Source organism: Cheilinus undulatus, linkage group 3, assembly GCF_018320785.1.
Source record: "Cheilinus undulatus linkage group 3, ASM1832078v1, whole genome shotgun sequence".
Taxonomy (NCBI): Eukaryota; Metazoa; Chordata; class Actinopteri; order Labriformes; family Labridae; genus Cheilinus; species Cheilinus undulatus.
This window is the reverse complement of record NC_054867.1, coordinates 54,700,479-54,813,497: the sequence shown is the minus strand read 5'-3', so window position 1 is coordinate 54,813,497 and position 113,019 is coordinate 54,700,479. Positions and strand designations below refer to the sequence as shown.

Genomic DNA, 113,019 nt, shown 5'->3' with positions numbered 1-113,019 from the left:
GCTTTTAATTCTTTGATGACATATAAATAAAAGGAAAGGAAAGGATATTTTATAAGCTTTCATGACATCATCTTTAAAGGCAAGCATGGAATGCCTAAAAATAATTATATCATCTTCAAAGGTAGTGACAGTATGTTTCATATGCTTTAATGAAGTCATCTCTAATGGCAAGGATGTTTTAAAACCTTTAATTACAACACCTTTAAAGGAAAGGATGGAATGTTTGAAAATCTTCGATTACATCTCCTTTTGAGGCAAGGACAGTATGTTTGAAAACCTTTGGTTATATCATCTCTAGGGAAGGGTGGAATGTTTTATATGGCTCGACGACGTCATCTTCAAAAGCAAGGATGGAATCATTTCAAATGGTTGATGACATTATACAGAAAAACAAGGACTGAATATTTATCAGCTCTTATGACATCATCAACAGAAAGGATGGTATATTGTTTAAGCTTTGATGACTTCATCTGTAATGGCAAGGAGGGAATATTAAAATAGCTTTGTTGACACCATCTTCAAAGGCGAGAATGTTTAATCAGGTGTGATTACATTTTTCATTGACAGAAAGGGTGGGAAGTTGTATAAGCTTAGATGACATCGTATTTAAAGGCAGAGGATGGAATGTTTCAAAAGTTTGGATGACTTCATCTTTAAGGGCAAAGATGTAATTTTTTTCAGCAATGATGACATCATCTTTAAATACAAAGATGGAATGTCTTAAAAGCTCTGATCCTCAAAGGGGACATAATGTTGGTGAAGCTGGGGATGTTGGGGGCTATGTTATCCATTTTTGCTGATAAGTTGCTGTAAGTTTTGGACAGGGGTGGACCTGGTGAGGTGGACCTTATATTTCTCTGTGCCTGGGGCCTCCATGTTATTATAACTGGCCTGTCATCGGGGGGCCACAGCCCCTACTTTGGGAAACATCGCTCTAAGGCCCGTTTTAAATAAAGCTGTTTATGATAAGTGAATATGATAGGATGTGACTCACTGTAAGACGAGCTGCAGGCCAGAGTAATGTTCCTCTTCTTCTTCAGTCTCACTCAGGCTGAAGCTCAGACACGATGACGAGAGCTCAGAGCGCTGACATGAACACTGCAGCTGTTATTGGTGAGAAATTTCCCTCTGTGTGCCTTGTTTAATGAATTTTAGTTTTTATTTTGTATAGAAATGATGATTAATAAACATGTAAATGTGCATTTTTCAGTGTCTCTGCAGCTCTTCATTCAGACAGGTGAGTGTGAGCTTTTATTCAGAGACTCCTGTTTGAACTGATCCTCCGCTCTGACTGATTCAGTCATGTTTTTATGTTTCCATTGCAGCAGCAGCCACATACAGCCTGGTGTGTTATTTCTCCAACATGTCCCGTTACAGGACAGGTGTAGGGAAATATCTGCCTGACAACGTTGATCCTGTGCTCTGCACTCACCTGGTTTATTCCTATGCCATCATCGACCACGAGAACAAGCTCGCTGAGTCGGAGTGGAATGAGAAAAACGTCTACAGGTCGTTCACACGCCTCAAACAGAGGTAAGACAATCACAGAGAGGTTCTATTTATCTACCTGGACGCACAGATGTGTTTAAACACCTTCTCTCTGTGAACAGAAACTCTCTGCTGAAGACGTTACTGTCAGTCAGAGTCAACGAGGACCGAGCTCGGTGAGTTTTTATCAACCATGACAGATTTCTGTGAGACTGAGGCTCAGTGAGCACTTTATCCTTAAACAGAGTTAAAGGTGTAGTGGTGAAATCTGCTCCTGTGAAATAAGATGACCCTTCAACCTCCTGATATGTCATCAGTAGTCGAGGTAAACAGAAGATACAAGTTGTGATTTTCTAAAAATTTTTTTTTTTTTGTTAGTTTTTTTTTTTTTTTTTCAATTAAAATGCATTAAAACAATAAACTGGGATAAACCAACCCCAATTCCAAAAAGCTGGGGCGCTGTATTAATGTAAAAAAAAAACTGAAGTTAATGATTGTCAAACCTCACAAACCCATATCTTACACACAAAGGCACATAAACAACGGAAGCAGCTGTTGAAACGGGACATTTACCGTTTAAATTTCATGGCAGCAACACATCTCAAAAAAGTAGGGATAGTTGATTGGTCATCATTAGAGTGACACTATGACTTGATTGGTCGTAAGAGTGACTCTGTTACTGTTGATTGGTGGTGAGAGTGACTCTTTGACTGCTGATTGGTCGTTAGAGTAACTCTGTGACTGTTGATAGATTGTTAGAGTAACTGTGACTGTTTTGGTGAGAGTGACTCTGTGACTGTTGATTGGTGGTTAGAGTAACTCCGTGACTGTTGAGTGGTGGTTAGAGTGACTCTGTGACTGTTGATTGGTCGTTAGAGTAACTCTGTGATTGCTGATTGGTGGTTAGAGTGACTCTGTGACTGTTGATTGGTCATTAGAGTAACTCCGTGACTGTTGATTGGTGGTTAGAGTGACTCTGTGACTGTTGATTGGTTGTTAGAATGACCCTCTGACTGTTGATTGGTTGTTAGAGTAACTCTGTGACTGTTGATTGGTCGTTAGAGTAACTCCGTGACTGTTGATTGGTGGTTAGAGTGACTCTGTGACTGTTGATTGGTTGTTAGAGTGACCCTCTGACTGTTGTTTGCTGGTTAGAGTAACTCTGTGACTGCTGATTGGTAGTTAGAGTGACACTGTGACTACTGATTGGCGGTGAGAGTGACACTGACTGTTGATTGGTTGTTAGAGTGACTCTGTGACTGTTGATTGGTTGTTAGAGTGACCCTCTGACTGTTGTTTGCTGGTTAGAGTAACTCCGTGACTGTTGATTGGTGGTTAGAGTGACTCTGTGACTGTTGATTGGTTGTTAGAGTGACCCTCTGACTGTTGTTTGCTGGTTAGAGTAACTCTGTGACTGCTGATTGGTAGTTAGAGTGACACTGTGACTACTGATTGGCGGTGAGAGTGACACTGACTGTTGATTGGTGGTTAGAGTGACTCTGTGACTGTTGATTGGTGGTTAGAATGACTCTGTGACTATCCAAGAGGGAGCCATTGATCCCGATCATACTCAGGAATGAGATATAAGACATGAGAATGGGATAATTATGTTGTGGCCAAATGCTAATACATACAATGGCCCATATTACTGAAAATTTCATGGATTTTTGTGGAGAGAAGAAACACAGTCTGAATTTTAGCTTGCATGAAAACATTCTGATTTTGACCATTCTTGGTCAGGCTGGAGTATCTATCAGAGAACATATTAACCCTCATGTTTTTCAGGTTCTCCATCATGGCGTCCTCAGCTGAACGCCGTCAGAGGTTTGTCCGGTCATCTGTCACGTTCCTGAGGACTCACTGGTTTGACGGTCTGGATCTAGATGTGGATCAGAGTGGATCTGATGGAGGTTCATCCGACGACGTACAGCGGCTCGTTCTGCTCTGTAAGGTACAACAAACCCCAACTGAGAACCTGTTTAACAAAGAGAGCTCAATGAGAGGTGCTGTGGTTCTCATCTGACTCTATAGACCAGCAAGATCTTTAGTTTGGTAGTAGTTTTAGTAAATCATCACCATCAGAAACCTCAACAGAAACAGATTATTTTTATACTAATTCACCACTAGATGTCCCCAGTGCCTCTTTAGACATTCTAATGAGATCAGACTGAATATCAGAGGGTGCAGTTAGTTGGTGTTTCTCTCTGCTCTAAGTATTAAAAAAAAAAAAAGTTTATGCTGACATTTTTCTGTGGGCGTTTTTGGTCCCTTTCTGAAAGCAGACAGAAATGACAGTAGCATTTAATAAACTGAGATAAAATGTGTTTAAATGTCTCTGATGTAGATTATTTTATGGTAAACACACTGAGGATGTCTGTGTTGGTTTGTAGGAGCTGTCTGAGGCCTTTAGAACAGAGAGTGATGGAGATGGACGACTCGTCCTGTCTGCAGCCGCGTCACCGTCTTCACCTGTTAACGACCGACACAATGACCTGGCAGAGATCTCACAGTAAGACCCTGTTTACACCCTGCATTAACAGAGTTGTTGGGCATTCAGATACTAGAATCTAAGTACATATGTTCACAGTCTACACCAGGGATGTCAAACTTAATCACAGCAGGGGTCAAATTCTGAATGTGGGTCCAATCTGAGGGCCGAGCAGGGTCAACATTTAACCATAAACTGTCAACCTCATTTTCACCAGCGATGACTTATGGGGGGAAAAACCTTAGCACTGGTGATAAATGACTTTGAGATGAAATTGTCAAAATTAAACATTTAAAGGCTCAAAATCTGAGGTAAAAATGAAAACTTATTAGCTCAAAAGGTTCAAAACATGGCATTTAAAGTCAAAATAATGTTTTTAAAAGGCAAAAATATGAGATAGAAAGTTGAAATCATGATTCTTGACTGTCAAAATATTAGATAAATTCAAAATAAGCAGTTTAAAACATCAATGTGTGGGAAAAACATTTCAATTCTGAGTTTTAATGGTCAAAATATTACTTGAAATTTAAAACTGTGGATCTAAAAGGTCAGATTATGAGCTAAAGGTCAAAGTAAGGAACTAAAAGGGTCAAAATGTGAGAAAAAAAAATCCTAATCATGAGTCTAAAAGGTCAAAATGCTACTTAAAATTTTAAACTTGGGGAACTAAAAGGTAAAAAAATAAGATAAAAAGTCAAAATTGTGAATTGAAAAGGTCAAAATATGAAATAAAAAGTCAAAACCAAAACTGTGAGATGCATCAAGAATATGAAGTGAAAACATCAATGTATTTTACCACATTCCTGACTTTTTATCTAATTATTTTATCTTTTTATCAGTTTACATTTTTAAACTGGAGGAAATCTGCAGACCTCGAACCAGTGGGCCAGTTATAATAAAAATATGGTCAGGCGGGCCGGGTATAACTGTACCATGGGCCAGATTTGGCCCCTGGGCCTTGAGTTTGACACCCCTGGTTTACACTAACATACCTTCAGTTGGAACACACTTGCCAACTCTGAATATGAACCCCATTTCTGAAAAGTTGGGATGGTGCATACTAAAACACCTTCACTTTTTCAGTTTTAAATTTCAGCCTGATGCAACAGTCGTTTAAATTTATTTTATTCTCATTGATCTACACCCCATCATGACAAAGCGAAAACAGAATTTTCGCAAATGTATTACAAATTTCAAAAAACTGAAATATCACATTGACATAAGTATTCAGAGTCCTCAGTTGAAGCTCCTCTGGCAGCGATCAGCCTCCAGTCTTTTTGAATATGAAGCTTTGCAAGCCTGGATTGGGAATTTTCGGCCGTTCTCTGCTAATCCTCTCAAGCTCAGTCAGGTTGGATGGGGACCGTTGGTGGACAGCCATTCTTCTCTCCAGAGATGTTGGATACTGTTTTCATGTTGGATAGGGTTCAAACGTTACTTAAAAGTAGCTTTTTACTTTAAACTCAAAAATATCTTTTTTAAATCAAAAACATTACATTTTTTAAACTTCTTAATTTTAAGTTTTTTTTTTCCTTGTATACTGACAACTTTTTCAACTTGCACCTTTTATGAACCAAGGAATTTGGAGGGACTTTTTCCTGTAAATTTAAGACTTTAAACATTTTTTTCAGTTTATTCCTCTTTAATTTATGATGTTTTGAACTCAAAAATATTATTTTTCTTCTCCTAAATTTATGCTGTTTAATACTCTTCAAAAAGGCACAACAGCGCCTCACCTGCTGAGGAAGTTACGGTCTTTCAGTGTCAGCAAAGACATTTTAACTCTTGTATATATTTCACTCATAGAATCCATCCTTGTATACAGTATCTTGTCCTGGTTCAGTTTTCTCACTGTCAAACACAAAACCAAACTAGAATGGCCGTCTGAGGCACTCACACTCCCATTGATTACTATGGTGTTCAAAATTTCAAAGTACGAGAAAAACCGAACAGGTGCGCGGATCATCACCAAAATCTAACCGATTCTTCCTGGTCACTGTCCCAATATTCCCTGAAAGTTTGGTGAAGATCCGACTTTCCGTTCTCGAGTTATCTTGTACACATACAAACAAAGAAACGAACAAAGATACAGAACCCTTTACATACCCCCCCCCGACGATTTCATCAGTGTGGGTAACTACCCCGAATAATAAATCAGGCCAGCAAAATAACCCAAACACCCCAGACCCCCCTTCTCTGAACTGTACAAGCGCTTGGTGATGAGGAAAGCCACCCTCATCACTGAGGACGCCTCTCACCCCTGCATCACTCTTTCACTCTGCTGCAGAGCCCCACTGAACTGAAGGAACATTTACAGGAAGTCATTCATCCCTACGGCAATAACTTTTCTAAACGGCACCAAGCAGCACCGTTTTATTTGAACATCTGATTTGATCTGATTCTATGGTGTTAGGTTTTTTATGTGGTATGCATCTGGAGAGGTCAGTGGAGGATGTTTGCCTGAATAAGCTGTTAAAGAGACATTTCTTTCTTTCTTTCTTTCTTTTTTTTTTTAATCTTGGAACAGACAAATAAAGTTCTATTCTATTCTTAAAATTTTTGATTTTTTGGTTGAAGATCACAATTTTTTTTTTATAATTAAAATTTTAGTATACTTTCTGTTTTATAAATGTGACTTTTAAAATTTCTAAATTCTGAATGTTTTTTGATTTATAAATTGACACTCTCTCAACTAATGGCTTTATAAACTCAGGGGTTTGAGGTTTTTTTTCTGTAAATTTACTACTTTGCAGTATATTTGTGATTATTCCTCTTTGATTGATAATCTTTAAACTTTAAAAAATCCTAAATTTATGCTGTTTAAAACTGGAAAATTTAGATTTCATGGTTGTAAATTATAACTTTTTAAACAAACAAAACAAATCAGGGTTTCTTTGATCATAAAGTAACGACTTTTCAGACTTAGACTAAGATTTATTATAAACACACTAATCTTTAAATTCTGAAATTTAGAGTTTTAAATCCTGTTATAAATTTTAAACTAAAAAATTCCAATTCGTTTTTTTAATTGTAAAATGCAAATAAAATGGCCAACTTTTTAACTTAAACATTTTGAGTTCTTTCTTTGTTTAATGGTCCTAACAGGCTGTGGAATTTCAACCATTACAGTCCAGAAAGTTCGTCATAAGTTTGTTTTTTTTTTCTGGTATTTTAGTGTGTATTTATATGAGAATGTTTTACATGTTTTTGATGTAGTCGTGAATTTAAACCTGTTCAGGTTCCTTGATTTCATCAGTGTGAAGACGTTTGACTTCGTCAGTGGTGAGGACGCCGTAACCGCTCACCACAGCCCGCTCTACTCTCACAACGCCAGCAGCATCGTAAGTGAACATTTTTATCCTTCATTCATAGAAATACCTCATGTTTATCTGACAGAGTTTACAGTATTTCAGTGCTATGACATCAGAAAGATCGTTCTTGTAAAAACGTCTATCTGACTGTCTGAGAACATAAAAGCCTTCCAGGATTTCTAAAAATCGTTGACAACTTTTCCGCCCTCTCTCCATCCCGTCAGGACGGCGTCGTCACCTCGTGGTTGCAGCGAGGCGTCCCTGCAGAGAAGCTGTTGTTGGGTTTTCCCGCTCACGCTCGCTCTTTCACCCTCTCCAGTACAGCAGACGGCATCGGGGCCCCCGTCAGCGGCCCCGCCAGCCCCGGGCCCTACACCCAGCAAAGCGGGGTCTGGGCTTATTACGAGGTAAAGGGAGCATGCTCAGAAGAAACAGGAAAGGAAAGGTTTACTTTAAAATGTAAAGTTTGAGAATGTTTAGCTTTTTTTGAGAATCTCAGATGAAGATGTTCACGCTGATTTTAAAAGTCCAGTTTTCACAGAGTAACTCGTCTTCTTCTGACAGTAAACATTCTGCCTTGTCCTTGTCGTTTTCAGACGTGCTCCTTTCTCAGAGGAACATCAGCTCGCTGGCTCGACACCCAAAAAGTTCCCTTTGCTGTTAAAGGCAGCCAGTGGGTGGGCTTTGACAACCAGAGGAGCTACAGCACTAAGGTACCAGAGGAGAAGAGACTGGCCTGGGACAAGGGTCCTAAAAGTTGGGACTATTAGTGAAAAATCTGGCACTTCAAAAACATGTAAATGTGTCATTTTAGATTTGATGCCAGAAGTAAATAATTATGACATTTTAGTCTGTTACACACCAGAATGACTAAGAGCCGATGGATCATCCAGACTCATGTCTGTCATCAGGAGGAGCCATCTCTGAGAGCTTCAATCCGATTGGCTTGTTCCTGGTCAGAGAGTGACCAGACCAATCAGCATCAATTTAAGAGAAAGAGGCGGGAGCTACAGACTGTTATAAACTCAGGGGTTGGAGGGTTTTTTTCCGTAAATTGACTACTTTACAACATTTTTGTGTTAATTCTTCTTTAATAATAATCTTTTAAACTTGAAAAAAAACTTGAATAGGTATGACTTTTTAAGAATAAAAAATGAGTTTGTAAATTTAGGATTTTTTAAACTCTGTTTTTCAGTTTGGCTGAATCCTCCTGTTTATACCAGATGATCTAAAACCCAAACTGTGGGCCTATGAGGTTTTGTCATAACTGATTATTTATTGAAACTAGAAAAGCACTCAGAGAGCGCAGACCTCCACCATTAGCCCTATCTCCCAATAGTACAGAATCCTTTAAAAAAATTCCTGGATCCAGACAGGGATCCGGATCACTCCCAAAATCTAATCAGTTCTTCCTTATGCCATTTCTGACATTTCCTGAAAATTTCATCAAAATTCGTCCATAACTTATTGAGTTATGCTGCTAACAAACAAACCCTGCCAATCACATAACCTCCTCGGTGGAGGTAATAATCCTCTCTTATCTGGAATCATAAATATCCAACATGTCTGACATCTGTGATTCCAGATGTAGATTTTTCCGGTAGAACCCACAATAACCAGAGACAGAGAGCGTCACCAGTTTGCTTCATTTACAGACTTACCCTTCCTCTGAGCCAGGGCCTAACACAGGTTCTTTATTGTTTTCTGTTCCATAAACGTTTCAGAATATATGGCTGGACATCCTGCAGCCAATGCCAACTGTCCTCCATGTTTGTTTCTCTTCTGAAGTCCCGTTTGAATTGTTAGACAGCAGCTGTGTTTCCGAGGATTATGATGTTAAACCAGCTCATACTGTCGCCATACTGTAGTTTTAACATCAGTCCAGATTAGATCATCAACTCCTCCTGTGTAATCAGCCTTAAATAATGTCCCAGCATTTTAGGAAAGCAGGTTGTTTCCCTGCGAGTGATATAGCGCCCTCTGCTGGTCTTCCAGGTGGATTATCTGAGGAGCCGGCGGCTCGGAGGAGCGGCTGTGTGGACTTTGGATATGGACGACTTCTCCGGAGAGTTCTGTGGCGAGGGCAGATATCCTCTGATCTCACGTCTGAAATCTGAACTCAGAGACGGTGAGGAGGCAGACACGCGAGGTTTTTATGTTCACGGACGATAACTGCTAACACGCAGGTTTGAAGGCCGTCAGTGAGGTCACTGTCAACTATTTACAGGAGAAGAGCGTAAAGACAGCATTTACAAGAATTCAATCCATCCTCCTCTCATTCAGGCGGATTCTGATTGGTTATCAAAGTGACACTCAGGTTTTTCTGTGACGTACGGAACTTTCTCTGAGCTCTAAATATACTGCTCTTTGAATTTTCTGATGAACCAGCCAACCAGAAACAGGTAGAGGATGGACCAATCAGGTTCACTCTGCCTGTTGTTGCTATGCTGTTCTCCAGGAGACATTTGCTTTGATGTCACTAAGAGAGTCCCAACATTCTGTCACACACACACTCATGGTGAAAGTCTCAAACTGTAACAGCAGTTATTAAAAATCTGGCAAAAAGGGCAAATAATGAAGCTTTAAACTAGCAAAATTTTTAAGCACTTTCATTGCAATTTAGGGAATTTATCTTTATTCATCTTGGAAATTTAGGTTTGGGAAATTGCACATCATCTTTTAGGGAATTTCCCTGACCTCTAAGATTTAAGTGAAAACTTCCTTCCTTACTGACCAAGGCCAAGGGTGAACTGGGCGGGGGAGTATGCTTTGAAATTTTGAACATTTTTGGTGCTTGGAAATTATTCTTTTTTTTTTTTTTTTTTTTTTTTTTTAGATTTCAAATTTGATTGGAAATTTGGGTGGGGAATATCCTTTTAAAATGTTCTGAATTTCCACTGAATTTGTGTGGATGTTTGCAGGATTTTTTTTTTTTTCATAATTTTCTAAGAGAATTTTTGAGAATTTGATTATTTATTTTTAGTGGAAATTCCTTTGAAATTTTGGTAAATTTGCCTGAAATGGTTAAGGAACTTTTAGGGAATTTTTGGGTGAAAATTTAATGTATATTTTCAGGATTTTTCTGAAAAGTTTACTGAAAACATTGGGGTGTACTTGAGGACATTTAGAGAAAAAATTTTTGGTAGTGTCTTGGAAATTTAGGTTTAGGAAATTGCATGTCATCTTTTAGGGAATTTCCCTGACCTCTGAGATTTTAGTGAAAATTTAGTTCTTTACTGACTGAAGCCAGGGATGAACTGGGCGGGGGAGTATGCTTTGAAATTTTGAACATTTTTGGTGCTTGGAAATACATTTATTTTTGAAGTTTTTAAATTTGATTGGAAATTTGGGTGGGGAATTTCCTTTTGAAATTTTCCATGGAATGTAGGTGGAATTTGTAATTATTTGAGAATTTGCTTTGAAATTTTGGGATCTTTGCTTTGAAATATTTTGGTACTTTCTTTGTGAATTTGACTGTAAATTTGTGTGGGAAATCTCCTTAAAATCTTTAAGAGATTGTTGGAATTTAATAGAAATTGTTGGTAACGTCATGTGGAGAAATTTTTGTTTTGCAAATGTCTGAGGATTTTGAAAGGGATTTTCCAAGACCTCCATAAATTTTTGTGAAAATGAAGTTCATACCTGTCTTACTGACTAAATGAGTCCCTACTTCCTGGACCAAACATACTCAGAATCTATTAAAGGGGCTCTATGCAAGATTTAGAAAAATATCAGTGTAGCGACCCAGCATTGACCAGTTTTATTGTCTTTATACGTGTGTAATGTGTAAAGTTTATTGAATGGGACGCGTTTTAGAGCAGAAGCAACAGGGCTAACATTGCTTAGCTCTGATAATGGTGCCACGACCGCAGATTTCAGATAGCTGACATTATGTGTTGAAGATATTTTACGAACTAAGTTAAAACAATAAACTCAGTAAGTTGAGTCCAGTGCCAGGAAGCAAGAAAAAGATGCAATATTATCCAGAAAACACTAAATGAGCAACGTGACATTCTCGTTGTTTGGATAGCATCTTGGTAAGCAAGCTAACGTCATGTAGCATATGGTTTATACAACATAAAACACTACACTGTATTTCATGGTCCGAAGTGATGTCTTACCTTTCCATCTCTGGATCGGTATTTATCTCGAGTGCCGAGCAAAGCTCCCTCCATTTCTCAAATGTTCCACCGATATTTATCCTCGATTTCCCCCTGCGTCTGTCACACTCTCTTTTAGCTTGAAGGGCTTCGGCAGATAAAACTATCTTAATTTTTTATGTTTTCGCCGAGTTTGTGTGGGTGTTTGGGCTGAGCTAGCCGGTCGTTTACTCGCGGACGCAGCCTTCTCCATTCAACACGCCGTTGTCAGGTATAAACAGAGCAAGGGAGTGCGTGCATTACGTAGTACATGACGTCACTTCCGTTGAGATTTCACGGAAAATTCGGCCCGAGTTCTTCACAGAGAAATGACTCCACAGGCCTATGCAGGAAAACAAAGAAGACAGAAAGAGCCTCATTCTTCACACTGGGATAAAGTGCGCACCATTATATACTCAAAAGTGGGAAGTTTTAAAGCAAAAATCTTACATAGAGCCCCTTTAAAGATAATATGTGTTGTACAGTAAGATAATCTTGTTGTTCCCATACGAAGACAAAACTACTTCCTGTTCACAGACAGGGCCTAGGTTTGAGACTTACCAGGTCCCACTGATCCTAAATAAGAGACTGACACTAAAACAAAAGCTCGGGTCTCTGGGGGTTAAATTCAAGATATTCCTCACATCATCTCCTGTTTCACATTGTTATCCTAACAGCTGATCCAAGGCTTTTTTATATTTGTTTTTCCTAGAATTGACAACAAAGGAGACCCCTCTTTCCTCTCCTCCCTCCCCCTCTGTCTCCTCGTCCACTGGGGGGACACCGCCGTCTCTCACCCCCTTGCCGTCTCACACTGGCTGTCTCCTGAACATCACTCTGGAGCTTCCCATTAGCAGATTCTGCACGCGGCGAGCTGACGGGCTGTACCGGAGCTGGGCACGCGCAGACACCATCTTCAGGTGTGTGCGGAGGAAGACGTATGTCACACGGTGTCACGGCGAGGAGACGCAGCAGGGCAGCAGCACAGAGGCAGCTACGGCGTCACCGACCGTGGTTACCGTCAGCTTAACTCTCAGTCATGTGTTAGGAGTGTGGACGATCAGCTGACTCAAAGGAAAGACGGACTTAAAATCATGAAAATCACTTCCTGACCCCGTCTGGCATTCACGCCATCAGGTGTACGTGGCTGCAAACAACATAGAGAGAGAGTTCAGAGCTGAGTGAATCCTGAGGACAGCCAGAGAATGAGCAGGTCATTTCATCAACACTCAGAAAAAACAAGGAGCTATGTGACAGTTTAGGTCAGGATCAGTGAAACATCTACCTGTTGAAAAACCTCCAGATGTAAAGAATAACACAAGAGTGGGCTAATTTTAGGGGAGATCAGCAAACACACCAGGAGATGGCGCCACCAAATCTGGATTTAAGTGGTGGATAGAAGGTATATATATAATATATAATATATATATCAAAACGGAGGGAATCTTCTCCTGCTACTGTCAAACCAAGAACCAAAGCCAAATCATGCACACTTTCGGCGTGAGAGGACCAACTGTCCCAAGAATGGCGACATCTCCCTCATCTGCTGCAATGTTATGGATTCTGAGACTTTGGCCTTCTGACTCAGAAAGATGCCCGTTTTAGGTTAATCCCCTGGCCTCACAATCAACACCAAAATAACATCACTGTTAGTTCCAATTTCTTCAGAAATTGCATTCTCTTGTTCCTTTTGTTATTCGACTGTTCAGACCAATCAGAGGAGGGCGTGATGGCGATGTCATCAGGCATGTAAAGGTTCTGATCTGAGGGAGGCAGGTAAACATAGGAGCCTTACAGTGATGATAACATGATGATGATTTTAATGTCTTAAAAAGTTAGGATGCCAGATGTAGTGAGCTTGACTTTGGTAATCAATCATGTGGGATTGATCTGATCAGTGAACGCTACAAAAACAATCTGACTTTATATCTCTCTGATTGTCTTCAAACTTTCAGACTGATAAAACAGCCCTCATAGCCCTGATTACATGAGTTTCACAATGCAGAAAACGCCATCGTTCTTAACTTTAGTTCAGAGAAGGACCCTCATGCCCCAGTCTAAGACCCCCCAGGATTTTAGCTTTCATGACGCCCTGACCTGAAGTGACTTCAAAAACCAGCGTCTTTAACCCCCCTGAGTCCCTAGGGCACTGATCATCAACTGGAGGCCCAGGGGCCACATCAGGCCCCCCACAGCTTTCCATGTGGCCCTCAGAAGCTCATTTAGATTCAGAAAAAGAGCTGAGGAAAAAACATATTGCTATATTTAGGGTATCTTTTCTTCCTTTCATTTTATATCTACAGATATTTAACTCCAAAAATAAGTGAGATTGAAACTTTTTTTTAAGATTGACTTAGTGCTTGATCAGTTTTACAAAAATCCAACTATTACTAACCATTATTAGCAAATAATATGCATGACAAACTTACTCATAAGTCAATTTTTGATTTAAATAGCAGATTTCTGTGTATATTTAACAATTCAGAGGAGCTGGGAGTTTATTTTTCACTGCCTGAGACTTTAAACAAAATATCTTTCCCTTCATGTGTTTTTAAGCAGTGAGGATGCAGAAAATTCACATTAAACTACATGGCAGCCCCAGAAATATGTGGCTAAAATACCTCAGCTGCCCCGTTGTGGCTTGCTGAGGTATAGGGATTGAACAGTGTGAATAAGGGCTGAGGTCACTGCTAAAGGCTAAAAATAAGGTACATTTCAAAGAAGATACAATTACTTTGACTAATTTTTTTCTTTTATTTAATGTATTTAACGTGACGGTGCTCACAATATCTGCATAAATATAAGCTGGCCCTTGTACACATGTAGTTGATGACCCCTGCCCTATGGGGATCTTTGACCCTTGTGGACTGTTGATTCTGGATTACTTTGGTTGTGTTGGTGCATATGGCTTACAATTTACTAAGGGTGTGTATTTTGGAGTGAATTTTTGTATTTCAGGTGAAAAGATTTTTAAGTCTTTAATACACTGTGAAAAAAGAGTCATAACTTTTCTCATGTACTTTAAATCTAGCACTGAGTTGCCATGTTGATATTTTTCATTATCACAGTAAATAACGCACTGCTGGCCAATTCAATAAATATCTGGAACAAACATTTTTTGGGCTTGTTTGAGGGTTGTCGTGGTGTGAATGTGTGTGTTGAGGAATGTGTGTGAGCTATTGTTAAGTGGACAAATTTCCAGAATACACACCACACTACAAGGACATTTCATACTATGAGGACGTAAGAAGAGTCTGACCCTGAGACCACACAGGATGGATGGATGGATGATGGTTGGATAATTGATGGATGATGGTTGGATGAATGATTGATGGTTGGATGGATGGATGGATGCTTTTTTACATTATGATGGAGATATTTTTGTTAATCATTCAGTCTTAGTGGGTTTATTAAAAGACAGGAGTGCGCAACCTCAGGTAACCTTCTAAGAGAAGAAAAAAAACCTCACTATTATATTCTCAGGTTAATCCTGTATCTGTCAGAGAGATTAAGACCGTTTCAGAAAATTCTCTCATTTCATCACTTCCTCCTATAATTCCCTCCAAACTTCAGGACTGTTCTAGTTCTGAATATTACAACTACAAAGTCCTCCTCCTCACATACAAATCTCTCCATGCTCTGGCTCCCCAGTACCTTTCTGATCTCCTCCATCCATACACACCATCCCGCAACCTTTGATCTTCAGACACCGGCCTACTTTCCATGCCCAAAACCAACTCCGAACCTATGGAGACAGAGCCTTCAGTGCTGCAGCCCCCACCCTCTGGAACACTCTTCCTGCAGACATCCTTAGCGCTCCATCTCTGGACGTTTTCAAAAAACGATTCAAGCACCACCTGTTCACCACAGCCTACAGTCTTCACTAAACCAGCCCTTACACTCATCCTACCCCTCACATAGTTTGTCCATGTCTATGTGTTCCTGTAAAGCGTCCTTGGGTTTCTTGAAAGGCGCTATATAAATTCAAGATATTATTATTATTATTATTGAATATAAAAACCTACAAAGCCTTTCTGTTTCTCACCGCATTACAACATAGTCATCTTGTGTGCCCCAGTCTTAGTCCTGATAATGATACATCATCATTTAATTTCAGTGGTCTTTGATTAGTCTCTTCTGTTTTCTCGTTAACCTGAACCCCAGTGTGACCCGTGTCCCAGCGGTACCTGCAGCTCACCACATTAGAGTGACTGAGTCCCTGTTATACTCTGATCCTCAGGCTGCAGGGCCGGGCTTCATTACTGATCTTCTACAGGTGAGTCTGATCAGGAAAACCAGCCGGCAGCACAGATATCTTATCTAATCTAATATATATCTTATAGTGCATGGTCTCTGCCACTTGGTGGTGCTGTTGGGCCAGTTTTAGAGAATTATATTCCTCTGACCTCCCTGTGAGGTTAAATCCTGGCTTTTCTACATTATAGTAATACTTTCTGCAAATACATTTTTACATAACTGTCAACAATGTCCATTAAAGTTTAATTTGCTTGAAATGTTGGGGAATTTTCTATAAAATTTTCATTGATCTTTTAAGGAATTTGTTCGGATATTTTCAAGTATTTTCATGGAATTTGGGTGGTATGCCTAAACATCGGCTTTAAAATTTAAGCAGTTTTTAGACTGATCGGGTCCTACTGATTCAGAATAAGAGGGAGGAACTAAAAATGCATTCAGACTAAAGCTCAGGACTAAACAAGGTTTAAGTTTTGTCTACTCATTTTTTATTACTGTGAAACTGAGTTTTTCTTTCCACCTTATTAAAGTTTACTTCTCTTCTTTAATGTTTAATTCAGACCCTCCTTTAGTTCTAGTCCTTCCATCATCACAGCTCAAACGCCTCAGTGACCTTCCTCCAGTCCGTCCTCTAAGGGCCCAGGGTTTCATGGTTTAGGGGGATGGGGGTGGATGTATAGGGCTGTATTGTTGTGGCATCCCGGCTCTATGGGTCAGGGTCAGGGAGGGCGTAGAAGAGGATCATCAGCTTCAGATTTGGTTCAGAACAAGGTCTGAGGTCAAACTCATGCTCAATGTAATAGAATGTGGCCCTCTCTCAGTGACAGGAAAGAATAGAATGTTTTGTTAGCTTGAAAGGATGGAATCATCACATGCAAGGATGGAATGATTTAAAAGCGTTAAATGATGACATCATTAAAAGCAGAAGATGGAATGTTTTAAAGGCTTTAGGGATGAAATACTCAAAAGCAGAGGATGGAATGTTTTAAAGGCTTTAGGGATGACATACTCAAAAGCAGAGGATGGAATGTTTTAAAAGCTTTAGGGATGACATACTCAAAAGCAGAGGATGGAATGTTTTAAAAGCTTTAGGGATGACATACTCAAAAGCAGAGGATGGAATGTTTTAAAAGCTTTAGGGATGACATACTCAAAGGCAGAGGATGGAATGTTTTAAAAGCTTTAGGGATGAAATACTCAAAAGCAGAGGATGGAATGTTTTAAAGGCTTTAGGGATGACATACTCAAAAGCAGAGGATGGAATGTTTTAAAAGCTTTAGGGATGACATACTCAAAAGCAGAGGATGGAATGTTGGTGAAGGTGGAAATGTTGTTCCTCCTTTATATTTGCCAAATATAGTTTGCCACCGTTCCCAAGTTTTCGTTCCACACAATTAACCAGAATTTGCCAACAAAAGAAAGTCATAATAAAAGGTAAGTGGTGCCTCTTTTCTTCCTCAACCATGCTTTTGAAGAATACGCTGATACGTACCGGTTCTAGGAGCTGGCAGAAGAAATACTCAGTGGACAGGTGTTTGAGGTATTTCAGCCTTTATTGAAATTCAGCCCTGATATTTACAAAGTCTGCCTTAAAAAAGAAACATGGCTTCAGTGAAGACATAGGAGGACTGTAATCGTAGAAATAAAATGTCAAGTCATCTGAATTTAAATCCATCCAGCAGCAGCATGAGGAACGAAACCAGCCCGGAAACTTCTCCACCGAGTCCTGAGCTGATGGACATGGAGCGGGTTTATCCTGCATGAAAACACCAACAGCATCTTGCAGACAGACTGTAAACATTCTGAACAGGGTTATCATGGAGTTTCAGTTTGATTCAAGTAAAAACGATGAGTTCTGACACTTGATTCGATACCATGGGATCTAAAGAAGTCCTAGATGCCACATATCGGACAACTTAGTGATTTTAAAATCAAGAATCACAGTCAAACTCCTGCACAGTCTTTAACAGAGAGAGATGGCAACATTCATAACTAAAGGTAACGACACCCTTATTGATCCCCCTTTATGATAAGTCCTTGTTGATACCGGTATTGATAGTTTGGTAGAATAAGAAGTGACTAGAGTCAACGCTGCGTCCCAACAGCACACGAGCATCAAACACACAGAGGCTCTCTGGCCTCACAGCAGCCAATAAATATTTAATCTTTGCTCAGTTAATGATTCCTCTTCCTCATCTAGTGCTTTTATTTTGAAGGTGCAGAAACAGAAATGTGGTGCTTTGCATTGAAAAGCCTTTGACAGCAGTGAGATGATCTCCATGTTGACACAGAGCATCAGACATGAATATTTACAAACCGCTATCTTTGCTTTGTTAAACTAACAGGATCTCTGAGAGAAAAAAGTGCTAAAAAAATCAAGAAAGTCTTCCTGTCAGATGTTCACAGTTACCTTAAGAACCAATAGTTTGTCCAGATTCATGCCTGTCATCAGGAGGAGCCATCTGTCAAAGCTTCAATCTGATTGGCTTGTTCCTGGTCAGGGACTGATCGGACCAATCAGCATTATTTGAGGAGAAAGAGGCGGGAGCTACAGGCGTGGTTACAGTTAAAATACATGGTTTTTGCATTGAAGCTTTGACATTTACCAGGACAGATCGGCATGCTCAGGCACCTGAATTGGTTGCTCTAATTAGTTCTGCAATTTGTTTTTATGCTAGTATCAAAAACCCCAAGAATCCCTCCTAAACCGCCTTATGTGCACAAACACATAAGTAATGTTTGTTCTTCACCTCTCCAAACACTGACAATGTTTCATGCATTTTTAGCAGTAGTGTGAAGTGAACTAAACCACTAGGGATGCACAATACTGGATTTTTGTCTATATCAGATATGCCTTTTTAACCGCTTTTCTTCCTCTTGTTATTAGCATGCTTTTAAAGCGGTGGTTCTCAACTGGTTGAGCCATCATCATCCCCTACATGAGAAACTGTGACCAAGTTTCTAATATTTCTTGACCTATTGGATTTTTTGAATGAAAATAGTCCTGTTTGGACCACTTTCTGTACAAAACGTGACAAATCAAAGAGACAGGACTTAACAAGCTTTCCTTCTATTCTTTTGCCATTTTGTAGGCCATCATGGCAACTTTTGGAAGTGAGTAAAACTGGCAGAGAACCAAAAGTTGCCAACAAAAGACATTCTGCACACGCAACTGGCAGTGCCTTTTTTATCAGCTTTTCCCCCGTCGGGGTAGTGACCAGAGCATTTACTTTTATTCCAGATTAGCATAGATGCAGCAGTTTGAAATGATCTGGGTCACCAGGTGTGCACAACATTAGATTTTTGTTGATACACCTTTTCAACAGCTTTTCTCCCTCATGTTTCATAAACAAATTCCAACATTTGCAGTAGGGATGCATGATAATAGATTTTTGCCATTATCCAATATTTACGGATTCATTTTAGCTGATACCGAAATCAATACCGATACTGACATATGCTTTTTCGGGAAAAAAATTCAGTCCTTTTGGACACTTTGAGGTTTAAGCATCACCAAGGAAACAAAATTCACTCCTTACAAAACACTTTAAATTTTAGAGATAAGGATAAATAAAGAAAAAGACCTCAACTGACACAGGTCTGTTGGTTCAGCCTAAAACTTCACTAATTTATTAGTATATATGGACAAAACTTTAAGTAGATATATGCTGAAATACACAGGCAAGATATCGGGTGTATCGGCAGATATTTTGATATCTGCCGATACCGATATTTGCCTTTTTCAGCTAATATCTGCCAATACGATACCAGACCGATAATATCGTGCATCCCTAATTTGCAGAGTTGTTTTAAAGGATTTTAAAATTTAAGCTCAAACTTCAGTCCTCGAATCACAAATAAAATGGCTTCATATAGATCTGGTTTCCTAAAACTCCACAAATTTATCTGTACATCTGGCCGATGTTTACAGCCAACTGAGGCCAAAATATTGGTAGTAAAGATCAGCAGAGATGCCAATATTATGGTGTATCCCTATGGATATTTCTATATTAAAAGAGAATCAAAGAACCCCCCAGGAAGCTTTTCTTGGTGCAAAAGATGTTTTTGCTCTTCTCCTGACCAGCTTCAGACAGAGTGTGCTTTACCAAGTGGTTCCACTGATGGAGAACAATCCTGGCTTGATTGTCAAGCCCATGTTTTGTCCTATTCTGCTACCATGATTGGCCCGTAATGAACGTGACCCTCTGAGTTTAATCTGAAGGGTTCTCTCCTATTGGTAGTTGCCCAGATGGATATAGAGTATCTCTAGTTACTCTCCAAGTGCTTCGTTGATCCCCCTCTTTCCTAGTCTGTTTTTGCACAAGTGGCAAAAAGGAAATGGAAATGGGGGGATCAAGATAAAAGTGGCACATCACTTCCTGTGCTTTGCTCGCAGGCTGTTAGGACGGTCCGAAAGTAAACACTACATGCTGTCAGGACGCACCGTCAGACATTGATAAGATTTGGACAGTTACATTCATGACCAGTGGAGATAGTCTTTTCCAAAGATTGCCAATGTTTTTGTTCAGCTCAGACAGTTTGATGGAGTTTCCTTGCAATTCTTGATTGATTTTGCTCCTTCCCATGTTTCTTAACAAATCTGTGCAGTTTTAGTTGAGTGTTCTGATAGTACTGATCATTAAAATAAGAGATTGTATTGTTTAAAAACGCGGTATCAACAAGTATCTTACATTTTAACATCCTCAGAAAAAAAACATCAAAATATCAGGATAAAGGAGCACTGTGTGAGAATAATCTCTGTAACATTAGCTTATCTGCACTTCAAACATGCAAACAAATGAGGTACATAAAGGTCTGACATTAACATAACCATGTAAACCAATATTTCCCACAATGCATCATAAAGTCATCCAGCATAAACCCTGCACACCGTAAATCCTTGGAGAATATCGACGGCTCAGTACAAATAAAAAATGTGCAGAAACAAAAACATGAGGTAGTACGATTAAAAAAAACCAAACAGATCTGAGCTTTGGTTTCTGGACAGAAAGGTCGACATTCAGCCCCTCTAATCCTCTATCACAGTTATTTCTGCTCACATGAACCCTAGACCAACACAGCAACACATACAGAAAAGAACAGTCGATTTATCGAGTCAGAAATCCAACTTTACCATCTAAACGTCACCATAACACGCTTGGTACGTCTGCAGTTCCCTTTAGGATTGACTAAATGGTCCAAAATCAAACTACAAATAAAAGTACAATTACGCCAGACTAACTCCACTTCTCTATGGTCCCGTTTACACCTCACATTAACCTTGATTTGAACTCAGATACCAGGTAGACTTCACTTTTAGGTGCCCTTTTGCACTCAGTATTAAAAATACATCTTAGTGATGACCTAAGATCAAACTCTAGCAAGCCTCTTACTAATCTAATGGCCCAAACATCATTTCTATGGACCCACAGCAGCAAGTAGTGGTTTATTTATGACAGCCCAGCTCTGTACCAGTTTGGCTTTTTAAATCTAAAACAACAAAAATGGAAAAAGACCATCAAACCTTAGAACCACCTTTTCATGAACAACTTATCCTGGTTACTGCTCGTCCTGAACTGAATAGTCGCTCCTATCGGCTAATTCATTAATTCGTTGTTTGATAAACTGGTCTGTTAATTGGTTTGTTGATTAGTTTGTTGTTTGGTTGTTGGTTGGTAGTGTGTTAACTGGTCTGATTGGTTGATTGCTTTGTCGTCTGGTTGGATGGTAGGTCGATTTGTTTGTTGGTCAGCTGGTCTGTTGACTGGTTTATTGTCTGGTTTTGTTTGGATATTTATTGGATGGTTGGTTGACTGGTCTGTTAATTGGGTTTGTTGTGCAGTTGGTTGGTTGACTGGTCTGTTAACTGGTTTGTTGTCTAGTTTGACGGTTGGTTGGTTGGTTGGTTGACTGGTTGTTGGTTGACTGGTCTGTTAATTGGATTGTTGTCTGGTTTGTTGGTCGGTTTGCGTGTTGCTAGGTTCATTAATTGATTCATTTGCTGGCTGGTTGGTCAGTTGGTTGGTTGATTGTCTGGTTGCTTGCAAGGTTTGTTGCTTGGTTAACTGATTGGCTGATGTGTCACTCTTTTCACTAGCAGTGTCCCTGAACACAGCATGCAAGGATACCAAGCCACAGGCTATGTGACTAGCTATGACTCTTTAACAGCTTTTCTCCCTCATGTTGTCATAAACTTCCTTTTAAAGGACGTACTGATGGGAGCCAGTTCTAAGAGCTGGCTCCTGCTTGGGAGACCCTTTCCTTTTTTTTCCCCCATTTGCAGTTTTAAAGACATAAAAAGTCAAGCTGTCACCAAATGAAGAGCAGTTTTGAAGCCCAATGGCAGACATATAATGCAAATCTCTAAAAAGAGCCACAGATCCCATTGCTGACTGAGGCTGGACGTACATAACTAAAGAGACAAGCTTTTAGTTTGCTAGCAGAATACAGCAGATCGTAGCAGCTGACAGGTCTTTAATGTGTGATAGTACATGTCGTGTCTGCACAACCAATCCAGTCCTGATGAAAACATCCCGGACCACCTCTGGATCAGTCTGAATAATCAGATATCAAACTGCTTCCATTGCCACACAAAGCATTAACGATGACCACTTGAAATCCGAACCCAGGTGTTAGTGTGAGGTATAAACGGCCCCTTAAATTACCACCTTAACACTGAAAAACTAACTGGTTAGGACTTTAAATGCTGAAAAATCAGCACCAAAACAAACAGGTTTTCCCCCAGCAGCTGTTCGAAGGCACCAAAAAGTGTTTCTAAAAAATAGGAAACCAATAAATGAAGATTATCACAGAGCAAATAAAGTCACAGTACACTGACTGATCTATAACACTGAAAAGAAATTTTAACTATTAAAGAATTTATAAAAAGGAAAAAACAGGACCTTAACTAAATAATGATCCAATCTCAACTGGACTCAAATTTCTTTCTGCATTTATGGCAACAAAATCGCACATTTAATGTGTGGATGAACTAAAATAATTTTGCATCTTCAGTCATTTTAACCTGCTAACGCGCTGACATTAAAACATGAAAACGACTTAAAACGCAGCAGATCACGGGTAAGTACAGGATAAAGGCTGAAAAATTAGAGGACGGCAACAAAACAAATCACCAAGTATCTTTTCATCGGGGATTTGGAAATTTTCAAGTTTAAAATCAAAAACCTGCTGATGTAAATGAGGAGGGTTTTGTGTTTTCAACCCTTGGTTCAGTAAAGGAAAGAAAAGAGGTCATTTCAGGGGCGTGGGGAGCGTGTATCACAACTTCCTGCTAGTTAAATGACTTTGTGGTTTGTGTTTGGGTGGTGTGCTGTGGAGGCCCATAGAAAACATGCATCATTAATCAGGATTTTATCATTAAAACGTGAGGATTCACAATAAAAATACCCTCAAAAGTCAGAATTTGTCCCACAATTTAAAGAAACTTTGATTGTACCGATACGATTCAGTATAAGTTTGCAAGACTGATAGTCCGTATCCAGAACAGATGCCCGTCAGTGGCACTCAGGCTTCAGTTCTGATTGGCTATTAGTCATGTGACATCCAGCCAATAACAAAGTGTTGTCGGGGTAATCAGCTAATCAAATAAATGGACGGCTCCTAGTAGCTGAGCTTCAAAGGATGACATAATCCTTAAAAGATGACATCATCAAAGGCAAAGATGGAACAATCTATAAGCTTTAAAGGATGATGACATCATCAAAAGCAGTGAATGAAATGTTGGTGAAGCTGGGGATGTTGGGGGCGTTTTTACCTCCATTTTTGCCAGATAGCTGCCGAAGATAGCTTCCCTCGCTCCAACAAAAGCCAGTCCACAAGAGTCCAGAGGTCCTCTTTTAACCTCATATGTCATGCTTTAAATGAGTTTTAAAGGAGTGTCCTTAGACAGCATGTGTGTATCTTTACCAGTAGGATGGAGACTGGGTATACTGGTCAATCAGCCAGGGAGGCTCATTAATAACTTACTAGTAAGTGCCAATTTAGAGGAGTAAAGTCAATTTCTGCATAGGAGATTTAGATTGTATATACTGAATGTTGAGACATGTCACTAATTCTTCTCATATTAGGCACAGCCATATTTTTCATTCTGCTCTTTTTTCCCTCAATGATATGTAAATGTTGGATATTTTCTTGAGATCTTTACTTATTTATCCTGTTATAAGTGCTCCCTTTCTCTTCGAAACATGATCTGTTCTGGTATTTTGACAAGATCACATGAAACTGATTTCCTATCACAGGAAAACAAGCGCTGTTTTCCTTGATAATGTGATTAATTTGAGCAGATTGGGACAAAAACACCCATAATTTACATGTTATCACTGACAAAATGGAGTGAAATAAAGTGATGCATGTCCTCTTTGGGCTCCCATATTATAAAGATATTGGATCCAAATAAAGGTGTATTTTATTCAAATGTCTGAAGCAGCTTCTGGAAAAACAGACTAGGTTTAGATGTGTTCATCACAATAAAAACACTTATTTGCTCTGAATTGAGGTCATAAATACTTTGGAAGTGTACTGCATTTATATAAATATTTAACTGGCCGGATCAGGATATAAAGAAGACGTGGAGATGGCGTTGTGAAGAATTTGATCCTGACGATTAAACAGAGACTTTTAAACACAGAAGAGGTAAAATGTGGCATTCCAGACACACTGTCTCACATGATAGGAAACCTCCCACTTATCATGTTTCTTTGTGACCAGAATATCCTGGTAGAGATTCACCCACCCATTAAGAAAAACCAGCATGTGAAGAAGAGCCAGAGTCCTTTTGATAATCTTCATTTGTCACATTAAAAAAGGACAAAGCAGCTCGATGTGAAAGCAGCAGCCTGCACAGAAAAACAAGACAAAAAGCAGTTAATTTACATTTATTCACTTCGTGACCAACTAAAACATCAGCTGAAAAAATCCCAGGTCAGCTGTAAATGTCAGTCTGTATCAGCTGTAAATATCAGTCTGTATCAGCTGTAAATATCAGTCTATATCAGCTGTAAATATCAGTCTGTATCAGCTGTAAATATCAGTCTGTATCAGCTGTAAATATCAGTCTGTATCAGCTGTAAATATCAGTCTATATCAGCTGTAAATATCAGTCTGTATCAGCTGTAAATATCAGTCTATATCAGCTGTAAATATCAGTCTGTATCAGCTGTAAATATCAGTCTGTATCAGCTGTAAATATCAGTCTATATCAGCTGTAAATATCAGTCTGTATCAGCTGTAAATATCAGTCTGTATCAGCTGTAAATATCAGTCTATATCAGCTGTAAATATCAGTCTGTATCGGCTGTAAATATCAGTCTATATCAGCTGTAAATATCAGTCTGTATCAGCTGTAAATATCAGTCTAAATCAGCTGTAAATATCAGTCTGTATCAGCTGTAAATATCAGTCTAAATCAGCTGTAAATATCAGTCTGTTTCAGCTGTAAATATCAGTCTGTATCAGCTGTAAATATCAGTCTAAATCAGCTGTAAATATCAGTCTGTATCAGCTGTAAATATCAGTCTAAATCAGCTGTAAATATCAGTCTATTTCAGCTGTAAATATCAGTCTAAATCAGCTGTAAATATCAGTCTGTTTCAGCTGTAAATATCAGTCTATATCAGCTGTAAATATCAGTCTATATCAGCTGTAAATATCAGTCTGTATCAGCTGTAAATATCAGTCTATATCAGCTGTAAATATCAGTCTGTATCAGCTGTAAATGTCAGTCTAGAGTTAAAGGAATATACAGTTATACAGGAATATACAGTTATACAGGAATATTGAACAACCTTAAATACTACAGATTCAATCAGATACAGACAGACTGTGTGTCCTTCCAGTGATCATGGTATTAATTGTGTCTACAGGGATATCAATATCCAGGATCCTCTGAGATTCTTTAACAGCAAACCCCCGTAATTATCAAAACCAGGATAAGCCTCCAAACTAGAACACTGCAGTCCATGTGTACACTCTCTAAAAGTTAATCAGTTTCTTAATTTGATAGGTTTTCCTAGTGTATTCCCAGTTAAATATAAAGTCAGTATCATCACATTCTTACTCCATTTACACTGTGCACAGCATCACAGCTTTTTAGGAAATGTGTTACAAAACAACGATGTGTGACAGCATGCAGCCCGCTGCTGTTCCCCCCTCATATGTGGGTCAGTGTGTTTGTAGAAGAGCGGGAGGATGGGTGAGGGAGGGGGAGGGATATGACCTTTGACCTAGTTACACAACACTCGCTCTGCCCCTCCCCCACCTCAGAGCAGACAAAGACAAGAGGGCTGAGGTGGAAGGAATCAGAAACAGACTGAATAAAAACAGCCCGCACAGGGATGGCATGTTCATAGACTCTGATTTCATTCTATCAAAATAAAAGCATAACTAAGCCAATTTATAACCATGGCAACACAAATACACCTCCTTTACAACTGATAACAGGGCAATTTTTCCTTAAGTCTGAAACCATCTGAAACCATCACAGCCTCACTCTCTTGTCCAAATGACAATAATTTTGAGCAATCTTAAGGTCTGTTACTAAAGAGATAGTGATCATGTTTTTAGTTTAGATTAGAGCTGAACTGAACAGAGAGATTAGGGCTGAACAGGGACCACCACCATAAACATGACACTATTGTTTTTGAATTATTACACCAAAATACTGCAATACCTGATTCAATAAATATTATATTATCCTCCTGAGACCTGAACTTTAGTCCAGAAAACATGCTTAGTTTCTCTCACTTATTTGAGTTGAAGAGCAAATTCCTCCTTTTAAATCAAAACAAATGTCCTTAAAATTTCAAATAAATCACCTAAAAAATCTGTGAAAATTGTCTAAAATATTTGTAAAGTACCCCATAAAAAGTGCCCAAAATTTGTTTAAATATTCCTCAAGAGTTTCAGTAAAGGGAACCATACAGCCAAAGCATTCCAATAAAAACCTCAACAAAATTTCCATGTAAATTTCTGAAATTTTTAAAATAAATTTTGCCCTAAAAATTCCCAACATTAACAAATACTTTCTCCCAAAGTCCATGAAAACGATGGAAAATTCCCAACACAACCCAATTCTCTTCAACTGCCATGAATTAATGCCATCTATTTCAAAGAGCATCCCTCTCCAAACATTCCCAAGAATTTAGAAACATATTTCCCGAACTTCCATGACGATACCTTAAAAAGTCATGGCAAATTAAAAAAAAGATCAGTTGAAACACCAAAATAAGCAACCCAATCCCAAAAATTCTCATGAAAATAACAAATCATTTCCAAACAATTTAACTGAAATATCCAAAGAAATTCCCTTAAACTTCCTTTAAAATTACTAAAGTTTTAAAGCAAATTCTTCAAGAATTCCACAAATTTATATATTAATTCTCCCAAATTCCAAAAAAATGGTGGAAAAATTCCCCAAACATCCAAACTAATTGCGTTAAAATTCTTGAAAATTCCAAAGATCATCCCTCCTCCAAAATTCATTAAAATTTATTAGTTTCCCAAATGTCCATGAAAATGCCTCCCATACAAACTTCTCAAAATACCTAAACAGATTCCCAAATTATAATACAAATTCCATCAAAATTCCAAAGCAAAATTCCCCAAAACTTCCAATGAATTTTTCCAAAATAAACACACATATCCCTAGTATTTCTCATTAAAATAATTTAAAAAAATCTTTGAATATTTTCCAACATATCCAAAGAAATCAACCAAAATTTCCTTTAAATTTTCAAAGCAGATTCTTTCAACATTTAAAGTGGATTCCACAAGTTTTAAAAGACACTGGGTATGATTTTCTCAAAAAAATCCTGAAAGCGGAAATGACCAATTTGTTGCAGGAAAATCAAAATATAATGTCCTTATTTCTACAATTGGGGCCTGAGGTTAGAATTTAAAAATAATGGTTCCAAAATTATATTATGTGTTTGGCTGTAAGAGGGAAGTGTTGAAATCACTACTAAAGTGTAAAAATAACCAGCAGAGACAGGTTTATTTGCACTATTTAGTATTTCTGAAATCAGTTCATTTTGGTATCAAAACTTTGAACCAAAAAAGGAAAAAACAAAAAAACAAATTTACATGAATCAGTAAGGCTGAACAAGTGAACAGACACTTTTTTCTGTGGTTTTTCTGCATTTTTACATCTCAAAAATAAAAATGATCAGAACACCAGCCCTGTCCAGAATGCTGCGGCTCGATAATCAATCATTAAATTCAAACATCGTTATTTTATCCCGTGCAGTCTCAGAGAGTTTAAAGGTCTGGGACATACTGATGTCCTATGAGCAGAGGGCATTAAAGCTGAAACCTGCTGCACATGCTCAGTAAGTCTCTAAAAAATAGGCTGATGGGTCCATGACCCTAGGGGTGACAGGGTGGGGGGAAGGGGTCATGGTTGCATAACAGGCGTCACATTCATACAGGGATGAGTGCTGAACAACAACAGAAGGACCGCCTTCCTCCACTCTACAGTGAACCTGATGACACGGACTGGCTGCACAATAACAACACGGCAATGACACACAGTCATCACATGGGTTCTCTGCTATGTGGTTGATTACTTAAAGCAAAATAATGCTATTATTTTGGTTAATATTGAGATTATGATTATCACACACATTACACATTATCACTTTGTACCTTTGAAATGAGCCAATGCTCCTCTTAAAGGGGTACACATACATTCACAGCAGATCAGGGCTGAAATTCACTGTCAATACAGGACAATAGAGGGGATATTTACAGCTGATATTGGCCAATATAGCAATTTCAAAATCAGCAGACATTTCTATATCAGCCATTCCCTATATTAAAATAGCTATTATCTGCTGATACAGATGCCATGCAAATTATACAGCGCAGCCTTTCTTATTTTTCTTCTCCCTATTAAAGAAATAAGAATGTTCTCTAAACAAATGCAGACAGAAACTGCCCCAGTATATACGCCGAGGTCAATGAGAGGCTCACCTGAACAACAGACGCCATAGTCAAGTCACGCTGCACACATGACCACTTGGTCCATCCTGGCCTGCAGCTGAAATGCATCAGGCCGGTCCTGAGGGTTGACGGCGAGCATGTCCTGAAGCAGCTTCCTCACACCGTCTGACATGCAGGAGCGGCGTTTCTGGGGGATGTTCAGAACCATCTTTGGGTTCTCCAGGAGTGCCTCCCCCACCGGTACGATGTCTGTCCCTTGTCTGACGTACGTGCCGAGCAGCTCCCGCTTTGATTCAGCATCGATGAAGGTGATTCTCTCCAGCATGGCCCACATGATGATGCCCAGAGCAAAAATGTCCGCCTTGGCGGTGTAGTGGCCCTCCCACACCTCAGGAGCCATGTAAAAGTCTGAGCCACACGCTGACGACAGCCAGTACTTGTTGATGTTTTTGTTCTTGTCCTCACCTTCTCTGCCCTCGCCAGCATTTCCAAACCCAGCACACACTTTGCTCAGGCCAAAGTCAGCCACTTTAAGGATCGGCGTGCCAGACTTCTCCGAGATCAGGATGTTATCTGGTTTCAGGTCACGGTGGACGATGTTGTTGTCGTGCAAGAACGCAACAGCGCTGGTCATCTGTAGCATGAAGCTGTTGTTGGTTTGCTGGTCGGGTTGCCGTGATAAGACGAACTGATTGAGGTCTCCGCCTTCACAGAACTCCATGACGAACCACAGGTAACATGGCTCCTCAGGCGGGGCGAGAACACGCTCACCTGAGGATGGACAGACACATGGACTGTTAACATGTGAGAGAAACATCAGTGATGGTTTATAAAGACCACAGAATTCTGACTTTGATCTACACCTCTGACATTCATCTTGAATTCTGACTTTAATTTCTGAATTCTGACTTTGATCTATAATTCTGACTTTGATTTTGGAATTCTGACATTGATCTCAAAATCCTGCCTTTGATTCTGAATTCAGACTTGATCTCGGAATTGTGACTTTGATAACTGCAATATTTGGGCATGTAAACATGCTTTTTATAATGATTTTCATCCAGGCAATCAGCTACTTCCCAATTTATAATTTAAAAAATGTCACTGATGTCAGTGTCCCAGTGATTTTTGTGTAGTTGAATAACACAGTGATTTTTGTGGTTGTTTGATAAAAACAGTGATTTTTGTGTTGTTTAATAAGAACAGCGATTTTTGTGTTGTTGAATAAGAACAGTGATTTTTGTGTTGTTGAATAACAGTGATTTTTGTGTTGTTGAATAAGAACAGTGATTTTTGTGTTGTTGAATAACACAGTGATTTTTGTGTTGTTGAATAACACAGTGATTTTTGTGGTTGTTTGATAAAAACAGTGATTTTTGTGTTGTTGAATAAGAACAGTGATTTTTGTGTTGTTGAATAACAGTGATTTTTGTGTTGTTGAATAACAGTTATTTTTGTGTTGTTGAATAACAGTGATTTTTGTGTTGTTGAATAAGAACAGTGATTTTTGTGTTGTTGAATAAGAACAGCGATTTTTGTGTTGTTGAATAAGAACAGTGATTTTTGTGTTGTTGAATAACAGTGATTTTTGTGTTGTTGAATAAGAACAGTGATTTTTGTGTTGTTGAATAAGAACAGCGATTTTTGTGTTGTTGAATAAGAACAGTGATTTTTGTGTTGTTGAATAACAGTGATTTTTGTGTTGTTGAATAAGAACAGTTATTTTTGTGTTGTTGAATAAGAACAGTTATTTTGTGGTTTCTGAATATGAACAGTGGTTTTCAATGTTGTTATTATGTTGGCAAATAAGTTACTGAGTTGTTAGCTGGGGTTCAGAGGAATGTGTGGAGAGCAGACAGCCAACACAGCAGACTCCATTTTACAGAGAGAGGGCCCATCCCCCCTTAGGAGCCGGTGTCATGTCGACAACAGAAACCCTACATATATGACACAAAGACAGACCTACTAAGTGAGTACGAGCTCCCACCCAGGCTATCAGTAAAATAAGCACAAACACAAGAACAACAGACATCCAAACGTTAGCTCCCAGAGAGCTAATGCTAACGAACAGAGTGATGTAACGGCTGACCCTCAGCATAAAGACCCCACGGTTACCTAACTCTTTGTTTACTCTCTACAGAGCCTCATTCATCAGTATACTATCTCTACATTAGCACATCACTGAGCTGGGCCTGGCTCTGGGACCGGATATTTCCTGAAACGAGGGCGTTTAATCCGAACTTCAGCTTTGATCCAAACCGAGCAGCGGTCCGGATTTCAAGTCGAACCCCGCGAAATTCTCTTTGTGTGGCTCACACAGAAGCTCCTTTAAAAACAAACCACTTTAACATTACATGGGTCTATCGAGTCAATGTGATATCGAGCTGTTTGGTACAGGATACTTCCTGGAATGTGAGCACTTGATTCACAACTCGGCACCGGTCCAAAACCGAACAGCAGCGCTGGCGTCGGATAAAAACCACTGAAACCAGCTCTATTTACTCCATACACTACCTCTGTTTGACATATATCACTACTATAAACATATTTAACAGATAGAGTTATTAAGTTATGGGTATTTCCTGGAATTGGAGAGCATTGTTCTCATATCGGCAGTGATTCCACACCATGTACTAGCGCTGACTGCCCATTAAAACCAGCTTAAACTAGCTTTGTTTACACCCTATGGAGCCTCGTTTAAAACCTCCTACTTTGACGCTGTTCGTCTTTGTCAAACCAAATGGGACGTTAAACTTTTAGACTCTGGTCCAAACCCGAACCACCGCGCTGACGTCACACCAAAACCCACTAAATCTGAGTCAGCAGGTAAACATCACCTTTGAGTGACGTCTCCACGAGCTTCAGGTACTGTTTGGACCGTTTGTTCCCGTGGCTCATCCTCTGGGCCACCCGGCTCCTCTGCAGGACGCACTCCTCCAGATGGACCACGTTTTCGTGCCGTTTCTCCAGACTGGTCAGCGCCCAGAACTCCTGTAGAGCCAGCTCCACGGTCTCCGGGGCGTCGCAGCGGAGCTTCTTCACGGCCACGCGGGCCCCGGTCCTCCTGGCCACGGCCTCGTACACCACGCCGTACGACCCCCGGCCCACCTCCCTGAGCAGGCTGTAGCGGGGAGCCATCAGCCTCCTTCCGGGGCTCTGCTCCTCCGTGTTCCCCGCGCTCAGGCTCCGCAGCACATTGAACGGCTCCGCTCGCGCTCTCAGCGGCGTTTTCCGGTGGGCTCGTGAGCTCCTCGTGCGTCTCCTCAAGTAATCAGCAGCACCTGTATCCATCCGCAGACCCTTTCACCGATCAGACAACAGGTGAGAATCAGACATCATGGTCCCGGTCTGTGTGCGGCGGCAGCAGAAACAGAAACCTGCACGAGCTCTCTGATGATCCGGTAAACTCTGACTGAACTGGCAGATCGGGGGAGGGAGGGGGGCACATCCGGTTAACACCTTCAAAATAAGACTATCCTAAACGATACTAGCTGGGTTAAAATGACTGTCAGGTAAAGTTGAAAAAACAGCGATTGATACGGAATTATTTCTTTAACGCCTTTAGATTTTTGGAAAGTTCACCGATAACATTAAATGCCTTTAATTTTGACACCCTCGTTAAATAAGAAGAAAAGTAGAATTTGGAGAATACAGTTTTGTTTTTTGTTTTTTTCTGGAAAAGTTACTTTAGACGCTGGCAGGTAAAATTGGTACGACGGAGTGTTAGGGCCACACGAAGAAAAAAAAAAGAACAAAAAAAAATTTTGTCATTACGAGAATAGAGTCATAATATTACGAGAATAAAGTCGTAAGTAAGAGAAAAAAGTCGTAATATTACGAGAATAAAATATTACAAGAAAGACAGTCTGCCGCGCCGCGGATCTACGACGGAGTATTGTCCTGATTCAGATAATAATTTGATGCTGACGTGCAAAAAGATGAAGTATTTCCTTAATTGTGAAACCGATACTAAAGTATAACTTCACAAGATGCTCACCATTGCTCATTTTAAAGGCAGACTTTCTTTCTTGTAATATTATATATATATATATATATATATATATATATATATATATATATATATATAACAATTATTATTATTATTATTATTTATACATGTATCTCGTAATATTACAACTTTTTTCCAGTTATATTACGACTTTATTCTCGGAATAATATAACTTTATTTTTGTAATGTCAGAAAGAAAAAAAAAAAGAAAAATGTTTTTTTTTTTCTCTTCATGTGGCCCTAATATTCAGTCGTAAATGGGCGACAGTTTTCAAACATAATTTTTAATGCCCTAATATTCGTCCCAGAAAACAGCTGAGTGTGACAGAAAAATCACATCAGGTGAAGCTGGTTTCCGTGATCCAGTTCATAGTTACATCCTTTTTACTGGATCAAAAAGGAAACAATTGTGATTTGATTTTACTTTATAAGTAATCACATTTTCATTACTATCTGGACTTAGAAGATACATCTCTCAACTGAAGCCATCCAAACTTTTTTTAAGTTTGGTTTATCGTAATTTACAACTTCAAACTCCAAAAAAATCGTGTTCCTTTTCCACCCATAAATAAGTTAATCTTATTTTATTTTATTCTATAACTTGTATGGAATACTTATTTTATTTCATAACCTAGAGTAGTCCTTCCACGCTCAGAGTCTTTTATTTTGAAAGCACCTTGTTTTCTTTACCGGTCAGTAACCGGATGTTCCAAGCGCCGAAAACAAGGACGACAGACCAGGTCTTTAAAATCATGTGGATTAAAGTTGATGTGTCGTTTCTCTGTCGGTGACTATGTGATGATTTTAAAACCCCGATTTGAATCCTAAATTTAAAGTTGACATCATCTTCCTGATTTACAGGTACATCTCCTTTATAACCCCCATCCCGACACCCCCGTCGCTGTCACTCAGATGGTACGGCCCACTCCGCTCTTTTCCAGCATGTTACTTCACGTGAGCGCGTCCACGGCCAGCGAGGTCACGTTTCTGAGCACGCTGTAAGGGCAGGCGGGATTACGTCAGCGCGTCACAAAACATGATCGTTTATATCAAATGAAAGTGACAGTTCCTGGGACAAAACTTGGTCACTCCCAAATCGATACCTCCTTGTCAATAAAGTCAAAGAAGTGTCTTTCACGATCATCCGCCGATGCTACGCTGTTATTGAGGTTTAAGAAGGGCATTGATGTATCTTGCACTTTCTGTAATGCATATCCAGAGACTGTTTATCTCTAATTTTGTACTTGTGAACACACTGGAGCTTTATGGCAGAGCATCTGTCGCTCTGTGTTGGACTATATTTATAGTGACTTTGAGCTCTGTTTAAAGAAAGTCTTATTTGGCTTTACAGTATTTGAGAGAAAACTGGAAAGTGAATTTTACATTTGTAATCTCATTATCTTGCTAGCGAAGTTTTATATCCATAAATGCAAGATTTTAAAAACCAAACCCAAAGGAGTCAGAATTCTTTATCCGGACATTAGCAAAAAAAAAACAAAAAAAAAAACAAAAACACAAAAGCTGCTGAAACCTTAACCTTATGCTCCAAATTTAAAATATTTTTGTGAATTCCTGTTAAGGAAAAAAAACTGTTTATTTATCTATCTCTCCTATAATCTAATAATTATTACTTTTGTTATTGTAAATGATTTATTTAACCAGCTTAATTATCCTTCTGCTTACATTGTTTTTTCTTTGCTTTCAAACCCCTGGCTCTCCGTCTGTATGTCTGTTCTATAATTGTTTGCTCGTTATTGTATTGCTGTTAATGTTTTTCTAATAAAGCATTAAAGAAAAAAATATATATATAAAATGAAAATGGTGATTAAACCGGATTCATCTGTTTGATTCTTTATAATAAGAGCTGTGAGACCAACAGGAAGAAACATGTGTTACTACATAAAATAATTCTATACTGTACTTTATTTTTTGTAGGTATAAATTAATATTTATTTGATAAAGAAACAAATATAATATGTACAATATGATCTCTAGTTTTTGATATGTATGTAATACCTTTTAGTTTGATATAAATGTGGTTATAAGTCTGGATAATGTAAGGAGAATACTGAATATTCTGGTTTATATGGACAAAGAAGCTCAACAGTAATTATTAGTTGATTATAATGAATGGATGGGATAAAATTGGTGTTCACTTCCTCACACTCCTTTCATTAAAACTCATTTAAACTAATAAAAAAAATATAAAAATTAGGTAATTATTCAAAAATATTTTAGGATGAATTAATAAAATAGTACGGCAAAGAAAAAGTCCAAATTATGAAATGAAGAAAATCTGATTGAGAGAGGAAAAAAAAAAAAAAAACAATACTAAGAAGTAAAAAAAAATCAGATTATTGATGAAAAAAATGAAATAAAAAGTCGGATTAAGAGAGAAAAACACCCGGGTTATGAGAAAGTAAACTGAAATGGTGTGGAAAATTAGTTGGAAATATGAAATAGAAGTCAAGTATTTTGACATAAATGTTATAATTATTATAGTTACTCATAATTATAAGACAATAGTTGAAATTATTAGATAAAAAATGAAATTATTAGATTTATCTAATTATTTTGAGATGTCAAAACTGAGATAAATTGTCAGATTTATAGATAACAATATTGAGAAGTCAACTATAACTTTTTTGTATCATAATTATGATTATCTTATAATTTTGACTTTCTTTCTCATACTTTAGACTTTCTATCCCAGGATTTTGTCCTTTAATGTATTTTTTTTATAGTCACCTGACTTTTATAATGATGTAAATGGGTTTCTATAGTGTTCATACCTTTTGGAGTATGTAAACTAAATTATTACATTTTAAATTCTTTAATTGCGCTGTGCTGTCTATTTTGTGTAAGATGATTTCTATTTCTTGTATGACCCTCCCATATTCAGAATTAATGTCAAATTTCAATATGTGTATTGGAATACCAGAATTTTAAACACTGAAAATGAAAATCCCGTGGTAAAGATGCCTGTTTGAAACCATAGCAGCAACAGCAAAGGTCAGACCCCCCCGATATTGGACAATTAATGTTGCAGAAATTCTAAAATGGTCAAACAGACTTTCCCCCTCCTCATTGTCCTGACTGAGAAATGACTGAGTTAACCCCTGATCCACAGACAAACGGATCATTCAGAAATATGTAAGAAAATCAGCCAGTACCACAGGGACAGTTGGATTTAAATATGAATTTAATATTCTGCTGTATAAAAGCACTCGTGAAAATTTCAAACAGCACATGCATCCCATAAATTAATCACAACTGAGGCCAAAGTTGATCCCTGAACATTGAAAAGCACAAATATAAAAAAAAAAAAACACTGTCACAGTCCAAGTTTCCCTAATCAGTAGAAATGTAGACTCTCTGATAAAACAGGATTAAAAACTGCTACATTTATAATTTATAGATGGATAACTTGTTTTAAAATGATACAATCTCTGTTATTTTAAACATCAATGGTGTCAAAAAGATTTAAAAATATTTATTTAACTATTTATACAAATTATAATTAGTTGTAAAAAAAATTATGAAGGCAGACTCCTTCACGCGGTCCAAACTGTATGAAAATGTTCTTTTCAGGAAGGATCAGTTGCCAATATTTCCTGCAATTTTAGGTCATTTAAAATGAGCAATTTTAAAACTTTGAACTTGTAAGACATTTATTTTCAATCAAGTATCTATCATTTTATTTTCAGTAGAATCTTATTGAAGTTTAAAATCATTATTTCATAACAGCCCTTAGCAGTGGTTCAGACCACTGGTTCTCACTGGTGTCAGGACCAACCACCGTCTACTTAACAGCAAAGCGCGACCCATTCAGCAATCATAACTAAGAGTTTTAATGGAGAATGGTGCAGTTTGGATCAGAGATGGAACATAAGATGTAGAGAAACAAAGGGACTGAGACACATCCTTCAAAATAAAAGCAAACTGTTGACTTTTTTGCCACGTTTTTTTTCCAGGTACACATCCATGACCCCCTGAAAATGACTTCATGACTCAATTTTGGGTCCTGACCCACCAGTCGAGAACCAGAATGGCTTAGAATACAAGACTGTGGGTAAGAATGATGGTAACACTTTATTGTAGTGGGTCCTAATTACCTCATAATAACCTCCAAATTTTAGGGTGGTTATATGGTCATTTTAAAATAATAAATAACATGATCTAGTAATTCCTCAAGAATAAGATGGTAAAATTACCTACTTATAACCTTCTAATTCAGGGGTGTCAAACTCAATCACAACAGGGGCCGAAATCTGAACTTGGGTCTAACCTGAGGGCCTAACAGGGTCAAGATTTAACCCAAAACTGCCAACTGTGTTTTCAGAGGTCATGAGTTATAGGGGAAGTTAAGCAATGGTTTTTAGATTTCTTAAAAAAAAAAAAGTGAATATGATTAAATATCACAGCATCAATGTTACTGTGTGTCCATGTCAAATAGATGCTAAATGAATAAATAAGAGTTTTTAAAGGCAAATTAATGAGACAGAGTTAAAGTAATGAGTTTAAAAGTCAAGATATAAGATAAAATACAAAATCAAGAGTTTTAAAGATCAAATTAGAAGATACAATTCAAAATTGTGGCTCTTAAAGGCCAAAATATGAGATAAAATTCTCAACCAGGAGTTTAAAATGTGAAAATAAGGGATTAAAGTCCCAGTTTGGAGTTTAAAAGATCAAGATATGATTTTAAATTTAAAAAAGTGAATCTAAAAGGTCACAATATGAGAGTAAAGGTCAAAATTGTGAATTTCAAATATCAAAATATGAAATAAAAAGTCAAAATCTTAAGTTTCAACCATATTCTTGGGATGTAAAATGAAAATATGAAATGAAAACACAAATTAATTTCTTTCCCTCATTCCTGACTTTTTGTCTAATTATTTCTACTCTCTACTTTTTCAGATTTTTTAACTTAACAGGGATTTTTATTTAGTCTCTAAGGTTAAATTTACATTTCTATACTTGAGGAAATCTGCAGACCTCATTCTGGTGAGCCAGCTCTAACTAAGATACGATCTTGTGGGCCGAGTAAAACTGCACCATGGGGCCCGGGCCTTGAGTTTGACACCCGTGTTCTAATTTTAGAGTGATTACATGGTAATTTTATAGTTAGAAGTATTATTATGTAGTTATATCATAACTCACGAGTAATAGTAGCTTTGTGCCTATAATGTAACTTGACACAAGGCTGTTTTTCTAAATTACATAGAAATTACTCAATGGAAGTATCCAAAAATTATGAATGAGGACATTCAGAAATCACCTTACTTTCAAGTTTTTTCAGGAAGGACTCCCTTTAATTTATTGGGCCATAATGAATAAATTACCTGGGAACTTTCAAGTAACCTATATAGAAAAACTATCTTCTTATTTTGAAGACATTACGTTGTATAATACCACCTAACTGACAGAGAATACCCACAATACTATGAGAGATTATTGGATAATCAATACATTATTACTCAATAAATAATTCCTTAATATTACCATAATTCTGAGTTATTACTTAGTAAAATTCCAAGTTATTACTTGGTAATTACCACATTACTCTTGAGAGATTACTTGGTAATTATACTTATCCCTATAGAATTACTATGTTATCACTGTAAAACTACGAGGTTATTACTAAGTAATTAGGACCCACTAAAATAAAGTTTTACTGGAATGTTTCTAGCTGCCAACTTTCAAAAATGCAACGTCTTAAAAAGCAGGAGCAACAACAACAACAACAACAACAACAACACCAGAGGAATGTTATAACATTAAGATAGACAAATAGACAATAGACAAATAGACAAATAAAGCTTTGTGTATAGATGCTTGAACATTAAAAAAATAACTGGAATGTTAGAGCATTTTCACATTAGACTGGAAAGTTTTGTACTAGGCCTGAGCACGACTGGATCCCCCCGCTGGTCTGTTTTCACTGAAGTGAACAGGTTTATCTAAAAAATTAGAATTTCATTTAAGGATCTTTTATTTTTGCTTTGATTTACTTGAAAAAGGTAAAACTTCCACAACAAAAAAGTCTTCAGATATTTCACTTTGTTTGAGATGAGAGAATATATGGAAGTTTCACATTTTTTGATTAAATCACAGCAAAAAATGAACTTTTCCATGGTATTCTAATTTTTATGTGTATATAGATAGTTTGTAGCAGAGGGATCAATGTAGATGGTTTGAAGGAGGGAATGTTGTATAAGCTTCAACCCCTTAAAGCCTGTTGTATCATATTTGATACATACTTTAATGATACCTCTATCTAATCAATATGATCAATAAATTACTAAAAAAAATTCTTAATACAACCTGACAAATGATAAAAATGCCCTTGAGTGGATTATCAGTTACCAGAAACATATAATGTATCACATGAGATACAAAAAAAATATATGTTAAATTTTATGGAAATTTGGATTTTTTTTGGATCTCAGCAGAAAGTGAAATAAACATTTCAGTTCCAAAAAGTGGCTATAATTTGTGTATTCAGGCTTTAAAGGGTTAAAAACACAATTATCAAAGGCAGAGGGTGGAATGTTCATGAAGTTGGGGATGTTGGGGCCTTCCCCCCCACCATTTTTTTCAAATAGTAGGCCATAGTTGGCACCTTTATGAGAAGTGGCTGGAACTAAGGAGGCCCTCACCAGCTCCCTAAGTGGATTGACAAACCAACTACAATACTTCATCTCTCCATCATTATGAGAAGTTCCAAAAGTTGCCGACTCTGGGCTTCTACTAGGCAAAAACGGACGGAATAAAGCCAACATTCCATCCTTTGAAGATGATGTCATCAAAGCCTGTTAAACATTCCATCCTTGCCTTTGAAAATAATGTCATCAAAGCTTGTTAAACATTCCATCCTTGCCTTTAAAAATAATGTCATCAAAGCTTGTTAAACATTCCATCCTCGCCTTTAAAAATGATGTCATCAAAGCTTGTTAAACGTTTCATCCTTGCCTTTGAAATTGATGTCATCAAAGCTTGTTAAACATTCCGTCCTTGCCTTTTGCATACACGCTGGCTTGTAGTCGTATCAGCCACGTCCCTAGTTATGTATAACTGGTGTCCTTCAAACCAAAACACAAGTTCTAAAATAATTCTGTACCGTGCCGGACCAGTCTTGGTGAACATGTACCACCTATCCCAGAGAAACATTCTACCCTAAAGTTTAACTGAGATCTTCTCTGCGTTGGTCACTGCTCCGACACTCAGGTAGTGGCTCAAGAGTTTCTTCCAGGCTCTGCTGCAGCTCAGCAGCTCCTGATCTCCTGTGGGAGGACACAAATATTCAGGTCTGAAGATCTAGGTGGGTTTATTTCAGATGTCAGAGACTTACCGATGATGCACAGGCAGTCCTTGGCTCGGGTGATGGCCACGTTTATCTGGTTGGAGAACCCCACGAAGCCCAGATGTTTAGACAGCCAGGCTCCATCTGGTTCTGTCATGATCTCTGTAGTCGGCAGAGAACTCACCGTGGATATGATCACATAGCGCCACTCACTTCCTGTAAGACAGAGAGAGTCATCATGGGCCTCTGCTGGTCAGTGTAGTTTAGGCCAATGGAATTTTTTATTTGAGATGAGGAATCTTTACACATCAAAAACAGGAGAGCAAACCTGTCAGGCAGTTTGACAGGAAAAGTACAAATTTAAAAAACAACCCTTTTAATCATCTTTTTATTGTTTTAAATAAATGAATGAATGTCATGGTTTTTGTGTACTGATCAAAAACAGGAACATGAAAGGACAGAAGGACACTGGTGATGTATCATTCCTTTTTCCTTTGTGTGTTACCGCTGCAGGTGTTATGAAAAGAATGTTACATCACCAGTGTTCTGTTACACACGTGGACAAAATTGTTGGTACCCCTCTGTTAATGAAAGAAAAACCCACAAAGGTCACAGAAATAACTTGAATCTGACAAAAGTAATAATAAATAAAAATTCTATGAAAATTAAGCAATGAAAATAAGACATTGCTTTTGAATTGGGGTTAACAGATTTTTTTTTTAAACAAACTCATGAAACAGGCCTGGACAAAAATGATGGTACCCTTAACTTAATATTTTGTTGCACAACCTTTTGAGGCAATCACTGCAATCAAACGATTTCTGTAACTCTCAGTGAGACTTCCGCACCTTTCAGCAGGTATTTTGGCCCACTCCTCATGAGCAAACTGCTCCAGTTGTCTCAGGTTTGAAGGGTGCCTTCTCCAGACGCCATGTTTCAGCTCCTTCCACAGATGTTCAATAGGATTTAGATCAGGGCTCAATAGAAGGCCACTTCAGAATAGTCCAATGTTTTACTCTTAGCCATCGTTGGGTGTTTTTAGCTGTGTGTTTTGGGTCATTATCCTGTTGCAAGACCCATGACCTGCGACTGAACCAAGCTTTCTGACACTGGGCTGCACATTTCTCTCTAGAATACCTTGATAGTCTTGAGATTTCATTGTACCCTGCACAGATTCAAGACACCCTGTGCCAGATGCAGCAAAGCAGCCCCAGAACATAACAGAGCCTCCTCCATGTTTCACAGTAGGGACAGTGTTCTTTTCTTGGTATGCTTCATTTTTGTGTCTGTAAACATAGAGCTGATGTGCCTTGCCAAAAAGTTCCAGTGTTGTCTGGTCTGTCCATAGGACATGCTCCCAGGAGCTTTGTGGCTTGTCAACATGCAGTTTGACAAATTCCAGTCTTGCTTTTTTATGATTTGTTTTCAACAGTGGTGTCCTCCTTGGTCGTCTCCCATGAAGTTCACTTTGGCTCAAACAACGACGGATGCGACGGTGCGATCTGACACTGATGTACCTTGACCTTTGGGTTCACCTTTAATGTCTTTGGAGGTTGTTCTGGGTTCTTTTGTTACCATTCATATTATCCGTCTCTTCGATTTGTCATCAATTTTCCTCCTGCGGCCACGTCCAGGGAGGTTGGCTACAGTCCTGTGGATCTTAAATTTCTGAATAATATGTGCAGCTGTAGTCACAGGAATATCAAGCTGCTTGGAGATGGTCTTATAGCCTTTACCTTTAACATGCTTGTCTATTATTTTCTTTCTAATCTCCTGAGACAACTCTCTCCTTCACTTCCTCTGGTCCATGTTTAGTGTGTTACACGCCATGTCACCAAACAGCACAGTGACTACTTGTCACCCTTTAAATAGGCCGACTGACTGATTACAAGTTTGTAGACACCTGTGATGCTAATTAGAGGACACACCTTGGTTGAACATGTCCCTATGGTCACATTATTTTCAATCTTTTCTAGGGGTACCATCATTTTTCATGAGTTTGTTTTTTTTAAATAATTCTGTTGAACCACAATTCAAAAGCACTGTCTGATTTTCATTGCTTAATTTTCATAGAATTTTTATTTATTATCACTTTTGTCAGATTCAAGTTATTTCTGTGACCTTTGTGGGTTTTTCTTTCATTAACAGAGGGGTACCAACAATTTTGTCCACGTGTGTATTTGATAATTCTTTTTTGATCAGAACACAAAAAATGACAAGCATTTCTGTTTTTTAAATAAATCTTTTTTTTGTGTTCTAGTAAAAGAAAGAAGGACAGAACACTGGGACTGTAACATTCATTTTTCCATTGTGTGTGATCCGCTGCAGGTGTTGTGATAAAAGAATGTAACATCAGTGTTCCATTTTGGGATCTTTCTCTTTTTTTGATCAGAACACAAAAAATACAAGCTAACTTTTTTGTTTCTCGTTTTTTTTTCTCAGAAGAATGTATACATTTTTATGTTTTGTGTTCAGCTCAAAAACAGAAGATCAAAGAACACAACACTAGGACTTTAACATTTCATTTTTTCCAAGTGAGTTTTATTTTTCCCATATTTTCCAGTTCTGTTTTTAACATTCTATTTTAATGGGAAAGAGCTTGAATCTTTATTTCTGATTTCTTATTTCAAATTACAAATGTTGATGTAAAATACACCGACATCTTCCTGTTCAATAAAGTTCAGGTTTATAGTGTCTGACCTGCACTGGTAAAGATAACCTTTATCACATCAAGTAAATGTTGTTTGTCATAATAAATTCATATCGATTCCAATTATCGGTTATCAGTCTGCACTTCTTATAATCAGTATACTAACTATAACTAACTATATAATAGTTAGAAATCATTTTTCAAATAGTACACAGAGCTTCCTTCAAAAATATCCTAGTTTCAATGTTTACCATGACCATAGTTTGTGTATAGACAGTGCTTCATAGTACAGGGGTATCAATACCTGACATTGGTGGGATAATTACAGACCTCGTTAACGAATGTGTGACAGCTTGAGAGTCGGACTGGGTTTTTTAGAGACCGTAGCTGATTGGTCAGTCACAAGACTCACCCTGACTCTTAGTGATCGTCGTTGCCGTGATCTTATCCAGTTTCCTCTTCTTCAGATGTTCCTTGATCTCAGTAACCTGTGCGTTATAAGGTGACAGAATCACGATATCCTCCTGGTTGATTTTGGCATCCTTCACCAGCTTTTCAGCGATTCCAACCTGAAAAAGGACCAAACCAAGGACCGAACATGAAACCCTCATCACTGAGAACAAACAGGACACTCAGGAGGACGTACGCTTACCGCTCTGACTCTCTCCTCCTTGTTTGCTTTGGAGTTCTCGTTCCCCTTGGCCGTGTTGACAACCAGACTGATGACTTTTCCTTTGCAGTCTCCAAAAATGATCCGCATCGACTTGTCTCCGACACACAGGGCACTGCGTGGCGGGTCCACCCCCGTCTGAAGCTTTCCTTCGTAGTATTGTTTGGATGGGAACTCACAGATTTCATGATGCTTTAAAGGAACAAATTCAAGAGTTAAGACGCCTAAAAAAATATGAACTATATAAGACAGCAAAGCCTTTTAAATATTAAAATTAAACTCTATAAATTTATATTAAATGTACTCACCATTCTGTACTGGATGTTCAGCATCACTGCTTTCTTCTCTGGCATCGTATAGAAGCGTTCAAACAGAGACTTGGCCATCCCCAGCTTCTTCACATGCTCGTTCCTCACAACAGGCTGAAGCTGTTTGTGGTCACCGATGAGGACGATCTGGAGGTGAATGTTAGCGACAACATGTGAGTGTTACTGAGCATCCAACCCTACCTGGCCCTATGTGGAAAGGTTATTCACATTGATCAGTCTGGAAAGGGTTACAAAGACTTTCTAAGGCTTTGAGACTCCAGCCAACCTCAGTGAGAGCCATTACCCACAAATGGAAAAAACTAGGAACAGTGATGGCCTTTTTTTCTGTCCATTTTAGCCAAATAGTTGGTCCTTTGTTGGCAACTTTTCCAAATGTTGCCAACAAAGCACAGTCAACATGAGGGAAAGATTGGTGATATACAACAGTGGTGAACCTCCCAGGAGTGGCTGACGTACTAAAACAATTCCAAGAGCGCATGGACGACTCATCCAGGAGGTCCCAGAAGAACCCAGATCAACATCTAAAGACCTGCAGGCCTCACTGACTCAGTTAAGGTCAAAGTTCATGATTAAGCAATAAGAAAGAGACTGGGAAACAATGGCATTATGGGAGAATTTCAAGGCCAAAACCACTGCTGACCAGAAAGAACCCGAAGGTTCATCTCACATTTGACTACAAGCATCCTGATGATCCCCAAGACTTTTGAGAAAATATTCTGTGGATATACCAGACAAAAGCTGAACTCTCTGGGTCTACCTCAGGTTTTGGGTACTGAACTGAGCCAAAGGATCCAGATCTCTAAAAAGAGCTGGAGTTCCCATCACTAAGAGCTAGGCTGGGCAGACAAATAAAGCCGGACTTTTAAACCAGATTGCTTGGTGGACATGCCCAGATGGCTGTGAAATATATCCCACAGAGATGTGAAACACTCCATCCGGTGTGTCAGGTTACCTGACCAGGTCCCATGTATGACAGCCCACCCACCAGGCACTTACCATCTTGTCTAACCCCACTGCCATGCTCCCATTCTTACCCGCCCCCCCCTGCTGGTCATAATTGAAAGAGGAGGATTCACACAGCTGACATGACTGTTTATTCCACAGGATGTCAGAACTCACCTAAAATCCATGATGAGGGACACAGGAGGATCAGGGAGTACTGAGAGAGTACTACTCTTTATGATTAAAAGCTGAGGTTGTTCAGGGATCTGATTTAGGTGCTTCTTTCACTAGGAGGAAATCTGGGGGAAGACCCTGAGCTCCCTGAGGGGATCACACAGTCTGTACTCCATGACCTGGTGACTAATCTCCCAAGAGATTTAAAAAACAGAGCTGGGGGGGGGGGGGGGGGGGGTCTATATCAGTAAGCTTGGACTGATACCACTATGAATGAATGGATGGATGGATAGATGGATGATGGATGGATGGATGGATGGATGGATGGATGGATGGATGATGGATGGATGGATGGATGATGGATGGATGGATGGATGATGGATGGATGAATGGATGCATGGATGATGGATGGATGGATGGATGGATGGATGGATGATGGATGGATGATGGATGGATGATGGATGGATGATGGATGGATGGATGCATGGATGATGGATGGATGGATGGATGGATGATGGATGGATGGATGGATGGATGGATGATGGATGGATGATGGATGGATGGATAGACGGAAGGATGCATGGATGGATGGATGGATGGATGGATGCATGGACGATGGATGGATGGATGGAAGGATGGATGGATGGATGATGGATGGATGGTTGGATGGATGGATGGATGATGGATGGATGGATGGATGGATGGATGGATGGATAGATGGATGGATGGATGGATGGATAGATGGATGGATGGATGGATGATGGATGGATGGATGGATGATGGATGGATGGATGGATGGATGGATGGATGGATAGATGGATGGATGGATGGATGATGGATGGATGGATGGATGATGGATGGATGAATGGATGCATGGATGATGGATGGATGATGGATGGATGGATGGATGATGGATGGATGATGGATGGATGGATAGACGGAAGGATGCATGGATGGATGGATGGATGGATGGAAGGATGGATGGATGGATGATGGATGGATGGTTGGATGGATGGATGCATGGACGATGGATGGATGGATGGATGGATGGATGATGGATGGATGGATGGATAGACGGAAGGATGCATGGATGGATGGTTGGATGGATAGATGGATTGATGCATGGATGGATGGATGGATGGATGGATGCATGGACGATGGATGGATGGATGGATGGATGGATGATGGATGGATGGATGGATAGACGGAAGGATGCATGGATGGATGGTTGGATGGATAGATGGATGGATGCATGGATGGATGAATGGATGGTTGGATGGATGGATGGATGGTTGGATGGATGGTTGGTTAGAAGACAGATAGATAATTGATGGATGGAAGGAAATCCTTATGAAAGACTTAACAAAATTAAATGTGTTTAGTGTGGGGGTATCATCCATGGACCAAAGTCTCGTGGAAAGAAGGAAAAACAGATGGGTTTATCCAAAAACCGCAGCCTACTTAAAAAATCTTATTTGACCTATGAGAAGTATTTAAAGTAATCAGGGCATAAAAAACCTGACATGTTTAGAGCCACATTAGTGACTATTAAAGCTGGTTTAAAGGAAGCACACCTTCTCTGGCTTGTTGCAGACTAATGGAATCAGAGCCTGGGGTTCAGTGGCCATCGCACATTCATCGATGAGGATCTGACGAGCCCTCACTGTGTTCTTCAAGATTGGCGCGGATGACTGAGTACATGTGCACAGTATGATGTCATGGCGTTCAAGCTCATACTTCCGAGCGTCCTGGAGAAGCTCCTTGTATCTAAGAGGGAGAAATCCACAGAAATCTGAGTTATTTCTACTTTAAAAACAAGTTCTAGACTTCCTGCCAGTGGAGTTCCACAGGGCTCAACCACGCACATGACTTGTGAAATTGTCAAAGTCAGTGAAAAGTCAGAGGTTTTCAAAGTGTGTGAGAGTGAGCCTCCCCTAAGAAGAAATTATTCATTCAGTGGACAAAAAGGATTCAAATTGAAAAAAAGAAAAAAAAACAAAAAAAACAACAACATATCAAACATTTATGTCTAATCTTTAAACATTTTTAACATCAATATATTTTGGATATTTTGGTTTGCAAATGTCCTTAAACATCTGCATTTCCCTCTTATTCAGTTATAATGCCATTAAATACCCCTTTTTCATATTTTTTTGGTCATTTTACAACTTCTTTTTGCTTCTTTTTCCCCATTTTTTCCACTTTTATCCCATTTTTGCCCTTTTTCACCTTTTTGCCCATTTAAGTTACCTTTCATCATTAAATATCCCTTTTTTCCAATTTATTGCTCATTTTTGCTATGTTTTTTTGCCACTTTTTCCCAAGTTTTGTCACTTTTATCACATTTTTGCCTTTTTTTTTTTTTTTTTACAATTTTTGCAACTTCTTGTCCATTTAAGCTACCTTTTGCCATTAAATACTACTTGTTTCCTTTTTTCCCAATTTTTGCCTCTTCTTTTTGCCATTTTCTCCCCATTTTTGCCCTTTTTCACATTTTTTCCCCACATTTTGCCCATTTAAACTACCCTTTGCCATTACATACCACTTGTTTCCTCTTTTTTGCCCATTTTTGCCACTTGACTGCTTTTTGCCCATTTAAGTCACTTTCCACTGATTTTTTTTTGTCACTTCTCGCCCATTTCTGCTACTTTCTGACCATGTTTCCACTTTTTCTCTCCATTTTTGCCCCTTTTCACCCTTTTTTTGCTGCTTTTTTGACCAATTTAACACCTTTAACCTACTTTTATTGCTACTTCAAGCTGTTTTTGCCACTTTTCACTTCTTAGATTGTGGCTTTTGCAAAGGTTTTTTTCAACAATTTGGCTCTTTGGTTGAGTAACACTGCTCTATAGCATAGTCTCTATAGTAACTATAAGTCTATCCATTTTGCTCAATGCCCAGCAGAGGTTAGCAAAGCAAATCACCTTTTTTCAGGTTTATGGTTCCACGCCTCCCCTGACGCTCTGTGGCGCCCCCCAGGGGAGGCCCGCCTCACACTTTGAAAACCACTGGTCTAAGTCATACGCTAAACTTATTGATTTTATTTTCAGATAAATAAATGCTTCCCCAATCACCTCCAGAGAGACTGATCTTAATTCAGTGTTAAAAATACATCTCAATGTGTCGGAAAGTAACACTCCGCATGTTACAATGTAACACTGATAAAAAACACATTAACTCGTCAAAAGGGAAAGAGTAAATTCAACACCGATCTGGGGTGGGACCATATACACTGGGATATGGTGTTAAATCTAACTGCTACTGTACTAAGGGAACAGATAAGTTGGTAAGTAGGATTATTTTCTACCAGGCTCCTATATCCTCAGACTGCTGTCACATTTATTGTCCATTCCTGTGAAGTATTTTTACTTAGACCAGCTCTTTTTTATCACTGTTTTTAAACTAATACTTCCTCTGAACTTACTTTTTAACCTCTTTATCAGTCAGCTGGTCAGATTTCTTCTTCGTCTCTCGGGCACGTCTGATTCGTTCGTCAAACTCCTTGATTTGACCGGAGGAAGGGTTTTGTTCCTGTCGAATGCGGTAATGAAGAGTGATGCTCCTAAAACCAGGTTAAAAAGGCCAGAATCAGTTCTGATGTCTTTAATTATTAACTTGGTATTGTGAGCTTGAGTGCTTTCTGTACTTGAGCTCTTCTTTGGCGCCTCCTTGGCGGGGTGCACTACGAGAAACCTGGAGGGTGCTGCCTGGATAAGGGAAATCCACCATCTCCACTTGTTGGCCGTAGACCCGGAGAGGTTTCAGCTTGTCCCCAAACCTTAACAAGTACTCTGTAATAAAAGGAAAGACAAAAAGATGGAGTCATGATTGTTGCAGTACTGAGGAGCTCATTTTAATGCCTTGAGAACAGGGAAGTCAGCACTTGAAAAATGTCCTTTAAAGTAGTTTCATTTCTAGGTAAGGTAATGATCACAGCGGATGCATTTTAACCCGTGGTCTGCACTGTTTTATGTGTAATGGAAAACTGTATTTACCCAACCTAAACCTTTGCCTTATCTTGAGAGTAATGAAAACAATGTCTGACTAGCTGTTCCCCCCTTGAGGAAGTTTTGGGGGAAATCAAGTGTGGTAAACAAAAGGATCTTTGATCTGAGGGTTTCTAGCCCAGGAGGGGTTAAGATGGGGAACAGGTTTTTTTTTTTACACTATATTGTCATAAGTATTTGCTCACCTGCCTTGACTGGCATATGAACTTCAGTGACATCCCATTCTTAATCCATAGGGTTTAATATGACATGGGTCCAACCTTTGCAGCTATAACAGCTTCAACTCTTCTGGGAAGGCTTTCCACAAGGTTTAGGAGTGTGTTTATGGGAAATTTTGACCATTCTTCCAGAAGCACATTTGTGAGGTCACACACTAATGTTGAAAGAGAAGGCCTGGCTCTCAGTCTCCGCTCTAATTCATCCCAAAGGTGTTCTGTGGGGTTGAGGTCAGGACTCTGTGCAGGCCAGTCAAGGTGATCCACACCAAACTCTCTCCTCCATGTCTTTATGGACCTTGCTTTGTGCTCTGGTGCACAGTCATGTTGGAACAGGAAGTGGCCATCCCCAAACTGTTCCCACAGAGTTGGGAGCATGGAATTGTCCAAAATCTCTTGGTATGCCGAAGCATTCAGAGTTCCTTTGACTGGAACTAAGGGGCCAAGCCCAGCTCCTGACAAACAAGCCCACATCATAATCCCCCCTCCACCAAACTTTACACTTGGCACAATGCAGTCAGACAAGTACCGTTGTCCTGGCAACCGCCAAACCCAGACTCATCCATCAGATTATAATATGGAGAAGCACGATTGGTCACTCCAGTGAACGTGTCTCCACTGCTCTAGAGTCCAGTGGCGATGCTTTGCATTGCACTTGGTGATGTATGGCTTGGATGCAGCTGTTACCATGGAAACCCATTCATGAAGCTCTCTACACACTGTTCTTGAGCTAATCTGAAGGCCACATGAAGTTTGGAGGTCTGTAGCCATTGACTCTGCAGAAAGTTGGCCACCTCTGCACACTATGACCTCAGCATCCGCTGACCCCCCCTCCGTCATTTTACGTGGTCTACCACTTGGTGGCTGAGTTGCTGTGGTTCCCAATGGCTTCCACTTTGTTCTAATACCACTGACAGTTGACTGTGGAATATTCAGGAGCCAGGAAATTTCCCCACTGGACTTGTTGCACAGGTGGCATCCTATCACAGTACCACGCTGGGATTCACTGAGCTCCTGAGAGCGAGCCATTCTTTCACAAATGTTTGTAGAAACAGTCTGCATGCCTAGGTGATGCATTTATACACCTGTGGACATGGAAGTGATTGGAACACCTGATTTACATTGTTTGGATGGGTGAGTGAATACTCACCCACCACCTGTGTACACCACATTTTTTAAACAAGAAATGTTGTCTGGTTCTGACAAAAGTACTGCTGTGACTAATTCCGAGATAATCGCTCTGCTAGCAGCCATTGTATAAAAGCAAACACACAAGAAATACGCCCCCCCCCCCATCACAGACTCATGCTGAAGCAGGTCAGCAGAGGAGTAAAATTATCTTTCCCAGCATGAAAAGCTTATAGGTTGTTTTTATTCAATATTTTCATACAGAAATGTGGTCCAGTTCTAGTAAAACTGGTGCAATGCTAATGCTACATCTGAGGTATTTACCACAGTGGAGGCCGCCATTACTGATGGCTTTCAGTACAACTAAACCCCGCCCATAGCGTAACTCTGTATGTTAGAGCAGAGTAACTTACCTGCAACAACATCAACAGACTTGTTGGAGGGTCCGCAGTAGAGAATCACGTCTCTCTTGTTCTTGTCCTTTGGGTCCACATTGACCCTCAGCGTCTGAGAGTTCAGCTCTAAGAATTTACACACCAGGTACACGCCCACAATGGTCTTTCCAGTCCCTGAAGGGCAAACATCAGCGTTAGCCTTAGAGCAGGGTTGTCAAACTCAGTCCCAGCAGGGGCCGGATTCTGGATTTAGGCCTAACCTGAGAGCCTAACAGTGTCAACATTTAACCATAACTGTCAACCTCATTTTCACCAGCAATAACATATGAAAAAAACAGCACTGATGATAATAATAATAATAATAATATCTTGAATTTATATAGCGCCTTTCAAGAAACCCAAGGACGCTTTACAGGAACTCATATACATGGACAAACTATGTGAGGGGTAGGATGAGTGTAAGGGGTGGATAAATCATTTAGAAATTCAAAAAAGTAAAAAAGATAAGTTTAAAGGCTCAAATCTGAGATAAAAATTCCATTATATTGAAAAATATTAAAAATAGAAAAATAATGTTTTCAAAGAGCAAATATATGAGGAAAAAGTTGAAATCACAAGTTTTAAAAGGTCAAAATACGAGAAAAAAATAAAATCATGAGTTTTAAAGTCAAAATATGACTTAAATTTTAAATTGTGAGTCTCATGGATCAAAATATGGGATTAAAAAGCAAAAATTAGGAGTTGAAAATGTCAAAATATGAGCTAGAATTCAAAGTGATGACTTAAAATGTTAAAATCTGACTTTAATTTAAAAAATTGGGAGTATAAAAGGTCAAAATATGATATAAAGAGCAAAAAAAAAAAAGGGAAATGTCAAAATATGAGAAAAATTAAAATCATGAATTTTAAAGTCAAAATATGGGATTAAAAGCCAAAATAATGAGTTGCAAAGGTCAGAATATGACTTGAAATTTAAAATTGTGAATCTAAAAGATAAAAATGTGACATATGAAGTCCAAATTATGAGTATGAAATGAAAAGTCAAAATCATAAGTTTGAGTCATAATCTTAAGATGCAAAATTAAAAATATGAAATAAAACACAAATTAATTCCTTTCCCCACATTCTTTACTTTTTTGAAACCTTTCTTCCACTTTACTTTTTCAGATTTTTATGACTTAACAACTTATACTGGAGGAAATCTGTAGACCTCATACTGGTGGACCAGTGAGAATACAAATATGATATGATCTATAATTAGTGTGCGAAAAACCCGGCCACAATGGGGGTCCACCCTAACTAGTGCTCCAGTATCAGGCTGAATTCTTACACGGCATGCAGTATACAGGACCACAAGTAATGCATACACGCACATTAAACACACATCACCCAGTCTAGCATCATTATCAACAAAGCTGCAGGACCACAGAGCAACTCTGCTCTGTGACCAAATAGGACACTCGCGCGTCCCTCTCGTGCGGGCGCGCGCTCACACATACACACGCATACGCGCACATAAGAACCCAGCCAACCGATGTATGGCGAAATATGTATTTCATATAATGATTCCATGGGCCAGATTTGGCCCCTGTCTTAGCGGAAGTATGGAGCACCAGGATGACTGTGTGGGGACTCTTACCAGGTGGGCCCTGGATGAGGGTGAAGCTATTATTTAAAGCTGTGTTAACAGCCTCACGCTGACTGGCATTCAGATCCGGCAGCTCGTTTCCAAGCTTCATCCTCTTAAAGGGCATTTCGACTTTTTCTGCAAAGACAACAGTTACAAAAGTTTTTAAGCAAAGGAAAGAGAGAAAGCTGTTAAATCAGATTTGGAGTTAACTTGGTCAGTTGAGTATTTTAACTTATCAGCGTCACTCACATGGACTAAATAGTTTTAATGAAACAGATTGACTTACTCTCTTTTGGAAAGTATCCCCGCGCTATTGTCTGGACAAGATCACATGCTTTTGTGACGTTAAGAACTGCATCTTCTTTCCGGCTACAAAACAACAACAACAAAAATAAAACATCACGACTGTGCAGGGTCTTATTCAGGATAACCAAAACCTGGTCCTAAAGGGGGGCAACTGGACTTGACTGAGGTTCTTTAAGACGTTTCACCAGAAGTCTTTGTGAGGAAAGGTGAGGCATCTAAAAGAACCTCAATCAAGTCCAGCCCCCCGTGCACCAAGTTTGGGATTAAAAACATCACATCAAACATTTACAACCCCATTTCCAAAAAAAGTTGGGTCGCGGAGTCAATGTAAATAAAAATAGAATTCGTAGGGGAGAGAGCTTTCTGAGGCCCAGCAAACCTGGGGGCCCATGGAGGTCAGCAAATTCACAGTCCAACGTTATGTCAAGCTGTGGAAACCATGTCAGCCTTTACCTGAATAATAACCACTCTTAGTAAGATTATTCGAAACGTAAACCCCTTTTGTTTAAACTGAGTTAAAATGAATAAATAGTGTAAAAAATGGGAAGGAAAGGCAGTGAAATGGGATTTCAAAAGGTGGCAAAAATGGGACAAGAGAGGCAAGCATGGCTTTTAAGTGGCAACAATGGCTTAAAGGCAAAAATAACAGGCAGAGGCAAATGGTTAAAATGAGTTATAAGTGGCAAAAAATGGGTTTAGAGTGGCAAAACAAAACCAAAATGTTAAATGCAGTTAAAATTAGTAAAAAGTGGGTATTTAAAGTGGCAAAATGGCTTAAAGGGATACTTCAACATTTTGGCAAATTTGTCCATTGCCATAATACCTATAGTCTTAGTAATAGGTTCGTTACCTTCAGTTGTCAGTGCAAGCTGTTTCTAGATCGGCGCTGCCGAGTTCGGACGTGCTGTGCCAACTCAATGTAAGCAGACGGTATTTTTTGCTTTCCCTCATCAAACTCATCAAATACACAATCCAACAACTCCAAAACGCTCTCGTGGACAAGTTGTGACCGGCACATTCACCACGCTATGAAATAATCATGGAACATTACGAGACGGAGATGTTTTAAAGCTAAATGCAAAGCCGGAACTACATTCCAGACATGGCTGCTGCACTGTGTCACTCCGCCCAGTGGTTTACTCAAGAAATAGTTCTGAGTATTGGCTTCATGTGTCATAACGTTACATAATTATACGTTATTATTTCATAGCATGGTGAATGTACAGGTCACAGCTTGTCCACAAGAGCGTTTTGGAGTTGTTGGACTGTGTATTTGATGAGTTTGATGAGGGAAAGCAAAAAATACCGTCTGCTTACATTGAGTTGGCACAGCAGGTCCGAACTCGGCAGCTCCGATCTAGAAATAGCTTGCACCGACAACTAAAGGAAACAAACCTGTTACTAAGACTATAGGGATTATGGCAATGGGCGAATTTGCCAAAATGTTGAAGTATCCCTTTAAGAGTGTCAGATATGGACAGAAAATGTGGTAAAATAGGATTCATAGTTGGCAAAAAATGGGTTGAAAGAGGTAAAATATAGGATAAATAGAATAATATAGCAAAAATAGAAAAGTGGCCAGAAGGCTTTAAAAAAGTGGCTAAATATTTTTAAGTGGCAAAAATGGGCAGAAAGGTTAGTAGTATTGGATTTTAAAAGTAACAAAACCAGGTTTAGTGCCAAAAATAAGTTTGAAAAGCTGCACAAATAATTTCAACATCAGAACCCAATCAGAGCTCGACATGCTTTTCAGCTCCAAAATGACGTAACTGCTAGCCAGGATGCCAGCACCAATGCTAACACACATATAATGATACTATCAATACATTTCAGCTGGGGAGGGCCCGTTCTCTGGGATCAGCTGATTCTAGGGGCGGACCTGCTTATAAACCCATATTTTATTTTTAGTTTGTTAACATAAACATATTAGATGATGTTACAGACATTTCACCATTTCATGAACAAATATTAGCTCATTTTGAATTTGATGGCGCCTTAATAAAGTGTGGACAGGGCAACAAGAGGCTTGAAAAGTGGTACTAACGAAAAACAGCAGGAGAAGCATTTTGAAAACAATTAGGTTAACCATCAACAGGTCAGTAACATGGCTGGGTATAAACGGAGCATTTTAGAGAGGCAGAGTCTCTAAAGGCCCGAACATACTCGGGCGTACTGTGAGCAGAGCGGACGCAGTCATCAGATCTTCCATAGTTGAGCACACTGCTGTGTAGTAGTTTCTTGTGAAATTTCCATCAAATCCTACATTTCCCACAATCCTTGTGTGTTGTTTAAATTTTTCTGTCATGGCGTCCTACTCTGACGATGAGGAAGAGGAGCTGCTCTGCCTGCTGGCTTTGCAAAGCAATGAATCAAGAGACGGTGGTATGTATGGCCATTAAATGCCACAAGAGACGAGGAAGGGAAGTATGCCATGTAAGTGAAGGACGTGCAAAGTATTGACGTGGAAAAACAAGTGCGAAATGCAGGTCGATGTCACATTTAATGCGGGTCGATGTGAAAAATACATGCAGAGCAGTGTTTTGTGTGACACCAGTATGAGGAACAGAGTCCACGCGGTCGTAAAATTTGAGCTTTGTGCGCACAGGCCTTGCAGATGTCCGCTTTGAGTCTGTGCAGACATCTGCGGAGTCCGTTCCGTGTACGTTCCTCCCGAGTATGTTTGGGCCTTTAAAAGTAACAATGGGCAGAGGTTCAACAATCTGTGGAAAACTGAGAATGAAAATTGTGGGACAATTTCAGAAAAATGCTCCTGAATCCAACTTTGTGAGGACTTTGAATATCCCACCATCTAAAGTAGGGGTGTCAAACTCAATTACAGCAGGGGCCGGATTCTGAATTTGGGTGTAACCTGAGGGCCTACCGGGGTCAATACTTCACCATTGAGTGTCAACCTAAATGGTTTTGAGATTAAAAGGTCAACATGATAAGTTAAAAACTCAAAATCTGAGATTAAAAGTCAAACTTATAAGTTTAAAAGTAAAAACATGACATTTAAAGTCAAAATAATGTTTTTAAAAGGCAAAATATGAGCTAGAATACTGAAACCATGAATTTTAACAGTCAAAAAAAAGGGATAAAATTCGAAATCATGAGTTTAAGTGTACTAAATTTGAACTTACACATCAGGCAGAGACTTCGGGATGATTTCAACGGTGAAGGGCGTGTCCTTCTGAAAGACACAAGCAGGTTTGTGGTCCATGGCCAGGTGGTTGATGTCAAACTCCACTTTACTTCCTTCCTGTGGTTTATTCCGTTTATCTACCCTTCTTGTTATTCCGTGGGCCACCCACGTGTACTCCCTTGGGTCCACCAGTGCAGAATGTTCCGGTGCTGACTCCATATCCAACTCCAGACCTCTTTTCCGTATGCACAGAAAACACTTAGAAAGGTTGAACTCGATCGCCCAATCATCGATCCACACTTGAGGTAGGAAGAAGCTTCCTGTCAGAGTTTCTCTGCTTTCTTGTTTGAAGTTTACCACCAGGTCCTCGATAATGATGCTGTTCTCTTCGTTCACCGCGTTGGCGGCAGACTCCATCTCACAGAGCGGTTTCCAGATCTTTTGATACTCCTGGATGTCTCTGTAGTAAATCTTTGCTGGATCATCTGCAGACCTTGAGAAGCACGTGATAGGGCTGTGGACATGTTCCACGCAAATCTCGAACTTTGGTTTGATGCGGATCAACTGAACGGCAGGCACATGGTAGCCTCTTTTTATCTCTGAGGTCATCTGGACCAGAAGGGTGTTGCCTGCCTTTAGGTCAAGCTTGATATCCACCTCATGCTCACTTTCTCCTGGTTCTTCCTCTTCATCCTCTGAGTTGCATGTTTCAGTCACTGGGGGAGACATCTCAGATGACTGGGGCAAGGTCTTTCCTTTTTTATTTTTTCTTCTTTTACCATCAGTGCAGGGCTTTGCATGATCCAGGTTTCCTTTGTCAACTACTGCAGTCATGTCATTCAAGACTGCCAGAGGAAGCTCTTGAGGGAGTTGTAAGTCTTGAGGGAGTTTTTCACTTTTCTGTTGTCCCTTTGCGCTGCCTTTCAAGATGAGATCCTTTACAACTTTCCAATTTTCTTGGTCAAGCGCTCCAATGGTGTCTTTCCACAATGTTAAAGGAAGCTCAACACAGGGACCACTGTCTGGCATCCTTAACTCCTCTTCCATTTGCAATGAGCCGACCGTAAAGATGCACTTTTTCCATGTAAGTCTGATACGGTGATTTTCCTCGTCATACTCAGGTTGGTCCCACAGCTGCAAATCCTTGTACATCATAGGGAAACTCTTTGAAAAAATGTTCTCGTTAAAAGGAAACGATATTTCAAAGCTGTCTTTGGCTGATTCCACACTGACAACGAAGGCTAACTTTGTGGCGCTTTGTTTCTTCATGCTCACAGCATAGAAGATCTGCTCAGCCTTTTGGTCGTACTCCTTGGCACTCTTGGAAGTCTGCTCAAATTCGCAGCAAAGACTTGTGATCTCCTGTACAGTGTGCTGGACGACACTGCTGCAAATGAAGGAATGCAGAAGTCTCTGCAAGATGATGTCCATGTAGCGCCTTATTGGCGACGATGCCTGCGTGTATACAGGTATGCTCAGTGAATAATGCCTAACCTCTGCTTCATTGGAGGAGGTCCTGAAAGGGATGACACAAGCTTTACTCGAGCACCCTCTGAATTCATTGACGACTGGCTTGAGAAGAGGGTGGATGTCATCTGCAGCAATCAGATCTACCAGTTTGTCTACATCATCATCTGCAGCAGCGTCCTGGATATCGTTCCACACTTTAGTGAGCATGGGGAAGTTTTCGCGGTTTCTGACTCGCCCATCATTTTTAACTCTGTCCCGTACAGCGAAGGACAGTGGGATCAGTCCTCCACATCTCTCCTGGAGTTCTTTAATCCTCTCAGGATTCGGTTCTCCCTGGCAGCGAAGAGGGGTGCAGTTCTTGGTTCTGTCTGAACCAGTCAAAGTCTCGGCTGCATGTTTGTTGTATTGCACACTCAGCTCCTCAATCATTAGATGGGCTTTACGCTTTCCAGGAACTCTCTGTTCATCAGGTTGGGAGTAAGCCCAATCCACAAGCCGCTCCTTCCTCTGAGCTTTTGCAAAACAGTATGCCACGCTGACACAGTCTCCCACTGTGGCAAAACTAGGTCTCCTTCCATGTCTTTTTGTGATCTCCTCTTCTGCCTTCTCATATGACAACTTCCTGTCTGACCTGATCACTGACAGCTGGAATCTGGGCTCTCCCTTGACTTTATGTGTTTCCTTGTCCACTTGGAACATCAGTGAAACCACCCTTCGTTCCTCACCTTCCAGAAGACTTAAGTGTTCCGTGCTCCAGTTTTCAGGGAACATGTGAATGGGATTCTTACCACGACAGTAATATGAAGTGCCACGTTTTTTTGTGAACTCATCTAATTCATCACCTGGACGCACGTAGCTTGCAACATCTGCAATATGGATTCCCAACTCATAGTGGTCTCCCATTTCCTGGACACTTACGGCATCATCCAGGTCCTCTGCTTCTTCAGGATCAACAGTGAAAGTTATCACATCATGCAAGTCTTCTCTGGGAGCCCCGCTGTCTTCCTGTGAGAAAAGATCATCTAATGTGCGCACGTTGGGTTCAACTTTGAATTCTTCATTTAGAATCCGTAGACCCTCAGCCAGAGATCGACCCACTGGAATGACAGCAATAACTCTCCCCAAAGGAAAAGGACAAGGTTCTTTCCAGCCTATCACTTGCACCAGGAAGGCATTATTCAGCCTGAGATTCTCATTTATACGTATGCTATCCACAACCTTCCACTCGCCATGACTCTCCTCCCATATTGGCATGAAGTTTTGTGTTTTCTTGTTGATCAGAATGCGTATTTTGGGCTCAGATTTCTTGAGAGGAATCATCAACCTTTTAACGAATCTTTCTTCAGTGTTTTTTCTTGGTTTGCTGTAGTCCTCGTCCTCCAGCAGGCACACGAGCACACGAGCTTTCTCAGCTTCCTTGGTGATGCTGACCACCCTCGTTCCTTCTAGTTCTACTTCGTCTCCGGAAAAGACTTTCCCCAGGTTGTCTCTTCCCTTTATGTGCACATGATTTGCAGGGTTGTGAAACGGTATGACATAGCCTCTCCCCGAGGACTCCCTGATCACCTTCCCATGTGTGTACTCCTTTGGTTGCTGGTCTTCATCATTGTTTAGTGAGTTTAACCCCTGATGATCAGCGCTTGGACCGCCAAGTTTTTCTTCAGTCCTGATGTACTCTGACTCCACCTGCTCATATTCATTCTTCATCTCTTGAAGTATTGAGTCAGTGAGCACATCACTCTCATCCTCATGGACCCACTTCTGAAACCTCACAGTTTCCAGGATGTCCTTTTCAAAGAACTCTTTTGTTAAATGCTTCGGTTCAACGGCGGTGTTGCTGATGCAGTGGTCTACGTAGCTCTTCCAGACTGCCGAGCATTTTCCAAAGCAGCAGAGGGCGGCAGCGTCTCCGACCACGACCACCTGGGACTGAGCCCTGGTAATCGCCGTGTTTAACACACGAGCGTCATTGAACAGCTCCAGACCAGCCAAGTGAGACCTCTGCAGGCTGTGACGTGTCTGCACAGCGGTTATTATGACTACCCTGAACTGTTTACCTGTAAACAAGAAGACATTGGAGGTCAGGATAAATTAACAATAAAAGATATGAACTCTTAAATACAGCTGGGGCGCTGTAAAAATGTAAATTAAAACAGAATTTAATAACTGTGAAATCTCATAAACCCATATTTTATTCACAATAAAACATAAAAAACATATCAGATGTTGAACCTGTGTCATTTTACCATTTAATGAAAAATATTAGCTAATTTTGAATTTCATGACAGCAACACATCTCAAAAAAGTAGGGACGGGGTTACAAAAGGCTGGAAAAGTAAGTGGTACTTATGAAAAACAGCTGAAGAAGCATTTTGAAACTACTTAGTTTTATTTTCTAAAGGCCAGTAACATGACTGGGTATAAAAGTAAAGTAAAAATGGTCAGAGCTTTACTAATCTGGGAAAAAAACTGCGCCTAAAAATTGTGGAACAATTAAAAAGAAGTTCCTCAATGTCAAATAGTAAAGACTTGGATTCTCCCTCCAACTGCAGTCATAATATCGTCAAAAGATTCTGAGAATCCGGAGGAATTCCTGTGACCAAGGGACAAGGCCGAAGGGGCCCTCAGGGGCCACTGCATTAAAAACAGAGAGGGGCCTGGATGCATCGCAGGACCTCCACTTCACACCGGAAATCAGACGAGCACCGCCATATCTCGTCTTCTAATACTGGACGTCACTTGAACTGAACGTCTTCGTTGTTGTTTTCTTCGTTCATCGCCGCCTTATTAAAATAGGCAAGTTCATCATATAAGGAAGTATAAGTAGACGAAAAATATGTGACTTTTCAGACTAACAAGCACAGCGATTACCTAACATTAATTTTACTAAATCGATTTATGATCCAAATCCAAGTCTCACTTTGCACCGAAACACCGAACCAGAAGTACTTCGTAGAAGCATGATAAAGGCCTTGTTGCGCAAGTTCTCAGAATAAAAAGCTCAAACGGTGAGATTATATGGATTTTGATAAATCATTTTATAAATGATCCATATTAAAAATATTAACTCATGTGAAATGTAAGTATATATAAAGAAGTCCTAAATCCATTTTCAGTCCATTTTGGCAGAAGTGGTCCAGCACAATAAACGGTGAACTGGAACTACTTCGTATATGCATGAAAAAGACCTTGTTGTTATCAGTTATCAGTTGTCAGTTATTATTTTGACATGGCTCATTAATTATAAATGACTCATTTAAATCCATGTAATCTTGTCGTTTGAGCTTTTTATTCCGAAAAGTTGCACAATCCTTGTCTACTGTATTGAATGACGTAACGACTTGCCTATGGCAACATGGCGGCGATGCAGACGTTCGGCTAGCCAATCTCCCGTCGCATATTATGTCCGTGCTCAGCGATACATGAATTTGGATCGTAAATCGATTCATTAAAATTAATGTAATGTTATTGCTGTGCTTGTTAACCCAAAAACTTGCAAATTTTTCGTCTACTTGTATTTCCTTACTTGGCAGACTTGCCTCTATTAACATGGCGGCGACACACACAGAAAACAACGAAGAAGACGTTCAGTTCAAGTGACTTCCGGTATTAGTTTCAGGGGTTTTTTTGTTCATTATAGTCACTTTTCACTCATTTTTTTGCCACATTTTTGACCACCTGTAACTCAATTTTTGTGACTTTGCACCAATTTTTGCCACTTTGTACCCAGTTTCGTCCATTGTATGCCTATTTTAGCCCCTTCTCTCCCATCTTTTACCACCTTTTTGCCACTTTTTAACTATGTTGGCCCTCTTTCACTTATTTTTTTTTGCCACTTTAACTCATTTTTGCTAATTTTCACGGCTTAGATTGTGGGTCCTGGAAAGGTATTTTTCTACAATTTGGCTCTTTGGTTGAGCAGGGTTGAGTAACACTGCTCTATAGTCCCTATAGTAACTATAAGTCTATCCATTTTTGCTCCATGCACAGCAGAAGTTAGCAAACCAAATCACCTTTTTTCTGGTTTATGGTTTGGCGCCTCCCCTGAAGTTCTGTGGTGCCCCCCAGGGGAGGCCCGCCTCACCCTTTGAAAACCACTGGTTTATGAGATTTGACAGTCATTGAATTCAGTTTTTTTTTTTACACAGTGTTCCAACTTTTTTGGAATTGGGGTTGTACATAAAACATGAGTGAAGCCTGGATCAGACTACTCAAAGTCAGATTCTGACTAATTTGCATCATACACACTCATCATACACCACTGATCTCAAAAAAGAAATATTTAGTATGAAGCAGCTGCAAGGATCTTTTAGTTTAGGCGAGTTTAGAGCCACCTGTGGACAAAGTATGTAGTAGAAAGTTTTCTTTAAGGTCGGATCAGACTCCTCAAATTCAGCCAGATCTTGACCAGACTGTGTCATGGATGACTAATGTCTGGTACAGCAAACACTCTCTAGAGCAGGGGTGTCAAGCTCAATCACAGCAGGGGCCGAAATCTGAATTTAGGTCTAACCTGAGGGCCTAACAGGGTCAACATTTAACCAAAAACTTTCAACCATGTTTTCACAGGTAATAAATTATGGGGGAATAAAACAGTGATGATAAATGATTTTAAGAATTATATCACAGCATCAATGTTACTGTGTGTCCATGTCAAATAAATGCTAAATGAATAAATAAATGAGTTTAAATGCTCAAAATCTAAAAAAGTCTACTTTTTAAGTCCTTAAGGTCAAAATACAAAATTAAAAGTAAAATAAGGTTTTTGAAAGGAAAATATATGAGATAGAGACTTTAAAATAATGAGTTTAAAGGCCAAGATATGAGATAAATAAAAAAAATCAAGAGTTTAAAAGGTCAAAATAGAAGATAAAATTCAAAATTGTGACTCTTAGAGGCCAAAATATGAGATAAAAATTCTCAATCAGGAGTTTTAAATGTGAAAATATGGGATTAAAAGTCAAAGTTGGGAGTTCAAAAGATAACAATATGATTTAAAATTAAAAAAAGGTAATTTAAAAGGTCACAATATGAGAGAAAAGGTCAAAATTGTAAATTTCAAATATCAAAATATGAAATAAAAAGTCAAAATCTTAAGTTTCAGTCATAATCTTGGGATGCAAAATGAAAATATGAAATGAAAACACAAGTTGATTTCTTTTCCTCATTCCTGACTTTTTATCTTATTTTTTCTGCTTTCTACTTTTTCAGATTTTTATAATTTAATAAGGATTTTTTTTTTAATCTCTAAGGTTAAATTTACATTTCCATGTTGGAGGAAATCTGCAGACCTCATTCTGGTGAGCCAGTTCTAATTAAGATATGAAATGATCTTGTGGGCCAGGTAAAACTTCACCCTGGGCCGCATTTGAGTTTGATACCCGTGTTTTAGAGAAAAATCAACAACAGTAGTGTGGTGTGACATGGTGCCAGCATCAGACTCAATCCTGAAGTCTGACCCAGCCTTCCCGAGATCTTGTCTTTATAACAGAGGGGTTAACAGGATATTTAGGAGAGCTACATCTAACTTACCTTGCACATTTGCAAGATTCTCAGCGTGGACTTCATGAAAGCCTCGCTTCGATAGGGATGCCCGAATGAGCCGAACCTTTGAACCATAAAAACATTTAACATAATCACATCTGATAACAAGGACAGATTAATACATCCTAAATTTACACCTCAGCACGTTCACATGCAGTTCAGTCAGGGCCATTTTGTCAAAAAACAAACATTATTTGCAGTCATAAATATTAGTATTTAACAGCAGTTATTAATTAGCTCTTATTGCTGATATTTGGCAGTGTGGCTGTTCTGGGCTCCCCCCACCCTTCCATGAGCCTATGTGGAAAGCATCAAGTGGTCTAGTCTACAAAGAAAGCCTGAGACAGGAAGAGAAGCAGCAAAAACCCAGAGCAGAGCAGACACCAATGACAAAAGAATGACACTGACTGAGGCAGATTCAGAAGAAAGGAGAAGCTGGGGTGGAGAAAAGCAGCTTGCAGAGAGAGAAGCAAAGCGTAGACAGCCTAGAGCAGTTTAAATATAGCAGCATGAGTCTGATTTGTGTGCTTAGAAGCAGTCAGCTGATTCGAGTGTGGGTGAGATCAGTCACTGTTAATTTCGTCGACTAAAACTATGACTAAAACTTTCTGTTGACAGCCTTTTTTTCCATGACAAAAGCTAGACTAAGACTAAGAAAAATAGATCTGTGATGAGTAAAACTGACAAAAACTACATTTACTTTTTGTCAAAAATGACTAAAACTAGACCGAATTGTAATGTAGTTTTCATCGAACATTCAAAATCTGTGACATTTTTCCAGTGTGGGTAAATCTGTCAAAAACAATCTGTCAAAACTAGACCAAAATGTTTTGAGTTTTCATCGACTAAAACTAGATTTATGGACTAAAACTAGACTAAAATGTTTTGAGTTTTCGTTGACTAAAACTAGAATAAAATTTTTTGAGTTTTCGTCAACTAAAAATATATTTATGTGAAACTAGACTAAAATGTTTTGAGTTTTCGTCGACTAAAACTATAATAAAATGTGTTGAGTTTTCGTCAACCAAATATAGATTTATGGACTAAAACTAGACTAAAATGTTTTGAGTTTTCGTCGACTAAAACTAGATTTATGGACTAAAACTAGACTAAAATGGTTTGAGTTTTCGTCGACTAAAACTAGATTTATGGACTAAAACAAGACTAAAATGATTTAAGTTTTCGTTGACTAAAACTGGACTAAAATGTTTTGAGTTTTCGTCGACTAAAACTAGAATAAAATATTTTGAGTTTTCGTTGACTAAAAATAGATTTATGGACTAAAACTAGACTCAAATGTTTTGAGTTTCGTCAACTAAAACTAGACTAAAAGGTTTTGAGTTTCTTCAACTAAAACTAGATTTATGGACTAAAACTAGACTAAAATGTTTTTAGTTTCCGTCAGCTAAAACTAGATTTATGGACTAAAACTAGACTAAAATGTTTTGAGTTTCTTCAACTAAAACTAGATTTATGGACTAAAACTAGACTAAAATGTTTTTAGTTTCCGTCAGCTAAAACTAGATTTATGGACTAAAACTAGACTAAAATGTTTTGAGTTTTCGCCGACTAATACTAGACTAAAATGTTTTGAGTTTTTGGTGACTAAAACTAGATTTCTGGACTAAAACTAGGCTAAAATGTTTTGAGGTTTCGCCGACTAAAACTAGATTTATGGACTAAAACTAGACTAAAATGTTTAAAGTTTTCGCAGACTAAAACTAGATTTATGGACTAAAACTAGACTAAATGTTTTGAGCTTTCGCCGACTAAAACTAGATTTATGGACTAAAACTAGACTAAACTGTTGAAAGTTTTTGCCAACTAAAAATAGATTTATGGACTAAAACTAGACAAAAATGTTTTGAGCTTTCGCCGACTAAAACTAGATTTATGGACTAAAACTAGACTAAACTGTTGAAAGTTTTTGCCAACTAAAAATAGATTTATGGACTAAAACTAGACTAAATGTTTTGAGCTTTCGCCGACTAAAACTAGATTTATGGACTAAAACTAGACTAAATTGTTGAAAGTTTTTGCCGACTAAAAATAGATTTATGGACTAAAACTAGACTAAAATGTTTTGAGTTTTGTCAATTAAAACTAGATTTATGTGAAACTAAACTAAAATGTTTAGAGGTTTTGTCGAGTAAAACTATATTTATGGACTAAAACTAAACTAAAATGTTTTGAGTTTTCGTTGACTTAAACTAGATTTATGGACTAAAACAAGACTAAAATGTTTTGAGTTTTTGTCGACTAAAACTAGACTAAAATGTTTTGAGTTTTCGTCGACTAAAACTAGAATAAAATATTTTGAGTTTTCGTTTACTAAAAATAGATTTATGGACTAAAACTAGACTAAAATGTTTTAAGTTTTCGTCAACTAAAACTAGACTAAAAGGTTTTGAGTTTCTTCAACTAAAACTAGATTTATGTGAAACTAGACTAAAATGTTTTGAGTTTTTCGCCAGTTTAAACTAGATTAATGGACTTAAACGAGACTAAAATGTTTTCGTCAACTAAAACAAGATTTATAGACTACAACTAGACGAAATGTTTTGAGTTTTTGTCAACTCAAACTAGATTTTTGGACTAAAACTAGACTAAAATGTTTTTAGTTTTCCCTGAATATAACTAGGCTAAAATGTTTTAAGTTTTCGTCAGCTAAAACTAGGCTAAAATGTTTTGAGTTTTCGCCGACTAAAACTAGGCTAAAATGTTTTGAGTTTTCGCCGACTAAAACTAGATTTTTGGACTAAAACTAGACTAAAATGTTTTTAGTTTTTCCCCGAATATAACTAGGCTAAAATGTTTTGAGTTTTCGCCAACTAAAACTAGGCTAAAATGTTTAAAGTTTTCGCCGACTAAAACTAGATTTATGGACTAAAACTAGACTAAATGTTTCAAGTTTTCATTGACTAAAACTAGATTTATGGACTAAAACTAGACTAAATGTTTCAAGTTTTCATTGACTAAAACTAGATTTATGGACTAAAACTAGACTTAAATGTTTTGAGGTATCGTCAGCTAAAACTAGATTTATGGACAAAAAATATGACTAAAAAGTTTTGAGTTTTCGCCGACTAAAAATAGATTTATGGACTAAAACTGGACTAAAATGTTTTGAGTTTAGTCAATTAAAACTAGATTTATGTGAAACTAAACTAAAATGTTTTGAGGTTTTGTCGAGTAAAACTAGATTTATGGACTAAAACTAGACTAAAATGTTTCGAGTTTTCGTTGACTAAAACTAGACTTAAACTAAAAAGGGTAGAAATGACTAAAATGTGACTAAAATTCAAATGCATTTTATTTAAAGCCTAAAACTAAAATCAAAAATAGCTGCCAAATTTAACACTGAGATCAGCTGATCTCAGTTACATGATTGCGCTCTAATCTGTAGCCTGACTGAGCTAAAACTATATGCTTAGTTTATACGAGCCAAATTAAGTCGGTGTGACTAAAATGAACTCGTAGGGCACTCTTTAGTTAGGAGGCCTGGCCTGGATCCGTGTCCTTTTGAGGCCAAAGTCTAGTTTTGATGGTCAGTCAAACATACTGCATTCAGGCGCCAGGCCCAGACTTGCTTTGAAAACTGGTCTTGGACACGATTCAAGTGGACTCTGGTACAGTAAGCATGAGATGTGAACAAAGCCGTGCCCTGTGTTTCCATCTTCAGCCAAAACCAAATACTTTCAATAATAATGGGGCAGTCTGGACTTGAGATGAGACGAAACATGTGGTGGAACAAAGCAATTAAGAAATATCCTTCAAAATAAAAGCACTTCAAAGACTTTATGCTGCAGAATTTTCCATGCACACATCCGGGACTTATTTTAAGGACCTTCAACAGGTTTTCAGTTTTCAGCTGTTTCCCAACTGTTTGCATGGTAAACAGGAAGAAAGTCCAAAGAAAGTAGTCCTGTTAAAAGGTACTATAACTGTAGTTTGACTGAACCATGCGTGTAAACGTACTGACTCTACATTTTTACCTGATGTCCCTCTGACAGAACACAGATGGAGCTCTGGTCCTTGGTGCCCCAGGTCGATGGCCAGTGTTTAAGGATCTCTTTCACCGCTTGGACCACTCTGGAAACCTCTTCTTTGTTGTACCAGGACATGGATGCCATGTCCAGCAGACACTCTCCCCTCACATGGTGAAAGTTCAGGGCGTGACCGTCGACAGGAGGCGGGATATTTCCTTCAGCCTTAATCACGTCGTTCTTCCCCACGTAGAAATAAGTGGACACAAACTCCACGATCTCTGCCGTAGAGCGGTAGTTTTCACTGAAGATGATCCGACTGCCATGTGCTGCCTCACTCTTCTGGCCTTGGTAGAAGTGGAACAGACAGTAAGCATGAGATGTGAACAAAGCCGTGCTGTGTTTCCATCTTCAGCCAAAACCAAATACTTTCAATAATAATGTGGCTGAAGTCTGGACTTGAGCTCATGGAAGTGTCTGGCCATTGATGTGGTGGTTATGACTATTTTGTGGCCATCAAGAGCGGCTTTGGTTGGTGGCAAAAAGTGCTGGCCATCATCAGAGAGGAGACAGTATTTAAGAGTTATCTCATCCGTGGCAAACAAAGCTTTCCCTTGTTTGTTTGCTTTGATTCGGATTGGCCTCAATCCGTCGCTTCTGTCGTTGATGAAGGGATGGAAATGATCTCTGACGTACAGATCTGCAGAACTGAAAGGAAACCAGAATGTCAAGGACTTAGGAATATACTAGTATTACTATAAAACTGTCCTTAAAGGGGAAGGAGGAAGGGTTTGTTATCTGATGTATCAACGGTGACCTGGACATACCTGTTGGTGTAGGTGTGCCTGTGATTTACCTGTTGGTGTAGGTGTGCCTGTGATTTACCTGTTAGTGTAGGTGTGCCTGTGATTTACCTGTTGGTGTAGGTGTGGCTGTGGTTTACCTGTTGGTGTAGGTGTGCCTGTGATTTACCTGTTAGTGTAGGTGTGCCTGTGATTTACCTGTTGGTGTAGGTGTGCCTGTGATTTACCTGTTGGAGTAGGTATTGCTGTGATTCACCTGTTGGTGTAGGTGTGCCTGAGATTTACCTGTTGGTGTAGGTGTGGCTGTGATTTACCTGTTGTTGTAGGTATTGCTGTGATTCACCTGTTGGTGTAGGTGTGCCTGTGATTTACCTGTTGGAGTAGGTATTGCTGTGATTCACCTGTTGGTGTAGGTGTGCCTGTGATTTACCTGTTGGAGTAGGTATTGCTGTGATTCACCTGTTGGTGTAAGTGTGGCTGTGATTTACCTGTTAATGTAGGTGTGGCTGTGGTTTACCTGTTGGTGTAGGTGTGCCTGTGATTTACCTGTTGGTGTAGGTGTGCCTGAGATTTACCTGTTGGTGTAGGTGTGCCTGTGATTTACCTGTTGGTGTAGGTGTGCCTGAGATTTACCTGTTGGTGTAGGTGTGCCTGTGATTTACCTGTTGGTGTAGGTGTGGCTGTGGTTTACCTGTTGGTGTAGGTGTGCCTGTGATTTACCTGTTAGTGTAGGTGTGCCTGTGATTCACCTGTTGGTGTAGGTGTGGCTGTGGTTTACCTGTTAATGTAGGTGTGGCTGTGGTTTACCTGTTGGTGTAGGTGTGCCTGTGATTTACCTGTTAGTGTAGGTGTGCCTGTGATTTACCTGTTAGTGTAGGTGTGCCTGTGGTTTACCTGTTGGTGTAGGTGTGCCTGTGATTTACCTGTTGGTGTAGGTGTGCCTGTGGTTTACCTGTTGGTGTAGGTGTGCCTGTGATTTACCTGTTGGTGTAGGTGTGCCTGTGATTTACCTGTTGGTGTAGGTGTGCCTGTGATTTACCTGTTAGTGTAGGTGTGCCTGTGATTTACCTGTTGGTGTAGGTGTGGCTGTGGTTTACCTGTTGGTGTAGGTGTGCCTGTGATTTACCTGTTGGTGTAGGTGTGCCTGTGATTTACCTGTTGGTGTAGGTGTGCCTGTGATTTACCTGTTAGTGTAGGTGTGCCTGTGATTTACCTGTTGGTGTAGGTGTGGCTGTGGTTTACCTGTTGGTGTAGGTGTGCCTGTGATTTACCTGTTAGTGTAGGTGTGCCTGTGATTCACCTGTTGGTGTAGGTGTGGCTGTGGTTTACCTGTTAATGTAGGTGTGGCTGTGGTTTACCTGTTGGTGTAGGTGTGCCTGTGATTTACCTGTTAGTGTAGGTGTGCCTGTGATTTACCTGTTAGTGTAGGTGTGCCTGTGGTTTACCTGTTGGTGTAGGTGTGCCTGTGATTTACCTGTTGGTGTAGGTGTGCCTGTGGTTTACCTGTTGGTGTAGGTGTGCCTGTGATTTACCTGTTGGTGTAGGTGTGCCTGTGATTTACCTGTTGGTGTAGGTGTGCCTGTGATTTACCTGTTAGTGTAGGTGTGCCTGTGATTTACCTGTTAGTGTAGGTGTGCCTGTGATTTACCTGTTGGTGTAGGTGTGCCTGTGATTCACCTGTTGGTGTAGGTGTGGCTGTGGTTTACCTGTTGGTGTAGGTGTGCCTGTGATTTACCTGTTAGTGTAGGTGTGCCTGTGATTCACCTGTTGGTGTAGGTGTGGCTGTGGTTTACCTGTTAATGTAGGTGTGGCTGTGGTTTACCTGTTGGTGTAGGTGTGCCTGTGGTTTATTTGTTGGTGTAGGTGTGCCTGTGATTTACCTGTTGGTGTAGGTGTGCCTGTGGTTTACCTGTTGGTGTAGGTGTGCCTGTGATTTACCTGTTGGTGTAGGTGTGCCTGTGATTTACCTGTTGGAGTAGGTATTGCTGTGATTCACCTGTTGGTGTAGGTGTGCCTGTGATTTACCTGTTAATGTAGGTGTGGCTGTGGTTTACCTGTTGGTGTAGGTGTGCCTGTGATTTACCTGTTGGTGTAGGTGTGCCTGAGATTTACCTGTTGGTGTAGGTGTGGCTGTGATTTACCTGTTGGTGTAGGTGTGCCTGTGATTTACCTGTTGGTGTAGGTGTGGCTGAGATTTACCTATTGGTGTAGGTGCAGATCAACACCTTGCTTTGAGGACGCTCACTCAGCTCTCTGGCCGCCATGGCAAGGGTGAACGTCTTCCCCGTTCCAAAGGGTCCATAAATGAGGAGCGGAGCCACTTTCTTTGGGTCCAGGGCGTTCCCCATGATGAAGTCGAGTGCTGACTGCTGTTTTGGGTTCAGTTTCTCGTGGAAGATGTTGTTCTGAGGAACTTCACAGCGTCTCAAGTCTGGTAGGACTCTTCTTGTGTCAGGGAGCAGGTCTACAGCTTTGTGCATGGTGCAGAAGCTGAAGCGGTTTAGCTGGAACTGAACCTCCATCTGGTACGTCTGGTTACGCCTCAGTGAAAGGTCTGAGCAGCACTTCTTAGACAGCTGCAAATGCATTTGGTTCTCGCTTGTTTTGTCCGGCAGGATGGAGGCTTCGTAGACCTTTGAGTTTGAAGATGAAGAGGCGATCAGGCCAGACTGGATGCTCCTTCTCAGCACCTGTCCCTCTGGAGTGTCTGGGGTTAGGGAGCAAGGAATGGAGACAACACAGAAGAGTTGTCCTGGAGGAGCCACCATAATCCCAAACTTAGTACTCATCAGAGTATCCAGGGTTTTTATTTCTCCACAAATGTTTAGCCTGAAGAAGCAAAGAAAAGAGATCAACATTATTGTTAAATATTTCTACAAAGTCAAATGTCAGTTAAATTAAAAATCTGTAAAGTAAAATAAGTGACTGCATAAATATTCACCCTCTTTAAAGTGACTGATCTAATTAAACAGAGGTCCAGTCACTGGTTCATGAGTATTCCTGGCTACCATTTACACCATGAAGACAAAAGAACATGCCAAGCAACCCAGAGAAAAGGTTTTTTAGAAAGTACAAGCCAGGAGATAGAAAGAAAAATATTTCCAAGTCTCTGAGCATCTCCCAGAGTTCAGTTAAACCCATCATGAAAAAATGGAGAATTATGGCACATGTGTAAATCTGCCTAAATAAGACCATCCTCACAAACTGAGTAAAGTGAGTAAAAAGTCAGGAATGTGGGAAAGAAATTCTTGTTTTCTTTATATTTTCAATTTTGCATCTCACAGTTATGACCAAAAGTTATGTTTTTGATTTTTTCTAATATTTTTAGCTTTTAGATTAATAATTTTAAATTTTAAATCCTATTTTTAACTTTCAAAGTCATGATTTTAACTTTTATTTCATGTTTTGACCTTTTTCAACTCCTAACTTTGACTTTTATCTCATCTTTTTTACCTTTTCAAATCATGACTTTGACTTTATCTCAGTTTTTGGACTTTTTAAAATCATAATTTTGACTTTTATCTCATGCTTTGACCTTCTTCAACTCCCAACTTTCACTTTAATGTCATTTTTTTTTTTACCTTAAAAACTCATTATTATTAATCTTAATTCATATTTTGACAATTGAAACTCATGATTTTAATTTTTGACTGTTAAAAATCATGATTTTGAATGTTATTTCAGTTTTTGACTTTTAAAAGTTCTATCTCATATTTTTGCCTTTTAACAACATTATTTTGACCTCAAATGTCACGTTTTTACCTTTTTATCTTTTATGTTTGACTTTTAATCTCAGATTTTGACTTTTTAACTTATCATGTTCACCTTTTAATCACAAAATCATTTATCATCAGTGCCAAACTTTTTACCCCATAATTCATTCCTGGGGAAAATAAGGTTGGCATTTTATGGTTAAATATTGACGCTGGTAGGCCCTCAGGTTAGACCCAAGTTCAGAATCCGGCCCCTGCTGGGACTGAGTTGGACACCCCTGGTCAAAAGGAAGAAAGTTTTTTTTGGTCTGATGAGACCAAAATGGAGCTTTATGGCCATCAGACAAGACGCCAAACACTGACATCACCACAAACACACCATCCTCACTGTGGAGCACACTGGTGGTTGTAATGTGAAAATGACTGTTCTTATTATCACTCTGATAGTCACAGCTGTACTCATATCTGTTGTTTCACACAGAAAACATTCTCAGTGTCCTTGAGTCTCTGTCTCTGAGTAGGTCAGGAGTCATGTGAATGTAGTAATCTATGCTACAGAAACCTCTGTGTTTTCCCAGAGAGCTGAGCTTCTCCACAGACTGTCACACACTCTGTTTTATTTCACCCTTTTTACAAGAATAAAATACACAAGAGACAACTTACTTAAATACTGAAATGAAGGGGGTGAATATTTATGCACTTACCTTAGCTTGCAGGTTTTTATTTAACTGATATTACTTAACTTTTTTTTTTTTTATAACAAAACAGCTGCATTATATTGACCATTACTGATTTATAAAAACAATAAAAGAGTAAAACATCATTAAACCCTCAGGTTTAGCTAACTTGGTCACTTCAGAAGAATTCAGGCGTCTTACCGTGAAACAACCTGGTCCTCTGCTCGTTCCTCCTCATACAGGAAGTGGTGCATCCTCTCTCTGTAGTTCCCATGGTCCAGAGGGGTTTGGTTGTTGCGGGAGGATTTATAAAGGAAGTTGATCTGTGGTGGTTTGTACTCCTTTAACAGCTCCTCCTTCTCCTCTGTCCTGGACGAACACGGGATGATAACCCTGTTCCCTCGATGCCAGCGCTCGGTTGTTTGAAAGGCGGCTCTGTGGTCCAAGGCGGGCTCTTCAGGTTCATCCAAAAGCGGCGGTCCGACTCGTACTTGGAGTTTTCTCAGCAGGACGGGTCTCATGTCAAAATCCAGCACCAACCACTGCTCGTACAAGCCAGGGGTCATGGATGAGAAAGACACGGTGATGTCGTACGTCGTGTCTTCGATGAGGAAGAGTTTTCCTGACGAGTAGATGCACGGAACTGGACTCATTTGACCGAGGCTGAAGGAAGCACCAGGTTCCTGTTTCAGCAGGGCAACGTGTAAAAGCTGTCTCTGTTTGGAAAGAAAACAGGACATGTTACATCCAATCAATGTCAATATAATCAATAATTATGGATATGAAAGAAGGACAAACAAACAGCTAGTTTTCAACAGTGCTGTGAAAAAGTACTGCCCCTTTCCTGATTCTTATTTCTTTTTATTTGTCACTTAAATGTTTCAGATCATCAAACTAATGTTACAATTATTCAAAAGTACCTGACTGAATAGAAAGTCAGTTTTTAAACAATGATTTCATTTACTGATGGAAGAAAACATCCGACCCTACCTGGCCCTGCATGGGAAAGTCATTGAAAAGAATGGCATCACCTTAAAAGGCAGGAATGGAATGTTTCAAGAACTTTAAAGGATGACATCATCTTCAAAGACAAGGATGGAATGTTTCAAGAACTTTAAAGGATGACATCATCTTCAAAGACAAGGATGGAATGTTTCAAGAACTTTAAAGGATGACATCATCTTCAAAGACAAGGATGGAATGTTTCAAAAACTTTAAGGATGACATCATCTTCAAAGACAAGGATGGAATGTTTCAAGAACTTTAAGGGTGACATCATCTTCAAAGACAACGATGTACTCTTTCATAAACTTTGAAGGAAATCATCTTTAAAGGCAAGGATGGATTGTTTCATAAACTTTAAAGAATGAAAACAAAAAAGGTAAAGAATGAAATGTTTCATAAACTTTGAAGGATGAAAATATCTTTAAAGACAAGGATGGAATGTTTTAAACATCTTAAAGGATGTCACCATCTGCAAAGACAAGGATGGAATGTTTTAAAAACTTTAAATGACATCATCTTTAAATGCAAAGATGGAATGTTGACAGGGTTAAATCATCTTCAGCAGCAGAGGATGAAATGTGAAAACTTTTAAAGATGAAATAATCAAAGGCAGAATATAGAATGTTGGTGAATCTGGAGATATTAGGGGCTTTTTCTATTTATGCCATAGGCGGCATTTTTTGGAAAAGTGGGTTAAACTCCTCGCCAGTTCCACCCACTTTTCCAAAAGTTAACAACAAAGAACAGTCAGCATGATGGAAAGATTGTTGTTGTCGTGGTTGTTGAAAATATTAGAGGTAAATTAGAACTAAACTAAAATGAAATAGTTAGAAATTAGACTCTTACCTCAGTTTCAACCTGGAAGTGCCACTGCAGGGTCACATTGACCTCCTCACGCTCAACGTTTAAATCTTCATCACAGGAGATCCTGACGTCGTCAACATGCTCTGATAGCTGATCAATGAGTGAAATTAAGACACAAACAAATTTCCTTATTCAAATGTGATGTAGTCAAGTTAAAAACAGTCTTATATTTGGTAAACAAACTTCTTTTTATGCCATTGTGCCAACAATAGCCAGGGACAGAGCCATTAATTTTTTCGGCCACTCTAGAAAACCTGATATCTTCAGAACACTTTGAGGGATTGTCCTCAAGTTTTTTTTGTCACTAAATTGCAAAAATATGTTGACAACTTTTAGAAAAGTAGTTGGAACTATCAAGGAGGGATGGCTCCCCTAAACCGTATCTGAGTGCAGAGATGCTGTTTGCTCTGCAGCACAGTTAAAGGAGCATTTTACCCTTTTTTGTATTAGACAGGCATTTCTTTTTTAAATAATTTGAGGGTTCAGCTGAAGTACAAAAACCTCCCAGTACTCACGATGTAGACCTCATTGCTGCTGTTCCTGTATTCCTCCAGGAGCTTCTCATTATAGCACATGAGGCCTTGAGCGTCGATGTTGTGTCTGATCTCCTTCTCCTCCACAGCTCTCATCATCCACTCCTGCAGCTCCTCCTCTGAATGAGCTTTGGGACACTTGTCTCCGTACTCACATGTTAGTGGTCTAGAGGGATACAGACAGCACAAAATAAAGAAGGATCCATCCAGAGTATCCTCTGAAACCTTCCTCTGACAATTATACCAACATTAGATCAGTGATAGTGATTCTTAAGGAGTTCTAGTTACCAAGACCCAACCCCAGTTCAGCCTATACACCAAAAAACATTCTACTAACCCCCCGACATCCGGCATCCTGAGTTATAGGGTCAGAGGCTGCATTAGACTGTTGCTGTCATTTTAATGGCAAAGACAAGGATGGAATGATTTATGGACTTTATAGGAAAGGATGGAACATCTAATAGGATTTAAAGAATGACATCAACTTAATAGACAAGGATGGAATAAATTATAGACTTCTAGGATGGTATAATCTTTAAAGGCATCAAGAAAGAATGGAATGTTTTAGAGACTATATAGGATGACATCATCTTCAAAGATAAAGATGGAATGTTTTATAAGCTTTAAATGATTATCCAGTCTTTAAAGACATAAGGCAGGGATGGAATGTTTCATAAACTTTAAAGCAGTGTTTCCCAACCATTTTTCCTTGAAGTCCCCCCCACACGCTCCTCAGAAAAGCGGAGCCCCCCTAGGACCCAAGAGAGAAGAAAACGTGACACATTGCTGCCAAAAATCAGCATAGATTTTAATTGTTCCACTGATAAAACCCTAAAAAAGGTCCATGCATACTTTTCTTAACAAAAGAACTTTGTAAGAACGACTTTATAACTGCTTTATCATGGTTTTAGTCAATATTTGCAAACCTATTTTTGGCAGCCTCAGAGCAGACAAAGCCTCGCGCCCCCCCTAAGATCTCTGGCGCCCCCCCGGGGGGTCCCGGACCCCAGGTTGGGAACCAAGGCTTTAAAGGATTACATAATCTTTTAAGGAAAGGATGGAGTGATATATAGACTTTTAAGGATTACATCATTTTCTAAGGAAAGGATGGAATGATTTATAGACTATATAGGATGACACCATCTTGTAATGAAAGGATGGAATCTTTTATAGACAAAATGATTACATCATCTTTTAAGGAAAAGTTGGAGCGATTTATAGACTATATAGGATGACATCATCTTCTAAGGAAAGGATGGAATGATAAATAGACTTTTAAGGATTATATGGTCTTCTAAGTAAAGGATAGAATGATTTATATACTTTAAAGGATGACATCATCTTTTAAGGAAAGGATGGAATGATTTATAGACTTTATAGGATGACATCATCTCTTGAGGAAAGGATGGAATGATATATAGACTTTTAAGGATGAAATCATTTTTTAAGGAAAGGATGGAATGATTTATAGACTATATAGGATGACACCATCTTTTAAGGAAAGGATGGAAATTTTTATAGACAAAATGATTGAAATGTGATTTTAGTTTTAATCAGTTTTGTTTTTATTTACTGTAAATGACCTTGGGGCCCATTTGTAGTACCTCTGAGGCTCTCAGGCGTCCACTCTTTGGGCAACAGTGGTGAGCCTTGTTAAAATCAGCTAATACTGTCTAACATGTTTTAAAGTCATTTAATGTTTAAATGTTGTGCTGTCAGCTCCAATCAGAGCCGTGCACCTTACCTGTCACATAGCCAGAAGTCAGCTCGCTGGCCATGTGGAGGCCGCCGCCCTCTCCACCTGGTGGTGGTGTCCTCAGAGAGTAACTGAGCATGCTCCAGGGAGGAACAGTGTTTGTAGAAGCTCTCTGGAGAGGAGAGGACCAGGAGGCAGACTTTACAGTACATGGCTCCGTTATTGTGCTGAGACTGATTCTGCTGACTCAGCTGAAGTAGACGAGGCCTGACGGAGAGCCCACCATGTTCTGTCCTCCACACCGCCATCTCCACCTCGCTCTGGGCGGAGCCACAGTGACCAGCTGGGTGCCAACAGGGCTTCCCCTGCTTGACGTGGCTGCAGAACTTAAACTGAGACTTTGGCGGCAGAGGACGCACCTGGCTGTAGACGTGCTTCCTGCCTCTCTCTGACATGTGATGCACTAAGATGGGTTCCCAGGCATGCGCGGTGTCTGCTGAACATGTGGCGTTCCACCTTTTCCCGCTCAGTTTTTTGTCATGGAAGCAGACTTTACACAGCTGGAGGAATTCCCCTGGGAACTGTTGGAGGATGCTCTCAGCAGCGTGCTCAGGTGTTAGCAGCGCCGGCTCAGAATCGATGACCTCTCGCATAAACGTGTCCTGGTCAATGTCCCGGTCTCTGATGTCGTTCCAAACTGCCGCCTCCTCAAAGCTGCGAGCATATGTGCACTTCTGTCTGTGGAGCGTGCATCCAGAACCCTCTGAGAAGTAGCGGCACTGCTGGTAGTTCACCTTAGGACCAAACTGTCCTGATGTGGGACGCTCAGAAACCGGACGCCACTGCTCAGATGACTTGGATTTGGCGAGCAGCAGCGTTCTTCTACAGGTGTAGTGGACTTGCTGGACTCTGTAGGTGACTTCTTTCTCTTTGGTGCAGCAGAGCTCACAGCCAACCTTCAGATCCAGAGTCTTCAGGAGGTTGGCGAGGGTTCTGGAGGTGTTGTATGGCTCCCTTTCAGACGGAGCAGGAGCGATCAGCTGACAGAGCAATGCGTGATCCACCTGGTGTCGTTTCTCGAAGTTCCACACGGCGGCCTCTTCCTCACTGCGGGCAAAGCTGCAGCGGTTCTTGTGCTGCGAGCATCCCACGCCCTCCCTATAGAACAAACAGACCTCATAGCGGTTTGGGTTGGGGAACTTGGGACGCTTAAAGATGGGCCTCCATTTGACAGCGTTCTTGGCTCTGCAGAGCAGGAGGTGGCGCTCACATTGATGCTGTTCTGACTTTAACGTGTAGGTGATCTCGGCCTCCTGGATGGAACAGCGAGTGCACGCCAGTCTGAGGTCATGGGTGGACAGCAGAGGAGCCAGTCTGGACTCACAGGCTGCCATGATGACACTGGCATAATGAGACGGCGAGCACACAGAGGAGGCAAGGGCGTAGTCGCCCTGCAAAACTAAAACAGTCACTGATGAAGTCTCTGATGGTTCAGGCTGAAGTTTGGGTATAAATCAGATAATCTTAGATAAAGGAAAGTCTCAGAACTTTAAATCTGGAGGCTTAGAGTTGTCACAGGTTCATCCAACGAGTCTATAAGACAAAAATAAGAGAGTATAAAAAATACAGTCTGTAAAGATTTAAATTCAGAGAACATGTTAGATACATTTTCATTCAACTCTGGTAGAATTATCTACAGAAAATAAAAAAACAAAAAAACAAAACAAACAAACAAACAAACAGAAAAAAACAACAAATCCTACAGTGAGTGCATTTATGTGGTCAATAGCAGTGGTTCTCAGCTGGCCTGGGATCAGAATCCAGCACAGCCCCGTTATGAAAAAATCATGGCACAAATGATTAAAAATATTCAAACACTTACATTTATGGGCTTATCTACCAAACAGGTTTGATTTCTGCTCTGAGGTCAAACTCAGAATTCTGAGATCAAAGTCAGAGTTTTGAGATCAAAGTCAGAGTTCTGAGATCAACGACAGAATTCTGAGGTCAAAGTCAGAATTCTGAGATCAAAGACAGAATTCTGAGATCAAAGTCAGAATTCTGAGATCAAAGTCAGAGTTCTGAGATCAAAGACAGAATTCTGAGGTCAAAGTCAGAATTCTGAGATCAAAGTCAGAGTTCTAAGATCAAAGACAGAGTTCTGAGATCAAAGTAAGAATTTTGATCATAGTCAGAGTTCTGAGATCAAATTCAGGATTCTGAGGTCACAGTCAGGATTCGTAGATCAAACTCAGAATTCTGAGATCAAAGTCAGAGTTCTGAGATCAACTTCAAGATTCTGAGATCAAATTCACAATTCTGAGATCAAAGTCAGAATTTCGACATCAAAGTGAGAGTTCTGAGATCAAAGTCAGAGTTCTGAGGTCAAAGTCAGAGTTTTGAGATCAAAGTCAGAATTCTGAGATAAATGACAGAGTTCTGAGATCAAATTTAGGATTCTGAGGTCAAAGTCAGAATTCTGAGATCAAAGACAGAATACTGAGATCAAAGTCAGAGTTTTGAGATCAAATTCAGGATTCTGAGGTCAAAGTCAGGATTCGTAGATCAACTTTAGAATTCTGAGATCAAAGTCAGAGTTCTGAGATCAACTTCAAGATTCTGAGGTCAAAGTCACAATTCTGAGATCAAAGTCAGAATTTTGACATCAAAGTGAGAGTTCTGAGGTCAAAGTAAGAGTTCTGAGGTCAAAGTCAGAATTCTGAGATCAAAGTCAGAATTCTGAGGTCAATGTCAGAATTCTGAGATCAAAGTCAGAGTTCCGAGATCAGAGACAGAATTCTGAGGTCAAAGTCAGAGCTTTGAGGTCAAAGTCAGAATTTTGATTATAGTCAGAATTCTCAGATCAAAGACAGAGTTCTGTGATCAAAGACAGAATTCTGAGATCAAAGTCAGAATTCTGAGGTCAAAGTCAGAATTTTGAGGTCAAAGTTAGAATTTGATCATAGTCAGAATTGTGAGATCAAAGACAGAGTTCCGAGATCAAAGACAGAATTCTGAGGTCAAAGTCACAGTTCTGAGATCAAAGTCAGAGTTCTGTATTCAAAGTCAGAATTCTGAGATCAAAGACAGAATTCTGTGATCAAAGACAGAATTCTGAGATCAAAGTCAGAATTCTGAGATCAAAGACAGAATTCTGAGGTCGAAGTCAGAATTCTGAGATCAAAGTCAGAGTTCTGAGATCAAAGTCAGAGTTCTGAGATCAAATTCAGGATTCTGAGGTGACAGTCAGGATTCATAGATGAAAGTCAGAGTTCTGAGATCAAAGACAGAATTCTGAGATCAAAGTCAGAGTTCTGAGATCAAAGACAGAATTTTGAGATCACAGTCAGGATTCTGAGGTCAAAGTCAGAGTTCTTACTTTTCAGCCTGAGCCCCTAAATTTAATCTAATCAAAATTACACTGAAATATTTTATTTTTCCTGTTTCCAAAATATATTCTTTCTAAAAATGAAGTAATAAAAATAATTTTATGGAAGTTTTTTTTTCTTAAATAAGCTGTCCTGTAATTTTCTGTCACCACAGAAACCCTGACAGTTTGAGCCCAGAATTGACTGAGAGTCAGACTGAGTAGCCTGTCCAAAATGAGCTCAAAATTTTCAATAAATGTCTAACTTTAAGGAACGTCCCTGCTGTTGTGTCTTCTCACACTGCCTTTACCCAGCAAAGGCTGGAGGACAAAAAAGTTAGGATTCCTTTTGCAGTCTGCCTATTGGCTGCTTAAGCAGGAAACCAAACCAACCACACCCATGCAGGCAGAGAGGGCTGGCCATCACAGCTACAGAAACACCTTTATTTCTACAATCAACCTTAACAGAGCCTTTATTTTATCTGTATTAAAATACTCAACAGGCCCATCTACTGACTCTTATTCTATCTAGAGCTCAAACTCTCTGCTAATGTCACTACCGAAACTCTTCTGTTTTAGTGTGTGTCAATGGCTGTTTCTGTAGAAACAAAACTGAAGACCTCAGCTCTTCTGGGAAATAAACAATCTTTACTGCAGGGTTATTTACATCTCACATGTTCATCATAAAATTAAGATCAAGACAATAAAACTGATCATACAATTTTCTTATTCAGACAGGATGAAATTCAAAATTAGAGGAAGGTGTAGGCCTAGAATTTAGAGGATCATCAGTTTCAGCTCAACAGCCAATCAGATCTCTTTCTGTTTCACGGAGATAAGTAAAGTGTCTCGAGTGTATTTTAGTTATAAACTGTGTAAAAGTAGGGACAGTCAGCTAGAGGACTATGGGTAATATTTACTGACAACAACAGTTCAATCATTTCTCACCGTAACTGAAAGAAAAGCAGGTCTGAATTAAATGTAATATCATTAAAGTCTCCGGAGTGCAGGAAGTACTAGAGATCGTTTATAAGAAATACTAGTGCTGAAACGGTGGAGATTTTAATAATGCAGTAAAATGGCGAGCAACGATACAATCATTAAAGTTTTAACGGGACCCAGTTTGGATCATTATACTTACAGGTGCAGTAAAGAAACACATCTCCATTCTTTTAAACGTGTTTTTCAACTTGAGTCTGATACGAGCATGATGACGTCAGGACCGGGCAACAAGGAAGTAGAAATGAAACGACTTTATCTCTAAAACTACCAGCGCCTGACATTAAAAATAATAATAATGATGATGATTATAATAACATATAATGATTAAAATATAAGACGATCAGAATCGGGAGGAGAAGGAGAGAAAGGAGAAGAGGAGGAGGAGTAAAATAATAATAAGAATAATATTAACTGTCTGACCGTAATTGAAGCAGTTATTTCGCGCAGACTCACTGAGCTCCTCCGTGTTCTTGTATTAGATCAGCAGCAGCAGCGCGTGCTCTCAGTTGTCCAGGTGTCCTGTCCAGGTAGTTCTCGCTCCAGCTCTGGACCAGTCTCCTCTCATTCTGAGAGGAAACCCTCCATCTGTTAAGTTTCGTTTCTCATTTTCAGCGTCAGCAGCAGGTGGAGTACTGCGCATGCGCGCTCACCGCTGTATTTTTAACATTTACGTGATATCAGATCAAGCAGGAGGAGAGAGAGGATGGACACAGGAGAATAACAACAGAGAATTAAAACGAGCACCACGTGACCATTTTATTTCAAACTTTATTTAAGTCATCAGGAAAACTACGTCCTCGTGCTGTGACGTCATGTACGTGGGAGGTTGACAGTGAAATCCATGAGGTGAAAAAAAATCCATGAGGTGAATGTTTTCCTAGTTTTGATCTTGAAAGTTTGAGAAGAGGTGGCGATGATGATGATGGATATGACTTAGTGAGTACTGCCATCTGCTGGTCAGCTCCAGAATCACATCCAACCACTCTGTTGTGTTTTTGTGCCGTTTAGACAGTGATAGAGTTCTCCCTGTTTCTGCTGCCTTCAATCCTCTTAACTTAAAACAGGAAGTGACCCATTGATATGTGGAGTTACTCATGAGTCTCAAAGATCTCATAAATCTTATTTTGGTAACTCCAAACAAGAGGAAACAGGCATTAGAAACTGTAAAGACACTGCTTTTTTGTTTTTTTATTTCAAAGTAGAAAGATTAAAAGACAACTTCCTGTTTCTTCCACTGTACATGGCTGAGGATGAACATGTGTCTAAGACAGTCCTATAGGAGAGTACAGATCTATGGGGGCTCATGAGTAAGGGCCACAGTTCACTGGAATCATTACATCCCAGCTCAAAGCTCGTCCTTTGCTGCTTCCTTCTCTGCTCAAAATTACATACTCAGGCAAAGATCAAACCCCGGTGTAAAACCGAATGATGTTGAGCTTAGCCAGCTTTTTGATGGTTTCATACTCCAAATGTCCAGGATGAGCTCCAGTTTTTAGTTTTTTGAACCTGTTTAGGTCCCAGTAATGATTCCAGTTTCCCTCCTTATCAGCTCCAAAACCAAACACATGTACCTGTGGAAAAAAAGAAATACAGAGTAAAATCAGGCTTGAATCATTTCATATATTAATAATGTAACACTCCAGATCAAGGATGAGGTGGTTATATGGTGTCATGGTTAACCAAGGGTTAAAAGTCAGTTCATTCCCCCTAAAGGCTCCACAGCAACGTGTGATTGTGTTCTAACTTCCTGTTACATGGCGAAAGATATTTGTAGTAAAACACTGACACCAGCCAAGCCTCCAACAGCTTCCTGTTATCAGCAGAGCCTCATAGGCTGCTTCATCAGCTTTACTCCAGGAGAGAGATGAGGCAGTGAGGGCTTTCATTAGTGCTGGGAGATTCACCCAAAAATAAATGCTGAGAAAGGTGGTGAAATTAGAGTTTAAAAGTAGCAGAAATGGGTTATAAATGCCAAAAAATGGATTAAAGTGGCAAAAAATAACAAATATTGGCAAAAAATGAGTAAAGGTGGCAAAAATAGGAGAAAATTTGGTGAATGGGATGAAAATTTGTCATAAACTGGCAAAAAAGGGTTAGCTGAGGCAGAATTAGGCAATGTGTTAAACTGGCAAAAATGGGCATATTAAATTGAGAGAGTAGAATAAAAAGTGGTGAAGAGGGGTTAATAGTGGCAATAATGGGTCAACAGAGCCAACAATAGGCAGAGTGGCACGTTTTGTTTTAGAAGTCGCAACAACAGGCAGAAAAAAGTGGTAGAAAAGGTTTAAAACTGACAAAAATGTGTTTTCAGCTGGCAAAAATGGTGGGAAAAAAGTGATGACACCGGGTTGAAATCCGACGAAATTGGTGTAAAGTGGCAACAGTGTAAATTTAAAAATATTCCTATTTATTTAAGGCATCTGGAGACCCCCTTGCAGTGTCTCGTGACTCCCCAATGGGGTCATTTTTATTGCTACTTTAACCCCCTTTAACTCACTTTTCACCACTTAGATTGTGGCTCTTGCAAACGTATTTTTCAACAATTTGGCTCCTTGGTTGGGCAGGGTTGAGTAACACTGGTCCATAACATCATTTAAAGGTTCAGAGAATCTGGAGAAGTCAGCAGCAAATCAACAGGCATGATTCTGGACTGAAATCACTGCATGGGCTCAGGAACATTCCAGAAATCATTGTCTGTCAACACAGTTGGCCGTGCCATCCACCAATGACAGTTAAAGCTGGATCATGGAGAGAAGAAGCCATATGTGAACAGGATCCAGAAACACTGCTGTCTTATCTGGACCAAAGCTCATTTAACATGGACTGAGGAAACATGGAAAACTCTTCTGTGGTCAGAGGAATCAAAATTTGAAAGTCTCGGTGGAAACCACAGACGCTGTGTCCTGTGGACTAAAGAGGAGAGGGAGCGTCCAGCTTGTTATCAGCTGATGTGGTTTTTTAGGTTTGACATTTTTAAACCATCGCAATCTGGTTTTTACATTTTACACAGCATCCCAACTTTTTTGGCATGGGATTTGTAATTACCTCTGCTTTTGTTAATTTTCTATATTACTGCTTATGTTAACATTAGTAATGATAATGGACTGATCCTTGTAACCACACATACGTATTTAGCCTGATTTATGCTTCTGCGTCACTCCGTCATTGACCATTCGAAGTTCTGTGTCAAGGGAACGCGGTGCTCTGCAATTCATCACTATGCTGCTAGGCGGGTGTGGCTTTTAGTGTGTGTGTGTGTGTGTGTGTGTGTGGTTTCAGAGGGTCACATTCGAATCCTTGTTTATCTTCCGGTCATGGCGACCGAGGTGGAGCGGGTGTGTTTGGAGTTGGAGCTCATCGATACGGACAAACAAATTCTTTTGTTGCAAATGTTGAAGCGCAGGCAACAGGGAAGATGTTTGCGGAGGTGGTCTGTACGACCACTAAACAAGTTGAGGCTGAGAACGGGTGAATTTACCACACTGGTTCGCCCACTGAGGGACCTGGATGAAGAAATGACGTTTTGAGTGGACCAATCACAGCCCTTGCGGTCCGCGTTGCCACGACGAGTAGTTAGGATTTTTTTAGAGGTGCACGTCAGGCCACGGCGTAGGGGTCCGCATCGACACAGTGGGCTACGCGTAGCTACGCCATCGATGCGACACAGAAGCATAAATCAGGCTTTAGCCTTTGAAACACAGACTGAATGGTATTAACACCAGATCTATTATCGGGGTCTTTTTGTCAATTATTGATCACTTACAGGAGCATGAAAAGGTAAACTCACCTCTTCACAGATATGCAGAGCCATCACCACAGTCATGAAGCCTGTAGAAGGATAGTAGCCCTTCTTCTCCAGCCAGTTCAGATGAACGTACCTCATAAAGACCGGATTTACCAACATCACCTGTTTTCAAACATCACCATTAATCTCTCTGACAGAAGATGAATTTGACTGTTTCAGTGATGAAAATACTCACCAAGTCCTTGTTAGCTCTGATCTTTGCTCGATAGCTGTAAAAATAAAAAAGAGATCAGATGTCAAAGCTCCTCTCTCATTAACCAGCAGACTGATAAAGATTAGTTATCCCCTCAAAGCTGACGGATCGTCCTGATTCAAGTCTGTTATCGGGATCCAACTCTAACCCTAAAACCAGTGAAGACAGCAACACTAAAAGCTTTCTGTGACAGAAAGGGTGTTTTTGCTATTCCGTCAAACCGCTACAGTGTGAGTGTGTGATAGTTAAAGGGGGGAAGGGTTGCTTGTTGTGCTTGCATCCAAAGGCTGCTAGCCTAACGTTAGCTCAGCCTTAGCCAGACCAACACATTTCTTCAACACAGTTAACGCTGAGAGCAACACAGAAAGCTTTCTGTGACAGGAAACTATGCTGTCGCTCTTCTGCCGGTCTGTTACGGCATGGCTTTCCAATCATGGCGGTGGGCTTGTTTATATTGTCTGGCATTAGCTGTTAGCTTGGATGTCGCTGTAAAGGCTCATTTATACTCCCTTTACGTACGAAAAGGTATACTCCCTTTTCAAACGATGTTACCGTCACTGCTCACATACTTCCATGCGTCCTTTACATTTGGCATGGATGTTAACCAATACATCCACCGGGGGGGCAGCGTCAAAAGTTTATGACAACAACAAACTCAAAAACAAACATGGCAACTGTGGACGAGGTGTTGATAATGTACCTCTTGCATAAAAGACAAAAACGGAGGCAGCGTTCCTAACCAACTCGCACAACTTTTCCTCAAAAAGTTCCGCCATTGTTATTTCTTCTTCGTGTCTCACTAGAGCTACGTATCGGGTAGTGACAGCAACATTGCCCCCACGGTTTCCAGTGGTACTGCTCCGTTTGGCCCGTATCTATAAGCTTTATGGAAACGTGCAGAAATACAGATGAAATGAACGCGGAGCACAGACAGACAGCTCCGTCCGTATCCGGATTCATATTTAAAGTTGAGCATAAATGGGCCTTAAGACCGCTGCAGTTTACTCTGAACTGGACTGCTGTTCTTGTACTTGATTCGGACTCGTCATTTGAGACTGGTGCACAATCTACGGTTTTTAATTTTTCCATCTTGATCTCCTGTCCCCCTGTCACTCTTTCTCCTATCGTCCCTTTCTCTTTGACCATTCATGCGTCTTTTACACAGCAGCGTCTCGGCTGCTCTCCTCGTCTGCTTTCATGCTGCATAAGAGTGACACATAAACAAACGCGGTGCTCATACACACACCTACACTGAAACGCACGCTAACATGTTGGTAGTGTAGACCCAAGGCTTCTATCTGTTGAGGGCAAAAGTTTTAGAACTGGAGGATAAACAGCAGAACTTTCTCCTCTTAAAGCTCCTCTCTGACCATAGAGGATCAGCACGTCAGCACTGTGTGTGTGCGCTCCAGCTTTGTGTGTCTGTGTCACCTGCGTGAGCCAGGGGTGTGCGCTATGTAAAAAAAAAAAAAAAAAAAAAAAAAAATTAGTAAATATTCCCTTAATACTATATGATTATGAGGAACAAATAAAAGTTAAAATCTCTGCATTTGCGTTGTTAAGAGAATGCTACTTAAATGTTTAGCACATCTTCATTTGCAGGGAATATGGTAAATGTGCTGTTTACAGATAATTAACAGATATAAAAAAGGATAGGAACACTACAGTAGAAATTCAGCTTAATTTTACACATATTAAGACCCTTACACACCTGTCTGAGGAGAATTAGGACTGTTCATGAAACCTGCTGCAGTTTTTCATTAACAGTTACTGTTTTATTGTTAGTATAAAACTACTACCATTAAAGACTTATATCAGACAAAAAACCCATTAATCTCCAGTGACACTGTTTGTCTCTATCAGTGAAGTCTGACTCATGTCTCTGTAGAGTTTTATATGTACACAGAGAAGAGCTTTATGAAGAGGAGAGACAGAGAGAGAGAGGACAGCATGTAGCTATGTACATTTAAGTAGCCACAATAAATTTTGCTCACGAAAAATAATAAAATCACTCTGCCAGTCATTACAACAGGCATCCTAGATACACCACTTTCCACATTATTACAAGAGTACCTTGATGCAGACAAGATGGCCGACATTCATCCAATTCATACCAGAAGTCTCAACCGGAAGTCTGTACGTCTAAGGTTAGGCTTAGGCAAACCCGAGTGGTTAGGTTCAGGGTAAGGCAGTGGGGAAGGTGATATAGTTGAGATCCAGCAACTCGAGTTAGGCTTAGGCGCTGGCAGCTGAGTCTAACAAAAGAAGAAACTTCCGCTTGAGACTTCCAGCATGGATTGGATTGTGTAGCAACGCCCATGTCGGCCATCTTGACTGCAGTTGGGTCCCTCTCCATTATTATGGAAATGACATTTTTCTCTCATTTTCCTGATTATTAATGCAAATGACAGTCAGAATATTTTTCAAGTCATCAGCCGTTAGAGCATAATTCAAATTTTTTTGAACAAACTTCATAATGATGATAATTATTAAAAAAAAAAAAAAAAAAACTCAAAAGGCACTGTTCCATATTATTAAGCAGAACAGAGTTTTAAAATATTTCATAGGTCGTAAAGAACTAAAAATGGTCATTCATTGAATTTGCAGCATTAGGATCACCTGATGGAGTTTGCTCCTAATACATCAAGTGTATCGTTGCTCTGATTGGCCTTTAATGAGTGTAACAAATGGAATGTTCGTCCAGTCACCCTCTGAGTTTTATTTTGAAAGGTTCTGCCCTTCCCAAGCACCGTCTATGGGGTGTTGCCCAGAGGAATGTGTGATACCATGGCTATCTGGCGTGTTGCCTCAGGGATTTGTGCCCAGTAACAAAAGGAAAGTCGTTTTAGTTAGCTGTTGTTTCTTTTAATAAAACAAAGCAGACTCACCGCGACGCTCCTGTGGTTAGAGCCTTGGGAAGCCACTCCAGATCCAGTTTTTTAAAGGTAAACATGACGAGATGAGTCTTCGTGTCCAAGTGCATTGAACTCTCCGGATACATGATATGATGAGTAGTTTTGTTCCCGACGTCTGCCTCGAAGCCTTTGATTACAGCAGCGTTCATCCTAAAGTGTAGAGAGGAGAATGTTAGGGCCTGTGTCTAGACGGTGCTGCTTGTGTTTAAAGATGCTTTAAAAGTGAGGTATGGAGTCATTATTGTTGCAAAACTCAAGAGTGTATTTTAATGTTTTGAGATCATGACTCTGATTTTTCTCTGTGGCGTACGAAACTTCCTCTGAACTCTAAACGTATTTCTGCTGTTTGATTTATCTCTGAACCAACCAATAGGAATATTTCGACTGGTTTCCGACTGAGTAAAATATGGCGAATTTTGATATTTTGATATACGTCCGTAGGTGTTAGACCCGGAGTCTGACCCTGATAGTTTGGAGAGAGAGGGGGAAGAAAGCCAGCAGCAGCGAAGGATAGAGCAGGATGTATCTGTTTGGTAAGTGTTTAAGTACTGTGTTACTAAATGGCTAAATGGCTAAAAGGCCTTGTGGGGGCGGCTTTGCCGGCAGCACGGACGAACCAGTCAGGAGATCCTACTGCGATGACCTCATCAGTTCGCTCCATCGAAATCTCGTCTCGAGAGAAATTCCCAACGAACCGTTTTCATCAGTTTACACTCTAATTCCAAGATTACTGCCACATACCTTTATCTTGCAGTTTGAAAATTTACATACGTGAAGTATGGAGACCAACCATTGTGACTTTATATTTATGTTTTAAAAATCGAAAAAGTATAATACCTCCTTTTTAAAGAAAAATGCACCTTCTACAATATAAAAATTGCAGTAGGCCATATTGCAATTAAATATAATTTTCGAGTCATTGCCCAGGCCTGATCATCATTTAAATAACTAGTGCCAAATAAAGAGCTGTTTGGGAGCCAAACAACCTGCTCTACTGAGCTGAACCAAATGATTTGGATCTCTAAAAAGAGACAGATTTCCCATCATACAAAGATAGACTGGATAGACATCAGCTCAGGAATCACAGGTAAGATGAGTTAAACCAGGATGGAGCTGGACTGAACCAAACCAGACTGAACCAAGCTCGACTGGACCAAGCTGGACTAGACAAAACCAGACTGAACCAAGGTGGACTAAACCAAAGTGGACTGGACCATGCTGGACTGACCTAAACTGGACTGAAGTGAACCAAACTGGACTAAACCAAACCAGACTGAACCAAACAGGACTAAACCTAACTGGCCTAAATGAATCCAGACTGAACCAAACTGGACTGAACCAAGCCAGACTGAACCAAACTGGACTGAACCGAACCAGACTGAACCAAACTGGACTGAACCAAACTGGACTGAAATAAACCAAGGTGGAATGAAACAATCTGGACTGAACCACAGTGGACTGGACCAAGCTGGACTGACCTAAACTGGACTGAACCGAACCAGACTGAACCAAACTGGATGGAACCAAACAGGACTGAAGTGAACCAGACTGAACTAAGGTGGACTGAACCAAACTGGACTAAACCTAACTGGCATAAACGAATCCAGACTGAACCAAACTGGACTGAACCAAACCAGACTGAACCAAACTGGACTGAACCTAACTGGCCTAAATGAATCCAGACTGAACCAAACAGGACTGAACCTAACTGGCCTAAACGAATCCAGACTGAACCAAACTGGACTGAACCGAACCAGACTGAACCAAACTGGACTGAACCGAACCAGACTGAGCCAAACTGAACTGAACCAAACTGGACTGAACCAAACTGGAACTGAAGTGAACCAGACTGACCCAAACTGGACTAAAACGAACCAGAATGAACCAATCTGGACTGAATCAAACTGGCCTGAATGAAACCAGACTGAACCAAACTGGACTGAAGTGAACAAGACTGAACCAAGTTGGATTGAACTAATCTGGACTAAACCAAACCAGACTGAACCAAGCTAGACTGGACCAAGCTGGACTAGACAAAATCAGACTGAACCAAGCTGGACTGAACCAAACTGGACTGAAGTGAACCAAGGTGGACTGAGCCAAACTGGACTGAACAAAACCAGACTGAACCAAACTGGACTGAACCAAGCTGGACTGAAAGAAACCAGACTGAACTAAACTGGACTGAACCAATCTGGACTAAAGCAAACCAACCTGAACCAATCTGGACTGAACCAAACTGGCCTGAACGAAACCAGACTGAACCAAACAGGACTGAAGTGAACCAGACTGAACCAAGGTGGACTGAACCAATCTGGACTAAACCAAACCAGACTGAACCAAACAGGACTGAACCTAACTGGCCTAAACGAATCCAGACTGAACCAAACAGGACTGAACCTAACTGGCCTAAACGAATCCAGACTGAACCAAACTGGACTGAACCAAACCAGACTGAAATAAATCAAGGTGGACTGAACTTATCTGGACTAAACCAAACTGGACTGAACTAAACTGGACTGAACCTAACTGGCCTAAATGAATCCAGACTGAACCAAACTGGACTGAACCGAACCAGACTGAACCAAACTGGAAGGAGCAAGCTGGACTGAACAAAACTAGACTGTACCAAAGTGGACTGAGCCAAACTGGACTGAACGAAACCAGACTGAAGCAAGCTGGACTAAAACAAATCAAACTGAACCAATCTGGACTGAACCAATCTGGCCTAAACGACATCAGACTGAACCAAACCGGACTGAACCAAACTGGATTGAAGAAAACCAAGGTCGACTGAACCAAACTGGACTGAACCAAGCTAGAGTGAACCAAGCTTGACTGAGCCAAACTGGACTGAACTGAACTGGACTGAACCAAACTGGACTGAACCAAGCTGGACTGAACCAAACTGGACTGAATGAAAACAGACTGAACCAAGCTGGACTGAACCAAACTGGACTGATCCAAACTGGACTGAACCAAGCTGGGCTAAACCAAGCAGGACCAGACTGAACAAAGCTGGATTGAACCAAACTGGCCTGAACTAAACCAAACTGAACCAAACTGGACTGAAGTAAACCAGACTAAACCAAACTGGACTGAACCAAACTGGACTGAACAAAACCAGACTGAACCAAAGTGGACTGAACCAAACTGGACTGAAATAAACCAAGGTGGACTGAAACAGGCTGGACTGAACCAAGCTAGATTGAACCAAGCTGGACTGAGCGAAACCAGACTGAACCAAACTGGACTAAAATAAACCAAACTGGACTGATCCAAACTGGACTGACCCAAACTGGACGTAATAAACCAGACTGGACTGAACCAAACTGGATTGAAATAAACCAAACTGGACTGATCCAAGCTGGACTGAACCAAACTGGACTGAACCAAACTGGACCTAATGAAACCAGACTGAACCAAACTGGACTGAACCAAGCTAGACTGATCTTAACCAAGCTGGACTGATCCAAGCTGGACTAAACCAAGCAGGACTGAACCAAAGTGGACTAATCAAAACCAAGCTGGTTCCTGATGGTGAAGTCTTCCTCTGAGTGTGTGAACAACACTGCATCGATCCATCTCTTCCAGCAGCTCTGATATAAACGTCCTCGTTGTTTCATCCCTCTTTGTTTTTATTGAGGATGGAATGAAACTCCCACTCTCACTCCCTGCTCTGCTCTCTATGCCTCTTTGTTCTCTTGGTCTGACCTCCTACTTGTATAATGTGGTTTGGTGATCGCTGCAGCAGGAATGTTTTAGGAAGGTTTAACAGTGATAAATGGGTGCTGCCCAGTCCTAATAGACAGCTCACTTTAATGCTGACATAGCCCCCCACCTCTGTCTCAGAGGGCTTTACACCAGCTTTCACTGTGGCTCATTAGACTTAAAGTAGTCCAGTCTCTCCAGTGTCTGTATATTTACCTCATCACCACATCATGGGAATTTATCAGCTGTCCATAGAGTGATCCCTTCAGGTTGACAGAATTACCAACGACAGCACACGTCTTCGAGCCTGCTGCCATCACATCGGGGTGGTGTGGGATCACTTTGAATATTTCCTCCAAAAGTCCATCATACACGCTGCGGTTCCCCCGTCTCTGACAGACACATGAACAATGCAGTTAGACTGGTTCAAAACCATCACACTGAATGATAAACATCACCTGATGACTCACACTCCACCATCTGTAAGCATCCTCAGGTAGCTGGTAGTCAGCAGTCAGAAAGACGGGGACTGATTTGTTGAAACGTGCCTTAAACCAGGGATCATTTTCTAATGTACATTCCTCACAGGGACAGTGGCTTTGATACTGAGAAACGTCAGGCAGCACGTAAAGCCCCCAAAACGACCCCGTGACGATCACAAGCAGCACAGGAAACTTCATTAGAGTCTTCATCTTCATCCAGTGAGAACTGATCTGTGAAAAATGAGTCAAAAATAAAACAATGGGTCACAGAGTTTCAATGAAGCGGGTTATACTGTATACAACATGAAAGTCAGGACGGGCAGAAGCAGTAATAATACACTCTAAAAACACTCAAAGTTAAATTTAATAAATAGAAAACACTCTAAAAACACTCAAAGTTAAATTTAAGAAATAGAATACACTCTACAAACGCTTAAAGTTAAATTTAAGAAATATAATACACTCTACAAACGCTTAAAGTTAAATTTAAGAAATAGAAAACACTCTAGAAACACTTACAGTTAAATTTAAGAAATGTTATACACGCTACAAACGCTTAAGGTTAAATTTAAAAGATATAATACACTCTAAAAACACTCAAAGTTGAATGTAAGAAATACAATACACTCTAAAAATGCTTAAAGTTAATTTTAAGAAATATAATACACTCTTTAAACTTTTAAAGTTAAATTCTATAGATATATTACACTCTAAAAACAATTAAAGTTACATTTGATAAATATAATACACTCTAAAAATGCTTAGTTAATTTTAATAAAAATATTACACTCTACAAACACTTAAAGTTAAATGTAAGAAAAAATACACACTAAAACAATTAACGTTAAATCAAGAAATAAAATACACTCTAAAAACACTTACAGTTAAATTTAAGAAGTAAAATACCCTCTTAAAATACTTAAAGTTAATTTTGAGAAATATAATACACTCCAAAAACACTTACAATTAAATTCAAGAAAAAAATCCACTGTAAAACAATTTCAGTTAAAATAAGAAACAAAGTGCACTCTATAAAAAACCTTACATTTAAATTTAATAAATGTAATACAATCTAAAAATGCTTAAAGTTAAATTTAATAAATAGAATATTCTCTACTTAAAGTTAATTTAAGGAAATATAGTACACTCTACAGACACTAAGTTAAATTTAAGAAAAAATACACTCTAAAAAAATCAAAGTTCAACTAAGAAATAAAGAGGACTCTAAAAACACTTAAAGTTAAATTAAATAAATAGAATGCACTCTAACATGCGTAAAGTCACATTAAATAAATATAATTCACTCTACAAATGCTTAAAGTTAAGTTTAATAAATATAATGCAATTATATTAGATTTATGAAGAAATACACTCTAAAACAATTGATGTTAAATTAAGAAATAAAATATGCTTTAAAAACACTAACAGTTAAATTAAAGAAGTCAAATACCCTCTACAAATGTTTAAAGTTAAATTTAAGAAAAAAAAACACTGAAACAATTAGAGTTCAAATTAAGAAATTAAGTACACTCTTAAAACTCTTTCAGATTAATGCAATAAATGTAATACACTCTAAAAATGCTTTAAGTTACATTTAATAAATATAATTCACTCTAAAAACACTCACAGTTAAATTAAAGAAATAGAATACTCTATTGAAATTAATTTTAAGAAATATCATACACTCTTAAAACACTTAAAGTTAAATTCAAGAAAAAATACACTCTGAAACACTTAAAGTTAAATTAAGAAATATAATACACTCTTAAAACACTTAAAGTTAAATTCAAGAAAAAATACACTCTGAAACACTTAAAGTTAAATTAAGAAATATAATACACTCTTAAAACACTTAAAGTTAAATATAAGAAATAAAATACACTTTAAAAACATTTAAAGTTACATTTCAGAAAAAAGCACTCTAAAAACATTACAGTTGCATTTCATAAATAGCCCTCGATTTAAAAGAGAGTTGGGACACACCTTCATCTGACAAGAACCCACAAAACCAAGGGGAGGGGCTAAGGTAAGGGCTAAGGTGGGGAAATGGGATTGACCCTAAGTCCATGAAGGAGGCCAACAGGTCTGAACTCAGCAGAATAAAGAACAAAGGTCAGGGAAGCCAGAGGGTGCTGGGACGTAGGAGGATAATCCATAATCTACCATTAGTTTATGTTCCTTTCAAAATAAAAGCAGGACTGTGCCTAAACAGGAAGTCAAAATGTGATGATAAAGTGAGATTAATCAGGATTGACTACAGAATTAGACAGATCTAGTTCAAATCAGGTCATCTTCAGAGAGGTGAATCACATAAATAAATACAAATATCAGATATCCCTGACGTCTTTGATTAGGCTGAAGCCTCTAAAATCTTTGAATTCTTACCTGATAAGAGCAGATTTAGTTTGGGTGGTCAGAAATCATCTTGAAATCGTCTTAAACATCCACGTCAGAGCAGCAGAGTCAGCGACTATATGCTGCTGTTATTACAGGATGGATTCCTGAGGTTAAGGAGTGGTTTCTCTTATCATTGTTCATGCTGCTGTGCTCCAAACAGGACTGTCTACCAAGAAGTTCTGGATGTGTCACTGTTTGGAGGGCGTGGCCAGAAAGAGCAGTAAAAACTATAGTAGCAATGCTTTAATGACAGTTTATTGATTTTATAAATCAATCAGGGTATACATAATTTGGCTTTTTTTACCAAGAAAAAAACCCCAAAACAACCCTCTCTGATGTAAAAGTGAAAACAGATTTCTACAAAGTAATGTCAATTAAATAAAAATCTGTAATGTAAAATAAGTGACTGCATAAATATTCCCCCCTTCTTGTCAGTATTTAGTAGAGTCTCCTTTGGCTGCAGTCACATCTCTGAGTCTGAACTCTGTAAGTTTCTCCATTCTTCTTTGATAAACTGCTCAAGCTCTGTCAGGTTGTACAGGGATCAGGTGTCAACAGCTATTTTCCAGAACATTCCCCTTGTTGTCTTTAAACCATCTCTGTGTAGCTTTCTCTGCATGCTTCATTGTCTGACTGGAAAATAAATCTTCTCCTGCTGTAGTTCTTTGTCAGACTGAATAAGATCGTCCTCCAGGATTTTCCTGGATTTTTAGGGCCTGAGCACCGACCAGTGCGAGCGCCCTGTTGTATCTGTAGGAATTACCAATTTTACGGCAATTAAATCACATTTTTGGGGGCCTTAAATCGTATTCTGGTGGTTCCAGACTTCTGCCTCCAAAAATGGCCCCACAGGGGCCCCAAAACCAACCAACCAGGAGCCCCTCCCACAAGTTTGTCCGACACGTATGAAAATCGGTACACATATGTATCATGACTACACAAACAAAAAAATCCTCTTTGGGCCATCCTCTAAAATGCACAGGGAATTATGTCATAGCCAATTTGTGCCCAGTTTTGGCGATTTTTGGCAAATTTACAGTACTCGCATTTGAATGAACTCCACCTAGGGGACTTAACCGATTGACTCCAGACTGGTTTCTTCTGAAACTAGACAAGATGGAGATCTTAGCTTGTGCTCTGCAGGAGTTTTCACCAGGGGGCGGGGCTGTTATAAGGCGCCAAACTTTGACCAGCACTTTTTTCACCATTTTTCTCCAAAAAAAGGTGTAAAATCAACTATTATTGTCCATTATACACCATTTTTCTCCAAAAAAAGGTGTAAAATCAACTATTATTGTCCATTATACACCATTTTTCTCCAAAAAAAGGTGTAAAATCAACTATTATTGTCCATTATACACCATTTTTCTCCAAAAAATGGTGTAAAATCAACTATTATTGTCCATTACCTTTCAGTGCTTACACTAATCCTCACCAAACTTCACATGGATGATCACACATAGAGCCTCTATCAAATCAAGCACTAGATATTCATGACTCTGCCCCCTTCTCACAAAACAAAATTGAATTTGGCACTTTTTCCACTCTTCTCATTGTAAAAATTCAGCCCCCGAACACCGTTGAACTTAGGCAGATGATCTTCGGGCAGGACATGCACCATGACCACACCATCAAAAAAGCCTCTTGAACTCATGGCAAAATCCCAACAGGAAGTCCATGGGCTCCACCCGAATTTCAAAATAAGGCCTCTTTTTGGACATTTATTCACTGAAAACTGATGTAACTGCCATGTTATGGCAACACAACAGGATCACACTGAACACGTCCACATGAAAAAAACAGCTCATCATGGCGCCCTCTACTGCCAACAGGAAGTGATGCAAATTGGTCATTTCTGCCTTTGTTTTACTGTGTTGAACCTATCATGCTCTGATTTTGACCTGAAGCCCTCAATATCTGTCCCAACATTTACATGTTTCATTCCCAGATGACCCAGCGGCCATGGCGGCCATTTTGATCCTTCACCTCAGACAGGAAGTGTGTCATTTCTGTATTATTTTTACTGTGTTGAACCTTTCATTCTCTGATTTTGACCTGAAATCCTCTATATCTGCCCCAGCATTGACATGTTTCCTTAACAGACACCCCAGTGGCCATGTCGGCCATTTTGATCCTTCACCATTGGACAGTAAGTGGGTCATTTCTGTGTTATTCTTACTTTGTTAAACCTATAATGTTTTGATTTTTTTCTCACTAGTCTCCCTCAGATTTCTCTTTAGAGAGCCTTAGTCTCATGAACTACTTTGTTTTAAATTTTGTTCTTTAAATTTTCTTCTGATTATATTGATCATAAAAATAACACTGTCATTTTAAAATGCAGAGTCAAACTGTCAAACATGTTAACAGCCTCAGTAAGCTCAGGCTGATATTTCAGGTTTGATTACATCTGCGGATGTTAACCAGAAGGACAAAACGTTCTTTGAGAATTTATCATCCTGCTCTACAGGAAATCAGCTATACACGGTTCATGTTGTTTTTAGCACAAAGAACGTGTGACAGCCTCCCAGGATTAGCCAGAAACAACACCATGAATAAAATGTCAGGTCTATTGATCGTTCATTCCTACAGCAGTTTAAAGAGTTAAAAAAGGAGCATCTAAAGACGTTACAGCGTTATCAGATATTTGGCTGTCTTCTGATTCAAACATCTGTAACGCTGTTTCTCCCTTTAACTGAAGCTATGACCCTGATTACATCACCACCTTACCTTAGAGCTGCTCCTGCCGTCGTCCTTGTTAACTCCTTGTTTATCTCACTGGTAAGATGTTATATTTAGGTCCTAGTGATGAACATGAAATAATAGATAATGAACCACTTCTAAGATCCAACAAGAGGCGTGCTGAGAGTCATGTGGGTGAAGTTTGACCCCCCTAAAAAACCTCAACATGGCCAGATTTTTAACAACTACCTGGCACCCTAACAAGAGGATTTTATAAGGCCTGATATTCTCAGATTACAGATTCAGACAACTTTATTTATTTTTACAGTCTGCCGAGCCTTATTAAAGCAAACAAAGCAATCAAAGCAGCAGAGCAGGCACAGCAGCATACAGACAGCCACATTTCAACATGGAGCACAATAAACATAATAAATACAATGAATACAATGAATACAATGAATACAATGCCAGCAATGCATTAAAGACTAAGACACCCCTAGTGAACCATGGCGACTGTAGACATGTCAGTACATGACCTTTGTCATTTTTGAAAAGAGAACAACTCACTGCTGTTTTTTTTTTTTTTTTTTTTTTTAGATTTTTTTGGCCATTTCATGCCTTTATTGGATAGAGGAGGACAGTGGATAGACTCCAGGGCTGCCCGCATACATGGTGCACGCCTTAAACCACTCGACCATCTGTGCGCCCCTTTGTTCTTCTTTTAATGAAGAAATGTCATCAAGTTCTGATAAAACTGGTGCTTTAGCAGCATCCACGCTAATATCTTCTGCCATAATTGCACAGGCCTCTTGCTTGCTTATGTCACGTCTCTGCTGTGCCTGTAAGTACTCCCCCTTGTCGCTGATTGGTCCTGTCACTTTCTAACCAGGCCCAAACACTTCAGACGGGAGCTTTGCAAGATAGATTCGCCAGTGAGAAACACGAAAATAGGCTAATCTATCTGCTTAGGGTTAGCAGACTGTGGGCTCAGCTGAAGTCTCTGCTGGTGGTGTGGTCCTAGCAGACTGTGGGATCAGCTGAAGTCTCTGTTGGTGGTGTGGTCCTAGCAGACTGTGGGATCAGCTGGAGTCTCTGTTGGTGGTGTGGTCCTAGCAGACTGTGGGATCAGCTGAAGTCTCTGTTGGTGGTGTGGTCCTAGCAGACTGTGGGATCAGCTGAAGTCTCTGTTGGTGGTGTGGTCCTAGCAGACTGTGGGATCAGCTGGAGTCTCTGTTGGTGGTGTGGTCCTAGCAGACTGTGGGCTCAGCTGAAGTCTCTGTTGGTGGTGTGGTCCTAGCAGACTGTGGGATCAGCTGGAGTCTCTGTTGGTGGTGTGGTCCTAGCAGACTGTGGGATCAGCTGGAGTCTCTGTTGGTGGTGTGGTCCTAGCAGACTGTGGGATCAGCTGAAGTCTCTGTTGGTGGTGTGGTCCTAGCAGACTGTGGGATCAGCTGGAGTCCCTGTTGGTGGTGTGGTCCTAGCAGACTGTGGGATCAGCTGAAGTCTCTGTTGGTGGTGTGGTCCTAGCAGACTGTGGGATCAGCTGGAGTCCCTGTTGGTGGTGTGGTCCTAGCAGACTGTGGGATCAGCTGAAGTCTCTGTTGGTGGTGTGGTCCTAGCAGACTGTGGGATCAGCTGGAGTCCCTGTTGGTGGTGTGGTCCTAGCAGACTGTGGGATCAGCTGAAGTCTCTGTTGGTGGTGTGGTCCTAGCAGACTGTGGGATCAGCTGGAGTCCCTGTTGGTGGTGTGGTCCTAGCAGACTGTGGGATCAGCTGAAGTCTCTGTTGGTGGTGTGGTCCTAGCAGACTGTGGGATCAGCTGGAGTCTCTGTTGGTGGTGTGGTCCTAGCAGACTATTGGATCAGCTGAAGTCTCTGTTGGTGGTGTGGTCCTAGCAGACTGTGGGATCAGCTGAAGTCTCTGCTGGTGGTGTGGTCCTAGCAGACTGTGGGATCAGCTGAAGTCTCTGTTGGTGGTGTGGTCCTAGCAGACTGTGGGATCAGCTGAAGTCTCTGCTGGTGGTGTGGTCCTAGCAGACTGTGGGATCAGCTGAAGTCTCTGTTGGTGGTGTGGTCCTAGCAGACTGTGGGATCAGCTGGAGTCTCTGTTGGTGGTGTGGTCCTAGCAGACTATTGGATCAGCTGAAGTCTCTGTTGGTGGTGTGGTCCTAGCAGACTGTGGGATCAGCTGAAGTCTCTGCTGGTGGTGTGGTCCTAGCAGACTATTGGATCAGCTGAAGTCTCTGTTGGTGGTGTGGTCCTAGCAGACTGTGGGATCAGCTGAAGTCTCTGTTGGTGAGGATCATGGGCGCCAAAAGTGTCCATACGTAGAGCGCCAGACAGACCCAGCTGGATGAGATCTTCACCCAGACGGCTGACCACTTACTGCTGATGGTGTAGTCCGCATCAGGACTGGACCAGAAGAGAGATGGAGAAAACAGAGAGTTAATTAACAACAGAAAAGGATAAAAAAAATACCAAACTAGATTTAATAAATTTGTTTCATGCTGTAGGGATATATTTTATTGATTTATTTCATGCTGTAGGGATGTATTTTATTGATTTATTTCATGCTGTAGGGATGTATTTTATTGATTTATTTCATGCTGTAGTGAAATAAATTAGAAATAATTGCAATTTTACGATTATCATGATTATTTTTGCATTAATTAATTTCACACTACCATGAATAAGTAAAATCAGATCAACACTCCTTATTGGTCTGGTTTTTTAAATTTATTTCCATCCTAGATGCTCTCATAACAAAATATATCAACAATGTAAAGTAACCAAAGACTACAAGAAAAATGATACAAATCCCATTTGGATGGACCACTCAAGTGGTCTTAGCTGAGTAGTGTTTGAGTTAAACAGCTATAATTCAGTCACATCTATTTTATGTCCCTCAAATATAAACACATTCTTCATATTCACAACTGTGTTTATTAAAGTTTCTCGTCAAAATATAAATTTTCCCATTTTTAGTTGGCATTTGAACACATCATAACATATAGACTAGAGTTGTCTAATTTACTGAGGTTACCTGAATGCATCATATTTTCTGTCTTCAGCTCGTAAAGTTTGCTAATTAACTTAAACTCTGCCGATTCCACTGCAGATTTCTACACTGGATTAATGTTGTTAACAAACAGGACTGTCTCAGAGTTTTGGAGCATTTATCTGAGCAGCTGAAGAAGAAAACTGTCCTGAAGCAGCTGAAGTGATAGATATGAGCCTGTTACTCCCGGCACTAGATAGCAGCAGGATACTGTATGATATCATGCGACTCACAGGCAGCGTCTTTTTTCCTGAAGCCGACAGTTTAAGGTACATTCTTGTTTAATGTGATGCATGGCACTTCTAGTTTATGTTCCCCTTGAAAGAACTGATGTGTGTTTTTACACCAGTCTTGTCTTTAAATGACATTATGTCACAGAGCCTGTGAGACTCGACAGCAGTATCGATAAGCTAAAACGTTAATGATTCTGGGTATTTCAGAAACACAGAACCGGGTCCTTATGGACCCGAGTTTTGATCCCCATCCCTAACACTGACATAACTTAACCCAGTTACCGTTTACCTTTACTTTGGCGTACAAAACCAGGTGGTTATCCTGCAGGTGCTGAAGTATTGCCTGATTTCACGGCAACTTTTTTGTGGCATGTTTTACATTTAGGCTGGCCGTCTTCCACAGTGACACCCTGGTCATTTCTTTTGTATCCAAAAAAATCCCACACGGCTGACTTCAACCGCTTATTCGGAGGGAACAGCTCTTCTTCTTCCATGCTGTAGTTTGTTTGGGACAGTGACACGCCTCCGCCTGCAACTGCACGCAAGCAACAGGAGGTGGTGACACGTGGATGTTGTGTTACTTTGTTTTCGTTCAGGCCGAGTTACACTGACGTACCAATATGGTTCCCGACATAATCTTTTCTGTAAATTGACGGTATTTAGGAAATGTTATGTTTAAGTAATCGTAAAGTTTAACACCGCAATTAATCATGGAAACGGGTAATCGTGCCATCCCTAGCTGTAGTGATATATTTCTTTGATTTTGTCTCACGCTGTAATGATAAACTCACATTTTTTTAAATGAATGTATTTAAAGTCATTCTAATATGATTAAAATATAATAAAAAGGGATTTAAGTACAATAATTCTATAAATATATATGTAATTATGATATTATTGTAGTAATTTTATATATTTGTTCATAAATAGTAAAGCATGAATTGCTTATGTAATTTAAAAATGAAAAATATATATTTAATGTTCCTGAAAGAGGATTAAACACATGTAATGTGATATGATCAGACCTCAATTAAAGGTTAGAGAAGAGGTGGTGATGATGATGGATATGACTTAGTGAGTACTGCCATCTGCTGGTCAGCTCCAGAATCACATCCAACCACTCTGTTGTGTTTTTGTGCCGTTTAGAGAGTGATAGAGTTCTCCCTCTGTTTCTGCTGCCTTCAATCCTCTCCTTCAGTCCTTAGATATTTATACTGATGTTAAAAATGGGGGTATTCAAGGAATTTGATGTTGTTGGAGACATTTTTCATTCTTTACTCATTTACCATCAAAAAACACCAAAACACAAATAATTCTGCATCATTTATTTTCAATTAAGCCATTTTAACTGAAAATGAACTTAAAACAGGAAGTGACCCATGGATATGTGGAGTCACTCATGAGCCTCAAAGATCTCATAAATCTTATTTTGGTAACTCCAAACAAGAGGAAACAGGCATTAGAAACTGTAAAGACACTGCTTTTTTGTTTTTTTATTTCAAAGTAGAAAGATTAAAAGACAACTTCCTGTTTCTTCCACTGTACATGGCTGAGGATGAACATGTGTCTAAGACAGTCCTATAGGAGAGTACAGATCTATGGGGGCTTATGAGTAAGGGCCACAGTTCACTGGAATCATTACATCCCAGCTCAAAGCTCGTCCTTTGCTGCTTCCTTCTCTGCTCAAAATTACATACTCAGGCAAAGATCAAACCCCGGTGTAAAACCGAATGATGTTGAGCTGAGCCAGCTTTTTGATGGTTTCATACTCCAAATGTCCAGGATGAGCTCCAGTTTTTAGTTTTTTGAACCTGTTTAAGGCCCAGTAATGATTCCAGTTTCCCTCCTTATCAGCTCCAAAACCAAACACATGTACCTGTGGAAAAAAAGAAATACAGAGTAAAATCAGGCTTGAATCATTTCATATATTAATAACGTAACACTCCAGATCAAGGATGAGGTGGTTATATGGTGTCATGGTTAACCAAGGGTTAAAAGTCAGTTCATTCCCCCTAAAGGCTCCACAGCAGCGTGTGATTGTGTTCTAACTTCCTGTTACATTGCGAAAGATATTTGTAGTAAAATACTGACACCAGCCAAGCCTCCAACAGCTTCCTGTTATCAGCAGAGCCTCATAGGCTGCTTTACTCCAGGAGAGAGACCAGGCAGTGAGGGCTTTCATCAGTGCTGGGAGATTCACCGACATTTAATTTAAATCCCAATTTTAGCTTTGCACAATCATGACAAACAAGGTGATCCTGACTGAACTATTACTGCAGGGTTCTCAACCTTTTTCAGCCCACGACCCCCAAAATAAAGGTGTCAGAGACCTGAGACCCCCACTGTACCTGAAGGTGACTGAACACAGTCATGCACATTCAAGAACAGTCATGTGGAGACAAGGTCGTCCATCAGGGGGGAAAATGGCCCGGTCAAACCGGTCAAAGCAAAATCATGGTCCACTGTAAAGTTAGGCTGTGGTATTTTATCATAACCCCTCTTATCAAAGACACGAATATATTTGTAATTCATTTGTGCAGTAAATGGTGCTCTTAAAAATGTTAATAATTTATTTAAAACAGAGGAAAATACATTAAAAATAGCTAAACTGGGTTAATAATGACAAAAAATGCTGGAAAAGGTGGTGAAATTGGAGTTTAAAACTAGCAGAAATGGATTAGAAGTGCCAAAAAATGGATAAAAGTGGCAAAAAATAACCAATATTGGCAAAAATTGGTTAAAGTGGCAAAAATAGGTGAAAATTAGTTAAAATGGGATGAAAAATTGATATGAACTGGCAAAAAAGGGTTAGCTGAGGTAGAAATAGGCAGAAATGTGTTAAACTGGCCAAAAAGGGCATATTAAATTGAAAAATGTGAAATAAAAAGCTCATTTAACATGGACTGAGGAGACATGGAAAACTGTTCTGTGGTCAAAGGAAACAGAATTTGAAATTCTTGTTGGACCACAGACGCCGTGTCCTGTGGACTAAAGAGGGGAGGGAGCGTCCAGCCTGTTATCAGCTGATGTGGTTTTTTAGGTTTGACATTTTTAAATGATCACATTCTGGTTTTTACATTATACACAGTGTCCCAACTTTTTTGGCATGGGGTTTGTAATTACCTCTGTTTTTGTTAATGTTCTTTATTACTGCTTATGTTAATATTAGTAATGATAATGGACTGATGGTTGTAACCACACATACGGGTGTATTAGCCTTAAAAACACAGACTGAATGGTATTAACACCAGATCAATTATTGGGGTCTTTTTGTCAATTATTGATCACTTACAGGAGCATGAAAAGGTAAACTCACCTCTTCACAGATATGCAGAGCCATCACCACAGTCATGAAGCCTGTAGAAGGATAGTTGCCCTTCTTCTCCAGCCAGTTCACATGAACGTACCTCATAAAGGCCGGATTTACCAACATCACCTGTTACAGAGGATACATTTGACTGTTTCAGTGATGAAAATACTCACCAAGTCCTTGTTAGCTCTGATCTTTGCTCGATAGCTGTAAAAATAAAAAAGAGATCAGATGTCAAAGCTCCTCCCTCATTAACCAGCAGGCTGATAAAGATTAGTTATCCCCTCAAAGCTGACGGGTCGTCCTGATTCATGTCTGTTATTTGGATCCATTTCTCAATGCTTCAAGCTGATTGGCCTGTTCCTGGTCAGAGAAGAACCAGACCAATCAGGATCATTTAAGCAGAAAGAGGTGGTATCTATGGGCGTGGTTTAGTTGAACCGGCTGCATGTCTGTAAACAATGGTGGTCAGTGAAGAGATGAACGTGGGTGCAGCAGTTTGATCAGAACTGGACTTTTCTTTATTATCCCACAGAGACTGCTGAGGCTTTTCTGCTCATTTTCTGTTTTCTTTGAAGTTTATTCTGACTGTGTTCATGCTAAAAACATTTTAAAGGGTAAGTTTTTGTCACCACAATGTGAAGTTTTAATATCAGAGCCTGTAACAGGACACTAATAATCTCTGTAGACTTTTTGTACCCACTCAGGCTGCTGGGGACCAAAAATGCCCCATTAAAACCACAATGTGTGATCTTCCAGCCATCACAGTAAAAACACATGCGTTTATAATATTAGGCTATGAACTTACGGAAGAGACGCGCCACCAGCGGACTTCCTCTGCGCTCTTTTACGCACAGTCCGCCATCCTGGGCGCACCCGACGGTAATAAAACACAAGCTTTCATTTGAATTTGGAAGTTAAAGTCTGTCTTCTGTCTGTGGACTTAGATTTATTGATATGACTTATTGCAATGAGTCTTTACTGCTGACAGTTTTCATATTTATAGAGGATTTCAGAAGGATTTTCTTAAAGGAAGCCTTAAAAGAGCTGCAGCTGGTCACTAAAGAGCCACATGCGGCTCGAGAGCCGCGGGTTGAGTATCACTGATTTACTCAAAACAAAAATCATATAGTTTGTTAAGCCCTGGATTCCGCTGTATAATTAAACCATGACATAAGACGCCGACTAATTGTTTACCTTGGTACAATTGCTGCTGCGATCTGCCGCTGTTCTGAAGTGGCTGGACGTCAACTCCCGCCCCACTGTGCTGTGATTGGCTGGTTATTCACAGGCTTAGGACCGTTACCTTGAGCAGCCGTCCAATCAACACCAGGATAAACATTGCACACCAATCAGAGAATAATTTGAGAGCGCCAAAGCGTTTGATTCTAGCGTGAGAATAGTTTGAGTGGCGTGTGAGCGCGAGACAGGACGTGAGAGTTGGCAACCCTGTGTTAAAGAAAAACAATATAAATGCAGATGAGCCAAGCGTGCCCAAAACTGGTCTAGGTCTTTAAGGGTTAAAGTCCATTTCAGTCCTTTAATCAGGCTTTAAAGTGTAGGGAATGGTAACAAAGATAGAGAAGATCTCAGCTGACAGAGGTCTGCTGGTCCTGCCTAAAACTAAATTGCTTGTTTTTTGTTTTTTTTTTTAACAGCCAACATTTACAACTGATAGAGGCAGCAAGGTCCTAATAGTTCTGATTTTTCATTAGTTTCTATTTTTATTTTCACTGTCTGTGTTTGATTTCAGTTTAGTTTGTATTAGTTTTCACTGCTGGTTTGTTAGTTTAGTTTAGTTTTTATTTTGCAAAAATGCTTTGTTTGAGTTGAGTTTTTAGTAGTTTTAGTTTGTTACGGATTGATGTAGGGGCTGAGTGAGCGTCGTACATTTTTAAAAACATATTCAAACAGGCTACTCTTCACTTATCATTTTATTTACTTAATGATGATGTTTGAATAAAACTCCAGACATAAAACTACCACTATGTTAAGTCTTAACCAATCAGATCAGGCAATTTTACACTCCTCAGTCTCTGGTGTAGGTGCCAGTCAGTACGGTTGTGTCAAAGACCAAGGCCTCGTCCACATGGAGACAAATTCAGGCGTATATACAAAAGTTTTTTTGTCATTTTGGCGTTTCATCCACATGGAAACAGCATTTCGGGTGACTGTAAACGATACTTTTTGCAAACGGGTCCCAGAGTGCCTAAATCCGTAAACAGCTACCGTTTCGTCTCCATGTGGACGGTCATCCACATCTCTCTTAAAACGATTACGTCACAAACAGTGTAGTTCCCTTGAGGCGCCTGCATGGATCCGGCCAAAACAATAATGGCAGACTACAGATTTGTGTTTGTGCTGCAGAAGCTACTGATCTGATGCTCCTTTACCACCACTGCGAAATGCACACACCATGTGTTCTTAAATCCAACACGGAGAACAACCAGAAGTGCAACTAGAAGAAAGTTTGCATCAATTTTCTGTGATGTTCTTCTTCTCTTTTGGTGCATTTCCATGGCAGCAACACAGCGCCACATACAGGCTTGGCATATGCACTACAGCGTTTTCAGTCATTTTCAGTGGTTCTGTGCTTACGCGGATATTTCCTGAAATGATCCCGTCTTTACGGAAAACTTTTCAAAACGAAACGACAATATGTCGTTTTCGTCTCCATGTGGACGGGGCCTCAGCTTAGGATATTTTGTCTCCATTTTTATTTAATTTTAGTTAGCTTTGTAATCGCACTAAACAGTTTTAGTTTTAATTTTTTTGTTAAGCTTAGTTTTGATTTAGTTTCAGTTTACTAAACTGATTTTTGAATTTTAGTTTTAATTATTTACTTAGTTTTATTTGACTATAACAACCTTGAGAGGCAGATTTTTATAGACAAAATATTAGTTGTTAATATCAGCAGAAATTTTCACATCTGTCGATACCGATATTAAACCAGTAAAATTATGCATCCCTAAAAATGAAAATACATGAAAATCAAAGGTGTTGCTCATTATTATCATATTCAAGGCTGTGATAATCCTCTTTGAGGAAACACAATTTGCATGTTGAATATGAAAAATATTCAATCTTTGTGTTTTCACAATAAAACAGGTGTTTTTGTTCACCTAAAATGGCAATGAAAGTGTTAAATTCCCAGAAAATGAACTAGAATGTAATATTTATGATCATGTCTGATCTTGATTAAAAGAATTATAACAAAAGTTTTTTTTTTATACTTACAGTATGTTTATTCCTATTAAAGTATGCTGTCCATTTTTGGTCATGAACACTGAGGGTAACAATTTATTACAATCTTAAAATCAAAAACTAATTCATTAAAAATCATAGTTGTTGCTAATTTTCCACATATTCAAGACGGTGAAAATCCCCTTCAAGAAAATCCAATTTGCGTGTAGTGCATGATGATTATTTCTCTATAATAAACACCAGAGCTTTGCACTTAAACTGGCGTTTAATCGTTGAGTCACCCTCTGAGTTTTATTTTGAAAGGTTCTGCCCTTCCCAAGCACCGTCTATGGGGTGTTGCCCAGAGGAATGTGTGATACCATGGCTATCTGGTGTGTTGGCTCAGGGATTTGTGCCCAGTAACAAAAGAAAAGTCGTTTCAGTGAGCCGTTGTTTCTTGGAATAAAAGACAGCAGACTCACCGCGAAGCTCCCGTGGTTAGAGCCTTGGGAAGCCACTCCAGATCCAGTATTTTAAAGGGAAACAGGACGAGACGAGTCTTAGTGTCCAAGTGCATAGAACTCTCCGGATACATGATATGATGAGTAGTTTTGTCCCCGACGTCTGCCTCGAAGCCTTTGATTACAGCAGCGTTCATCCTAAAGTGTAGAGAGGAGAATGTTAGGGCCTGTGTCTAGACGGTGCTGCTTGTGTTTAAAGATGCTTTAAAAATGAGGTATGGAGTCATTATAGTTGCAAAACTCAAGAGTGCATTTTATCGTTTTGAGATCATGACTCTGATTTTTCTCTGTGGCGTACGAAACTTTCTCTGAACTCTAAACGTATTTCTGCTGTTTGATTTATCTCTGAACGAACCAATAGGAAACAGGTAGAGTATGGACCAATGACGTTAGGTCTGCCTGTTGTTGCTATGCTGTTGTCCAGGAGACATTTGCTTTGATCTCACTGAGAGAGTCCAAATATTCTATCACACACACTCATGGTAAAAGTCTGAGAGCCAAAAATCATCATCAAAGTTTAACTGTAATAATAATTATCAAAAATCTGTCAAAGATAGTAAAGAAGTGAATCCACCATAAATATCTGAATAATTCATTTACTTTCAAAAGCCAAAATGGAGACTGTTGGAGGAAGTGAGGTCATTGATTTTACGGCCAATGAATTTTTAATGTGAAATGAGAAATCAAAAATCTGCCAGGCCCTTTCAGGCAGTTTACATTGAAATGGGAATAAAAAAAATTCTAATTTTAGATTATAACCAGCACAATGTCAAATTAAACGGGGGCTTAAATATTATAGAAACATACCTGATTTGGATGATTTTGACTGGCATCGCAATTGGATATGAATTATTGTATTAAAGGAGGTGATCATTTTCATGGCATTCTTATATTTAATAAGAAAAATATCCAAAAATGAAGGAAGAAGAATTTTTGCGGACTATTCAAAAAAAAAAAAAAAAAAAATTGCGCATGAACAACTGCATGATATATCATGTATAACATCTCAGTTCAAAACTGGCATTTTAGCACAATTTTCAGCTATTTGTTTCTGCAATTTGAAAATTGTAGTAGGCCATATTGCAATTTAATTCAATGTTCGAGTAATTGCCCAGGCCTGATCATCATTTAAATAACTAGTACCAAATAAAGAGCCGTTTTGGAGCCAAACAACCAGCTCTACTGAGCTGAGCCAAATAATCTGGATCTCTTAAAAGAGATGGGCGGTTTTCGAATTTGCCTACTGCATACCCCTGCCAAACACAGTATGCAGTATGTATTGTGCACTGCGTACTGTGTTCGACAGTAGTATGCAGTATGACTGCCAGTCGGGCAGAGATCAGTTGATCCTCCACTGCCCAGACAGACGCAGTATTTACAGTATCTGAAGTTAAATTAAGTTCAATCAAAGTTGCACGTAAATCTACAGCGCCCAGAAAACGGGATACTGCGTTTACATGGCACAGTATCCCGTTTTCTTCTCCAGGTAGCAAAAACGGATTTCTCAAAAACGGGATACTGTAATATCCTGGTTTCTGCAGGTGTATACAGGAACAAACAGAAAACGGGATACTCAAGTCCATGTAAACACAGTCAATGTCTTTGCACCATCACTTACAAGATTTACCACCTTTTTTATTCCCTAAAACTAATGTGCACATTTTATTTTATTTTATTTTATTTTATTTACGTCATCACATGCATACCTTAAGGTCTATCTGAAGGAGAGCCGGTCCATATTTTCCTCTTTTTGATACATCCATACTTATTATCCATAATCCAATCCATAATTGTTTCTTATTTTCCTTTTTTGAGCAAAAGACCGCTACTATCACATAAAGTGTTTCTGTTGTAGAGTGATTGACACTCCTTGACCCGCCCCCCGACAACCTGTGAACTCGCACTCAGTCGCGGAGATATTAGTGACGTCAGCATACACTGAGCGGTCTGAACCACTCTTGTGGTGTGTCCAGGCTGTTGGCCAAGACGGGACAAGATTTTGGTCGCATAGTCTGACATGGTGTTGTCGTGAACGACCAAAAAAAAATCATGTCGTCTGAGCCAGCCTTTAGCTGGTTTCCGGTATACAGAAGCAGTCATACCCTGGTCAGTTGCAAACGACGCTACAGTGTTTTCCATCCATTTACGTACAGAAAAAAATCTGGGAAGTGTTTTTATTTGATTTTTCATGATTATTATAGCTGTTGTTTTTATCTTAGCATATGTATAGTGCAGTGAAAGGACACACTTGACAGCACCTTTCCGTCCGTTACAAAACAAAAACAACAGTCACCTTATTACAACTTATTTTGCTGTAGTACATGTTAAAGATGTAAAGATAAAAAGTAATGGCACTTCCATTTGTAACTGTCAGGCGCTCCAGTGAAAGTTTCAGGGCTCTCCGCCATTACGAACTCTGACCCGGCGCTTTGCATTGTGGGTAACAGTAGGCGAAGCAGACTGGTCCGCTGCATACTGTGAAATATTCCCGAATCAGTACGTCATTCAGGTATTTTTGGCATACTGCAACTTTCACATTTGTTCACATGCTGCATACTGCATTTTGGGCAACTCTAGCACTGCTAGTATAGTAGGAGAATTTGAAAACAGCCATGGATTTCCCATCACAACGAGATAGACTGGCCAGACATCAGCTCAGGAAGCACAGGTAAGATCAGTTTAATGAGTTAAACCAGGATGGAGCTCGACTGAACCAACCTTGACTGAACCAAGCTGGACTGAACTGAACTGGACTGAACCGAACTGGACTGAACCAAGCTGGACTGAACCAAACCAGACTAAACCAAGCTGGACTGAACCAAACTTGACTGACCCAAGCTGGACTGAACCAAACCAGACCAAACCAAACTGGACTAATCTAAACCAAGGTGGTTCCTGATGGTGAAGTCTTCCTCTGAGTGTGTGAACAACACTGCATCGATCCATCTCTTCCAGCAGCTCTGATATAAACGTCCTTGTTGTTTCATCCCTCTTTGTTTTTATTGAGGATGGAATGAAACTCCCACTCTCACTCCCTGCTCTGCTCTCTATGCCTCTTTGTTCTCTTGGTCTGACCTCCTACTTGTATAATGTGGTTTGGTGATCGCTGCAGCAGGAATGTTTTAGGAAGGTTTAACAGTGATAAATGGGTGCTGCCCAGTCCTAATAGACAGCTCACTTTAATGCTGACATAGCCCCCCACCTCTGTCTCAGAGGGCTTTACACCAGCTTTCACTGTGGCTCATTAGACTTAAAGTAGTCCAGTCTCTCCAGTGTCTGTATATTTACCTCATCACCACATCATGGGAATTTATCAGCTGTCCATAGAGTGATCCCTTCAGGTTGACAGAATTACCAACGACAGCACACTTCTTTGAGCCTGCTGCCATCACATCGGGGTGGTGTGGGATCACTTTGAATATTTCCTCCACAAGTCCATCATACACGCTGCGGTTCCTCCTTGGGTATATTCTCTGACAGACACATGAACAATGCAGTTAGACTGCTTCAAAACCATCACACCTAATGATGAACATCACCTGATTACTCACCTTCCACCATCTGTAAGCATCCTCAGGTAGCTGGTAGTCAGCAGTGAGAAAGACGGGGACTGATTTGTCGACACGTGCATTAAACCAGGGATCATTTTCTAATGTACATTCCTCACAGGGACAGTGGCTTTGATACTGAGAAACGTCAGGCAGCACGTAAAGCCCCAAAAACGACCCCGTGACGATCACAAGCAGCACAGGAAACTTCATTAGAGTCTTCATCTTCATCCAGTGAGAACTGATCTGTGAAAAATGAGTCAAAAATAAAACAATGGGTCACAGAGTTTCAATGAAGTGGGTTATACTGTATACAACATGAAAGTCAGGACGGGCAGAAGCAGTAATAATACACTCTAAAAACACTCAAAGTTAAATTTAATAAATAGAAAACACTCTAAAAACACTCAGTTAAGTTTAAGAAGTAGAATACACTCTTAAAACACTCAAAGTTAAATTTCAGAAATAGAATACACTCTACAAATGCTTAAGGTTAAATCTGATAAACATAATACACTCTAAAAAACGCTCAGACATCTGGGAGAGACTCAAAGTAAGGCCGCTGCTGCTCGTCATCGAGAGGAGTCAGATGAGGTGGTTCAGGCATCTTGTAAGGATGCCACCCGGAAGGTTTGTCCATCTGGAAGGAGACCCCAGGGCAGACCAAGGACATGTTGGAGAGATTACATCTCTCAGCTGGCCTGGGAACGCCTCGGTATCCTCCCAGGGGAGCTGGTGGAAGTGTCTGTGTGTCTGGGCTTCTTCTCTCTCTGGACTGCTGCCCCGTGACCCGTACCAGCATAAGCGGAAGAAGATGGATGGATGGATGGATAAAACACTCTAAAAATGCTTAAAGTAACATTTAATAAACATAATACACTCTAAAAACACTTAAAGTTACATTTAGTAAATATAATATACTCTAAAAACACTTAAAGATACATTTAGTAATTATGATACACTCTAAAAACGTTTGAAGTTAAATTTAGTGATAAAATACACCCTAAAACACACTTAAGTTTAATAAATATAAAATGCCCTAAAAATGCTTAAAGTTAAATTTAATAAATATAATGCACTCTAAAAACACTTAAATTGAATAAATATAATGCTATCTAAAAACACTTGAATTTAAATAATATAATAAACTCTAAGAAAAGGCACAAAGTAACAATTAATAAATATAATGCACTCTAAAATGCTTAAAGTTACATTTAGTGAATATAATACACTCTAAAAACACTTAAATTTAATAAATATAATACTTTCTAAAAATGTTTAAAGTTAAATTTAATAAATATAATGCACGCAAAAAAATGCTTAAAATGAAATTTATTAAATTTATTGCATGCTAAAAACGCTTAAAGTTACATTAAGTAAATATAATACACTCTAAAAATACTGAAATTTAACACTCTAAAATCACTCAAAGTTTAATTTAATAAATATAATACACTCTTAAAATGCTTAAGGTTAAATTTCATAAATAATAAATAAATTTAATAAATATAATGCCTGCAAAAAATGCTTAAAGTTACATTAAATAAGTATAATACACTCAAAAACACTTAAATTTAATAAATGTAATATACTCTAAACACGCTTAAATTTAAGAAATGTAATACACTCTAAAAACACTGAAATTTAATAAATATAAAACACTCTAAAAATGCTTACATTTATTAAATATAATACACTCTAAAAACACTGAAATTTAGTAAATATAATACACTCTAAAAACACTTAAAGTTACATCAAATAAATATAATACACTCTAGAAACACTTAAATTTAATAAATATAATACACTCTAAAAACGCTTGCATTTAATAAATATAATACACTCTAAAAAACTGAAATTTAATAAATGTAATACACTTTAAAAATACTTTAATTAAATAAATAACCTACACTCTAAAACACTGAAATTTGATAAATTTAATACAGTCTAAAAACTCTTAAATTTAATGAATGTAATACACTCTAAAAATGCTTAAACTTGAAAAATATAATACACTCTAAAAACACTTAAAGTTACATTTAGTAAATATTATATACTCTAAAAACACTTAAATTTGATAAATATAATACGCTCTAAAAACACTTAAATTTAAAAAATATAATACAATCTAAAAACACTTGAATTTAAATAATATAATACACTCTAAAACACTGAAATTTAATAAATTTAATACACTCTAAAAACACTTTAATTTAATTTATATAATACACTCTAAAACACTGAAATTTAATAAATATATTACGGTCTAAAAACGCTTTTATTTAATAAATATAATACACCCTAAAAATGCTTAAAGTTACATTTAACTCAATATGGAAGCTGCCACCGACTGGCTTCAAGAGCTGTTGGAGTCCGCCTATTGTAAGCAGACGGCTGACGTCACACGTGGTTTGTCCAGTTCTTTCTACAGTCTATGCCCTAAATCCATGAAGGAGGCCAACAGGTCTGAGCTCAGCAGAATGACGAGCAATAGTTCAGGGAACCCAGAGGGTGCTGGGATGTAGGAGGATAATCTGTAATCTACCATTAGTTTATGTTCCTTTCAAAATAAAAGCAGGACTGTGCCTAAACAGGAAGTCAAAATGTGACGATAAAGTGAGATTAATCAGGATTGACTACAGAATTAGACAGATCTAGTTCAAATCAGGTCATCTTCAGAGAGGTGAATCACATAAATAAATACAAATATCAGATATCCCTGACGTCTTTGATTAGGCTGAAACCTCTAAAATCTTTGAATTCTTACCTGATAAGAGCAGATTTA

The 113,019-nt window shown here is 39.4% G+C and overlaps 5 protein-coding genes across 6 annotated transcripts; 1 reads left to right on the top strand and 4 right to left on the bottom strand.

Annotated features, from left to right (window-relative positions):
- The first annotated feature begins 1,067 nt into the window (after positions 1-1,067).
- On the top strand, positions 1,068-12,494 carry LOC121507350 (chitinase-3-like protein 1). Its single transcript, XM_041783632.1, has 11 exons — positions 1,068-1,113; positions 1,211-1,237; positions 1,326-1,533; positions 1,611-1,664; positions 3,274-3,439; positions 3,879-3,997; positions 7,215-7,317; positions 7,512-7,694; positions 7,884-8,000; positions 9,283-9,415; positions 12,139-12,494. Exons 1-11 carry the CDS (start codon positions 1,068-1,070, stop codon positions 12,492-12,494), a joined length of 1,512 nt encoding a protein of 503 aa, XP_041639566.1.
- A 4,720-nt stretch (positions 12,495-17,214) lies between these two features.
- Positions 17,215-32,044, bottom strand: LOC121505734 (serine/threonine-protein kinase 35-like). Of its 2 annotated transcripts, XR_005991583.1 has the most exons (4): positions 31,475-32,044; positions 28,668-29,408; positions 24,433-24,535; positions 17,215-17,436 (listed from the first exon to the last, which is right to left on the bottom strand). XR_005991583.1 is itself a non-coding variant. In XM_041781281.1 (3 exons), the coding sequence occupies exons 1-2, from the start codon at positions 31,926-31,928 to the stop codon at positions 28,693-28,695; spliced, it is 1,170 nt and encodes a 389-aa protein (XP_041637215.1). In that variant the 5' UTR covers positions 31,929-32,044; the 3' UTR covers positions 17,215-24,535; positions 28,668-28,692. The 2 variants fall into 2 exon arrangements, 1 of the variants encoding a protein (XP_041637215.1); XM_041781281.1 differs by having other exon boundaries at positions 17,215-24,535.
- Positions 32,045-39,543: 7,499 nt separating this feature from the next.
- helz2a (helicase with zinc finger 2a) lies at positions 39,544-80,770 on the bottom strand. Its single transcript, XM_041782886.1, is given in 21 exon segments — positions 39,544-39,932; positions 40,001-40,168; positions 43,015-43,171; positions 43,255-43,464; positions 43,581-43,727; positions 46,292-46,484; positions 48,142-48,279; positions 48,364-48,508; positions 50,481-50,636; positions 52,102-52,227; positions 52,379-52,461; positions 55,539-59,067; positions 62,543-62,618; positions 66,550-66,908; positions 66,911-67,248; positions 69,543-70,172; positions 71,935-72,449; positions 73,585-73,692; positions 74,118-74,301; positions 75,880-77,424; positions 80,621-80,770. Coding segments are annotated over 20 exon segments (8,715 nt in total). The 5' UTR covers positions 77,226-77,424; positions 80,621-80,770; the 3' UTR covers positions 39,544-39,825.
- An 833-nt stretch (positions 80,771-81,603) lies between these two features.
- LOC121507349 (CMP-N-acetylneuraminate-beta-galactosamide-alpha-2,3-sialyltransferase 1-like) lies at positions 81,604-91,516 on the bottom strand. The gene is made up of 6 exons (XM_041783631.1): positions 91,283-91,516; positions 91,041-91,216; positions 87,087-87,263; positions 84,181-84,214; positions 83,988-84,107; positions 81,604-81,771 (listed from the first exon to the last, which is right to left on the bottom strand). The coding sequence occupies exons 1-6, from the start codon at positions 91,514-91,516 to the stop codon at positions 81,604-81,606; spliced, it is 909 nt and encodes a 302-aa protein (XP_041639565.1).
- Positions 91,517-101,222: 9,706 nt separating this feature from the next.
- Positions 101,223-110,907, bottom strand: LOC121507348 (CMP-N-acetylneuraminate-beta-galactosamide-alpha-2,3-sialyltransferase 1-like). Its single transcript, XM_041783630.1, has 8 exons — positions 110,770-110,907; positions 110,238-110,480; positions 109,975-110,159; positions 106,648-106,824; positions 103,311-103,323; positions 103,156-103,191; positions 102,989-103,108; positions 101,223-101,548 (listed from the first exon to the last, which is right to left on the bottom strand). The coding sequence occupies exons 1-8, from the start codon at positions 110,905-110,907 to the stop codon at positions 101,381-101,383; spliced, it is 1,080 nt and encodes a 359-aa protein (XP_041639564.1). The 3' UTR covers positions 101,223-101,380.
- Positions 110,908-113,019: the final 2,112 nt, after the last annotated feature.

Coding starts and splice junctions, on each gene's coding strand:
- LOC121507350 (XM_041783632.1), top strand. CDS start 1,068: ATGACGAGAGCTCAGAGCGCTGACATGAACACTGCAGCTGTTATTG. Junction 1,114..1,210: donor GAACACTGCAGCTGTTATTG/GTGAGAAATTTC, acceptor TGCATTTTTCAG/TGTCTCTGCAGCTCTTCATT. Junction 7,318..7,511: donor CTCACAACGCCAGCAGCATC/GTAAGTGAACAT, acceptor CCATCCCGTCAG/GACGGCGTCGTCACCTCGTG.
- LOC121505734 (XM_041781281.1), bottom strand. CDS start 31,928: ATGGATACAGGTGCTGCTGATTACTTGAGGAGACGCACGAGGAGCTCA. Junction 29,409..31,474: donor CGTGGAGACGTCACTCAAAG/GTGATGTTTACC, acceptor GTCCATCCTCAG/GTGAGCGTGTTCTCGCCCCG.
- LOC121507349 (XM_041783631.1), bottom strand. CDS start 91,516: ATGAAGACTCTAATGAAGTTTCCTGTGCTGCTTGTGATCGTCACGGGG. Junction 87,264..91,040: donor TCCCATGATGTGGTGATGAG/GTAAATATACAG, acceptor TCTACACTTTAG/GATGAACGCTGCTGTAATCA. Junction 84,108..84,180: donor TCAGAGCTAACAAGGACTTG/GTGAGTATTTTC, acceptor GTTTGAAAACAG/GTGATGTTGGTAAATCCGGT.
- LOC121507348 (XM_041783630.1), bottom strand. CDS start 110,907: ATGTCCTTGGTCTGCCCTGGGGTCTCCTTCCAGATGGACAAACCTTCC. Junction 103,109..103,155: donor TCAGAGCTAACAAGGACTTG/GTGAGTATTTTC, acceptor CCTCTGTAACAG/GTGATGTTGGTAAATCCGGC. Junction 101,549..102,988: donor CTCTGCATATCTGTGAAGAG/GTGAGTTTACCT, acceptor TTTTTTCCACAG/GTACATGTGTTTGGTTTTGG.